Raw genomic sequence first — 144,179 nt, 5'->3', positions numbered from 1 at the left:
TCTTGCTTGTTACTCTGTATGTGTGTGCACACAGTCAATCACAAAGTAGTCATGCACAAAGGTGCAAAAAGTGGCATTGAGCAGTTTCCCACAGTTTGGAAACCATGTTACAATGATATGACTGCTATAATGATTCAGCCCCACACATTATTTCCACCCCTTCAGAATGGTTTTTTTTTAATGCTTTGCGCAGCCCTTTTCCAAAATTAAAATCTAACAAGCTGCCATGAAAAAAAAAAAACACAACATTTCGAATATTTCTTTGCGTAAGGCAAAGATAGCTGACCAGGTGGTGGGTTGCCCCCGATTCGCACCGGTTCTATAGAACTGGTAGTAAAACTGGCGGGAGGCTCTGCCCACCAACCCTGATGTCATCAGAATGCTTCTGCGCATGCACAGAAGCTTCTGCGCATGCGAGCAGCCCTGTTGTGAACCAGTAGTAAAGGTAAGTAGAACCCACTCCTGATCGAAACTATTCATAACATACATAATGCTATAAATGAAAAATAATAAACAGAATTTATAGCCCCAAAATACCAAAACTAAAAATGCCACTAAATTATTTGATTGATATTTTATTTAAAAAAAAAAATCTATTTTAAAAAGATTTTCTTTTAATGTAAACCCCACATTAAAAAAAAGTTATGCTATTAAATACAAACAGGGAGGCATCACTCCCGTTTTAATGTTTGCAATATGTTTGTAATAATGTTTGTAATATGACAACACAGTTTATTATTCAGTACCTATTAATAAATCATTGTTAAAATTGCAGGATTGCACTGAGAAGGGGGAAATGCTGACTGTCCTATATGGAAAACAAAGTTCATTTTAGATTATGAGCTGCTTTGATCATCTCTCCTCGGTGTTTTTTCAATCATTTAAAGGAATTATTAAGCAGCACTGAATGGACTGGATGTGACCCTGGTTTTCTAAAAAAAATAAATGATTCTAACTTTTTAGGAAAGCATTAGCTGCACTCCTTATCAAACAGGTCATTTACACCTCTCCCCATCAAAGCAAACTTTAGCAGCTTATGGTAAAACTATCTTCCTAAAAAATGATAAAAATGCCATTCCTGTGAAATTGGGAAAACAAGGTATAATTGTGCGGGGTAAAATAGAGACTAATGTAAAGGCTTCCAATGGTCAACCTTCTTTATTTCATTAAGATTGGATTTCTGAAAATGAAATGACTTGCTTGAAGCAAAGATTTAATAAATCCCCAACTAACTATAGATTGCATTAAATTTTCAGGAACTTTAATCTCCCAACTTTCTGTGCACATTGGTGCATATTCCCATTACAGAGATAAACTAATTTTTCTGTTAAAAAAATCAAATCACAAGGAAGAACTTATATAGTATGCTCTTATACAGCTCAATAGACACCTGCCAAAGGCTATTTCTTTAGCTCACATTTTGGGCAGTTTATTCTAAGTACAAACATTGAAAATAACTAATTCTAGCCCCATTTCTGAATATTTGAAGAAAGAGAAAGAATGCAAAGCATCTAACCCGATTTATTATTTTATAATTGGTGACAAAAAGATGAATTAATAATAAATAAATAATGCAGGTGACTCACTCATACACTAATACTCCCTTCAAACGTTTACCTTTTTGTATGATTTAATTAATTAAAAACACTAATAGCCCAGGAGAGTTTGTGACAAGGTACAATCCATAAAACAAGGGCAACAGAAAACAGTGAATGAAATGAACAATATAAAATTGATAAAGAGGAATCTAAGAGGTGGCGGGGGGGGCGGTCAGATTGCAGAAACCAAGTTTTGAATGAAAGTGAGAAAAAAGTCTTTACTTCGAATCAAAGAGCAGATGATGTCAATGCCAACCTGGATTTTAATGGAGGAACATTTTGTTTGAAGGGGCCAGAAGCTAGCAGGTTTCCTCCTTCATCACCTCCGAGCCATAGGAATCTTCAATGATAGCTTGATAGCTCGTCTCAGGAATTATTCCTTTTAAACTAAAACTTTAAGTTTCACATAGACTTCATCCACTAGCAGCATATTGTTAATATTAATAAAGTTTCTGGCTATAACAGAAAAAAGTGTAGATACATATAGGGGACATCATTCCACTTTTAATGTTGGTAATTTGACAACACAGTTTATCATTTAGTAGCTGTTAATGAGCCATTACAAACAATGCAGAATTGCAGTGAGAAAGGGGAGGTGCTGACTGGCCTACATGAAAAACAAAATCCATTTGTCCTTGCTCTTAACGTTTATGGTTTTAACAGTTTTAATACAGTTTTTGTGTTATTTTATTACTTACATTGTTTTATTTATTGATTGGGAGCTTCCCAAAGTTTGGTATAAGTTAGGCAGTTACATAAATGTTTTAAATAAATAAAAATAACAGGCTCTTTGCTTTTTAAAATAAATTTGTGCACGCAGCAGTGAAGGAATGAAGGTTGGCTTAAATGTTTTTTTTCTTAAATCTCTACTTTAATATCAGTTGAGGAAAAAGCTGCTTATAGCTGAAATATATAAAAATATTTATATCTGAAAGATATAAATGGAATGAAATATAAATAGAAACACTATTATTACTTTCTAGAAAGAGTTAACAAGACAAAATATGATGGATATTGTGAAATACTTTGCTGCTATTATTTTATAATTATTTTTTTGCTACAAGCTTAATTTGATTGCATATTTGTCAAATGATTTTCAATCAATTACAAAAGGTGGCTTTATTCAGAATAACTTCCATCCCACAACAATCTCTTTAACAGCAAAAAACATCTAGATCCGCCTACCCAGATTCTTAGAAAAAATTCAACAGGTAGACAAAAATGCCAAATTCAGTCTGAACATCTTGTTGACTGTGCTACAAACCATAATAATACTAATACAAATAATACTATTATTACTAATGATAATAGTAATAAGCCCAACCATTCTTTGTTTCGGTCTTTTCCTTAAGCTACACTTAATCAGGTATATTACTCTATAACCGAACCATTTTTGTCTTCACATTTCTTACATTATGGAATGTAATTCCAAATATGCCAGTCAAAGTCAAGTGTCTTTCCCCATCCAAAGTTATAAATCTCTGGGTCAAGAATGATTTCCAAATGGACAGTTCCTTGACATGTCTATGCTAAACTAGTTATGAGCTCTTTTCAACTAGCAAATGAGACAATACTGTTTAACAAATCAGTAGTGATATTTTGACCATTTCAGCTCACAGGTGCCAATTTAATTGTATGCAAATCAGTGAAGCAGCTGGACATGAAATAGGCCACTGAAGAAAAAATATCCAGGGAACTGGAATGGCTGATAATTTGAGCATGGTCATTTGACTTTGAGTGAGAACTCTGAATTAGTTTTTTTTCTGTGAGCTATTTGTTTTCTTATCTCTCCATGGAATACCATCAGAGGGTATTTTTAAAAAAAGTTAAATAAATGTGAGTATGTAATTTACTATTTGTAATCATATGAGTGTTGGTTATTTTATTCAAAAGAAAAAAACAATTTGAAGGTTATTAAATAAAATATATGTGAGATATTTCCTATACAAATGTGAAATTTCCTATAAAATCAAGGCTGCTTGCCTTGATGAATTATTTCACTTGTGGCTTAATAAAAACAACATGCATAGATAGACCCCATATTTCTGCCAAATAAGCAATTTGTCTTGTTGCAAATATACATATTCTTCTTCCTGGTGTGAAAAAGGATATTTTTCTTCTACATATCATCAGTCAGTTTGCTGTTTCTTTTCCTAATAAATCATTAAAATATCTCCAAATTTACATTGTCTTTGTTAACTGTCAAACAGAGGTTTTTAAATCAACCCACATGGAGGCTGACAAATGGATTGGTTAATATTTTAGGTGAAACTATGAGTCATATAATATGCACTTGCATAAAGTTCAACTAGGTAAGATGATACTTTTGGGATCTAAATGGATTCAAGTGGATTCAGTACAAGTATGACCAATTTTCTGATCCTTGCTTTACAAACATCTTTTGATTTCACTATTTATTTATTTAAGAAAATGTATATGACCACCCAATTTACAATGACTCCAGAAAGCTTCCAAGGCTAAAACCCCAATACAAAAAGCAATACACTGCACCCCTATGATGACAACAATCAGATCTGCCACTTGATGGATACCATTTCAATTTTGGGTCTCCAGGCTCATTGGCAGAATAGTGTCATCAGGACTTTGTGAAAGAATGTCAAAGTGAGGCCCAATCTTAACTCTCCAGAGATAATGTTCCACAGATATGAAGCCATCATGGAGAAGGGACTTCTTCTAGGTTTATTTTAGATTAGACAGAGAAAATCATGATGAATAGAAGTCATAATCACCATGATTAATCTGTGCATAATGATAAACTGAAAGTTGCATTCATTAAATGAAACCTGATGAATGAATGAATGAATAAATGAATGAATGAATAATGAATAAATGAAACATGAAATCCTAATCTAACAATCTAGCATTTATATTTTATGCAGACTCAGACTCTGCAATGGATTTTCTCTAATCACTCATGAATCAATAGCATGCAAGGAACATATCACATACAAACACACACACACACACACACACACACACACTATACAAAACAAGGCAAAATTCATTTCTGGTTCTGGTGAACTAGATACTTGTGAAGGATGGGGATGGCATTGTGGCCAGAGGGCAAATTGTGGTTAGCAATGTCTCTCTAGAAAAAAATAGAGAAATTCCTTTTTAATTGCTGGTCAACTATTAAGAAACTTTGGATTGATAAAAATCAATAGTACTGGATGAGTTTACTTCAATCCTTAACAAATAAGTTTTAAAGGTAAGTTTAAGATTTTTACTTTTTTAAATAAATAGCAAAAGGGCAATTTAAATGTCGATTTAGGAATGTTACACATGGAGTAAGGATCCAAATGGATTTGAAATGAGATTTTAATTAATTATTATTAATTATTAATTAATTAATTATAATTATCCTGCCTGGAAAAATGCTATTTTTTTGAATTAAAAAAAAATTAGGATGGAGCTAATGGGAATAAGAAGGAAGTAAATTAAGGAGAAAAGTACTTAAATGTAACTAATACCAAACGGAGCAAAATTATTTAACATTGAACATATTAAATGGTCTTTATGAACAATGGACCCAGAAGTTAATTTTAACAGGGTCCATTATTATTGATGGACCCTGTTTAACAGTTATGGAAAAGGAACAAGTTTTACTGGACAAGATAGACTGATATGAAAGTGGATCTAAAATTAATAGGCTGTAAGAATGATATGGAAAAAAATGCTATACAGATTTTGGATAAATGAGACTGACTCATATTTTAAAAGAATTATTCAAATGACATATCAAAATAATGACCTGGTAATTCTTCTACATTGGAATTACAAATGGCACCTACTAGATTTTTGAAGAGGTTTGTGAAAAGATATCAAGTTCTAGGACATTATTTCAAGGATCAATGTTGTTAAAAATAAAAGGAAGAAATATAAAGTTGGTTTATTTGATCAAGGCTGAAATAGATGTGTTATCTCTTTTATATACCATTGCTGATGATAAAGTTCTAAAGATTTATTTATAAATGGGAGATGAGATATGGGAAGAAGAGATTATTTTACATTTTAAGAAAATGTTCAGCAGTAATGATTTCGTTTGACTACTTTTCACAACTTGAATCTCTCCTCTGGTCTATGGGTCAAAAATGTGGTAAGTTATTAAAATTGATTATATGTATGATAAAGGAGGAGTTGTTTATATATTTATTTTATTTTTCTTTTTTTTAATTCTTTAATCTATAGTCTTATTTTTTCTTTTCTATTTGTATTTCTTTTCTGAAATTTCTATTTCTTATTTTTATTATTTATTTATTTTGATTTTTAATATTTTGTAATATTGATAAAATGATTACAAATTTAAAAAAATAAATTAGAACAAATATCATGTAATAAAAAGTTATTATTTGAGCTTGTTACCTATTGCTCAAAGTGTAGTGTATAGGGCTACTAAATTTCGGCAACAAAAATCTGATTGAGCTTAAGAAGGCAGAAAAGAGATATTTTGTTTTGCTATAGCTAGAGTAGGAAAGTGAAATTACTTGATGAGCAATGGCCTTCTAGAATCTCCATAACATTTTGTTGCAATTTTAGGAGAAGCAAATAATGTTCAGCAGTAATGATTTCATTTGACTGCTTTTCACAACTTGAATCTTACCTCTGGTCTATGGATCAAAAAGCCACAATCAGTTGGGAATATCCTAGTAATATCAATTAATTGGATACTAGTCAAGAATAACATTTCTTTTGAAAGGAAAAACCTTTTATTTTATTCAAAAGGATTTACTGCTTGTTAAAAATGAATCAAAGATACTGTATGTGGAATGACTTAAGGTCTTCTAGGAGACACAATCTTTAGTTATGATGGGAAAAAAGTAGTTAAATTCACAGGAATACATTCTCACAGTATGTTGGTACTATTCAGGCTATTCAGTCTATGAAAATCTATTTAATAAAAATACACCAAACAAGCAACCAATGAACACTATTCTTTACATAGTTCTGGTGTAATTTTACAGTTTACTTTTCCAAATTATTATAATTGTTAAGTTTCTTTCCTTCCTTCTCTTTTCCAATAAACTCAAGACTATATTGTCATTTATTGGAACTACCCAAAAGTTACCATATTTTGAGAATTTGAAATTGTCATGATTAAGATTAATGGGACCATTAATGTCTTTCCCAAATTTTTTTATCTTATTTTACATATACGTATCAATGCGTGAACAGTGTGCACCTGGATGTCATACTAATACAAATAAAACTAGTAAAATTAATCATAGTTAATTCAACCAATTTATATATTTCTAATAATAATACACAATTATATTAAGCTGTAGTCTATCATTATTTAATTATTCCATGTTTTAATATATTGCTCTAATACCACTCGCCATATTATTTGATCATACATAATAATACCACCATTCAATTTCTAAGCCTCCCTCTTGTTATTGCTTTTATTTTATTATGTAAAAATGTACACACTAATATTCTCCCTTTCTCTTATTTCTATCGCAATTCTAAACTTTTAATCATGTCACCCTTTTATTAAAAGACGTTTTCTTTCTATCCAACATCTCTCACCCACTTTGGTGCTTTGAATCCTGTTCATTTTTAACTTACCTCCCATACTTCACTCTTTACATCTATTTGCATTAAGAGACAATCATTCATTATTTCATGTTTCAATGTTTCAATACACAATTCTAATACCAATCCCAATATTATTTAGACATACAAAATTATTCTAATATTCTTTACAATCATCAAATCTATATAACTCTGATAGTAATACACATGTTTATATTAAAGTATGTTCTTTCATTATTTAATTGCTCAATGTTTCAATATAGTATTTCAATGCCAATCACAATATTATTAAAACTTACTTAATAATACCATCATTCAATCTCTAGTTTTCCCATTTTATTGTTACTTTTATTCCATTATATAAAGGTATGTATATACAAATGTTTGCCCCTTCTCCTATTTCTATCTAACGTCTAATCATGCCACCATTCTAAAACAGAAGGGGAAGAAAGAGAAAAAGAAAAGCAAATGAAAACATCAGGAAAAAAAAGAAAAACCCTTTCCTTTCTATCCATCATCTCTTGCCAGCTTCAGTACTTTAGTTGTTATGCTTTTTTTGATGTGTCTCCCATATTCTTCTCTTGGATCTTTATCTCTGTTTGCATCTACTTCTTGGCTATTCAGCCTAAGTATTTCTCCCATCTCTATCCTCTTCCACTGCCTAGTTTCCAAAGTATCTGCCCAAACCCCTATCTCCTGTTCAAAAGTATCTTCCTGTATCTCCAATTCTCTTTTCAACTCTCTTGAAATATTTCCCCCCTGGTTTAATTTATCAATCACTGTTATTTTTATTATTATTTCCTCCTTGTCTTCTTCTTTTGTTCACTGGTTCTTCTATTCTATCCATTCCTTCTGTTAGCTCCTCCCTTTTCTGAGTGTCTAGATCTTTACTCATCATCCCTCTTATAGTATTTTCCATTTTTTCAAAAATCTCCTTAAATCCTTACTTCATGATGTCTTTGTGCTTTGGAAAATCAACGCCATCTCCTTCAAAGTTTCTTCCTTTCTTCCTTATGAAGCATCTTATTTTGTTTTTTTTTTAAAATCCCACTTTTGTCCAATAGTCCAAGAACCATTTATTCAGACCTAAAATTGCCCTTCAAGAAGTACACTAATCACAGTTTTTTGTATGCCATAGGAATTAATCAGTTCCATTTAGATAGTCCCAGAAGTTATCAAAAACCTCTTTACGTTCCCTTTACAGGTTCAGTCTTCTAGGATAACATTCAGGGATCAGTTTAATTAAACAACTTCCTTGTTCTCATATTCGAGTCTCCAGTAGTCATGGGGTAGTTAGATATAACCCAGTAAATATTTTCACAATCCTTCATACAAGTATTCCCAGACTTGTATATTTTCCTTTTGTCAGCAGGTGGCGCTTTCAACTTAAATTTCAGTGTTGCCACTAGTCAATCTAATTTTAGTTATTTTGATTGTAGTTTTAATTGTAATTCAATTATAGAAGGAGGATAAGTTTTTAAAATAGATAATTCCAGAGTTTTAAAATGCCTTCCCATTACCACATCTTCCTAGTTTAAGAGTCCAATTTTATGTGTTTTTAGAAATTTATTGTTTCCCTCTCTTTAAATCTTTTCCTTCTGGTCTAATATTTTTCTCAGAATGCTTAATTGCCGCTTTAACAAATAATTCTGAGCAAGAAGTTCTAAATTATTCCTTGGGGTTAGGTTTTATGCGTAAAGAAATCCTCTCCCCCAGTTTTAGTCACTGTTCACCTACTTTGCTATAGCACTAGTCTTAGTTGTTCCTTGGTTGTCCCAGCTTAGTAGCAGCCATCTTTAGCCTCTAGCCTTTAACCTCTCAGCCTCTTCTTCTCATCATGGCTGAGAGGGAAAAAGAACCTGGGTCAGACATGAGAATTGCAACTTTCCATGACTTCACAGGGCAACCCTCTTTGCTTCCCCATCCCTACAGGGTGGCTTTGGCTCCTTTCGGAGCTCACCAATGGGGAAAACTTAGTACAGGAGCACAGAGACCCACTCCTCATGTCTGATCTCACCGCGACATCAACCAGAAGCCCCTCCTCTCAATTAATGGATCATTAATGTTATTGGACCTTTAAACATTTTATTTAACTTGTTAAGCATGAGTAGAAAAGACATGAGTAGAATATTTATCAGGCTAATAAATATTGTGGGCTTTAGTAGTAAGCCCAAATGCTCAAATAGCAATAGTAATAGTACTTATATACTACTTCATAGTGCTTTACAGCCCGCTCTAAGTTGTTTACAGAGTCAGCATATTGCCTCCAACAATCTGGGTCCCCACTTTGTTGACCTTGGAAAGATGGAAGGTTGAGTCAACCTTGAGCCAGTAAGAATCGAACAGCAGTCAGTCAGCAGAATTAGCGTAGAAAACTGCATTCTAACCATGGCCCCTATGCAACCCAAGTAATGGGTTGCTTATTGTTCTGAAATAACGGTGGTACATTTTTTTCAGCCTAATTATCTTCAGGAATTAAATTTCCTGATGTATTTTCTAGGCTGAATCTAGAAAAAAGAGGAAAAGCTAACACAAGATTTTACTACAAAGGGTTATCCTAGTTAAGTATAACAATTTTGAAATAGCAACCTTAGAGATAAATGAAAAGGATGAAAGTCAGAATTGTTCATACTGATTTAGGACTTTTAAAATTATTTAATTAATGTACTTATTTTCAAGATTTATAAGGCTATGCAACTCAAACAAATTCAAACTCTGCTGGCATATGAATAAAGACAAACAATAAATCAAAAAGGAAAGAAAGAAAATTCTCATCATATAATAAAACCCCATATAAATTCAAAAAATAAAATGGTGACCATCACATAACAGAATTATTTAACTCTCAATTCATCTCACTATATAAAAATGCTGACCAGATAGATTTTCTGCCACAAAGTACAATATTGAAAGGATTAGGTTTGATATGTTTTTCATTCTACCCTCATATCAAACTAGCCATTTCCTTGTTGGACTGTCAACCATTTGATCATTTTACCTGTCCTCGTTCCACATCTGCTAGCACTTAAGGCTTTTCTTTCCTTTTATGAAGAAGCTGATGATCTGGACTTGACTCGGTCACCTCAAATTCACAGGATTTTCAAGTGACAGTCTGTAAGTGATATAACAAACCAATCTGTTCTAAATGGAATGTTTCCCAACAGAGATAAAACCCTATCTTCTTTTTTTCTGTACAAGCTACACAGATAGAATTTGAAGCACACAGTTACAAAATAGCAAATAAAGAGGAAAACATATTATTTATAAATCATAAAATCAATTGCTACAATGTAACATATAATCATCTAAGAGAATGATAATTACATGAAAAACAGATGAGTGTTCTGATTAGATAAAAAAACCCACCTGGCAATTAACAAATACAACTGATATTAAATATGTGATTTGTGATTTTTTTCATTCTGATAGACCGAGAAATTGCAGAGTACCATGCATCACTTAAGGAAGACAACAAAACTAGCAAAATAAACAACCTATCTAATTCTAGTTCAGGTAAGAAAGAAATTAATTCTAGCATTTTCTGTCCATCCATATATCCATAACTGGAATGATATTTCAGTATTATATTTAAATACTATATGCATTTAATTTTTTAGGGAAAAAAATTTGAAATGGGTAACTGTAAAGTCTCCATCCCAGCCACAATTTCTCTGTTAAGTTGAAAATTTTATTGCTAGTTTCCCACTGAAAGGTTAGCATATCAACATTTTTGCAATGAGGTAGTTTTTCCTATAAGTTGTATGTATGGCTGCTATGTTACCTGTAATAGAGAGAAAGAGTAAATGCAATACAAACCATGCTTATACAAATGTAAAAAAATCAAGGTTGCCTGAGTTGCTTAGGTATGTAGAAGAAGTCATATGTGGGTCAGAAATGGCACATGATGGTCAGAAACAGTGCATGTCGGGAAGGGTCTGTGTTTGTGCATGTTGAGGAAGATGCATGGGGCGGGTGGGAAGGTGCATGGGAATTCATAAGAGGTACATGTTTGGGGAAAAGCACACGTAGGCATTGCTAGTCAAGGAAAAACATGGGAATGTGCAAGAGTCACCACATAGGTTGGGAAAGGTGCGGAGCCTTAAGATGCCAGTCTATACCATATTTCTCAAGTGATATTCCTTCTCTATTTATAGGATTTACAGGTTTTCTGTCTATAGAACATTCTCATATCCTGGTTGCCCAACACAGGTGCCTAATTGCTTTATCTGGGCAGCTAGAATGACCTTCACAACCTGGATCAACCTACTGGGATTACATGTTATATTCTTAGTATACATTCCTAGCATTCTGTGCTCGTCCTTCTGAGGCCCCTTCTTCTCCCACAATCAGAGAGAGAGAGACAGAGAGAAAGAGCACTATGATAAGACAACACAGCACAACACAGCACAGGAAAAGATCACATGATTTCCATTTGAAAAATGGAAAGGTTCCAAGTAAAGTAATTATTGATTTCAAAATCTCATGTTATTTTCTCATTATTAAGAATCATGGCCATGTAGTCCCTATGGGTTGGGTTAGGGGAGAGAGTTAGGTTAGGGGTTAGGGGAGAGAGGGTTAGGGAAGAGAGAGGTGAGGCAATAATTGTTTGCTGGGAAAGCTAGATACTGAAGACCTTAATAATTATGCACCTATTATTCTGCTTTAATGGTTAGAGTATAATTACATGAATTAATGCAAGGACATATGAAATCAATCTTTGTATCTCAGGTGTCTAATTTAGTTTAATATTTATTGTAAATCTTTATATTCAAGCTGTAGTCATATAGTATTTTGTCATGTTACTTGAATCTGGTCTGCAGAAAAGTAATATAACTGATTGCTGATACAGTGGATTGGATTGGTTAACAATTAAATTGCAAGCAAATCTCACATATTTTTCATTAGAGACAGATCAATTATTTACATTATTTATATGTACTAACTATATAGTTTAGTTTTATGCTTATTGTTGTATCAATTTACTGTGATTTAAGAACATCCTCAATTAAAATCTTTGCAAGTATTATTTATTATAAAGAAATCACATTGGCAGAGTTATTTTCAACTCTGTCAATGTAGGTGATCTGCTCCAACACATTTTGTACCAAGTGAAAATAGTTTGTTTTCATGATTATTTTGCACAGGAAATTGTGTGAAGGTGTTTTGATCAAATGCACATTTTTGATACGAAGTTCTCAAATCTAATGTTGCAAGGGAAAGGCTAAAGGCATTTACATTTAAATGCACTCCAGCTAGAATTAAATCCCAATTTAAGTCCTGCCAACAAAATTGAGTTTATATGTATAGAAAAAGTCAGGCTGATAGATTGACAATCATGTATGATGCATATGAATTTGATGCTGGTTAATTCTCTCCAAATAGGCAGATAATTATAAGTTACTTACCAAAGCCTTAAGCACTTGAATGCTGTTATTTATTTTAACATTTACTAAATTGAATTTCTCAGGTTTGGGATGAAAAAAGCAGCATTTGATTTTGTGCTCAAATAAGCTCATGAGATAAAAGAAATAACACCAGGACGTACATAACATCTACCAAAACATCAGAAGTGAGATGTGAGAAGAGTAGCAATTCTGAAAAGCAAACTCACAATTGAGAAAGTGTTCTAAACTGTTTTAAAAATAGATATGAGCATTTTAGATTCCATCTGAACAACCCATGAAACTTGAATATGGAGACGATTTAGTGGTCCATAATCAACTTTCAGATGGCATCTAAAATGTTAATATCTATTTTTATCCATTGCTATCCAAATTTGTCTTCTTCTCTTGAGGCATCCTTCCCATAGCATAATAGTACAGTACTCATTTTTGGATATGATCTTATTTTTAAGAAGATATAGATTTACTTCTGTAAAAAAAAAGTTATGTGTCTCTTAATCAATTTCATAGTTAAAATAAAATATAAAGTACCAAGCATTCTCTTATAATACTTGTCTATTTACATAATTTATATCATTACCAACATGCCAAAAGCAAAAACATCAGTAATTGGAACTGGAAGAAAAGTTATAATAATTGCTACTTGGACAGATTCAAGATGTCTTCTTACCAAAAATCTAAAAGTCATTTTTAGCAACTATTTTTTTTTAAAAAAAAAATCCATTGTGTCTAGATTACTATCTGGAATTTTTAGTGATTTTTCTCATGGTATTTAACTATTTTGGAATCAGCCAAGGTTGCTAGATGCTATCACCTGCTGTGATTGTTTTTATCCTACCCTTCAGGTAAAAAAGAATATTCTATATTTGATTAATACAAATTTAATGCCTTTATTTGCATATACACAATAGAAAAAAGATGGAGAGTGAAAATGAAAAAGTGGGTAGTTTATATTATTTAGAAACTTATAAGGATATCCAACTCTACAATGCCTTTGGGTGGTGTACACTAAAAGAAACATATATTGCAATGAAAAAAATCCCATGAAACTCCAGATGAAAAACAACCCTAAATATATAATCAAATATACACGATAGCTTTCCACTCTAACCCAAGACTTTCAGAGCCATTTTAAACACTACCAGTGTGGGGACCAGATCTGCCTTGGGATGGATATTTGGCATTTTACATGTAGGACATTAGGGCAATAACTAGAAAGGAACAGAATCAATCAAAATCTGTCCCTGTTCAAGTATGTCTGTTTTGTCAAATGCACACATTCCCTCTCTCTGTCTCTCCACATAGACACACACAGACACACAGACACAAACACACAAACACACACAATTGTCATATAACAAACTCCCCTAATATATTCATGCTTGTATTAGTTATGGGATATGTGCAGCCTTGGAGGGATGATAAAAGGTCTTTTCTTCACAAATGCCTATGTATGTCCCAAATTATTTTCTCTAGATTGAAATGGATGATCTAAGTAAATCAATTTTCTTCAGTGCTTCGATTTAAATAGAATTGCTTTGACAACCGGCACTGAATTTACATTCGAATTGCGTTGCAGTCAAGATACACCCTAATACATTTCTCTAATATATGCACATTGTATGCAAAATTCTCTAACATAATTACTGCATCACTTTCCCTAAAACATTTTGTTTCTTTATAACTTTCACAAATGAATTGTTGTTGTTGTTATTTATTAATAATAAATGAAAACAGACTTCTGGTGCATAGCATCCTCAAATATATGCACATTTTGGCAAAGCAACACTAGGTTCCCGATGGATATCATAAATTATGAACTGTTTTGTGCTGTGATGGGATTTGAGTATCATATTATTTGGTTAAAAACAAAACAAAACAAAAAGAAAACAACGTATTTTTAAAAGTTCCTAGCAGTAACTTTTTCTTAACTGCTCTTTGGACCTATTAGAATTTAGAGACATGCTAAATAATAGTTATTGATAGTTTCACTTCCCATGAGTATGTCTAATCTCTTATATATCTGATGTGAAGAGTGGATATATGCCTAAAGATTGGAAGAATGCCTACAAAGAGAAAGAAAATCAACGTGAATGCAAAAACAGTAAGGGAATTAGCTTGTTAAGTAAGTGTGTCTGGGAAACGGTTTAGAAAAAGCTACAAAAAGTAACAATGAATAAATTTTAGGAAACACTGTATGGTTTTACATTGGGTAGAGTGTTTTTGCTCCTCACCAAATCACTGACAACGACATTCATATGAGAAAATTTCCAGGGTGTTTATTAGTTTAGAGATAATGTATGATAAAGTGAGAATTTAATTATGGAATATTTTGTACAAACTTGCACATGTATTTAAAATGGTATATAATAGAAATTAAGCAAGCATGAAAATTAATGGAATATTAGCAAACAGTTCAACACTGACCAGGAAGTAAGGAAAAGGTGCACAATCCCCATTTGATTATTTAATAAATTTATGGATAATTCAGCATTGTAGCAATGCTAGTGCTTATTTATTAAAGGATGTAATATAAGATATACCACATATTTTTATGCAGATTGTGTATTGTTGTCTGAAAACCAGAATGATTTGTCATGAATGTTAGTAGATTGTATTTAAATTTAGATCTGAAATTAATGACTCCAGGACAAAATTAGAGGTGAAAAATACATGGAGACATTTTAAGACATGCAAATAGTAATACAAAGATCATGGGCAGTATGTAGAAATGAATATTTGTTGAAGGAAGTGACAATGGCTGTTCTTCTATAAAATCTTTGCTACAACAAAATGAGAATTGGGCACGTCAGGAAAAACATAAAAGCTGAATTCAAAGGAAAAGGTTTACTTGAGAAATATATGTAGCAAAAGAAGAAGAGAAAGGAAAAAATAAATAGGTGCAGAATGAAGTGAATTGAATATAAAAGTGAATGACTAGTATGAAAGAAGTCCATTGAGAAGGAAGGTCATAACGAGACAATGAATGGAACTGAATTAAGGACCTATATATGAAGAAATAATGAAAGGATCCAGAAGAAGAGGAAGGCTGAGAAATCATGATTGAATAGAAATGATGAGATCCTCAAAAAGAGAGAAATAAGTTTAAATAGCAAAAAAAAAAAACCATTTACAAAGAGATGGGTGGATATAATAGAAACAATGTTGGTGTGACAGAATAGAAAGATAGAAAGAATATTGTGAATAATGTTTGTGTAAACTATTTTAGCTCCCCCCTTTAACTCATGAGTTAAGATAAGTTGTTTAATTATTTTTGTTCATTTTCTGTGTTTTGATATTTATGCTGAAAAACAAAATTATGATGTGTGTACATAAGCACATAAATTTACAGAGATTATAAATACTATTCAAAATAGTACGCATATATGCATGCATAATAATAATTATTATTTTTCAAACAATTTTTTATTTTAAAACAAAAATAAAACATTAAAAACATAATCATTCCAAAAAATTACAGACAGTATATCGATCGCTTAACATCCTTTTGTGCTCAATCCCATCTTCAAAATATCAATATATGACCAAAGCTTATTTTCATAGAGAAATATTTCTGTTATTTTATCTCAATTTCCACTTCATATTTCATATTTATCTCCATGTTTTATTATCTATCCATTGGTAAAATAAATCCCATATCAAATATTGTTTATCTTCCTGTTCTCTTATTTCAAATGTCAATTTACTCATTTCAGCACAGTCCATCATTTTCTTAATAATTCCTTCATCAGTAGGTATCTTCTCTCCTTTCCAGTTTTTAAGCAAATACAATTCTAGCTGCTGTTAAAACATTCACAATTAAATATTACAATTCTTTATTATATGTCTCTAGTAAGATCCCTAATAAAATGTCTCTGGTTTAAAGTCAATATGACTCTTTATCATTTTTTCCAACCACGTGTGTATCTTAGTCCAATATCTCCTTGCTTCTACGCATGTCCACCACATATGGTAATATGATCCTGGAGTCTGATGAGACGTCCAACACTTCTCCGATTTTTTCTTGAACATTCTGGCTATCTTCGTCGGGGTATATGCCACCTGTAAAACATCTTATATAAATTCTCCTTATATGCTGTAGACATTGTCATTTTATAATTGTGCGGCCACAATTTTTGTCATTTCTCTAAATCAATACCATGACCAAAATTTTTCCCCATGCTATCATTGATTCTTTAACTTGTTCTTCTTCCAGTTTACCTCTAACAAATATCCATATAACTTTTTAATTACATGGTCATCAGAACCCATTAAAATCTTATCTAAATTAGTCAAAACATTATAAAAACCTTCTTGTTTGAGATCTTCTTGATATCTAGAAAATATTTGCATACTGTATATGAAAACCAGTCCATCTTACATCCCTGATCTTCTAGTTCCTGCTTTAATTTAAGTTCACTCTTTCATCCAATAATTCACTATATCTAATAATTTGTTCCCTTTTAAATATTACTAGACATGAAAAAGCTTCAATTGTAGATACCCAGACTGGAATCTTCAAATAATGATGTTTTTTAACCGTCTCCCAATTCAACAATAAAGCTTCACGTATCTGAAGTTTTCTAAAGTACCCCTGTATTTTTGTTGCATGCATAATTATTATTAAATAAGTAAGCAGTGCATTTTGTTATTGGCTTGTACGCATGCCTTTTCTTTTCAAAACTGTTTTAAAATATTGCATGTATCATTATTTTCATTTGTTGTACAAATCAGAATTTTCCTCTGAAAATCAAAACTTGGAAGCAACTTCTTTTTCAGAATTCAATTATTTATATATTCAAATTATATAATATTAGTATATGTCTACAGGACCAAAATGAATACATATTGCAAGTACACATAACTACCAAAATATATCTGCAGCCTTAACAAACATATATTTGGGTTAGGTCTGAAAATAATACTTAAGATTTCACATATATCAGTGGATGTTTGCAGAATTGTCCTCCTAAGAACTTATAGTCAAAAATTGTTTGTTCATACTAAAGTATAACAAATTCATTGTGCAATTTCATTGTGGTGAAAGTGACAGGGAGATGATCCAATAAAATTGCCTACAACAGATATTGTAAACAAAAGTAGATACAATTTTCGTGCCATTCCACTGATTGAATTGTACTGTCAAGAGATTGGAAAGCATTGTGAAAAATATTTGAAGCTCATTTTTTTACCATTGATAAATATTGTTGTTAAATTTGTTTTATGTCTTAAAAATTTCATGTGTACAAATCTATACCATAAATACACATTGCTTTGGGTACATACATTTTATACCTATATTCACATCCATGTATTTTGTAATTTATAAAATGAGTTTACTATTCAAATGTACTTGAGGCAGTCCTAATCTATTTAAGTATCCCTCACTGTTAAATTAACTAATACAATAAGTATCAAAAATAATGACTGCTATAGGAACAACTACATTTCCTAGGATAGTTGTCAAATTGTTAAACATTACTGATCAATATAATATAATATATTGGATACCTTTGCTAGATTTGACTAAAGATTAATCCAGTTTAGCATTCTGAATTGTATAGGAACTAAACAAATATTTATTGGAACACTCTTCACTTTACTATATCCAGTAACTAGTCATAATACTTGTAATATGATTCCATTTAAATTATTATGGTCATAGTTATATACATTTTGCATCAACTTGCATCAATTTGACTAATTTCCTCTAATTGAAATGAGACAGTACTTGAAACATCTGCATGGTGAAAGTTTCTCTTTCATTCCTCCCCTTAGTGTTGGCTTTCCAAATCGACCATTTCAACAGCTCCCATCAGGACCCCAAGTCAGTTGGCAGAGCCAGATTTTCAGGTCCTTTTGGAAGGCCAAGAGGGTGGGGATGGATCTTACTTCAAGAAGCATAAAATTGAAATACTTTTATTGAGATTGGCTGTAATAACACTATGTGCAACTCTGTCTGGGAAATATGTCCTTCCCTTTTTTATATTCTTGTGAATTAGGAAGATGACTCTGAGCCATTAGTATTATGTGTCTATTATGTGTCTGTTATGGAGTTCAGGACATGGTGGTTTAGTGGCTAAAATGCTGAGCTTGTCGATCGAAAGGTCGACAGTTCAGCAGTTCGAATCCCTAGTGCCACGTAATGGGGTGAGCTCCCATTACTTGTCCCAGCTTCTGCCAACCTAGCAGTTCGAAAGCACATAAAAAAATGCAAGTAGAAAAATAGGGACCACCTTTGATGGGAAGGTAACAGCATTCTGTGGTCTTTGGTGTTTAGTCATGCCGGCCACATGACCACGGAGACGTCTTCGGACAGTGCTGGCTCTTTGTCTTAGAAATGGAGATGAGCACCATCCCCTAGAGTTGGAAACAACTAGTACATATATGCGTGGGGAACCTTTACCTTTTATTATGGAGTTCAGATGTTTTTTCACTCATTGATTTTGTAAGGGAGCTGACATATCTCTGTCAAGGTCATCTTCCTTTCTTATATGCAAGTATAATGGAATAATGGAAATGATGTTCCATTGCAATGTTGAAAGACCAATATGGCAATTTTCTTTTCATATTTTACAGTAAAATGTTGTAGATAGATCAGGCCTGGCCTACACAAACTAACATTCTATTGAATACTTTTTCAGATGAAATAAATCCTTGCATTTCCTTTTTCTTTAGTATTTAAAAATGAATGGGCCTGAATACTTTCATATAAACTTCACACTCAAGTAATTTCCCCTTCTATTAATTACATCAATGCAAATGGTTCCTTGTTATTTAGACATTTCTGCTTCCCTAATTCCAAAAGGAGATGATCCATGAATGACAAATAGGAAGCCTTATGGATTTATGAGGTGGAGAGATGCATTATTCATTAAAGGAAAGATTTGGGGAGGAAAAAAGAATGAACATATGTAATTTACTGTGCAGGAAGTGGCAGCAACTGCAAACTGACAATTTATCCAAGTTTTCTATAGTTATTTACTATGCAGCTAACCCTGTTATCTAAAAATAATAATAATAAATAGGTTGTATTATAGTAACTGTCACATTACATGGATCTCATGACATATCTAACTATATGTGATAAGGTTACATAATATGAGCATTTATTTTTTGCCCAAATATAAAGTGCTGATAGCAGTCATACTTCTGAAAGGCTGCTAAACAGGGATGAAATCCAGCAGGTTCTGACAGGTTCTGGAGAACCGGTAGCAGAAATTTTGAGTAGTTCAGAGAACCGGCAAATACCACCTCTGGCTGGCCCCAGAGTGGGGTGGGAATGGAGATTTTGCACTATCGTTCCTCTGGCATGCCCACCAAGCCATGCCCAGCAAGCCACACCATGCCCACCAAGCCATACCACGCCCACCAAGCCACGCCCACAGAACCAGTAGTAAAAAAAATTGGATTTCACCACTGCTGCTAAACATATAAAACAACCTATTGATATAGTTTTTGAAAGTTGCACACAAATAAATTTGACCCATGTCAAATATTTATGCAATACCTTAGATAGCTAGGTTTAATTATTTGCATATCAACTAACAATTTAAATTTATTTTGCAATGTAAAATGTAGGTATATGTGGATATGTGGATGGATGGAAGGACAGATAGAGAGGTGATAGGTTCTATGTCAGTGCTTCTCCACTTCAAGAACTTTAAGATGTGCGGACTTCAACCCCCAGAGTTCATCAACCAGTCTTGCTGACTGGAGAATTCTGGGAGTTGAAGCCCACACATTTTAAAATTCTTGTGGCTGAGAAACATTTCTATTATTAAATGTACTATTGCAGCAAGCCAAGAGAAAAGAGATTTTTTTCTTTTAAAAATGTAAGGTTAGATATTAAAGTTATTCACTTGGATTGATCCAGTTAAAGCTTCTTTTGCATTTTGCACATGAAATTTACTTTATATACTATGCTGTATATTGTGACACCATACAACTTTTCAGAAATATACTGAAAGTGAAGGCTTTCTATTTCTCAAAGGTTGAATTAGAATGACATTCTCTCACTATTTTAATGCACCAAATCAGCCTCAAATCAAACTAAGCTGTGAGTGCCAAGGAAACACAATATCACGCATCACAGTTCAACACTTTAAATGTGATAAAGCTGTCACAGACTAGGAAACACCCTCCCACATGTATTCTGTGTGGATGATTATCAAACATATTTGCATATCTTTACCATAGTGAACATCTCAATTATTAATTAAGTATGCAAGCATGTTTTACACTGCTTTATGTAGAGTCATGGTGGGACAGTGGTTAGAATGCAGTATTGCAGGCTAACTCTAGCCACAGTCATTAATTGGATCCTGATCAGCTCAAGATTGACTCAGTCTTCCATCCTTCTGAGGTCAGTAAAATGAGAAGCCAGATTGTTGGGACAATATGCTGACTCATTAAACCACTTAGAAAAGGCTATAAGAACTACAAAGCAGTATATAAGTCTATGTGCTATTGCTATGAAGGAGTAAGTCGGGCAGCCAATGTGATCAAATCCTTGAAAAAGTAATGATAACATAATCAGTATTTCAGTTTATTTTTTTATTTCAGAATTGGCCAGAGCAAAAGAGTGGATATCCAATACCTTTCTGGGGTGACACACAAGCTTGAATACACTTAATATATATGGAAAGAGTCAATTTGCATGCATGATACCATCCTTTCCATTGTCTGAACTTTTCAAATAGCTTTTTTGGATCTGTCTTGGCTCTGTGCTATACATGTTGGCTAACATTATTGACATATTGTAAATGTAATCATAAGTTGTGTCACTAGTATGCTTCTTGAAAAGCAAACCTGAAGTCACTCCCATGAGATGATACTGGAGAATTATCTGTTCCCCTTGTCCATCCCTGGGCTTAGTCAATAATGCTGTATATACCACAGTTTTATGAATATAAAATTTTCATGTGAAAAAACTGAAATGGAAAAAATACTCCACTTTTTATATAGTATATTTTCTGACATCTTTAAATACTGAATTCTATTTTTCCACTCTCTGATGACCAACTATTTTGTTAAAGCAGCATAAACTTTAGTGGTCTCAAAATACTTCATGAAAAACAACACTAGATTTTTCTGAATCCAGTTATTTGATCTTCATTGTGTGCAGATTTCCACCTTTCAAAATAAAACTATACTTAAATTTCTTTGATAGCCTATATAACATCTGCTGTTAGAGACATAGTGGTGAATTGGTTTCTAAGATTAACCATGTTCTTACAGTGATTAATGAATGAAACATTTTTCCAAATCATAAAAATCTAGACTTATTTTGACTTATACTTAAATTATTAGCACAGTTTACACTGAACTTGAATAAGTTGATCTATCCCAAAAGAGTTCAGAAGCAGTTTTGAGTCAGGTAGTAATGAAATCAAATTGAAGAAATAAACAGTGTATGCACTGTAGATTCAGTGCATTTCTCTGAACTCGAGAGTATGTAGGACATTTGGAAATGAACCCTAATTTGGCTTTGCCATTCACAATCTGTTAAATGTTTTGCAGAAAATCTCATAGGAATTTGCTTTATCAGATTTTATCTCAATGTAATCTATTCTGTCACTTATGGGCTTGGCCATTGATAGCCTTAAAAAGAAAACTGAGAAAAAGTCTCAAATCATTCAACTGAAAGGTTTAAACTAATAGTGAAACAATCTTATATACTGACGCCATCAGTTTCTTGCTCCAACCTCCACACCTTCACCTGGAAATCTGGAGATGTGGGAACTATATACATGTTTGCATAAGCTTAAGTATATTCATCTACATCAACTGCTGCAGACCTTTAGTTTCCTAGTTTACAAACAAGCCTGTGGTTGGGTTCAAGAAAGCATAAGTACAAATCTCATTTAGATTTTTAGCTAATGCATAGAACTCTGAGAGAATAAAAGCAGGGCTTCATTATTTGTCTAATACTCCTCACATTCAGTTTATCATATGAAGAGAGCTGAAATATTCTGCATGCCATTATAGATAATTTCTCCAATCAGGACCACCGAATTTCCTTTCTTTTATAAGACCTTTAACTCAAATTCATAAATTGCACAACAAAAACTGAGGGGTCCAGAGCAGAGTGGTATATTCCTACCTCATCTTTTCTAGCATATGTAAGCCAGGCAACCAAAGCAAACTCAATGTTATATTTTGGGTAGAACTTTGATTTAAAATGCTCCACAATATCAACATTACTCAAGTGCATCCAGACCTAGGGACATCGTTTTCTCTGTATTTTGCCTAAGATTGAAACATTTGAGAGTGGTTGATAATAATAATAAGGGTATTCTGCATCAAAGATTTTTTTAATTAAAGTTATATAACTGCACCATTAGTGTAGGAAAAATGTCCCATGGTCAGCAAGGCATTGCCCATCCTCCTTAATTATGTGGCCAATTCCAACCTTGCAAGAGTAATTTAAACAAGCTGTGTTCTCATTTCTTGCATTGATGAAAGATGGCTATTAAGAATATCTCCCTATGATTTGAATCAATATTTGAACTTAAATCAAGGTGAATGAGGTAACTTTGCCTGCAAAGAATGATAAAATATTACTCAATATAAATTAATGTTATCTTTATTTGCTTTTCTCCTATGTTTGTACAACATTGTAATGTCTGCTTGTTCAGTTTAGGTGCAATGATGGCAGAAAAGACCAATAACATTATTTACCACAAAGCCAAATCACTGAAAAAAAGATATCTATATTCAGACTGTTACAACACAAGAGTTTTTCCATTTGTGCTCCTGCATATGGTATGCCCAGTGGTAACAGAATTAGCTTGATTGGCTATATTGGCCTAAGGTTAATTGTTAATTGTTCCAACAGAAATTTCTGTAATCTTTTAGCAGCATGTCCACCATCCTACAAAGCAGCAATAATTTTATCTAAAGGAAGAGTGTTATATAGTCTCTCAAACTAAAAAGAATCATCAGAATAAGGTTAGCTTATAAATAATTAAAGTTAGATGTTATTTTCATAGCTTAGCTTCCTCCAAAATCAGTGCAACAAATCAAACATATTAAAGATAGCAAGTTTAAAGAAGACTGTAGCAGCATTAAATGTTTAGAAATTTCCAGCTTGCCAGATCCTGTTATGATCTATATAATATCAAAGCAAGTTAAACAATGATTGCCACAATATTAATAGGATATTTAGCAAAATCAAAATGATTGTTGGAATGTAATATGGATGGTTGGCCAAATTAATTTTAGTAAATTTCCGTATAAATCAACCATGCATACTTTCTGGACTTACTTTGGAATCTAAACTATTCGGTCCATCAAATTTCACACTTCTTAAATATTTGTGCAATTTTTGACCATGGTAAAAATTAAATGCTTCATTTTCAATGCATATCTCTGGACTTAAAGTATACATACAGAGCCATTACTGAGATAATGCATTACTACAAAAGAATATACTGTATGGGACTTCCAGTCTGGCGTAGCAGTGCTACAGTTGGGGAAATAGCGGGCTCTAATGAGCCCTTGAAAACCTCGACTGACAAAAACCACTATCCGATCGGTCTTTGGACTGACCCCACCTCGCAGGGATGTGGGGAGAAGAGGAGCATGTCGGTGGGCCAAGAGAAACAGGCAAGTTATTCGGAGACCAGAGGGAATCCTCAAAGTCAGTGGTGGGGGCAGGCAGCCATGGCGGCTGCCACAAAGCTGCGGCGGACTGGGAAAAGAAGGAGGGAAGAAGAAAAAGTGAGTTTCTCAAAGCTGGGTGAGTGACACCAACCCAGGCAAAAAGCAACACAACTATATGGAGTTTAACAAATAAGACCCCAAACATTAAGTAAAGGCTATAGATTCTTGGGGCTGGAAGATTAAGGAAAAAAAAAACAATAATTGGAAATAAAGACCCATGTCAGACTTTGTCTTAGTAAATCTGACTTGGAAGAATTGGCTTTTAACAACTTAGAAAATTGTTTCTCTTTTAATTGGAATGGATTGGAGGAATGTCTCTTTGGGAATTTACATCTTTGAAAAGTTAGTGAAGCTAATGATGAAAGACAGACGGATGGTTACATAATTGCCATGGAGTCTGCGGTGACTAAGCAGAAAAGTGGATTGAAGACATTTCCCTTTTGTTTGGAAAAGAAACATTTTAAATGGCTTTTTATCTTGGATTACTTTGAAATTAACATTAGATCTATGGATTTTGGAGATTCCTATTCTGTCCTTGGGTGATTTCATGAAGAAAGAAGGAACAGTTTGGACTTTTGACAATGGAAACTAACAAGCCTAGCAAAAAAAAGGTGTGGCATAGGAACAAAAGAGATGAAGATGATGCATTATACATGGAACAGACATTATAAAAGCATTAAAGTGACATACAGAATTTTTAAATTTGAACAGATGGACTTCTAAGTGGAATATTTATAGACAGATAGGAAAAGGAAGAAAGAAAGCATATAAAATTAAATGTAATTAAATTAAAATGTAATGTAATGTTTAAAAGCCTAAAGGTATAAATGATTTTTGGATAAAAACAGGAGGGTTTTTGGAGTAATAAAGATAGAAAATAAGAGATGGTAATTAAAATAGAGGATTGATATATAGGTGGTTAAGTAAAATAAAGAAGAGTATATACTAAAGTGAGTCAACTTTAAGAAAATTTATTGCTTGATGTAATATGTCTTAATTTTAATTTGTAAACAAATGTTAGATTGGTGAATATGATTAACATTTTATTGAATGAAACCATAAGATACACACTTTAGCAACAAACTGTGATTTAATTTAATATATGCTGGAAATGATGATTATTATGAAATATATTGAGAATCAATTTGAAAGAGTATGTTGGGAAACTGACATGAAATAGATAATTATATTGCAAGAGAAAGTTAAAATAAGAGGTGATGGGCACCAACTAGATAAGAATTTGAGACTCTGAGGAAATATGTTGGAAACTAGTCAAAATGCTGGAAATCAGCCAAACAATTGCAGGAGAGTTGGAGGAGATTATGCTGGAAATCAGCTAAACAATGGTGGGAGTTTTGGAGGAGATTATGCTGGAAATCAGCCAAATATAATATGCTGGAAATCAGCCAATAAAATGCTGGAAATCAGCCAAGCAATAGGAGGAGAGTTGGACGAGATTATGCTGGAAATCAGCCAAACAATGGTGGGAGTTTTGGAGGAGATTATGCTGGAAATCAGTCAAATACAATATGATGGAAATCAGCCAATAATGGTGGGAGGTTCAGAGGAGATTATGCTGGAAATCAGCCAAAAATAGTGGGTGCTCTGGAGGAGATTATGCTGGGAATCAGCCAAACATAATATGCTGGAAAGCAGCCAAATAATAGAGGAAGGTATGGAGGAGATTATGCTGGAAATTAGCCGAAATAAAGCATGTTTTTACACATGATAAATCTGTGTAACATGAAATGTGTAATAGACGATAAGCAAAATTAAAGATAAATTGATAAAGTTTAAGATATTAAGATATTAAGATTTGAGGGAAAGGGTCAAGAGACTAAGAAATATAGATAGAATTTTGTTTTATAAAATGTAATAAAAATGGAGTTGTATTGAATTTGAAATTAAGATTTGTGGTGATAAAATTGTAAGGTTAGAATAGGAATAGGAGGTTAGAATATTGTTAAATATTGTTAAAAATCATTTTGACACTGATGGTAAAAGATATAATAAAGACAATGTGGAGAAGAACCAGATATAATCAGGATTGATATATAGATACAAAAATGAGCAAAATTTAATTTGAAACTAAAATTATATTGATATAATAGACTTGTTTAGATGAAGATTTTAGAATTTATGTTAAAATTTGTTCTTTTTATGTTTTGAATTTTTACTTTTAAAAGATGTAATGGGAAATTGTGAATGGAGCTTGTTAAAGGAATGTAAGCATGGTAACCATCTATGATCGGATCAAGACTCTGTTCTTGAAAGTTATATTTTATGTTTATGTTTGAAAAAAATAAAAAATATTTACAAAAAAAGTATATACTGTATGTAAGGCAATGAACATCATTAATATATTTTCAAATAGACATAAATGTCTAGGTCCGTGATGGTGAACCTATGGCACGCGTGCCACAGGTGGCACGTGGAGCCATATTAGTAGGCACGCCAGCTCAGCTCTGGGGTACATGCGCGCACCGGCCAGCTGATTTTCGGGCCTTCTGGGCCCACCAGAAGTAGGGAAACAGGCTGTTTCCTGCCTCTGGAGGGCCTAGGGGGGCGGGGAAGGCCCGTTTTTTTTTTCTTACCTGGCTCCAGATCCTCTCTGTGTATCTGGGAACAGCGAAAACAGCCTTTCCCACTTCCTTGGAGGCCCTACAGGCTCAAAGGGCCCATTTCCCCACTCCCGGTGGGACAGGAAGTGACGTTTTTTCCTGTCCCGAGCCTCCAGAGACTCCTAGAGAGGCTCCTAGAGACTCCTAGAGAAGCTCCTAGAGACTCCTAGAGAGGTTCTGGAGGCTGGGGACAGGAAAAAACATCACTTCCTGTCCCACCGGGAGTGGGGAAATGGGCCCTTTGAGCCTCCATAGGGCCTCCAAGGGAGTGGGAAAGGCTGTTTTCGCCGTTCCCAGATACACAGAGAGGATCTGGAACCAGGTAAGAAAGAAAAACCGGCCTACCAGGCCATCATGTGCCAGGAGCGGGGGGGAGGGGAAGGGGTTGCGCACACATGCGCATGAGCACGTGTGCGTGCGACCCTCCCCCGCCCCCCCTCTCCTGGCACGTGATGGCAAAAAGGTTAGCCATCACTGGTCTAGGTAATAGGGAATTTTTTTAAAAATCTAGACATACATGACATAATGACAACCTATGAGTTAGATTCTAATAGATTATAGTATTTCTTGATCAGCTTTAAATGTATATATATATATATATATATATATATATACCGTATTTTCCGGTGTATAAGACGACTGGGCGTATAAGACGACCCCCAACTTTTCCTGTTAAAATATAGGGTTTGGGCTATAGTCGCCATATAAGACTACCCCTCTTCCAATGCACACCAAATAAAAATTAAAAAACATCAACTGGCTCACCCACAATGTAAAAGCAGCTGTGCTAGACCCAAAATGGCCCCTGCAACAAGCAGGAACCTCACACAGCCACAAAAAGCCCCCCAAAAAAACTTTCACACTCTAAACACACACAACACAACACAACTGGCTCACCCACAATGTAAAAGCAGCTGTGCTAGACCCAAAATGGCCCCTGCAACAAGCAGGAACCTCACACAGCCACAAAAAGTCCAAAAACCCAACTTTCACACTTTACACACACAAAATTCCACATACAGCTTTGTGAGATTTTGTGTGTTTGTGTAGTTAGAGTGAAACACTACAGAAACACACTAAATCTCAGAAAGCTGCACAAATATTATTTTATTTTATTTTATTTTTATATGAAAGCTAAATTTAAAACTTCCTAAACTTTAAATGGCTAGGTCTAAAAAAGAACAAATAAAAAAACCCCAATTGACTATTTTTTTTAAAGCTCCCAGCTTTACTTTGCTGGCTGAGGAATTCTGGGAGTTGAAGTCCACAACTCCCTGCTTGCTTGATTGCAGGCAGGGAGTTGCTTCCTGATGGAATAGATTCAGGCAAGCGAAGCAAGGCAAGCGTTGTGACTAGCAGCTGGGGTAAGCAAGCTGGAGGGGGAAAACTTTTTTACATGGCTCTGGCCATCCCAGCTGAGTTGCAGGGAACTCAGCTGGGATCTTCAGAGCTTGGATCATCAGAGTAAAAGGGAAAAAACTTTTTTTCTTTTACATGGTTTCTGGCGATCCCAGCTGAGTTGCAGGGAACTCAGCTGGGATCGTCAGAGCTGGGATCGACCGTCAGAGCTGGGACCATCAGAGCCATGGTTCTGGCGATCCCAGCTGAGTTTCAGGGAACTCAGCTGGGATCTTCAGAGCTTGGATCGTCAGTAAAAGGGAAAAAACTTTTTTCCTTTTACATGGTTTCTGGCGATCCCAGCTGAGTTGCAGGGAACTCAGCTGGGATCGTCAGAGCTGGGATCGACCGTCAGAGCTGGGACCGTCAGAGCCATGGTTCTGGCGATCCCAGCTGAGTTGCAGGGAACTCAGCTGGGATCGTCAGAGCTGGGATCGTCAGAGCTGGGATCGTCAGAGCTGGGATCGCCAGAGCCATTTAAGGCTCGTTAGAGCCTTTCGGGCTGGTCTGCCTGGTTACAGGAGAACGACACCCGGCGTATAAGACGACCCCCGACTTTTGAGAAGATTTTCATGTGTTAAAAAGTCGTCTTATATGCCGGAAAATACGGTATATTCTATACTCTACTTGACTTTTTTTTTCTACAAAGGAATAATATTTTTCTTTGAGTGAAGGATTGCATTGATGCTTATGAAAATATTTAGAAGCCTTTTATATGAGTGCACCTAGAACCACTCATTTATCTAACCCATAGAGACAATCATTCTCCCTTTGATATATATAAACCCTTTTTCTTAATCTTCATTAATTTCCTGCTGATTTTGGAAGGGAAATGAAAACGACAATTATAAAAAATATTGCTATAAACATACTATATACAGTTATAGAAAGATCTAAAATATATTGCATCTTTTTCTGCAAAAGATGATTTTCAAATCAGATTGATTATGATATATTTATTAGTTTTAGTTTTTTTCCAAGGTATTATCTTATGCAAACCCTTGTCCTCTGGACAATTAAATAGGAAGCCAAGAATAAAAATAATTCATTCATTTGTTGCATTCACCTGTCTTAAATTGTATCCTCTGTTTTGAATCTGTCATACATTTTAGTATGTAAGTGTATAAACAGATACGCAATTTCTCTCCCTGCCCAAAAGAAACATCTTACATCTTTGAGTAAGTAATACATTGATGAGGCTTCTTTGTTTATATGAACAAGAAAGAACTATTGTTAGGAAGGATATGAAGAAAAATCAATTTCTACAACAGAAATCAAATTTGGCTTTCAAAAGATGCCCATCATGTATTTAAAAAATAAGACAGAATTTCTCTAAATGTCAAAAATATATGTACTTCTATTTATTTTTTTCTGTTTTATTCATGGGGAAAATGCAAAATACCCTAACTTCCTAAAACCTGTTCTTGAAATATTGAGAATATTTCAATAGTAAGAATGCTTCTTACTAATATTGAAACTGCAGCATTTAGCCTAACTTGACTATCATTGCAGCCAAATGTATATAGCTGTCATTTAATTATTATCATGCATACATCACTGGAGATACTGACAATCCCTCTTTTCTGCAAAGCTCATCTGAATAATGTGAATAAAAAGCAACTGGCATTTCAAAGGTGAACACTGAGGTATTTCATCTAGATTCTATCCTGGCCACTAGGTTCTGCTAGCTGAAAATTCAGATGTCACTTCTGACAGTGACAGAAACTGGCAGATTTCCTGACAGTTCAGATGATGGATAAAAAGAGAAGACACAAAATCTACAGGATTTAGCCTTAACTTGCTACTTAACAGAAAAGAATCAACAGACTGGAACAATCACCAGCTAAAATGTCAAAATGGCTAAAGCTTGCTCATAGGTGTTTTGAGCACTTAATCCCAAATCTGTATGTTACATTTTGGATTTCAGGGTATGTGTTTTTCTTTTGTTGTTTAAGACAGAAAAAAAATACCAACCACAATGTTCCCCTTAAAAGGACTTCTCCTGGTCCTTTCAGAATTTAAATCAAGGGAAATTGATCTCAAAATTTCCACATAAGATGCAGTAAGAAGATAGGCACTGAAATCTAGCTCTAGGTGACTGATTTTTTTTTTAATAATTGTGAGGAAAGAATCTTGGAAACTAATGAAATAAAGGTAAACTCAAAAAGAATAAAAGCTCATTTAAATTACTAACAAAGGCTTATAAAGTATTAATATTGTGTGCTAATTCCTACTGGCCTGCCATTCCTCAAATTTATCTTTGGACACAGATACAAAATGAAGTGTATCAAACATCAAAGTGTATTTTCATAATGGGGATGGGACTGGTTGCACCAATGTTCCCATTCTAGGAAGAAAATGGTATAATATGTTTGGATTTTGACAAAGTTTTCAGAATGTTAATTTATTTTTTCCCAACTTTAGACATTTGGATAATGTAGTGGATCCTGTACTGACCAGGAATTGGTTCACTAGTGCGCTATTGAATTCATATATGATTCTATGATTCTTTTAACAGCATTCAAAACAAAGGATATAACTCAAGACAGGTGAATGCAATATTTTTATTCTTGACTTCCAAAAGACCCAGTTCCTATTTAATCGTCCAGAGCACAGTTTGCATAAGCCACTTTGATGTGAGTTGGGCAGCTTTAAATATAAAATAAACCATCATTGAATTAATGATCTAAATAAAGCTTGCTATAGAGATTTCTTATAAAAATATTGATATCCTGGTTATTACTCATGTTGTGATCAACAGGTTTTATACCTCTGATTATCACTAATTTTTCTGATAATTTATTTAATATAGAAGAATATGCTCTCTTTTATTTTATTTTTGTCTCCTATATGTCCATTCAATTTGCTTTAATTTTAGTGTACTTTGCATAAATACTGGGTAAAGTGCAACAGCTGCAATGTTGCATGTTTTAAAGCAGCCATAGTGGTCTAAATCTGAAGGCCACTGGCTTATAAGGAAAAAAAACCTGAATGTCCCCTAGCATGCCCAAAAGTAATAATGGCTGACACATGCCATTGTAGAGTGATGCAATCTCTGAGCCTTGACAGAACTGTCCTAGCTAATCAGATAGCAATCTAGGCAGTTAGAGAATCACTGTGTGAATGGCTTTAATGAGAAAAAGGTTTAAATTAAAGAAGTGGAGCTATGAAGTATTAAATCCATTTCAATCACATTTTTCCTAACAGGAAAGGAGTGAAGGAGGAAGGAAGGAAGGGAGGGAGGAAGGGAGGAATTTATTTGTGCATCTGAACTGTGACAAATGGGCTGAAAAGGGGATTTTATGCAACAAGCAGGGTTTTTTTGAAATCCTTTTCTCCCCCCTGTAATCTCTCTTTTCAAATGCTTTTCTCTAGATCAAGCAGAAGCTATCTTACTTAGTACATAATTCCTTAAAAGACATCAGGCCCTTTTGCTTTTCAGAGAGAAAGAGTTCCAAAGTATAGAGGCAGCATTAGAGAAAGCTTGATCCCCTGTCACCAGCCGACAAGCTTGTGAGAATTGGAAGTGAACCTGGGAACTAAAAGACCAGACAGAAAAGATGGATTAAAATAGCTAAACCGGCTATAATCTTTTCTTATCTTAAAGAGGTTTTTTTTTTATAACTGGATTGACATATTAATAACTAAAATCTCAGCAAAGATACAGATTTTAATGGATAATTTTTTAGATTATATGAAAACACTTTTTTTAAAAAAGCTTTTAGCTGATATAGGCATTATACATTGGAAGGCAAGGAAGACAACAAAATTGAGATCACCAAAATGGGAATACAAAAGAAGAATGGAAAAACTGAGACTAGAAATTCTAGATAATGCCTCTATTATGGGATTTACAAAGTAGGCCAGTGAAAGCTTTCAACACTCCTCTTAAATGTCAAAGACTGACGAAGGATCAGAGTTTTCAATGCCATTTTAATGATTTTATGGAGTGATTTTATGTTGAGATTGTGGAAAGCAAAAAAGAAGAAAAATAAAGATCACAAAGTATCTATTTTGCTCTATTTTCTGAAGATTTTGCATTCAAATAACAGATTTATTGGCTTCAAATGGCGTGACCTATTTAGCAATAGCAATAGCACTTAGACTTATATACCACTTTACAGTGCTTTACAGCCCTATCCAAGCGGTTTTACAGAGTCAGAATATTACTCCCAAAATTTGGCTCCTCATTTTACCCAATTTGAAAGGATGGAAGACTGAGACAACCTTGAGTCTGGTGAGATTTGAACTGCCAAATTGCAGGCAGCCAGTAGTTAGGAGAAATAGCCTGCAGTACTGCATTCTAACCACTGCGTCACCGCAGCTCATTTAGTTAAACTTATGTGTTTATATGCAGGACTACAGTAATGCACACACATTAATTAATATGCCTAGTTTATAAAATAGAATAACGTGAATAACTATGTTATTACTCTAAACATAAATGGTATTTTTATGGAGAGATGATACAGCACTATCATCTTTCTTTACATTTAAAGAACATGTATGCTAACAAAAATCCCATGCCAACTAATAACAGAAAGGCTATAGACTAGAAGAAACAAGCATACATTGTAAAAACATGTAGAATATAGGTACACTGAGAAAGCTATATGAAGAGGAAGATAATACTAATGTGAAACATGTTTTTGTTTACAGGATCTTACTGTTGAATATTTTGCAGTTCACCTTTTATTCATTTAGCATACAATGCTGCTATGAACATTATAGTTATTATGATAGCAGCAATTCATATTGGCAATTGTAATTGTCACTGTTTAGAATTAAGCAAAAGTTAATTTCACAGCTTTTATAATTATAACAAAATTTAATTTGTGTTTTCATTCATCAAAATAGGTTTTATAACATTCAGCCGAGCTGCTTGGCAAAGTCATTTCTGAGTCAGGTTTCATTTTTATGTACTTAACTTTTACCATTCAAATATGATATTTTTTTTAACACCATAATTCCCAAACATCTTGAGGAAACCATTGGTTTACCCCATTTTATTGTATCCCAATATGAAGGTACTGAAATTCTCTGTTAATGTGAAAGCATGCCTTTTTTTCTTAAAACAACACCCCCCCAAAAAATACCCCAAACAAACACAGGTATATTATTTAATTTCAATTTAATTTCAAAGGACCGTGGCATAGTCCTTCAAAATTGTGTGGTAAAATAAAGCAGAAAACAAATTCTAAATATTGTTATTGGTTTTTTTCCCGCAGTATTATTTCTAAACTCAAATTGATATGGTCATCCCTTTATACAATACAATATTATTGTGTTCTCAAGATAAATTTGTGCCTGCTCAGTGACACTCTTTAACAGAGTCAAAGAGCATTCTTCTGTATAAGGGATAACTTCTACAGAAGGGATATTCATGGGATAACTACCTACCTAGTCTGTGCAAATTCTTTGAAATAAAAGGTTTGGAATTTGCAGAAGTACAGATAATGTACCATGTTTCAAATTGAAGCTGCTGTTAGAGACATCCAACAGTAGTTGCTGAAAAATCTGCATAAAAATGGGAAAATGTGTTGTATTTATTTATTTTCCAACTCATTTACATTTTTATCCTATCTATTCTATTGATACTAAACAAAGCAATTGACTTAAGAATTCAAAAAGAGGTTCCATATATTCTGAAGAATATATCTTGAACAATGTGCATAGTATTATAACTACAAAGCACAAGTTAAAATATACACATACATATATACTACCATCTATCAGATATCCTTTTTTAAAAAAGTTATTTTTAAAATAACTTTTTAAAATTAGAATCAATTATTTCTTTTTCAAACACCTGAGAGTTCAATTAAATACAGCAGACAATGTTCCTTATTTTAGATAACGTGGAATAATGAAAGTATGGAATTCTTTGTTGTTTTATAGAGTGCACTAAAGCAAACAGACACAAAATCTCTGCTTTGGCCCTTTAAAAAGGAATGATTTATTCTAGTTCTTGGTTTCCAGCCTCTTTGTTGGCTCTGTTATTCTTTTAACTGCTGGAAAAGAACAGCATTCAGAAGAACAAGGCATCCCTCATTAAATGCTAACAGAATTAATTGGTGGCAATGACTACATTAAAATCACAATGAATCATTAGTCAACCATTCATCCAGAAAATGCATAATAAAAATAATGAAATAAACACTTTCTTTCTCATTACAAAGGCAGGAGGTTATCACACCCTGCTGCTTTTATTAAGAGTGGTCTCTAAATTAGTCTTTTCATTTTTACTTTTCATTTTAACTTTTAAAAACTAAAAGTTCCTGTTATTTGAATACTACTTTACAAATTAGTTTTCAATGTTTAGGCCCAAGTCAGAAATAGGTCCTATACTTTCTTACATAACAGTGGACGAGTCTATGTAGGAAAGGACTACGTGCAAGAAAGCATATCTTGAAAATTGCCGATCTATGCTGGGATTGTCTGCCATTTATAGCAACTAATGCAAGAGTTCTTCAGTTGTGATGAGGCCTCCCAATTGCCAAATAGAATAAAATGATCCAGGACAGGATACATTGTTGTTTTCTCAGTTAGAGAAGATCTTATTTCAGTTTAACCCTGGAAAACACACTATATAACATGCTAGATTGAAAGAGAATGGATAGAATCAGATATCTTGACGGATTGCTGGATTTTGTATTAGATCCATTAGATCCAGCTTCTTTGCAATGCTTATTTATTTATTTTCATCAAGCATGTATTAGATAAAGTATAGACATAATTGTGAATACATTAGATGGATACAAATAAAAGGGAACATTGGGACAGGGACGGTAGGCATGCTGGTGCGCTTATGCATGCCTCTTAAAGACCTCTTATGAATGGGCTGAGGTTGACAGTAGACAGTCTAAGATTAAAGTTTTGGGGGTAGTGCATTCCAGGCATTGACTTTCTTTACTTTTTTGTCTTTTCTGAAGTTATGCAAAATAGGGAAGCTAGCGGTAAAAAGGAGATAAAATTCCAAATAATATCACGTGAATAAATAGTATTTTTTTTTAAAAAAATGATATGTTGAATTCAGTTTTTCACAAATATTTGCTTTGTAAAAAGAAGTTATTCAGTTGGATACTGCATGGTTACCGATTTTATAGGTTACATTGTCAGTTTTACATGAATTTCCTACATCTGGAACAAGCTAAAGATATATAGATGCCTAGAATTAGTCACAGAGTTCTTGCAAAATGAAAATAGTCTGAAACTATTTCTCCTGTATTTTCTCATGTCTTTATATTTTCTTTCACCAATATTGAATTACTTTGAAAATCAGATGGAAGACATGAAATATTTAATCTCAGGATACCATGTCTGGATATAAACCAATTGCATCTATTACTAAATATATTGTCAGATATTTATGACAATATGTTATTATTAGAAAAGTTATCACACCTAGGTAAAACCCAAGCAGATTGTGATATATATAAAAAATTGCTACTTGTCTAAGGGAATGCCGAGAAATGAAATATGACATTCAATATAATACCAGAAGCAAAAGTGATGCATGATAAAAATGATAACTAAACATAGTATCTTCTGCACCAAATAAGAAGTGTATCAGTTTGAAAAGTCACTGTTTAAATGTATATTCTTGAAATTAATTTTATAAGCACAAAGCTGACAATTGTAATGAATACAAATCTCTTGCTATCATTTGCCATTCAGAATTTAATTAGGTTGAGTGAAAAGTAGGTTAGTCAAAAAGTAGCATTTTGTCTGAAGAACCTTCTTCTAAATTTGGAGCATTTATTAAACAAAATCTGCAATATTGCATAAATTATACGTATGAAAGTAATCCCAAATAAGTCAATATTCAACTAACTGCTATATTAAAGTCTGGAATATTTCATATCTACATGATCTTCAATTAATTCTCTCTCCCCCTCCCAGGCAATGTTTTAAAGATTAATTGCAAATGGTGCTAAGAAAATTTATATATTCATTTATTTTGGATACATCGACTTCATATATACTTTCTCAATCTTTTTTACATATTAATTTACATTTATTTTTGTATAAAATGTTTAAGTACATTTTACTTTATATAACTTTGAAGATAATTTTACTTCTTTGAATATTTTTATATTCCCTAATATTTACATATAACTAACTGGTAAACAATTTTTATGATACAAATTATATCTCTTACACATCATTGTGTAAAGTATGAAATGATGTAGATTAAAATGGACTCACACATTTATTTCCTATTGCTAATAGGAATAGCAAGTGGAATATAACAATATTGTTACTCTATAACAGCATCATCAATAGTTACAAAGGCTCCTAATTTTCTCCATTGATAGTTAACAGCAGCTGAAAGTAGAAGAATATATAGTATTAAATGAGATCACAAAAATCAGAAGTAAAGAAAGATTTTTCTCATGTTTTTTGTTTGTGATTCTTCTAAGGAAAGAATATGATATTGAAAGCATTAATGACAAAACTCTCTAAACCTAATATTATCATAGCAGTTACATGTATTCTACACATATGGGACAGTTCTACCTTAATCAGAATTAGTACAGAATTGCCAATAAAATAAAATGTCTTGAGGAACAAAGCTATTTAAAAATAAATCCAAAGGTTCTATTTACCAATGCTTTAAAGTCAGAAAGGGCATTAGTAGCTTCTGAGCTGTGTACAACACCTCTCTTTATCTTTGAAGTATACACTTACTGAATTTTCTTTTTTCTTTTCCTGCTATTTTTATCTCTTACACATATACACACATACACAAAAGGACATAAATAAATGCAATGTCTGCAATAACTGAAGGATACTGCATCAATATACATGTTCATCCCGCTATAGAAAAAAAAGTCAAGTTAGCTCATGTCACAAAACAGTTTGTTTACATCTGTTTTAAACTGACTTTAGAAAGAATAGGAAGAATCTGGGACAGAGAAGGAAAAATTAGCTGTGTTTTTGCTTCTTTTGTTTGGAAGTCTACATCTATGCAACTTGGAATCTTCTGAAGCTAGAATCAGTAGAGGAAGATGGATGATATAGAAATGTGAAATATAAAGCAATAAAAATTAATTAATAAATTATAGGGATATCTTCCAGGATCATAATAAACAGAATGAATGTGAGTTTAAAACCATAGAATCTACCTTCTTAATAAAGAAGATTTACTATTCTATGCCAGTTTCCTTTCAGATCCAAATGCAAGCAGCTTTCATTTTTTGAGATAATTATTTTTGTATGTTTCACTTTTTAAGGGGACCCCCATTCCAATTTTAATTATGAATTCAAAATTTTGCAGAGCATCCTGATATTTTATGCAAATATCAGGATGTATCTACTGCTGGGGGGGTGGGAGGAGGAGGAAAAGGAGAGGGGAGATTTAAAAGCTCATTTGTAGAAAATTCACTTTTTCTTGAGGTTTTCAGTGAAATACTGCTTCATACTGGAATTAGATATTTTTAAATCTCTGAAATAATTATTGCTAATAATTTATTTCTTTTTAAAAATTAAAATCATTTGGATGTCTTAATAATAATAATGTTTTTTCCAGTTAACAGTTATTTTATACTGGACTTCTATTACATAGCTGCATATTTATAAGACATTGAAAAATGAAGCAGGTGTACAGAAAAACTATGAAAGCCCTGAAAATAAAATTGGTATATCTTTCCTTAGTTTTTAATATCTTTTGCTTGGTAAACAGGAACATGGTAAATTCTACCTAGTGACAGATCACCAGCTATCTAAACCATGCTTTGGCATAAACTGCACATAGAATAAAATTCCCCACCTGCTTCTGGATGCCATTTTCAATCTTTTGTTCAGTGATTTTCTGATGATTTCAGGCATACATTTTTTTCAAAAACTGATCAGGTTGACAATAGTTGGTTTATACTTGCACAGACAGACTTTGCATCATTTGGAAAATCCAGCAAGCAAACACCAACACCAACCATTTATTCAACTGTAATTGCAGTTGCATCTCTCTGAAAATGAGAAATGACGAATTGTGCACTGAATTTGGTATAATGCTTACAATTTCAACATATTGCCAATGTCCAGTAGTTTTAGAAAATCAATTAAATTTTAGAACTGAAAAGAAGCTTAGGAACTGAGTGTCAGCCCACGTCATTGGGGCTGTCATTCCGGTGGGAACGGAGGGAGACAGAGTGTGCAACCCACATTCCTGCCTGAATATCTTGCCTTGCCGTCTCTTGCCTCTTCCTGCATACAGACAATGGAATCCTCTTCCTTCAGCTGTTCAGAGGGCCTCCAGCTGAGGACAGATAGGACTGCACTTGCGTGAATGAGGTGCCGGCTGCGTTAGCCAGCATTAATGGAGGCTTACCAGACCTATCCCGAACAGAATGACCCCAACAAACTAGGACTAATTGCACTGAATTACTGGCCAGAGGAAGTCAGCTGGTGCCCTCCTATCAGCACAAGGATTTGGGGTGGAATCTGGGGAAGGAGTAACACTAGGTTTAAAATGGGAAGGGAAAGCACGATAAGGTTGAGCTGACAATATTTCACTGTAATTGCACTGGGTGATTGTCGGAGCGTGCTGAATTTAGGAAGATAAAACTTTAGAACAACATCCACCCTGTTGTCTGCGATTTATTTTCTTATCCTGATTTGGAACCTGACACTGAGTTTAAATGAAGTGTTTCAGTGAAATTAGATACTATTACAAAAAGCTACATGGAATTTTCAAATATATTCAGTGAAATATTCCTATAAAGATAGTGGTTTATCTCTCTTTTCTTCATGCTTTAATTGAACAAAAATATGTGGATGACAGAGATGTAGACTTTCCAACATAAAGCACCTGTTTTTTAAAACCAGATCAGTTGCTAGCAATTCTGGATGAAAGTGTAGTGCCAAAGCTAGTGTATTGATATAACTGGGTAGCGGTTATCCTTCAAATAATCTTCCTATGCCATGTAGGACTTCAAAAGTCCTAACCAACACTGTGAATTGGATTTGAAAGCAAATTGGCAATGAATGGAACACAAAACTGCCCATGCCACTCAGTGGTGGGTTGCTCCGGTTCACCCCGTTTCTATAGAACTGGTAGTAATACCAGCGGGAGGCTCCCCCCACCAACCCCGACATCATCAAAATGCTTCTGCGCATGCACAGAAGAGTGCGCGCATGAAGCGAGCACACGTGCATGGCCCCATTGCAAACTGGTAGTAAAGGTAAGTAGAGCCCATCCCTGATGCCACTGCATTTTGCCCAAGCTGAAGCTTCAAAATACTCTTCAAAAGCAATTCCAAGTGGAGTACATTCCACTAATCTTTTAGGAGTAATTAGGGCATGAATGATTAGGGCCTCTCCTTCCAATTATGAATCCAACTGGTACATAGCAGGAAACTTTGCAAAGGCCCATCTAGTCATGATCTCTTGTTCCCAATGAACATTGACCAGAACTGACCTCAGAAGAAGGAAATGAACCAGATCAATACAATGCCATCCATTTCCAACCCTGAAGTAGTCCAGAAGGAAATGATGGCCAATGGTATTAAAAGCTACTCAAAGGCACAAGGATGGAAGCCCTACTCCATACTACTCCTAACACAGGTTATCCAAAACCATAACCAATGCCATTACTATTTCATAATTACTCCTAAATCCTTACTGGAAATGGTTCAGATAATCCATTTCATGCAGAATTCTCTAAGCGGTTGTATAAGTACTTTCTATACAATATTTCTAAGAAAGGGAAGAATGGATAGCAGATGAAAATTGTCTAGTATGTGAGATTCAGTGATAGTTTATTGAGGAGAAAGTGAACCAATCCCTCGTTTCCCTCAAGAATGAATGTCAGAACCTACCCACACATCACCTCTTGCCAGTCTTGACGGTGACAAGGGGCATGGATCTAAAGAGCAGGTGGCTAGGTTTACGCTTATAAGAATTTTGTCCACTTCCTCAAGTCCAACAGGTTCAAAACATTCTCAGAAAACAGCACAAGAGATGACCACAGGATCTATATGAACACTAGTTTCAGCTGATATTTGTTGCATATATTTGTCCAAAAATGATTAAGGAAAGCAAAGAGAATATTGAAAATCCCTTTGGGATAGGAAATATTTTGGCAACCAATCTTTGAAAATGGTCACATTTTCTATGACATGTAGTTTCTGATTGGATAAATTCTGTTTGGCAGCTAGTTTATATCCACAATACTTTTCAAACCACCAGTGGGCTCTCCAAAATTTGAACTACTGGATCAATACATATTTGTATATTTAGGTTTGTATATTAAATCTGTAGCCTGAATGAATAGTTGATATAAGTGACTTACAGTTATTTGTTTGCACACAGCTTTCTGAAAATAGAATATTACAGGATGAAAATCAATGAGTTTTGGTCCTGGTACACTTTTCTGGCTTTTATCTTCTTCCTTCTTGTGTATATATATCGTAGAAAGGTGACACAGACTGATTCGTGATACGACCAGTGGCCACATTTTTTCTTTCTTCCTTAGATTATGTCTTTGATTTCCATATTCACACACTATACACACACCTTTTGAGAACAAAAAACTTGTCACAGTTTAAGAAATGCGAATTTATCATGCTCAAAATTCTAGAGTCTATAAGTTTGGGATGTTTGTATATTTATACAAAATGTCTGACTTGAAGAATTATTAAAGGATTCCTAAAGGTGACACCTTGGATATACATGGTGAATAATATGTTTTTTTTTCTTTTCAAGAAAGCAATAAAATGAGGAGTTATTATTCAAACCATTATCATGTTAGGGAAAACGCAGTTTATTCTAATAAAATACTTTGCTTCAAATATTCTGCCGGAGAATCATAAACATTGACAAGAATGCTTTATTTGTCTCAAGTGTCCAAACAAGCAATGAAGAAAATCTATTTGGCTAAACAAAGAACAGATGGTAAGTAATGGGAAAACATTAAACTGAGTACACTCAGAGTCACCAAATTAAAAAAAAGTGCCAGGTTGCATTTCCTTCAGTTTTGATAACGCTACCATGTTTAGAAAAGAAATGATCACTGGAGAATAAGACAAACTCCCAGACCATTTTTTTTAATTACCTGCATGGTCTTATTGTAAACAGAAGAGTAAAAGACAGTAAAGTTTAACATTTACAGGGGAGAAATATAATTTCTCAGGTTCTTCATTTATTCTTTTCCTAAAACCCTTGTGGGTTATTGAACTACAGATGGATTTATTCTGTACCTTAAATAGCAATATTATTGAACTATATTAACCCAGAAAAGTCTAGTGTTCAATACTGTAATGGACTATGTGTTGAGAAGAAACTAGAAACTACACTACACAAGAAAACAAGCCAGACAATAGATTGCTTGGGATTGTAACAGGCCAGCAATTATCTTTTTTCTTACTTCTCATATTTTTATTATTCAACAGAATGTTAGGAAAAACTTTGGGACTCTATCTGTCTGCCATCACCACAAAAATGTCTAAAAACTGGACACAGACCAATCAAATGTGATTCTGGAAGAGATGACAACCGAAAAAAGGATCAGGTTCAGGCCAAAGTTAAGGGAAAATCCATGTATTTTCCAAAAGCAATTTTGTAGGAAATGCAGTTGGGTATAAAATTGCAGGGTCACTAAGTCCATCATTCTAAGCAAATGCCCCCATCCTTACCTGTCATGTGACCCAAAATTTGTTAGGGAATTGGAAAGAATTCTGAAAATTCTGAAATTTTGCATGATAACCTTAACTGATTTATTGTGCAATACTCCAATGCCTTTTCAATATTTCCCACTGGTTTTTAAAACTATCCTGTTTGGATATAATTGAAACTGGTTTAAATAATCAAAAAGTAGATTATACTAGAAATCTATGTACCAGCTCAGAAATGACTATTATATTTAGTGAGGATTAAAACATGAACAAGTCTCTTTCAAGATGAGCTCATATAAGTGACTTCTATATCACTGAATTCAATATCTACTGAACTCAATAGCTTAATTCTTAGCAATAGCACTTAGACTTCTATACCACTTCACAGTGCTTTATAGCCTTCTCTAAGCGGTTTTACAGAGTCAGCATATTGTCCCCAACAATCTGGGTCCTCATTTTACTGACCTCGAAAGGATGGAAGGCTGAGTCAACCTTGACCCTGGTGAGATTTGAATTGCCAAATTGTAGGCAGCTGGCAGACAGCAGAAGTAGCCTGCAATACTTCTGAGCACCATGAGCTCATATTGCAAAACTACACATGAGCACCACCATGGCTCATATGTGTAGTTTTGCACTATAAAAGCATGTAAAAGAGATTTTTTTCTTTTTTTTATGGGAAGAATATTGGAAGGGCAAGTGGAAAAATTGCAGCAGTTAAAGCAACATTACATACTTTAAATGAAGAGATGAAAGGGACATGATGGCTCAGATAACAGATGAAAGAATAACAGACTTGGAAAGGGACTTTGGAAGTCTTCTAGTCCAACCCTTTGCTCAGGCAGGAAATCCTATACCATTTCAGACAAATGGTTGTCCAAACTAGATGCTGGGCTTGCTGGCTGGAACATTGACAGCCCAAGTTTGAAACCTGAGTGACACATGATAGTGTGAGCTTCCATTTTTTCCCCAGCTCCTGCCCACATAGCAGTTTGAAAGTATGCAAATGCAGGTAGATTAATGGGTATCACTTCAGGGGGGAGGTAACAGCATTCCATGCACCTATATGTGTAGTCCTGCTGGATGCATGATCACGGAAAGGGTTTTCATAAAACACTGGCTTCCTTGGATAAAAGATGGAGATGAGCACCACTTCCTAGAGTTAGACACAACTGGACAGAGGAAACGTTACCTTTAGAGGAAGAGATGGAATAAACCAACAAAGAGAATAAATAAGAATAGGAGATGAAATCATTGTCAGTTCAACGTTAAACTCATGACTTGTTGGTTTTTCCTTCCATCTCCTATAAGGATTAGAGATAGCAATAGTAATTATCACTAAGAAAAACCTTCAGAAATTGTTTTTAAAATCTGTCTTTATTAATCTTAATCTGAATTCTTATGGTTTTTTTTCTAATAATGCTAAGCCTTTAAACATAACATGGGCTTTCATTGAGATTATCCTAAATGTTGAAATTATTTCAACATTTTCTTTTTCTCTATTCATCTATAAACACACTTATATACTTTGTCAGAATGAATCTTTTAATTGTTATCTTAGCTGAAATCTATTTAAATGCTGTTTATGGGAGGCAGTGTTCTGTGAAAACAGGTTATATCGGTCATTTTACATTAGGTTTGCTTCATTACATATATCTACTCTCTTTTTACCTTCCCTGAGTAAAAAACAGTGCTCTAAATTTGCAAATGGGAAACTTAATCACTACATATAAAATTATAGTTATCTATAAATAAATCTGTAGTATCACCATCTGATAAAATAACATGTATAAAAAAAGACATTAGTCCTACTTAATTTTTATCCTTAATGAAACAAAAATTGGAAAAGAAGGGATTGCCTATAGCCCGAAAACTATGGCTTGCTTTTCTTATGTTTGAGGATGTACAGTGGCTCAGTGGCTTAATGGTGCTGATGATAATCTCAGCTCCGAAGTTTGAGCCAAGCACTGCGTGGGAGGGTGAGCTTTTGTGACTCACTTCAGCTTCTGTCTCTCCAACAGTTTGAAAGCATAGTCTATGCAAATAGATAGATATGTACCACTTCAGTGAAGACACAAGCTTCACTGTGCTCTGTTCAGGCAGTCAGATTCCTGGCTGCCTGAACATCCATTTGCAAGGCAGCTTCAGGAAGGGAGCCGCCCTTGAGTGATGCTGCAAGAAGAGCTGTTCATCTTTCTTTTTGGTGTGAAGCCAGCTCACCTTCCTGTGGCACACATTCCTATAGCACACCTTGGCAAGCACACAAGCATGTCCTATAACAAGGCTGGTACCTTGAAAAGCCAAATTACTACTGAAATATAATTGTGGTCTCCTGACTACTGTAACAACAGTAAATAATAATAATAATAATAATAATAATAATAATAATAATAATAATAATAACAACAACAACAACAACAACAACAACAAAAATGCCCAAAGGGCTACCCCACTATTTAGAAATTCTAAATTTACCGGACTTGAACATTTTGACTCTACAAAAAACCACCTTACTCGGAACAGCTTACTTCCTCTGATGATACCTTAACAGTTCCTAGGTCCTTAGTTAGGGACTTGAGCTGCTGAGCTATTAACCAGCCTCAAAGGTTGTGAATCTCACTAAAGATTAAATAATAATAATAATAATAATAATAATAATAATAATAATAATAATAATAATAATAATAATAATATATTACTAATAATAATAATACCTATAATGCCATGACCATGTTGCTAAGATCATTCACTGGAAATTGTGCCAGAAGTTTGGATTTGAGTACAGCAAAAACCATTGGGAACATCAGGTTGAGAAAGTTTTAGAGAATGAGAAACTCAAGATCTTGTGGGACTTTAGGATTCAGACTGACAGCTACTTGGTCCACAACACACCTGACATAACAATAATTGAAAAGAAAAAAATATGGTTCACTGACATTGCAATACCTGGTGATGCACGGATTGAAGATAAGCAGCAAGAAAAAATCACAAAGTACCGGGACTTGCAAATTGAAGTTGAGCGACTATAGAAAAAGAAATCGTGTGTTGTCCCGATTGTAATTGGAGCCCTTGGAGCAATACCCAAAGGGCTACCCCGCTATTTAGAAATTCTAAATTTGCCGGACTTGAACATTTTGACTCTACAAAAAACCACCTTACTCGGAACAGCTTACATCCTCTGACGATACCTTAACAGTTCCTAGGTCCTTGGTTAGGACTGGAGCTGCTGAGCTATTAACCAGCTTCAAAGGCTGTGAATCTCACTAAAGATTAACCAATAATAATAATAATATAACATGGATGACTTAAAAATGTATGCAAAAAGCCCCACTGAACTTAAATCAATCTCAACACAGTTCAACTGTTCAGCAGCGACATCACAATGAACTTTGGACTTGAAAAATGTGCTATTTCATCCATGCAGCAAGGAAAAATGGAAAAAATAAAAGGAATAGAACTGGAAATGGAAACATAGTAAAAGGATGATAGTTACAAATACCTATGCATATTGGAAGCAGATAACATCTTGAATGGAAAAGTCAAAGAGTCAGCAGAAAATGAATACATCAGAAGGCTCCACAAAATATTAAAATCAAAGCTGAATGCTGGAAACATAATTAAAGCCATTAATACATGAGCAATACATACATACACTACCCAACTGGAATCATCAACTGGACTGTGGCTGAACTGGAAAACATGGACTAGAAAACACGCAAACTTTTGAATATGTACCACGCTTTAAATCCACAAAATGATATTGACAGGTTGTACCTGCCAAGAAAAATAGGGGGCAGAGGACTATGGTAAATCCATCAAACTGTAGACGAAGAAAAATGAAGTTTGAATGATTATGTGAACCAAAGTACAGAAAAATTGCTGTAGGCTGTGAAAACAGAGAACATTACAAAAACAACAGAAACAAAGGCAGAATATAAGGAAAAACAGCTGGATGACAGATTAAATAGATGGAAAACCAAAGCTTTGCATGGACAGCACTTGAAAAACATTGAAGGAAAATGTGATGACAACTTTATATGGGCTTAAGATGGGAACCATCAAGAAAGAAACAGAAAGTTTAATACTCGCTGCTCAAGAACAAGCACTACAAACTAATGCCATGAAAGCAAAATCCACCGACAATCCAAACTGCTGACTTTGCAATAACAAAGTCGAAACTGTTTCACATTTAATATGTGAATGCAGCAAAATCACACAAACTGAATACAAAGCTAGACATGGCCGAGTTGCTAAATTAATCCACTGGTCATTATGTAAAAAATATGACTTACCTGTATCCAAAAAATCATGGGAACATAAAGTGGAAAAAGTTATAGAAAATGAGAAGGTGAAGATCTTGTGGGACTTTCGAATACAGATGGACATCACTTGGAACCCAAGACGCCAGATATCACAGTTGTAAACTGAAACATACAATTTATTGACATCGCGGTACCAGGAGATGCCAGAGTTGAAGAAAAAGAACTGGAAAAAATCATGAAATATCGTTATCTGGCCATCGAAACTACCCAGCTATGGATGAAACATGTAACAGTGATACCCATTGTCATCGGGGCACTTGGTACCATGTCCAAGAATTTTATAACATACATCAACAAATTGCAGCTTCCTGCAATAACACCAGCGGAACTGCAAAAAACTGCGCTACTTGGAACATTGTACATCCTAAGAAGGTACTTGGTTGATACCAAGGATGCAGGCAGCAACCCATATCTACCATTAGCACCAGTCAATGGTATTTGTGATGCATTTTTGAATGTTCAGTTGACTGAGTTTCATGTTTAATGAATAAAATAAATAAATAAATAAATAAATAAATATAATAATAATAATAATAATAATAATAATAATAATAATAATAATAATAATAATAATAATAATAATAATAATAATAATAATAATAGCTTCCTGCAATAACACCAGCAGAACTGCAAAAAACATCATATATTTTAAGAAGATACTTAGTTGATACCTAGGACGCTGGCAGCAGTCCGTATGAACCGTTAGCACCAGTCAATCATATTTGTGACACATTTTTAAACGTTCAGTTGACTGAGTTTCATGTTTAATGAATAAACGAGATAACAACAACAACAACAACAACAACAACAACAACACAAACAACTTACTCGGAACTGCCTACTACCATGTTTCCCTGAAAATAAGATCCTGTCTTATATTTTTTTGAACCCTGAAATAAGTGCTTGGCCTTATTGCCATGCGCTCAAAAGCCCGAATGGGCTTTTAAGACATCAGGGGATGTCTTATTTTGGGGAAAACAGGGTACTTAGATGCTATCTTAACAGGTCTGAGGTCCTTGGTTAGAACTTGAACTGTTAAATTTTTACCAGTCCCAGACTGTGAATCAAATTGAAGATTAACAATAATACCTTATGGCTTGTGCAAGCCTTTGGATATATTCTTTTTACGTATGAACGGTGCCATTTTGTTTACAGAATACTTAGAACATGGTATATTCTCTGCTGAAAAATAGGTTACTAGGTTATTGAAAACCATATTTTAAACTAAACCATTTAGCTATTTTGTAACCACAACCTGTCATATTAAGTAGTTAAAGGCTTTTGGAAAAAACAATTATTTATTTCTGAGGTGCTTTAGGAAATGGAAATAAAAAGCTTCAATTACTTCTGCAAATATGTTCATCCTCTCAGAAATTATATTAAGAGTTTGTAAGTTAAGGTTATAAATTGGAATGCTTATTAACCGAAGTGAATAAAGTCGATGAACAGGGGACTATTTTGTAAGTATTTATTTATTTATTAAAGAAATGTAAAATGAGATAATGGCTAAAGTGATGCTAAAACAGAATGTCTCGCTCTCTTTGTGTAAGAGAGAGAGGGAGTGAGGGGGGAGGAGAGAGAGAGGGAGTGGGAGACGGAGAGAAATAGAGAGTAAGAGTGAGAGTGAGAGTGAGAGCGAGAGCGAGAGCGAGAGCGAGAGCGAGAGCGAGAGAGAGAGAGAGAAGATCTGCATAACATGAGATAGTAGCCCTCTGGCCCAGCCACGATTAGTTTCTGAAAAATAGACACAATTTTCAATCCGTTAATAAAGAGGTATTTTTAAAGGAATGAGAAGTGATCAAATTAACTATATTTAATTAATTAAATCATAATTAAATATTTTAATATTTTAAATATAATATTGGGCTCTCTATATAAGAGTAAATATTATTTTAAGCTCAACTCAATCTACTTCAAGAAGAAATTTTCTTTACTGAAGGTTATATAGCCGTGATGGTGAACCTATGGCATGTGTGTCAGAGGTGGCAGGCAGCGCCCTCTCTATGGGCACACGAGCCGTCACCCCAGCTCAGCTCCACTGCACTTGCGCATGAACCTCCTGCCAGCCAGATGGTCTTCAGGTCTCTGCCACGCATGCATGGGGTGCATGCATGGGCCATGTGCACATGCACGGGCACATACGGGGGTGTGCATGCATGCGCAGAGGCCACACGCGCATTGCATTTTGGGGTTTCATGTGCACGTACTTTGGGCACTCAGTCCAGAAAAAGTTAGCCATCACTGTTATAGAATGTAATCTATCATACTGATCTAGTATAAGCTGGTAGCTAGATATTTTTCAATTCCCTAGTTTAGGCCTGAGAAGGACTGAATTATATATATTTACAATGCTATTTTTCCTAAATCGATTTTAAACATAATTTTACATTAATCAAAATCAAGGAAAATAGAACAAATGTAACTTGATCTCCATTACCTGAAATTAGAAAAATTAGATCGACTTCACATGTATTTAGAATAGCCTCAAATGCTCACAGATTTAAATGTTGCATATCAATTAACTTTTCTGTTTTCCCACTTTTATCTAATATCCATAGGTATCCTTCACTATTTCCAAAGGATAGACTGATTAATTTTGTTCATAGAATTATTATTAAATTATTAGCCATGAAACCTGTCATAATTCATTTAAATATGTTTTATTTTAACCCTATGTTTGATCCTAGCTTCAGAAACTAGTAAAGAGTTTTTTGGACAGAAGCTTAAAAGCCTCTGTTCCTATACATAGGCAAAGGAAAAATCAATCAAAATTATGATGTTAAAGTTTGCTTTTGATTTACTTAGAGGTTGAGATGAATATTTCCCTCCAAGATGTGATTTAATGAATGCTATCGATTTCTCCTTTTATAAAGTGGAATATGAGCCTTGCTGACTGACATGAAATTTGACCTTCACGTTCTTACAAGGATTGCAAAGAAAATCAAGCAGGAGTAGTACAGGAAAGTTGCAAGGGCAACAGCCTAGAGAGATATCCTGAAAAATATTGCAGAGAAATAAATCATTGGATTAAAAAAGAAGAAGAGAAGCACATTATTCTTAAAATACAGTAATAAAAACAGTATTCTTAAAAACAATAGTAAAAAAAAAATCAACCAATTGAAATAGGAAGTAAAATATACGGAGGTCTGCATTAATTAGAAAACAGAAAATAAGAACAAATACAAATTATTCTTTTGCAGATAGTTTTACCGAAATGCTGTTAACATACACAGAATAATATATTATATACTTTTAAGCTTTTAAGACTGTTTTTTAAACAATCAGTAAGTTTGGGTGGGTGGGATTTTTGTTTTTTGTTTTTTTTGCTATGTGTACTATTATATATCTGTCAGTTACGACCCTGAATATAAGTAAATAATATTTTCTCTATTGCACAAAGAACCTTTTTAGAAAATATAAATGACTTGGTTAATTTATCTAAAGAAGTAATTACAGTGCAGTTTCTTTTATCTCCAAAATATTTTTAATGGTCCCTGATCAGTAATATTATTAAAAAAATGTTCAACAAGTTAATATATTTTATACTATATTTTGAATTTAAGTTAACAATTGTACCCTCTCCAGTCAATGCATCTTCCACAACACTGGATCAGAGAAGAAAGGTAAATTTTAAGAAATGAAAAATCAGTTAATTAACTCAGTAATTCCACTTAATATAACTGCCTTAATATAGCTGCAAAGTCAGCCTTGTCATACAGAATTTACTGCCAAGGCCTTGCAGTACAGAATACACAAAGAATGACTCTAACAGCTGAACCATGCAAATTGCTACATCATGTAGGGAGAGGGAGAAGAAAGACTGGGAAAAGTAATATAGTCTTACCATTATATTTTTAATTCAGTGTGATTGTGAGCTGTCACAATTTACTGGAGAAAGGGCATATTTTAGTTTGTGGCTGAATACGGATGTACCGAAAATAGATAAATATGACTATGCCATTTCAACAATCTTGAATTATAATGAAGATAGGAAAGGATCATTGTCTTTAGACAGATAGGAAGATAGACCTTTAGGTAGGAGACAAGATAAGTAGATTAAGTTTTCTGAACCGTTATCTCAGGTTTCAAAACAAGAATACTAAAGGTATTTCCCAGTTTTGAATGACATTTTCCATGGAGAACCAGTTTCTAATTTCATTTTTTACTTAGCTGATTTACATCTCTTGTCACTATTGCATAGGAACCTGGTACTCTAGAGCAATTGCCTGGTCTGTCTCACCCAAGTTTGCCATCTGGGTCTGTGAGTAACTATGCCATACGATCTCTAATATATCAAATATTCTGTGGCAGGACTGAAAAATTGAATGTTAGTAGTTATTCTATAGTGTGGCTGCTGCCTTCTACCATAAATTCTAAAATAATAAGGAATATATCAGAAAGAATGTTCTGATAGATTCAAATCTATCAGAACATTCTGATAGCAATCTATTTGTTTTTCTTTTCAGTTTAAAGCCGGGGTGTCAAATTCATGTTGTCATGGCAGCATCACATGACATAGTGGGACTTTTCCCCCCTTCGCTAAACTGGATGTGGGTGTGGCCAGCACATGACGCATCTGACCCATGGGCCGGGAGTTAGTTTGACAGCCCTGGTTTAAAGTATTGGATATGACTTTTTCATTTTAGTTATATTGATCTGAGGATGCTACTATATATAATTAATTATTCTTATGACCTTTGTTTAATATTCATTTGAATAAGATAATGAAAATAAAAAAATACAATAAGACAAAATTTAGCTTGTACAAATTTTTAAACATGTCTTGTATCCAGTGATAATATTCTACAATACAAATCATCTCCTTCCAACAATACATGTTCACCTTTGCATAAATGTCAAATCCATTGGTCAAGTGCTGTAGAAATCCTTCAGAAAACAAAAAACACTTTATTATTTTTATCATTTGGAGAATAACCACTTCTAACAGGTTATTTTTTCCCCCTGTTTAAATATTGCTCACAAAACTTTTAGGCCAAGTGCTATAAATTCTCCCACTTAGGAGTTTGAGTTTTATGGCCTATGATACCTATTCTTTGGCTATGCAGGGTATATAATTCTGCAATAAAAACCATATCTTTAAACTTTGCTGCTAGCAGAATAGATAGATGATCCACAATTTTATAAATCTATTTTTTAAAGCTAACTATTAGAATACCTGGTTTCCTCCTGGATTACAATTTCCATAATCCCTAATAATTGACAGTTCCAAAGATGGTTTATGGAGTTATGATCTGTCTGTTTATCTCAATACTATAAAACAACCTGGAGATTTATGCTAGAATATTATGTTTCTGGTTAATGGATCAGCAGGCTTTTGTTTCCTACAGTATTGATATGCATCTCACTGTAGGATACTCAGAATGACACGACTATATCCAGATCAGTATCTAACATTTCTTGTTGAGCCCAGTTATGATGAATTATTCCATTTTATCTCAATAAGGAAAATTATTTTTGAAGGAAAATAAGTTCTTTTTTGTAGTACATCATACAAAATGATAAAAATATTCAACATATTGAGGAAAAGAAACACAACTTGCTTATCTTATCCAGATAATTATCAGAATTTCTTACTGGCAAAAGTCTTGTTCTCGTTCCATGTATTCATTTTCATGAACTCCATTATTCTTTTCTCAAAATGACAAATTAAACCATAACTAAAATAAAAGCAATTTTATATCAGAGATCTGAGGCACATCTGAACAACCTGTTTACCCACTGCAGTACAGGTCACTCCCTTCTTATGGAGGCAGAAACAGGTAACATAATGTTTCTCCCAATCCTAACCCATTGTAAAAGCAGTCTGATTTGAAACTAGTGCTTGATCTATACTAAATCTCTCTCTCTCTCTCTCTCTCTCTCTCTCTCTCTCTCTCTCTCTCTCTCTCTCTCTCTCTCTCTCTCTCTCTCAAGTATTTTTAAAAACCTAGCAGTTGATCCAAGGATGACTTTATAGTTGGCTAGTAATTTCCCAGCCAAAGCAGTAAAAACTGCCACTGTGCTCAATCCTCATTATTTCCAGTAAGCACACTTCCATTTCTCAACATATTTTTAAAAAACTTGCTTTCCTTCTTCTGTCTTCTTTGGACAGTATGTTCCCTTGTTTTGTGCTTTATAAAGAAAAACCAAGACAAGAACAAAACCTCAAATTAATAAACAAAGAGCTGCTAGTAGTGAAAGGATAGAAAAATGAGAAGACTCCAGCAAATGTATTTATTAAAGCAACATTGGATCAGTCCACAGCCTCACTGCATTACTGCAGTGTTCGTAGGAAGTTTAAAAGAAAACTACAACAAATAAAAAAAAGTGAATCAAAGGCTTGTATAGCAGAGAAATGCAGGTAAGCAAACAGAAAGCAAACAGAAAGGACTAGTGAGGCAGGACCAATTTCTGAAAGAAAAGGAAAAGCAGATGAACAGCATGGCCATCCAGTAATGCAGAGGTGGGGAGACAAGTAGCAGGGAATGACCAATCAGATCCTACATTTGTCCTATTTTGGACTGACTGCCAGCCCAATATTGCTGTCAATGGATAAAAATCCTGACTAGAATTTCTGACATTCGCTTAAAAATAAGCCAGGAACAGCATAGGAGAATTAGCTTGTCATGAGAAAATGTCCCAGATGAACAGCAGTTTTTGCAGGTAATACTTCTCAAGCCTCAAGGCATTCTCTGATCCAATATAAAAAGCTGAAGTAATCAAAATAACATTGTTCCAAAATAGTATTTTATTTTGTAGTTTTTAATTACAATACTGCTATTATTCTATTTCCCATAATAAAGAGGCAACTATTAGTTATAAATGATGCAGCAAATCTTCATCATGCTATTTTCATCTGTTTTGTCATGATAATTTTGTATATATGTATTGTGTATGTGTGTGTTTGTGTGTGTGCATAAGTGAGATGCTAGGATGGTGATGAAAACAGGATATGTGACTTTTCAGGACTATTTTAGATTTTATTTATTTAATGTGGAAAAGTATAACAGAACAAACTAGCAATTTCTGAACTGATTTCAGCAATCAATCTTGAGGACTCTAAGAACTGAAAAACATGTCAAGGAGTTTCCCTGTAGCTAATGTGCCACCAATTGTTCACTCTTAGTTTAAAAGATGAACTGAAAACAGTCCCATCCATTTACTAATTGTGTCTTTCAGTTTAAACTGTTCACCATTATTCCATGCACAAGAGTCATACAGTATAAAACTTGATTTTTTTAATTGAAAGTTTTTAAATATTGCCTTTCAAAAAAATGAAAGCATAACATTAGCATCAATAAAAGGTTTCCAAGGCAGCATTATGACTCTTAACGAATTAGAAGTCTAGTTTCAAAAGATTTTGATTCTCTTCCTGGAGGAAGACAAAACTGGATCTAATTAAATTTTCATAGTAATTGCATTTCCAGTTTAAGACCAATTCAGGACAAAGATGTTTTCTGTGTAATTAACTCCCACAGACTCCCACAATCCTTTTTAGCTGGTCCTAAAAAATTCACTCCTGATAACCCCATATTGCACCAGTTTAGGTTTACAAAGAAAAAACTTCATAGAATGGCAGTACTGGGGAAGGCATGGGGTTACTTCACAGCACAAATTACGAGATAATTCTTATTTCACTCCTGCCCCAACTTTTAAATATAACCTTTTGCTAAGATTTAATGTCAGTACTGCCTATAGGGATAAAACTTCCTTTGTGCAGCAATAGAGCTAGCACATAGGCATCATGTTAATTGGATTACAAATCTCATTAGTCCTGATCCCCTTGAATATAAGAGCAAGGAGATATTTTAAAGACAAATTTAAGTCAACCAAGGAAGCCTGTTATAAGTTTGACACTGACTGTTCGGACTAGACCGCATAGTCTGAATCCTCTGTTCATAGCTTAAGCCCTCAAGGATGAACTACATAGTTAGGGACCAATTCCCCCTACCTTGCATTGTGCATCTCAATAAGAAATGCTTTAATATAGTTGAAGCCAACCCATCCACTACAGCAAGGCCAATATCACCATGAAGTGGGAAGAGACCTATCTCGATTTGTTGTTACAGCCCAAATAATGCTAGACATTGTAAGACCTAGCTGCTCCATGATATGGCTTCCTTAGATGTCAGAAGCACAGCTTTCTTGTGTCAAATTTCACTATCTGAAAGAGCCAGTTTGTTTTTCCTTGTCAGTGAATCCAGATAAAGAAGCAGTACATCAATACTCATTATCTGACTTCGTCTGAACCTCATTTCCAGGAGAATATGGTTTATGGCACGGGTATCAAACTCACCGTGTCACATGACATTTTGCAACATTTTTCCCATTTGCAGAGTTGGGTTGGGCATGGCCTGTGTGTGACTCATCTGGCCCATGGGCCTCCAGTTTGATACCCCTCATTTAGGGGATCAAAGGAATGTACTGAACTGACTCAGTCCAAAAGCATTGGTGAGCTAGTGATTGGAACTTTCTATTTTCCTTCCCCTTGTTGCATGAACCTCGGGAGCTCTATCTACTGCCAGTAATCAATAACTAGGACCATGCGATGAGAAGTACATCAGTCTTTCTTATGTATAGACTGGCTTTTATTCTCTTTTTCTTTCATTTCATTGAACTTCTGATCCCTACAGCTAAGGTGTATATGCTAATAGTATGTATCTAGAGCTTACTTTGTCTAAGGCAAAGAAAAGGCTTGTATAGAGTATATGCTGGATTGCTAAAAACTACACTATGTATACTATCCCAATGCTAGCTTTCAGAAGTTCTTCACTGTTGCCTTCCTCTTGCAGATTAAATGGAATTTCACCACTGAATTCTTGAATTATTCAGTAATAGTTTCTTTCCCTTCATTGCCATTTTCCATTGACTGAATGCTTTGTATTCGTGTTTTCACTGCTATTTCTTTAACTCAAATAATTATTTTAAATGCCAATTCTATTTGGTTTCTATTCTTCAGTGAGTGTTACTTTCTCCTCAGAAATTATAACTCAGTGGTTAGAATGCAGTAGTACAGGCTACTTCTGCTGACTGCTGGCTGCCTGAAGTTTGGCAGTTCGATTCTCACTGGCTCAAAGTTGACACAGCCTTCCCTCCTTCTGAGATAGGTAAAATGAGGAAAATGCTGACTCTGTAAACTGTTTAGAGAGGGCTCTAAAGCATTGTGAAGTGGTATATAAGTCTAAGTGCTATTGCTATTGCTATCACCATGCCCACCAATATTTTTCACTCTGTTGTTTCTCAGTAAAATCCAACCTCTTTCTGAATAGCTTTTAAATAATCTTTAATTAAAAGACCTCACTTACATATTGTGAGATGATTCCTGCCAAACAGAGGGTTCAATTTAAAATGAAATTTTCTTCCCACATGTTTTAATAAGACAAACAATGTTTTAGCTGGCCAAGTCCTACATTTTAACAATTAAATTAATTTTCATTGAATTGTGCTTCATTCCTAGCACTATGTTTTTGACATCTCAACCTGTCCCAGATATAACCTATAATTCTTCCAAGACTTTCCAATAATCTGCTTGCTACTGTCCATTTATTTTATATGTTGGCTTCTATTACTACTTCTTCACTCTTGTCAATAATAATTATTTTATGATCTATTAACTGCTTGCATTAAATGTCCAAATATGCAAATCCTCCTTATTATCTCATTCAATAGTTTTCCTTGTCTTTCATAGTCATGCTTCCAAATCCATAATTCTAACAATTTATCTATTTTCATCTTTTCTTATTGCCAATTTTCACAACCTTATAGCACCATTGGAAAGGCCATTGCTTCAGCTATTCTGCACTTGTTGTCATTAAAAAGCCCTTATTCTTCATATGTGTATCTAAATTTGTCACTGCCTTGTCCTTATGATTAATCTGCTGATTATTTCTTTAACACACTGTCCATCTTTATCTATTCTTGAACCCAAGAAAAGAAAATCATCTGTCACCTTCATTTATTTGCTAACAACTATCAGTCAATGAAGCATGCTGTTACCTTTGTATTCTTAATATTTAACTTTAACACAGATTTTTCCCTTTGCAGTTTTAGTTCCATAAAGAGCTTTACTAAATCTTCTTTATATTGGAGTAATGAAGTGGTATCATCTGCTTAAGTTAAAATGTTGTTTTGGTATCCAATTTTGATTCTACTTGCCATCATTTCTTGCCATACATTTTTCAAATGTATTTGTTGTATATTAAACAGATATAAGAATACAGACATCCTTGCTTCATACTTTTAATGGTTTCTACATGCTGACATGAGATAAACAATCAAACGCTTTGGATAGTCAATAATCAATAATACAAAGGCAATCTTCCTTTAAGTCTTGTACTCAATCAATTACTATTATTCTTAGTTTTATTATTTTATAATTAGTTTTAGATTTAGATACCACCTCACTACTTTATTTTCAGAAGGTTTTCTGAAACCTTCCTGATCATTTAGCATGCCCTGAGGAAATCCATTCCTAATCTGCTTGGTAAGGTCACATAGTAAGGATACACACACACACACATATAGATGTATATACATACATACAAATATATGTTTATGTGTGTCTGAGTGTGTGTGTGATTTGTTGAACCAGTTATATACAGTAAGCAGTGGTGGGTTGCTACTGGTTTATCCCAGATTGGGCAAACCAGTAGTGGTGGTGGTGGGAAGCTCCGCCCACCTGCCTGGACATCTCTGTGCATGCGCAGAAGTTTCTGCGCATGTGCAGTATTGTCATGCGTGAGCGCACACACATCTACAAGAAAACCGCTAGTGATGGGATTTGAAACCCACTACTGACGGTAAGCTATATGTAACTTATATAATATATACAGTTATATTGGACCACAGTTAAGCACATACCTATAATTGCATGGCTACTTCCAGCAGACTTAGTAATGAGGCACATAAGAACTTTTGAAAAGCAACATCTATTAGCCATTATGAAAATATTCTTTTTGTATATAATTTATATTAAAAATTTTAAACAAGTGGATAGAAACAAAAACAAACTAATATACAATGAGGTAAAAGAAAAAAAAGAAAGAGAGAAAAGAAAAAGCAAGAAAATACAAGAAAATAAAACAAGTTGAAAAAGAATATATAAAGAAGTGGCTTCTGATATTCTGCATAGCATTTTCAAATATATATATTTAACATCTCTCTCTAAAGTTATATTACTCGTCCTTGTATAAGCTATGTAATCATCAAAACCACAAATCACAAGTTCATTTTTTTTCAGTTTTACACAAAAAGCCCATAAGAGACTTTCAGCTACCCATTAATGAACATTATGTCTTTTTTTCTAATCAAAGAAGTCAATTTATCCATTTCAGCAAAACCTATCAACTTGACCAGCAATTACTCCACAGTGAAATAATATCAAATCTTTTCATCTCTGTGCATATAGTAATCTTTCCACAGTGGTCATATATTGAAATAATTCCTACATAGTTCTTTTTTTCCCTACTAATTTATCCATTAGTTTTTAAAAGAAAAGTTACGGTTTCAATTGAATATTGATCTTTAAAACCCTCTGTATCAAAGTATATATTTGAATCCATTTCTTTTTACCTTTTTTACATGTCCACCAAGAATGATAAAATGTCACTTTTATGTTGTGCTTATTTACAGTATATATTTGAAGTTCATTTATACATGCTAGATAATTTTTCAGGTGTTAAGTATCAACAATACATTATTTTATAAAAATTCTGAGATCATAATACATTAGTAAATTTCAATCCTTTTAACCACATATATCTCCATTGATTGACCTGTATATTATAACCAAAACTCTTACCCACTTTATCATGCGTTCTTCAGCCTAATCTTCCTCTGTTCAAATGTCAACAAAATTTTGTACATTTTAGCAATTAGACATTCTTCAATAACAGTACATAACTGTATTTCCTTCTAATTATAATCATATTCATAATTAATATATTGTTATTATATTAATATATCTGGTGTATTGTATATTAATGGGAGTTCCAACTGCAGTGAAATCAGGCTTCAAAATTGTTATGACTCTTTCTCCTGTCTGAGCTATGTAAAGCATTAGAAGCATTTCTTTTTGTGAGCACAAGAAAGTTAATATCTATAGTATTCCTTGTTTTGGTAACTGCCATGTCTACTACTAACTGCTCACCTCTGACCATATGAGACCATCTTACTATCACAAAATTTCCTTTTTGAATATCATTGCCATTCCTATGTACCCATAATCTGAATAGGATGGCATGTAATCATGTGCCTTAAACTAGCTTATTTCAGCCCATCAAAGTTCACCTATTAAGATATTCAATTTGATACACGTCATTTCTCCTTTTATAATTTCAATTTTTTCCTAGAAATGTGCTTCTAAAATTAAGGTATAATTGAATATAAGCTCTTCTTTCAATTTTGACATCATGATGAAAATTCCTTGTGACTTTGATCTGAACTCGTCATTATTGCAGATATACTTGTATTATGTTTTACATTAATTTCCAGTAACAGAAGAGGTCATATTATGGTCACATACATCCCCAAGTCTTGCTAAATATTATAGTCCTTTTGATGCCGTTTTATTGCTTAACAATACAAAAAGGGTTTGTTATTGCAATCCGCTTGAACTTCCAGAATATCCTAACATCAGACATTGAAGTGATATGACACTACTGAAATGTGATACTAAAGTTAATTTATTTTATACTTTGGATATTTATAAAATTGTATATATTGAGTTATTTCTTAGTTCAGAGATAAAAGGAAGATAGTATTAAAGAGCAATGGCTACTACTAATAAGAAAATATTATGTTCAATAAGTTACTAATACAGTAACATATCTGATTTTAAAATACATACAGAAAACCAGTGATTCATAAGTATTTTTTAGAAAGCTATTTTTTTAAAGAAAAATCTTTTTAGAAAAATACAAATTTAAAGAAAAAAGAAACTAATATATAAATATATATATTTAAAATATGTAGTATAGTTTGAAATTCAAAAGTTACTCATTTATCTATAACTGAGTAAAAATAAAGCAAAACTAATATTTTAAATTTTTTTTTATAAGGCTGTAAATGCTTGGGAAAGAGAACTCTCAATCATTTATATTGTAGATAGTTCTTCTATAGTGATTATATAGCTTGTTCTAGTCAAAGGAAAAAGTCAAGTTTTCCATGCTGTCTTGACAGCACAATTGTCTGTCCAGACCAGGGCTGGTATTCACTTACCTTTGCTACCGGTTCGCAAATGTGAGCATGCACACCTCCGCCACACATGCACAGAGCCTTCTGCACATGCGCAAAGGGTCAAAAATGGGACATGATGATGTCCAGGTGGGTGGGCGGTGTTGTGACCGAGACCCAAGTAGTGATTACCAAACATAATTCAGTCCTGAACAAACTTATTTTATTAAAATAGCTGAAAATTAATTCATTCTCAGCTTAGTCCAAAACAAATTCTTCATAACTAGTCCTATGGCCTTATCCTCAATCTTTGATGTCTTTGGCAACCTTCCAAAGGTTTTTCTTGGCAAAAACCCCACAAAGTTCAAGAGACGCTGACAAGAAGCCCTGGAATCAATGTTGCTTTTCTACAAAGAACCCAACAACTCGTTGCTGCTCTTTTAAGCCTTATGGGAGTGGCCAATCATCTTCTGGCCTTACTCCCAAGTCATCCTTTTTGCTTCAGCTGCTCTTGCCTTCTGGCAGCTCTTTGCATGCGTGCACTAGGAACAGGCTCCTCCTGTTCCTCTGCCTCTCTGCTGTCTGCCTCTGGAGGCTCCAGAGTCTGTGCATCACTTCCAGATGGCCCTGGCCCCATCTCTGCCTCCGACGCAGAGCCCTAGTCTGGGCCTTCCCCTGACTCCAGGACTGGCCCATTGTCCTCTCCCGCCTCCTCACTGTCTGAGTCCGCTGCCAGGACCACAGGCTGCTGGCGAACCACAAGAGGTGGAACCTCCCGCCACCGGCACTACTGGATTGCATGATCCGGATAGAGCCGGCTGAATTTCACCACTGATCCAGGCCTCAAGAGTATAGTGTCCTGGGTACTGTGACGGAGAAGGAATGCCTCCTAGATCCCCATTGATGGATATAAATATAGATTAAAATCTATAGCATATATAGCTTAAAAGATAAAATCTAAAGTTATGCCATCCCTGTCAGCTACTACAGGATGTAGAAAAGCATTTCAAGAGAGATGATTTCTCAACATTAATGGGCAGAAAAATGAGTGCAACACAGTACATTGATTCCACAACTAAAATAATTCATAGGGGAAAGTGGGTGTCTAACAATCTAAGTAAACATATTCAAGTAAGATTTAAGATGATAAATCGGTTTAAAAGGGATGCTTGCCATGTTACTTAGTGTGCTGCTGTGATATAAAAATTATTCTGTGTGACATGCTGGAATATGATAACTTGCCATGGACAACTCACTTTGGCCAATTTGCCATGGGCAAAGCAACAAATCAATTTAATTATTTAAAATAATTTTAAAAATATTTTATTTTTTGTCAGTACATTTCATGTTTGTCCTTCCTTTTGCATCCTTTCTTTAATTATTGTATAATATTAATATACCTCTTGTCCTGCAGTGAGTTGTTCCATGGAGAGTTGGCAATGGCAAGTTGGTCACAGCAAGTTGGCTGAGGTAAGGTGTCCTAGACCCATCTCAATGTTCTTGCTGCTTTCTTGTTTTTCTACAAGGAAGCTGTGGAGTGCCTCACTGCATTGTGAAGTTCTGATAGAGTTAACAGGTTCCCCTTGCCACTTGCTTACAATGTAACTGCTCAATTCTAACAAAGTAATTGGTATCTTCTCCCTTGAGGGTGGAGACAGCAGCCAGACGTGGGTTGTGCTCATTGGTCAGAGGATGGACTGAGCCTGGAATTCTTTTAAATCCGCCCCCTGTTGCTAGGGCTCCCAGCTTTTTGCTCAGTCATCAGACTGGACAGTTGTGTGGATTGGAGCTCTAGTAGTCTTGTATATTAGAGCTAAATTCTTTCTGCTGGATTATTTGGTTGACATTGGACTGTTTGACAATTCTATTCTAATCTGATTTGGAACCTTCCCTAGCAGGGGATTCCTTGAATCCCTGCAGTTTATTTCGCCTGGCCTCCATTCCTCCCCTTTGTCATCTTCATTAGAAGGTCAGTGTTTTAACCTGGTCAGTGGAGTTTTAGCGCTCCCCTGGGGAGGGTGGTCCCACTGGCTATCACCTTCTGGTGTAGCCGTTCGCCTCAGGCCGTTCAGTGGAGTCTACGCTCCCTTTTTTCGGGCTGGCAGCCATTTTGTCCCTCGTGGCCTCGCTGTTGTTGCTGCCTTTAGTTTGGGGCCTTGCGCTCTCTGAGCTTAGCCGCTTGTCGGTCTCCACTCAACGAGAAGGGGCGTATCAGGTAGGACCAACGTCCCTTTTTCTTGCTAGACACATAATCAGATTCTGATCAATTTCCCACACTTGGTGGGAAAGCAGGATTTGCCCTCTGTTGCCATACATATATTCTTCTAGTATTAATAACCAAATATCAACTTGTGACTGATTGCTGCACTACTGTTTTCTGGTACCAGATGGCGATGGCTTACTATTGTAAATGTATATTCTAAAGACTCTTAAGAATAAGTAACAATCAGTCGCCTCTGCTTCCCCTGGCCATCTTAGCTAAATGGGACAAAAGCTCAACTGATATTGCTCATATTGCTTGTGTTAATATTATTGTTATTAATAAAAGTAAACGATATTTCTGATTATTTATTATTTCATAAGGACGTGAGAGTTTATTATTTGGCATTTGTCATTCATTCTTTTTCATGATCATAAAAAAGGTGGTTATTGTCAGCAGCATGCTTTTTGGTAGATCAAGCCACTTCTCTGGAAATGCAATTCAGGTGAATTTCTTTGGCATTCCCATATTACACTTCTGTCTTCCTCTAAAAGGCATATGATAATACCCATGACTCTTCTGTCTCATTTTATCCTCATGACAACTTTATTAGATTTCTTTGCCTGAGAGAAAATGTCATTAAGTGTATTTCATGGTCAAATGTGACCTGAATGTTGGTCTTCCTTGCTCTTATTTGAGACTCTAACCACTGTACTACATAGATACATTTATTGATACTGCACAGTATAGATCAAATCATAAGCAACGCTAAAGTCAGAAACTTGCATTAGTATCTTTAAATCATTTATTAATAAAATAATATATTTTGCCCTTATCTTCTTTCATATACTTTGGGATATAAGTATAATAACTAGAAAATATCTGGATAAAAATAAATGGTAAAAAGTGTATTATTTCCATTTTTTGTCATCTTTTGAAAACTGAAATAAATAGCATTAAAAAAAGCAATCATATGGAATCCTTAGCTGAAGTATTACCATATGTTTATAATATTTAAGTCCATAATACCAAAAAAGTAATTACCTGGACAGTTTGCTAGAGGCAATGATTTGGTGATTGCTGAAAAACCCACATTATCCAAATGAACCCAAATAGTAAACAATTCAGTGTAATAATACTGAACAATACAGTAACAAAATACTGTACACACCTAAACGAAATTATACTATACTAAGATATACTACACAGACCAAGAGGAGCCAACTCAATTTATTGTTTAGAAGCAGGGTTAAGGACATTTCTCTTTTTCCGAATGCTTTGATAGAGCACTCAGCTTGAAATGTTGTTAAGCTTGTCTGAAATCTTCCACAGCCTTAATGTAGATCAACTTAAACTCATTGTAAGAAAAACTAGACATAAATCCAGGAAATGTCCTCAGATTGTAGTCATTCTAGCAGTTTTTGGTATGATACGTTACAATTCTAGACCAAATGCAATTTTATCTATTTCTTTATGAAATCATCTTAATGGCATACAACACTAAATTTAAAAAAAAATCCATAAATATCTAAAAACAATCACAATTAAAAATATAAAAGGCAGAAAGCACAGAAGAGAATGAATGTTAACCACAGTAAAGGAGTCCTTCAAATGTACATTCCTTACAATTGCAATCTTGCTGAAGCTTCAGTTTTATGGGGACAAAGAAATTAGGATAATGTAAAAATTGATATACTTTCCCCTTCCTAAAGGAATAAATGTCATGCATGTATATAACCCTAAGAAAATTATAGTACCATGGTAATCTTGGCATTGTTTTGCAGTAACTCGCTAAACTGCATAGACAGATTTGTATTTAACTATTATGTAATTTTGCCAACGTATATAAATATGCTATATATGATGACTAGGATATGTATACACACACACGCACAACTTTTTACTTAATTTTTTTAGAGTAATTGCCATATAGTACCTGTTGTTATTAACCTTATACAGGTTACAAAGGACATCATATAGCTATATTCCTGCTGTGTATTGCAAAATGTTGAACAATCATGATTGATGCTGCAATTATAAAGTTAATGGTTCTGTAAGTCATTGCAAAGTCATCTTTCAGTTAAACATTAAGATTAAGGTTTTAAAAGTGAAGAAAGCTATTTTGACCTTTAACTTATCATGTAGTTTTTATGTGAAATATAAACTAGTATTAATAAGGATGAAGAAAAGCAGGATCACACTGTATTTTGAATACAAATTCATTATATTACTAAATTGAACATCTACCTATACTATAGCAGATCACTTAATCTTTTCTGAAACATTTGAGAAGCCACTAATTGCTTTTCAAACTTAAATCAAAATGAAGTGTGTGATTCTAATGTTTGCAAATGGCACATAGGATACTATCCCAACCCCATTTCCAATGAAACGGAATGCAAGAAGATTTTCTTCAACTCAACCATATATTTTATTGTGTATAATATACAGATAATTTCTGATATTTAGAACATACCAATGGTGTTCTGTTTTATTTTCTAGTAGATAACATTAGGTAAGGTTAATTTTTTAATGAAGATTTCCTACAATGATTTAGAAATTTCTGATTTGTATTTAATGAACACCACTTCAAAATCTGGGTGAGCCTGAAGCCCCAAGGAACACACATCATCTCAGGACCTATGTAGGTACAAGGTGCATTTTTATAAGTCTTCATTGTGGCAATAATAAAATGCTTAAGATTTTAAAGATATTTCTGAACTTATTATATACTAAAGACATCAAGCCCAAATTTCTATTTAGTATAAAAATGTCCTACACTGTAGGAAGAAGAAAGGAGAGATCTTAATCTTATGTGACACTACTTATATAAAAGATAAATTTACTAAAAAGTGTTATCATTTCCATATTCAACACAGACTAAATGCTGATGCTAAATAACCCAATTTCCCTTAGTCTTTCTTTATTAATTTTAGTTTCTATTGTCTTGATCGAAGCCCCATTATGTCAACTCCTGAAACTGGCAGCTATAACTTCACATTTTACATTTACACACCTCCTGTTTCTCAATGACTCTTAGTAGTTTACAATTGTTTAAAATAATCTTGAAAAACAGAGAATGAGACAAAAAAACACAAAAACAGCACAACAAAGTAATAACAATGGCAAAGAAAACAAATCCAGAGGAAAAACAGAAAGGAAGAAAGGGGCAACTTCAGTCAACTTCTCTAAAGACTGGAGTGAAGGTCGGTAAGAGCATTCAAAATACTAGGGGGGAGGGTAAAAAACTTAAATAATTTTATTTCCTTTCCTTCTTATATCAAAGAAAGTTAAATTCAGCTCATTATAACATTTTTTTTTCAATGCACTCTTCCTCTCCTAAATTTAATTCATGTTTTGCTAACTCCTGTTACATATTTTTTCACCAAGGTCATCTTGGTGGTCCTCTCCAGGAAGCAAGATTCAGATAGTCCCATTAATTAGATTTAATGTCACAAAGAAGGGGGTTCAATTACAGTATATTGTAAACTAAGTAATAAAACAGCAGTCCTCATTTATTAATGAGCACATTAAAGCAAGCCTCAATCAGCTGTTTGAGTCTCTTCCACATGGATTCTATAGCTGATAGACTGAAGTCTCACTTAAAAGATAAGACGCTTAATGTGCATCTGTTCCTCATTTGTCATGTTTTGAATAATTCCCTTTTCTTGCCCAGATTATATCCCTACATCAACTTTGTTTGTATTTCTTTCTTTAATATTTCTTAATGTGTGAAACCTGGAATTGAACACACTGTTGAGAACAGGACACTATTATTTTGCACCAGGCTGATGGGTGGAAGTTTTATCAGGGCCCCAAGATTATTGTTGTTGATAGAGGAAAGGTGGCGGACTTTTTTGTTTGTTTCAAATTGTTTTTATACTAATTCTAATTTTTTTAGAGCACATTTCACAAAATATTCGTCCCACAAAATCTATTTCACCAACATTGCTTCAAGCAAGAAATTCTGGCAGCAAACTTGCTTTCATAGAACCTCAACTTTTGCTTGAATGGATGATCAGAGTGTATGCCAAAAGTGCTTTTTCTATTCCTGTTTTCGTTTATTTGCCTGCAAATGTTCTCAAGATGCTGCTGATGCTGATGCTGCTGATGCTGATGACAGTAGAACTGCAATTACTACCAACAACGACCATGACAAGTTCAGAATAACAGAATAACAGAGTCGGAAGGGACCTGGGAGGTCTTCTACTCCAACTCTTTGCTCAAGCAGGAAATCCTATACCATTTCAGACAAATGGTTGTCCAATCTTTTCTTTAAAACCTGTAAAGTTGGAGCATCCACAACTTTTGGAGGCAAGTCATTCCACTGATTAATTTTTTTGTTAGGAAATTTCTCCTTAATTATCCTTTGAGATTCAGTGGACCTTTTCAATGAGGACCTAAAAGCAATTGCTGATTTTGCCAACCAGGTCAGGAAACAGGATTATTGGAATTCTTCTTTCTTATTATGAGGTGTAAAAACATAATCTTGAGTATATGCCAAAGTTTCCCTCTTTGCTGTTACATCATGTAGAATCAAAGCAGGGCTCTTTTGAGTCTTTTCCTTGTGCTTTACTTTTTTCAGGGCTGAGATGTTGTTTTATTTCTTGTACTTGCTAACACTTCTGGCATTCCTTCACCAGCCTTTTCTCTATCCTTCTCTATAAATTGATAGCAATGCAAAAGGACTTAAAATAATTAAATACTTAATTTCTCTCTTTCTCTTAAGAAAGGAGGCAAGATTTTTCTCTTTATCCAGAGTTTGTATGTTCATTAATAATGATTTTAAGGTTAGGTTTCATTAAAAATCAATACTTACTGATGGACCTCAAGCTAACTGAATAGACCTCATACATCTTACTCAGTGCATGATAGGCACTGATCTGTTGCGAATTCATCTTTCTCTAAATTACCAGCCTTTAATTCCTCTCCTGCCTGTTTATTTATTGGTCTCCAGAGGTGAAAATCTCACCACCCATATTGATGTAGTATCTAAATGGTTGAAGCAATACATATATTAGGAAAAGAGCTGGGTTAAGTAGTTCTTGCTCATCAATAGCCTATTCTCATTATGACTAAAGGTGCTATATTGACTATATAAAAGGAATGGGATCAGGAGTGGAAACTAGTCACCAGAGTTCTGCCTCATAAAACAATTGGATTCATGAGTTGTAAAAGTAAAGTTTCCTTCATGTGGTTGCTTGTGATGTATGCATGGACACCAGATGATTTCCTAAGCAGCAAACGTGATATTGAGGATGGCACTACTTACTGCAACCCCCCACATCCTCCTCACATTGGAAATTGCATTAACTACTTTGTATGATGCACTTAAATTAATCTGCACTCAAACAGTATTACTGGGTAATTCAAGGATATGCATAATTACTATGATGTTGCTAAGGTCCATTAATAAGGATTCATCAAGAAGGACTTCAGAACTGTTGCCATTAAAATTTCAGTTACAGTACAGCTCTACAGCTAGAAAGACCAGCTTTTTAAATACGCTTTTCTAAATCTGAAGAAAATTCCCTGGCCATGCAAAATAACAACAGGTATAATAATAAATGCTTATTGATCTGCCACATACAGCAGCTTAATCAATGTTGTTTGCTAATCTATGTGAAAATTTTGTCCAGCAAAATTTTAAGCAATTACATAACTAAATAATTATAACTTCTGAGATACATCAGGTATTTTAGAACATATAATAAAAAAGAAATAAACCTTGCATACGATCACTTTTCTGGATGCATAGAAGAATGCATAAGTTTTGTTATATAGATATAAAGCTAAAAGTTCAGGAACAACATTTTCTTATTTTATTTTTATATATAAATACTTATTCTGATTTCATATTTACATATTGCTATTGAGTACTTTATGAAGGTGACATGGGAATCTGGTAAATTAGGTCAAAATTGATACCAAATTATTAAAACTGTTTTGGATTGTGTGTTTGCTTGATGAATTATAAATTATGAATATGTGAAATTCTAATTACCCACAAAAATAACATCATGTATAATGTATGCAAGCATGTTTCCACATAGAAACATAGTTAATATTTGCAACCAAATCCACACTCTGATTATGCATATCAGCACTGTGGGAGATGATTTCTTGTCAGCTTCAAATTTGAGTCAGATGAAGCAATCCTAAAATTTGACGGCCTAAAACCAGAAATGAAACATAATGGTATTACTTTGTGAATAAATATCATATATTACAGTATTGTAACATATAAAAAAAATAATCTGACAGACTGGATTTGCATCCCAAGCATTTGCTGAATTTTAACAGAGGATTATGGATAAATCAGTATACATATAGATATTGACACTATTGTGAATTCAGGAGATGCAAAATGTACTACATTGCATTATTAGAGCTGCTGCTGTTATTATTCTATTGTTATTATTATTTTTATTGTTATGCTTGAATTTGAGCTTTGAAAATGGCAAGATCTGATTGTGATAAAAATTTAAAAAGAATCAGATATTTAAACTGATTTGATATGCAATTCTGTAAATGGTGTAATGATAAAACCTGCAGCTGCTTCCCTTTTTGGCAGAATAAGATAAAAATAACAAGGATATAGACTTGCATAGAACGTTAACCCTGAAAGATTTCAGCTGCATAATTTCAAAGATTTTACAGCAGTACAATTTTGAAATATTCCACCTGCATCTCTCTTACGGCAGAGGCAGCAGAAATGACTAAAAAAGCACTAATTGTCCACAGCAAATTCTAGCAAAATTGTGCTTAAAGAAGAAGTGTCCTTTAAAATGAACATTTTGTAAAATTATTTAAAAATTAAATAATGAGAGATCAAGTAGTATAAATAACATCTGATCACTTTGGTTTTTTGGATGGGCATTAACATAGCAATGTAAGATTCTCCATAATTTGTTAATAATCTGTTATCTCCTGCTGTTTAAACAGAAACAAAACTGTTTTTTGATTATTTGTCATCAAGTTAGTGTTGAGTCTCAGTGAACCCATAGATAATCTTTCTCATGATGATCTGTCCTTAATCTGAACCTTCAGATCTTCCAATGGTGCATCCATTGTAATTACAGTAAATCCATCCATTTTCATAATATCTCTACTTCTTTTTTGAGCATTCTGTAGAGACTTAGATAATTGCATAATAGGTCTGAAATAGAATAATTTATGCCTGGTCATTTGTTTTGGTTTAATTAATGTGTTAATTCACATTAACACTAATCTCCAAATATTAAGCATTGTGACAAAGCATTAACCTTATGACAAAACTATGAAAAAACAAGTTGTACAAATGAATTTAAATGATGATGAGGTGCCATTTTGTCTCTAGAGTTAGGGTTTTTTTAATTGAATGACAGCAATAAAAAAGAAGATGGTATATAGGGAAATGGACTACTATATCCAGTATAGTCCATTCTACCTCCCAAAAGTGTCAGATAAGTCATCTGGTTTTAAACTGCTAGAATAAAGATTGTATCATTCAAGTAGAAGTCTCATGGAATATATGTCTTTTTGTGTTTATTAGATAAGTAATGATTCATTCAGACATCTTTTTTTCCACATATAAAATAGGCTGGCACTTTTTCTCCTCTCCTCACAACTCTTAGAAGGAACTCCTCTTCCTTGGCTGACCCATGGAACTGTTTCCCACTTCGCAGAGGAGAGGGAAAAAAAGGATTCTTCAGACTGCAAAGAAAACAGCACCCTTACTCCCCATTCCAAGTTGTCCCCAAGGGTATAAGAATACTTACTTAGTGTTTCTCAGCCCTGTTGCACCAGTAGCATTCAAGTTGTTACCTCTTCCTATTTTTGCTGTCCAATTACCGTTAACAGATTTTAAATTTTAGCTTCATTTCCAAAGTAACCATCGTAGTCTTGTCCCTGTACCACTTGGGTACAGGGACAAGAGGGCATGGATATTCCCCTCTTTTCTGGAGCCACAGAACCTGCTAGTTTTTTCAAACACATTCTTTAAATTAAACCATTTGAGGTGTTTTGGTTCAGAAATTATTGCCTTTTGATGCCCAGTTGAAGACATGAGAGTGGTAGCATATGGATTCCCTTTGTAAGTGTTGCAGCCATTTTGCATTTCTAATTTGACATTACCTGAGCATGATATGCTTCCGTGCTTAATTTTTTCCATCTGTCTGCCTCTTTTTTTCTTTTTACAAACATTTTTTCCCTTAAGGATGTTGCCAATAAGTATTTCACAGAATATCAAGAAAACAGACTGCTAATTAATATTAAGTTAGCAGAGACTAAATCTCTAACGGATATTTTATTAATGGATTCTAAAAAGAAAATATGAACATGTCTGTAGCTGAATTAAAATAAAATCAAAGACAACATGCAAAACTGCTCCAGTTTTTTTTCCAATACATATACATAAAAATAATAAAAGTTCATACGTACAGTATCTCAGAAGACATATTTTATATTTATGCCAAAATTTACACTAGATATGGATAACAAAACGAGATATGACTTTCCAGGTTTTAAATTAAATGATTGTTACATTTCAAATTATAAGACATGGTATCCAAGAGTCTGCTATTCTTGGTCTGAAACTGCTTGCTTACTTCAGTCAGGAGATCAGGCTGGGGCAAAGATACCCCAAATGTCAGAACATATCCAGTATGTCTAACCCATGAACTATAGATGGCAATTTCCAAGGAAGTGTGCTTGACTCCCAGTCTTCCAGTATTTAAGAAAATAAGAGAAGCCCATCTCTTTCCAAAGCATTTAACTGTTAAACTGATTTTAATAATATTAATTTTGATTTTAATTGTGTTAATGTTATTATATGACTAATGATTGATATATGGAATGTAAATAAAAGGATGGAGTATGAGAACACAACAACAATATGCTAGTGGCATTTAAAATTCCAGAAACATGTTGTTTTCAGAGAGACTTGTTAGCACTGTCTGTAATATGCTGCTGATCAAATACTTTTCCTGTTTACTACTATAATTTTTTTAGCTACTTGAAAAAACTTCCCTGTTGAAATTTCTATGCCATCTTTCACCAGTCTGAACATCTGCAAACTTCTGCCCTAATACTGGATTGCTATAGTGCAATTTGCAATCAGAAGTTCTTTCAGGTTTTTAAAAATCTCATATAACTATCCATTTGTAAACCTATAAAACCATCTGTAGCCTGCTGTGAACAGCTTGAAAAGCACTGTCAACTAACAACTTTTATAATTGGTCTAGGAGAGTATTACTGTTGTTTTAAGAACTGTCCCAGAAATCTCTTTAACCCCTACTTCCTAAAGTTGTTTTGATAACCCTCATTTGATTTCATTGGAATATGCTACGGTAACACCAGCCCCCCCCCCCAAGTAAACAGAAGACATAATTAGATGTACTAGTATTACTATCGTAAGTTCATATTAACAGAATCTTGTAAGTCTAAAAGTACAAATCAACCTGGAGATCAATGGGATGACAGATGTCGCACCTCACATCTTTAAGTCTAAAAGTACAAATTTCCTTTGCCACTAGTTCCTTCCTAGTTTTTTCTGTAACCATTAGACCACTAGGATAGCCCCCCCTCTTTTATCTGATGTTTCCTAGGCAATATCTCTTCCCTCATTCTCCAATGTCATTTACACATTTCATTACACTTACTTAATATCACAAAATATTAAGATCCAAAAATTTAAATTGAAAGATTATAGCATAAACCATAATGTGGTTGTGGTGCTCCCACTGACTATCAGCACACTGGGTGCCATACCAAAAAAGCTCGGACAGGACTTAGAAAATCTATGCATTGACAAATTTTCTAACTGTCAATTGCAAAATGAGACCTTGCTTTGATCTACACGTATGCTTTGCTGATGCATTATGACATTTTAGGTTCTATGAAGAATTGTAGATGAAAGGTAACTCCAAATAAAGAACTGGAAGCACACTGTTGTGAAGACATAATAGATAATCTAATGATCAAGAAGGAGGAGGAGGGTGGGGAGGAAGAAGGCGGAGAAGAAGAAGGAGGAAGAAGAGGAAGAAGAAGAGGAAGGAGGAAAAGAGGAAGAAGTAGAGGTAGGAGGAAGAAGAAGAGGAGGAAGGAGGAAGAAGAAGAACTTTTATAAATAACTGGGAATCAAAGTGGTAACATAATTTTTTTAAAAAAATAAATGTTAAAAAACCTGTGGTTTAATTGATCTTTCTATAGTGTTTAAGCACAAAATGACAGAAATTCATCATTGATTTTGGTTTTCAAATGTGTGACCACTGGGTTTAACATTGAAAAATTTACAGTATTGCACATATGGTTTAAGTATTTCTCATAATGATATAAAATGATATTATTATGCTGCAATTAGAATATCTGTTTTCTGATATATCCGGATAATGTTGGTGGTTCATTATATTTCCTATTCTTCCAGCATAAAATAACATGAACCAAAGGAATATACATTGATTCATTTCTTATGCTTTCTTATGCTTGGTTAGATGCAGAATCCTTTTTTCATCACTCTATTGTTTATCTAATGTTCAAATATTGCATTATCCATGGACATATTATTAATATGAATAAATGAGAGATAAATTAGATTTTGAAATACATTGCACAAAGTGACAGGTACTCTTCACATACAAATTCCATTGAATATATCCTGGCCATGCAGAGGCATCACCAGCTGAAATATTATGCCACATTTGTTAGAGGATAAAGCAGTAATGAACTGTAATTCATATTCCTAGTAAGTGGGCAGTCAAAGGATATTCTCCAGGGAATGATCCAAGTTCAAAATGTGAATTAATAAGAATTCTATTAAGAACCTTCAATTCTCAACTGCCTTAATGATGGAAAGGGTGGGATTCAGCCAGTTCAGATCAGTTCAGGCGAGCGGTTGTTAAGATTCTGTACAGTTCAGCGAACTGGCAAATCCCACCACTGTCTGGCCCTGCCCACCCCAATCTCCCTGCCCTATCTCACCTTGCTTGCCTTGGCCGGTGGCTAGAGTCATGCCTGAACCCAGCTACTGTCTGGCTCTTCGCTTGCTCGCCCAAACCACATGGCCTAGCTGATTTCCATGCCTTCCCTGCTCTGTTCACTCTGGCTGCCCATGAAGGTAAGGCGCTTGGCGGAGGGGCTGCCTCAGGGTGGACATGGTGAGACTTGGCTGCCTTTCAGGCCTAGCTCTCACCATCCTTCTGCCCGCTCACCTTCGGGGGATGCGCCAGCCCCTGGCTCTGGCCTTCCCCGGGACCTCCACCCGCATGCTGCCCACTTGCCTTTTGCCTCGTCTCAGGCCACCTTTGTGAGAGTGGTGCAAGCCCCATGGGATGGAAAGTAAGGCTGATGGTGGGGAAGGAAGATCCGGTCCAGGCTTGCTGCTCTCAGCCAAAGGACTGCCTCAGTGGGTAGGGGACATGGTGAGGCTTGGCTGCGTTTTGGGCCCATCTTTGGCTTCCACAGGGCCTTCTGGGTGGGAGATCTGAGGAAAAAATGCCTTCCCTGAGGGTCGCCCACTTGCCCATCTGCCGGCTGGGCTGGCCTGGAAGCGGCATGTCCCCTTGTTGAATGCGGGACCCAAGGCAAAGCGGAGGTTGAGCAGGCAGCAGCCCAGAGCAGGGCCCAAAAGGCAGCTGAGCCTTGCCATGTTCTCCCCTACTGAGAAGCCTGCAGCCACTGCCTCTTTGCCAGTGTAAGAAGCCTTCAGCCACGGGTCTTTGGCCAGCATGAGAATCCTCCAGGCGTCACTCTTTGCCGATGTGAGAATCCTCTGCCAGCTTGGTTCCAGCCAGCAAAAAGGCAGCAGCTGGAGGCTTCTCATGTCGAAAAAAACTGGCAGCTGGAGGTTTCTCGCCAAAAAAGAGCAGAATCTGGCAGCTTCTTGTGCCAGCAAAGAGACAGCAGGTGGAAGCTTCTTATGCTGAAAAAGAACAGCAGCTGGAGCCTTCTCGATGAAAAAGAGTGGCAGCTGGAAACTTCTCGACGAAAAAGAGCAGCAGCTGGAGACAGCGGTAGCTGGCTTCTCGTGCCTGCAGAGTGGCGGCTGCAGGCTTCTTGCTCCAAAAAAGACCAGCGGGTTGAGGCTTCTCACACCAGCATAGGGCAGTGGCTGCAGGCTTCTTGCACTGGCAAAGAGTGGTGGCTGTAGGCTTCTTGCACCGAAAAAGAGCCATGGCTGCAGGCTTCTTATGCTGGTAAAGAGGCAGCGGCTGCAGGCCAGTGTCTCAGGGCAGTGTTGTGTGCCCAGCTGCACCAACAAAGTCCCAGAAGTAGCCACCCATCATTTATTTATTTATTTATTTATTTATTTATTTATTTATTTATTTATTTATTTATTTATTTATTTATTTATTTTTCATATTTGTATACCGCCCTACTCCCGAGGGACTCAGGGCGGTGAACAGCCATAAATAAATACAAAGACATACAAAAGTTAAAAACTATTAAAAATATTAAATAATTTAGGGTTAGGTTCAAAGATTAAAACATCCAATTTAACTAAAAGAGATTTAAAACCCAATTTAAAGCCAATTTAAAGGCCAATTTAAAAGGGAGAGTTAGGCCAGACCAGCCTGTTGGAATAAAAATGTTTTTAGGGTGCAGCGGAAGATGTGTAGGTCTTGGATCCTCCGTATCTCCAGGGGGAGCTCATTCCAGATGGCAGGTGCCCCCACAGAGAAGGCAATTTCCTGCTGCAAAAACCTTTTTAAAAACCCTGACTGTTGGAAAGCGAGACCCAGCAAGGGATGAGGTGTTGGAGAATCACTGTTGCTGTTGCTGCACAAAGTTAAGTCTAAGGCTCCGGCCATCACCACTGCTGCTTCATCTGTCCTGTGCTGTCCCACCTTGCTATGAGTAACATTAAGTAAGTTGGACATGCCCACTTAATCACATAACCCCCCTGCCACACCCACCCAGTCATTAGGACGAACCAGTTGTTAAATTAGTTGGATCCCACCACTGTCAAGGACCCCATAGTCATCATAGTGCTCCTCTTCTTCTTCCTCCTCCTTCTCCTCCTCCTTCTAGTACTGATGAGGTTACCTAGTCAGGTCATGAAACATCTTCAGAGAGCACGAAGGACTCACAGTTCAATTCTGAACTAAAAATAGTCTCTTCTATCAGCACTTCTCTGAGTTTATATTGCGACTTCCCAAAATTTCATGCAGAAGGTTTTCCAGCCTTTCCTGAAAATTCCAAAAATGTATATGGGGATTTCTTCAAGCTAGAATGTTTCCTTTAAACCACACTTCTTCTTTGGGTTGTTTTTTCTTAAAAGTGCAGATGGACATCTGGATTAGGAATAGAATGGACAGAAAGAGATGATTTCCCCTTTCTACAAACTACATCTAAACACACAACTAAATATGGAGACGTGAGTCTGTATTACCACCATGCCCTAAGACTCTTGTGATTCTCATAAATAAATAAATAAATAAATACATACATACATACATACATACATACATACATACATACATACATACATAAAATAGTTTGCTTCAATGAAGCATTTCACATCACTGTCGCTACCTTGACTAGCACTCTGGAGTCAAATTGAATCACTCCTTTGTCAATCACTTCCTCAAAGATTGCCACAGCTTTACAAAAAATAGTGAATACCAATTGCTTGAAAGTAGGCTGTATATCGATTTAAAACTCAACAGGATTCACAAGATTATAAAGCTAGCAATTTGAGAGAAGAGCAAGTGGGTTACTACTACATAGTTATTAGCATGTATTCATTTTATATAAAAAGAATTTATCTGCATTTAAGAGTGAAAAAGTTATACTAATGAATCTTTCTCCTGTATCCTGTTTACTTTCACTAAGAATGAACAAACCTGCCAAGTTCAATTTCATTCACTTTTAAAAAAAATTTAAAGCTTAAAATCAAGATCCCCATCTGTAAGTTTGTAATTTTTAAAAAATGCATGAAATTTCAGGCACCTCTTATTCTCATTTCTCTGCATTTATCCAGTATATACATATGTGTATTTACTTTTTCTGAATAGATGCATTTAATATGCTTTTAATATGTTCTGTATTGCATTTGACAAAATATTGATTTTCTATTCTTTTATATAGGAATTTGTAGGTATTAAATCTTGGATATTAAACTTTTATTACCTGCAATAATTTTCTTAGATATTCTTTCATTGCAGATCTCAGTTCACCCTTGGCATTTTCTAACAAACTCTTAATTCCTTTCATTATATTTCCTTCATTTACTAAGCAACGTTCTGACTCATTTCCTTCTTTTGAGGCATTAAGACTGTGTTACAGTTCTCAGTACTTCATATGTCTTATTCAAGCAAGTTCACAATGAATACATACTTGGAATTAATTTAATTCTGTTCAGTTCATCTGATCATATCACTATTAAAAGCATTTCATAAAAGAAGCTTTCTGTGAGTCAGACAAATTATGTTTTCCAACACTATAGCAAGGGAAAGTCTATTATATAGGACTGCCTTCCTAAAGAATAAAAGCTACATGCAATTTTTAGGTACAGTTCTGATTTATATGGCATTTCATTGACATAAAGAAGATAATCTACCAGTATTGAGATGCCATGTGCTACACTAGGATGCTTATTGCATGATAATAATGAGAATATCAAGAAATTTGTCCTGGCTCAAATTTACACCTTTTTTTGTCATTCCATAGAAAATACAAAAGCTGACATGTTTTCCTTCCCTATCCCAACTAAACCATTTCACATTTACTTTATTTATTTAGTTATAAAATTTATTGGTTGCCAATCTTACCATAGGGTAGCTCTGGGTTACAGTTTTATTTATTTATTTAGCCCTATGTAGAACCTATTATAGTAGTCTACCTGTGAGTTGAATAGGGACTGAATGATTGAATGCAGGGAATCCTGGCTGCGATTGCCACCTGTTCCTCACACAGCAGTCACAAGTCCAGGAGAACCCCCAATATATTTAACAGTTATATATATATATAACAGGAGCAAATCCCACATGTACTGCACTGTACTGCACAGTGCAACTTGCACTGATGAAGTTACATAGTTGGGCTATGAAAGATCTGCAAGCAAACAACTAAACTCAGAGAGCACCAAGGTCTTCACAATTCATCCCTAAGCTACATATATTGTCTTCTATTTGCATCCACACATTTTTTTTTTCCTGGTATGTAATCAACATTTCCTTTTGAAAGTTCTTTGAGAACTTTCTATAACACAAGGCCTCATTTTTTCAGTGGGAAAACACTACTAATAGAAAGGCCTTGAATTTAAAGAAGCCTGTGCTCAATTTTCCAAACAATTTGCTTTTAAAAAAAATCCAAGGCACCCTGTAATTTGTTCCGCATAAATAGTATTTTAGCCAAAGCTTTTCAATCAGAAAAGTTTCAAATATGATGTCCACACTGATTCATGTGTATTTGTGCTACTGCTACTTTTCCTTTAATCAGAATTTATGAAGAAACACAATGCAAAGGCACTTGTGGTAAGAACTCTAGAAATTTCTGTTTTTCTAAGAATCTCTGAACATTACTATCCTTTTAGGGTTAGGGTTAGGGTTTTCTATGGATTCAAACATTCTGGATTTTTTTTAAAATGTGAAACATCATATCTCAAATATTTCTGAAACTGATTTGTTAACACTGAAACATTGTAGTGGATATGGACAATAGATAACAGTTAACAAAGTTGGAAGGGACTTTATAGGTCATCTAATCCAACTCCCCGCCTTAGCAGGAGTCCCTACACCATTTCTGAGAAATGGGAATCCAATCTTTTCTTGAAAGTCTCAAGTGATGAAGCTCCCACAACTTCCGAAGGCAACTTCTGTTCCATTGATTGATTGTTATCACTGTCAGAAAGTTCCTCCTTATTTCCTTGAATCTCTCCTTGATCAGTTTCAATTCATTATTCCTTGTCTGGCCGTCAGGTGCTTTGGAAAATAGCTTGACCCCCTCCTCTCTGTGGCAGCCCCTCAAATGCTGGAACATTGCTATCATATCTCCCCTGGTCTTTCTGTTCACTAGATTATCCATTCCCAGTTCCTGTAACCATTCTTCATATGTTTTAGTCTCCAGTCCCCTAATCGTCGTGGTTGCTCTCCTCTGCACTTTTTCTAAAGTGGCAACATCTTTTTTATAGTGTGGGACCAAAACTGGATGCAGTACTCTAGGTGGGGTCCTACTAAGGCTTTATAGAGTGACATTAGTACCTCACTTGATCTTGATTGTATCCCTCTGTTAATGCAGTTTAGGATTGTATTGGCTTTTTTGGCTGCCACTGCACGTTGCTGACTCATATTTAGTTAGTGGTCCACTAAGACTCCTAGATCCCTCTCACAGTCACTGCTATTAAGCCTGGTTTCACACAGTTTATATGTGTACTTTTGATTTTTCTTACCTAAATGTAGGACTTTACTTTTCTTTACATTGGATTTCATTTTGTTAGATAGGGCCCAATGTTCAAGTCTCTCAAGATCCATCTGGATCTTGAGCCTATCTTCTAGGGTGTTAGCTATTCCTGCCAGCTTAGTATCATCTGCAAATTTGGTAAATTCTCCTTCTATTCCCACATCTAAGATTATTGATTTTTGATAGATATTTATCAATATCTTTTCACTTTCACTACCCTGCCATAGCTTCTAGATAATTCTGAAGTTAGGGAAGAGATTATAGAATTTCTTTTCTAATTTCAATTGTCCAATTTTCAATAATGTCAGAAATTCAAAATGCAGAAATAAATTTGAAAACAAAGCAACCTCAGAAACCAATTTTATACTTTCTTTTTGCCTTATGCAAATCAATAATTCTAACAACAGAAGGAAAAGTACAAAAAGAGGTATAGTATAATCAAAAATATAAGTAATCATCACACTGGGGACTGAAACACATATTATAAACTCAACAGTGTCCACATACCTATTCTTTTTTCATATCTGTAATATCTGAATAGGCTTACAACCCATCCAATCCTGTGGTCCTACCTAAGGAAAAGTATCACAGAAAAAGCAGATGTAATTCAATTATTAAATAAAAATAAAATAAAGTATCTTAATTATAAGTTCTGTTAATATAGGTCCAATACGGAGAAGGTGTACCATTTTACCATTATCAAATGTCAATTGACAATCCAAACAAAGGCAACAAACCACTCAAGGCAGAAGATAACTGTAATGTGTTATAATAAAGAATATTTCCAACTTCAATTACAAGTAAACAGGATTGTACACAATTTACATTTATCTTTAAAATATGCTACTATTACTTAACAATATCTTTGAATATTTTGTTAAGGAATATTTGCAAGGTTCAGATCCGCTGCATGACATTGCAAAACAGAATTGTTGGAACACTCAAATAATAAAACTATTTTTTAAAAAAAGAAAGAAAAAGATAGGTTATGTTTGCTGAAATGGATCATGTATGAAATTGGAACTAATGTGATTGCTTAGGTCTAACGCTATTAATGAACACAAGTGTAACAATTCAATACCTCCTGATTTTTTAAAAACTGTTATACTGGTATGATATAATGCAGAATGTCATTTTTCACTTCTATACTAATGTCAAGATGCCAAGATGTCTCTGATTCTATCATGACACAGATATTAAGGTACAAAGCACAGATCTTCAAAAGCAGAATTCAGTCTCAACTTCTGTTTGAGACATGCTCATTGGCCCATGAAGATTGGGTATCATAAGCCCTATGTCATCTTATATCCTTACTAACTTTAGAGGTGAACCTTCCAGTCATTTATTCCATTTCTTGCTTCATTGAAACTCTGATAATAGAAAATATAGATATAGTCTCAAGTTCTGACCCCAAATTATCATCAAACAATTAGGAAGCTAACTACCTAATGTTTCTTTTACAAGAGGGGGAAATAAATGACCTTCACTATGGCTAACACATTTTCACGATTATTATTTTAACCATAATACTTTTTTTAAAAAAAATGTTGCCTATATTTCTACTTTAAGATTAACAAACAAGCTGAAACTCCACTTAGAATAAAGTTAAACATACTGTATATTTCATCAAGTAGTATTTTTCTAAGCACATTGACGTCAAAGAGGCTACCATGAATTTAAATTTATGCTATCCATCAGAGATCAGTGTAAAATCAAATCAAATCAAGTATTTATTACAGTCATAGACCAGCATAAGAAGAGATCAATGCCATTTTTGGCAGAACACCATTTTCAATCATCAGACCAAGTCTTGGTGAAATATTTATAGCTGGTGTCTCCCATCATGCATTTCATGCACATGCTTACTTTCTTCTACAACTAAATATTGCTTAATACTGTCTATTTATAACTTTGCTTTTGAATTGCCAACACATGATTTAAGGACATCTGATATTCTGCTACCATGCTACAGTATGCCTTTTTATATAACATATGACACTATTCTTCATAAAATCATAAATCTGCAATCAGACTGCAATCAAATCTGTAATCTATGTTTATCTTAGTTGCTAGCTATTACTTCCTTTCTTCCCCTAGCTAGAATTCCTCAAGATTTTTCATTTAATGCCAGCTTATCATCTGTGAGTCTTACCCTTCTCCTTCTTATGGAAACACTTCTTACAAAAACCAAACTATGTTCTACTTTCAGCTTCCCTTAGTTACCTAGCATAAAGTAGGTTTAGGTTTCTTTGTGGATACATATATATCCACCAGGAAAACATGGTGGATACTGTCATGTAACACCATATAATTTGGTGGCAACAGAAGAAGATAGGTTGTACAATTAAATAGATTTTACAATTTTTCATATCATTTTGCTTCCCCGACCACCAAGTTGTGGAAACCAGTTCACTCAGTCAATTAAAGTTCATATGCTTTGAATGAAATCTTGATTTTACAGCTGGATAAAATTTATTCTGGTGAGCTACAGATTTAATCAAGGTCAAATTCAAATGCTGTATTGAATTTAGCCTTAACAATCCTTTAAGCACAAACCACAATAGACATTTCTTCCCACACATGCAATATTTGATTTCTACTTTCTATCTTCTACTACCACTATTCTGAACATTAGTCAAATATTCTGCCCTTGTGCCAGACCAATCAAGAAGGATCTTTATATCCATCATGTGTGCTGATTGCAGATTCCCCTGGCTAGCTTGTGCCTCAGATAAAATGAACAGGATTTATGTAAACTGGGAATGAGTCCACTGTCAATGTCAGAGCTCACAGTCATCCTAATTTTACTGTTTGTATATATGGATGTTTCTCTGTGTGTACACATTAAATCACATTAAATGAAATCCCAAATCATTTTCTTAAAATTATATGAAACAGTTTCTAGGTATCTTGTGATGTTCTATGAAATTTTAAGTATAATATATTCATGTAGATAATATGAAAAACATTAGAATATTATCATGAAAGTTTTATTTCTACACTTATAAATGATTAATATGAAACATTTTAATACTATGTTTTAATACTTAAAGGTTTTTATTTAAAACTGTAGATAGGTAAACAGATAATTTTAATATGTATTTTTTAATATGTAAAATAAATGAGAATAATCTGTGTTTGTATACACCCACCCCAAATCCCTCCTGTCCTTTAAATCCTGTTAAAGGGAATACCAAATGATGGCTTGTAGAATATGTTTCTTTTATGACAAAAGTTTATTTTTATTTTACTTTTTTCAGTTTGCTAGCCACTCTCTCTCACCAGTTGGATGATACTTAATCAAGACTAATAGGTCTACAGATTTTCTTTTCTTCTAACATGTTTGGGTATATGTGCCTTCAACTCAGTGTTGATTTCTGACAACTTCCTGGACAACTGCCTGAAGTTTTCTGTGCAAGATTTCAGAAGTGGTTTGCTATTGCCTGCTTCCCAGGTCTGAGAAAGAGTGATTGGCCCAAAATCACCCTGGTTGTTTTTTGCCTAAGGTGAGTAACATGTCTCCCAGTTTCTAGTCTGGTGCCATAACCAGACATTAAAATGGGTCTAGTCTTTTAACAAAGCTTTCTTAAACTAGAAGGCGTGGCTGGAGTGGGCATGCCAGCTAGATGTCACTCATGTCGGGGGCACCTGTGATGGCCCAAGCGCTCTGCCAGCAAAAATGAGCTCCCAAGCTCTGTTTTTGGCTGCAACTGTCTCCTACAACTCTTTGGCAGCAAAAAGGAGCTTGGAACGGCCTCACACAGCTCTCCTGAGCTTCATTTTCACTGCAGAGTCACCGTGGGTGCTGTTTCCAGAGTGGCTCCATGGGCCAGATCTAAGCACCTCATGGGCCGGATCTGGGCCCCGGGCCTTGAATTTGATACCCTGGTCTAAAGGAATGGCGGCTATAGTAAATAATATATAGTAAATAAAGTAGATCCTTTAGGGTTTAATGCTTATTTGTTTTCCCCTTTCCAAGTATAACCATAGAAAGTAGTATAATATCAACTTTTTTACTGTAAATATTCTACCCTGAGCTGGTACTTTCTCTCTTGTTTTATTTATTTGCTGGATAAGAGGAATAGTTGCTTCAGAGCAACTGTGGATCAACTGTGGAGCCTTGGTAGTACAGTGGTCTAAAGCACCCTATTATTATTATTTTTTTGCCTGTAATTGCTGCCTGCAATTACTGCAGGTTCGAATCTCACCAGACTCAAGGTTGACTCAGCCTTCCAACCTTTCTAAGGTAGGTAAACTGAGGACCCAGTTGAGGGGCAATAAGCTGACTTTGTATAAAATATACAAAAGTATGAAGGCTATTGCTTAGCACATTGTAAGTCGCCCTGAGTCTCCGGAGAAAGGCGGCATATAAATCAAATTAAAAAAAAAACAACCTGTGTTTGGAGCCAACAGTTAATAATAAAATAATGACAACATACGCTGTATGTTATTACAAATAACTAACCTGTCTTGAAAGTGTGAAAATTGCTTCCATGCATTTTGGCAGCTCAAATATGTTTTATTACATCTTTTAAGAAGCGTGTGTATCTGATCTTTGTGATGCCTTCTTAGATCAATATTGATCTTGATTGTTCATTCATATTTTTCATTGGGCTCAAGTATAATAATTGAGATAGAATAATCAGTCTTTTTACAGAAATATTGTTTTTTTTTATTAAAAAAATTCAGTATGCTTTTCCAACAGATGTTCCCATCAGTGACACTCTCATACAAATTGTTATCCTCTATTTTAATATTTTAACCCTAACCCCCTAAATTTTGATGCATACATTTCCTTAATATAAGCATCTGCATAGACAAAATATTAATATAGAAATGCAGGTGTACGTCTTTATAGTTATTCTTATGAATGTTTACTCTAACATACAGAAGTGTGCACAAACAGGAATATTTTCCTTCCTTCCTTCCTTCCTTCCTTCCTTCCTTCCTTCCTTCCTTCCTTCCTTCCTTCCTTCCTTCCTTCCTCCCCCCCCTTGCTTTCAACTAAAAGTATAGGATTATTTTGGATATTAAGAATTAAGTTGATTTGCTTAAAAAGGCATTTCCTCTCTTTCTCTCTAATTTCAGCTACTGGAGGCAATAGTGCCTTTTCTTCCCTTTACTCATGTGAAATAAGACAGATGATAATCACTAATTATTTTAGGGTGTTTTTTTTAAACTAAAAACTTTGCAAGGCATCTACAGTAACATCCTTTGGTTGGAATTCCCAATATTTTGTTACTTTCCTATTTTTTATTTCAGGTGTCTTGAAACAATGGGAGAAAATCTGTGGGATATGTTGTAGAAGCCCTTATAACTTTGTCATCTACTACTTATTATTTGGGTAATTTTAGACTCCTAAACTGAAAGATACATGATGCAGCTTTCTGTCACTGATAAATATGTTAAACTCTGCCTAGCCAAGCAATTTGCCATGAGATCTAAACATTTCAATATTCATGTTGATGGATAAATATATCCTTTTCTTTCTATGGAAGCAATTTAATACAACATTAAGTTTCCTATAATGTTTGCAATGGTTACAATTTGAAGATGTGAATGCTACATCTCTTGTGTCAAAACTATAATGTATAAAAAAGTTCTAAAGTTAATGAACACTTGCCTAGACAATGCTAGCTATACAAAATCATCTTAGCACCAAATGTAGTGTAGGTATTTCTTTGAAGAGAAATTCAACTGTAAAAAGTAAATATAGCATATCAACATTAAAGCCTTCAGGCATTTGTGGATTCAGTTTTATATATTATACAACAAATAATTCCCTGTTGCATTAAATCTTTAATACAGTAGTTGTTATAGAATTATATGTATTATGCATATATTCCTTCAGTTTCAATTTTCTGCGGAAAACATTTGAGTATAAAATCAGCTATTTTATACCATTTATCATCTCCATTTTATGAAAGCTACAGCTTTTGTCTCATTAGTGGCAATTAGATTAGATTAGAATTGAATGGAATTGGATTCCTGATAAATCACACCAAAGTTCATTTTAATCCAGCCCTCAGCCCTGGCAATAGCAGTTTATGACTTGATCAGCAGCTGTGCCAGCTGGATCTCTAGCATGGGTTTCCCCTTTGATGCTTGCTTGCTATCGGCTGCCATAGTAACAGGACGGGTGGGCATGGCATTGGGGTTTGGAAAGAAAGCTGGTGTGAAGATGACCCATGTGAATAAAAAGGGAAGTTTGCTCTCACAAATTACTGTGCTGCTGAATGGAGTTGTTTACCTTCAGTCAAGGCCAACCGTCCTGGAGCGCCAGATGGATGAAAACACCTGAAGATGTGCCCCACATGACATTATGTGGGACAGGGCTTAGACATTCAGCATGGATCCCTGTGGGGAGGGATTTGGGGAAATTTTTACTATGTAACTTTCACGCCTTTTGGCTCAGATCTTGCTTTTCTTTTGCTGCTATCATTTCAAACTCAGTAAAAGTACCTCTTCTCTAATTCAAAGGAGTCAGGGATTTACTTTTTTAGGTTTTGAACAGAGGCAGGCCCAATAAGATGTTTAGGCTATTATACAATATTTTATGATGTTCCCTTTGGAATATTCAGAAAACATAGCTACCATAAAATACACTGGCAAGATTGCTGATGGGACAATTCCATCAGTGTAGAATGATCTTTAGACCTTTAGTAGTTTTTGATAGGCTTCTGGATGTAATTCAGTGGACTTAACATTGATATAAGTCCTTGTATAGGGTGTATCAAATTTTTCAACTTTTAATTTGCAAACATTAGGGGTGCTAAAAAGTTGTGACATGCCTTGGACATTGTAAATATATTTTGGTTACTTTAATATAATTTAGATGTGCTTGGTAAGTAACTACATATTTTTCATATTTTGTTTGTTTCAAACACAGTTCAAGAATAGAATCAGTTTTACCAGTATGGGCACCTATTTATATTTGTGGAGAGGTTATCTTCCATGTAAAGTACATGGATCAGATGATATGCTTTCTCTGTGTTTACTCCCATGTTGTAAAACACTGCTATCCAAGAAATACATAAAGTTCTCAGAATGCACACTAACAGAAGATAGAAGCAAACTTTTTTTCTCCTTGCAAATGATATTTAGAAAAATGCTCCCTGAATAGTTAGCTAATGTTTTCAACACCAGCAACAGACCTATGTTTCATGAATTAATCCACAACACTTTTAAAGTTGGTGACCATCACCCTCCTAAATTAATGAATTACATCCCCCTCTTTTGAGTTTTCTTATATAAAATGCAGTTGAGTCAGCATGTAGAAAATATCAGCTAATGAATTCAGGATCAAATAAGGAGACTCTCTTACATTTAAAAACTGCAAATAAAAACCTACCATAATTGACTTGGATAACACAAAGAACATACAGTATAGTGACATGTCCTGTTTCCTTCAGTGAACAGTTGGGTAGGCAAAACTTACACAATTGCCTTTTAATACATAAATCTACATATAAATTTGAATAATATAACTTTTCATATTCATATCTTACCATATACTTATAATAACCTATCTAACAAATGAGATATGAATACAAAAACAAGTTTATTACAATAATTTAGAAAATGCTTATAAAAAGGTATGTATAGTGATAATACAATAATACAAGAGCTGTGGTGGCACAGTGGTTAGAATGCAGTACTGCAGGCTACTTCTGCTGACTGCTGGCTGCCTGCAATTTGGCAGATTGAATCTCACCAGGCTCAAGTTGACTCAGCCCTCCATCCTTCTGAGATCAGTAAAATGAGGACCAGGGGTGGGTTTCAACTGGTGTAGCAACCGGTTCACTTTGCATTTCAGAACGCACTTCAGAACAGCCAGGTGCGGCAATCTGCTCTGCCGTGCTTATCAGCTGGGCTAAAAATGAATGAATATAGGTAGGTATAGCGTAGGGGTGGGCAAGAGGGACCAGATGACGGTCAGGGCAAACCAGTTTGCTCTCAGCGCACCATCAGAGCTACTGGCTTGCCCGAACCGGGGCGAACCGGTAGAAACCCACCACTGATGAGAACCCAGATTGTTGGAGGCAATATTCTGATTCTGTAAACTGCTTAGAGAAGGCTGTAAAGCACTGTGAAGCGGTATATAAGTCTACGTGCTATTGCTATATTACTATTGCTATAAGTGTGCACACAATTATATATAATATAAGAAATGTGCACAGAGCTTTGTGCAGACTTTAAAAAATTGAAAGCAAACCAATGTAGAGACTGAACAGGCAAAAAATGAAAAATTAAACAAAATCAGTCCTGAATGATTCATTTATTGCTTCTTAAAAAGGCCATAAGGAAACTGATTTTATTGTCCTTCAGAGCAACTATGACTGCTCATCAAAAGTTTCTTTCAGAACCAGGGTGCCTCTGGTTCTGGTGGTGTTTTATAGTTATAAAGCTTTTAAAGTTATTAAAGTTATTAAGACAAAAATATTGGCAATATGCTATGTTAATGAAAAGTAATCTATGCAATAGTAAACTACAGTATATTTGGAATTTATATTGGTTTTTTTAGCTTGTCCCTATTTCTTTTATCTTTCTGATATAAACAGATTAAAATCAATATTGGATTCATAGTGTGCTGCTAGCATAATCACAAATAATGTGAATTTATTGTAAAAATCTAGATAAAAGTTTACATAATAGTTACTTAATAGATATTTTATCTTTTTAGCTGCTATATTTGAAACTGTTCTTTTCTAGAATATTTTCATGTAATATTTAATATCATTTGCCTGACCTGAAGATCCTGACATAATTGAATTGCAGTATAATAAAAATAATTATAATTAACAATTGTGCTTGATCAAGCATCAATGTACTCTGAATAAAGAAAACTATTGTTAGAGAGCCATATAAACATTTCCAGTTATGTAGTATACAGAAAATTATTTCAATCTCTGAGTTATGTCTATACTATCACTAATATTAGATGTTCCACAATACCCATAAAACAGATACTCACCTTAGAGTCAACATTTGAAGGAATGGGTATACTACATTAAGTGTTACAAAATTCTGACTCGTCTGTTTTTTTTTTTTTTAAGATGGTATTTTTCTTCTAATTTTTATTTCGTATCTTATAATAGAACATTTATCTTTAGGAAATGTTTGTTGGTTTTGTATAACTATAAGTCAGAAAATAATTACCAACAATATCTTCCTGGCATCTCTCTGACTAAAGTAACAAGCTGTACATCTAGGACTTTGTTAATAACCTGATAAATCTCCACATTAGCTGTTAAAGACAGCTAGAATAGAATTCCAATATACTGTATTTCTGACATACTCCCATTAATAGCACTAAAGTTACACCAAAATGTCTTCAGAACTGGATTGTTGGCAATAAAAAAGCCCCTAAACACAAAAACCTGAAAAATCCTTAAGGTTCCTAGTTCCCTTACCTAGTTCCCTTACCCACAAATCCTGTCTGCCTGCCTGTCCATCCATACCAGTACTACCAAAATGATTAGTATATATAAAACTAACTGTAAGATTTTTTTAATTTTAAAAAATCCTATGGTTAAATTAAAATCAATCTGAATCATAATAATTCTAATAATGAACACATCAACTTCCACATAAAATATAAAAAGGCAAAAAGAAAAATAAGAAGACAAGAAGACAATTGCATAGATTAGACAATGAAACCAGTGTATACTCATAAATATGGATAAAGCAAATTACAAAGCAGTATTAAGGAAAATGTTTGTTAAATTTATTTGATTGCAAAATTACAAAGCTACTGAATTATAAAGATTTAAGTCACTTTTACTCTGTGATAGTTTTCAAGCTCTACTGCTATCTGTCAAGAACCAGTTTATTCAATGAATGACCAGAATTTTTTTTCATGTTTATACAGAAACTTATCAAACTATCTTCTTATATTGTAGTAAAGATTCATCAGTGGTTGGATGAAGTATTGAAAATAACATTATATCCTGCTCTGTTTCTTGTAAGATAGCTAGCTAGCTAGCTAGATAGATAGATGGATAGATGGATAGATGGATGGATTGGATGGATGTTGTTTAATAACATCTTATGTATTGTTTTAGGAAGTAAGCTGTTCCATGTAAATCTGACTTTTACAATTGACTAATGGTGTTTTGATCGATGCCAGTGGTGTTCAAGTGATATTCCAGATGTTTTGGAATTGCACACAAGGCATCAATTACTACTGATCCTATCTTTGCTTTCTTTTTGTCATTCTATTTCTATTTACAGATCTTTATATTTTGTAATTTTGTCCAGTTGCTTTTCTTCTATTCTGTTGTTTCAACATGCACTATTTTTGTATTTCTTATGAATTGTTAAATTTAGGGTGTTGTGTTGCAGATGCTTGTTTATGGAGTCCTTGGTACTCTCTGAACGCATTTGTATTCTTGCAGATATTTCATGAAATGAAAGCACCAAAGATTCCACAGTTCAAACGTGAGCTACAAATATTTTCATCTATTGGTACATGCTTTGAATTTTAAAATCCCAGAGTCTTTTAGCTTCTTTATTTTCTATTACTTTGTCTATTTTATGGTCTTGCCAGTTCTTGCTTGCAGGCAAATGGTATTTCTTGCAGATTTTCCAATGCACTATTGTTGCTACTTTGTCATGTCGATTTTTGTATACTCAGTCTATGCAATCTTACAGCAGCTAACTACATGGTCCACTGTTTCTTTGGGTTTTTGCAGAGGCAGCATTTGCTGTCTGTTGTTGTCTTCTCAATTCTGCCTTGTATGCATTTGTTCTTAAGGCTTGTGCAGCCAGAATTTAGCCCCTCTGTTTTTTTGCTTCAGTTTTACATCTCTTAGACATTGCTAGGTCTTGTTACCTTCTTTATGTACTATTTTTGTTTTTTTAATGTCCTGGCCATGTAAAACTTTGCTGTGCTGTGTCTCTTTTGTATTCTTTATTTGGTAATTCCTATAAACCAGTTTGATTTTTCCTGTATTCAGCAAGTCTTTGTGATATACAAGCTTTAGTGTATCTTTTCCACAATGCCTGTTTTTTTTTTTTTTCCTTCTGCTGTCTGGTGCCCTTGCAACATTCCATATTCACTTGATAATAGAAAATAGTTAGTTTTTAGTCTTTTTCTATGAATACTTATAATACCACAACAAACCATCTTCAAATTCCAGGTTCCTATGATATGGTGATACCTGGAATTGGACTTTAATTAATCTGTAATTAAATCAGTCAATTAATCAATTATTTATCCAGAGGCAGTTACCAAGGAACGGTGACATTTTTACCTGCACGCAGTCTGTACATTTTTACCTGCACGTGGCTGTACATAAAACAATTTGTTGCATATATACAATTACAATTTTATATGCAATTTTAATTGTACATGTAATTAAAAATAATATTAAGGGATGTGCTTATCAAAATCTAAGGACTCTCAAAGTCATCCAGTACAAATGTGTAAGAGCTTTGAAATAAGGTCTTTTGTAAGGAATGCAGCTAGTATTAAAATTGTTAATTGCTTGGGGAAGGTTGGAGGTAGTTTGGAACTAAAATAACACCCTGAATTTTTATGTCCGAAAGGTACTTTTTCAAGCTTAAAGTCCAGTTGCCTCTTGAAAAAGCACCTTTCGACAAGTATGACCTGTAATGGTCATAGTGAAAATCTCCATATGCGAATCTCCATAGACATCTGAATTCTGATCTTCAAAAAGATGGGAGATTGATTCCCAACTCCTTTATGACTGGGATGCAGGCCCAAAGACTCTTCATTCTATCCAGCTATCTATCTACAAACTTGGACTTATCATTCTAGAGAGCATTCTTTCTGGTAAATGTCTATGGAGATTCTCAGTCATCTAGGTCATGGTTGTCCCTAAGGTGCTTTTTCAAGAGGCAATTGGACTTTCTAGTTTTTCTTTGAAGACATTTCGCTTCTCATCCAAGAAGCTTCTTCAGCTCTGATTCTTTCTTTCTGGTAGCTTGCCTTCCACATTATTGGAAGGAAGGTATAATAACATAAGGAATAAATATGCCTTGCCAGCTGGCTGACACTGAGACAGTCACAGACATGTTACTGTGTTCCTTTTTCTACTTCAGGAGACATTCACACCTATTAGCTTCCATGCTGTTAAATATTTCTAGCAAGTCATTTGAGAAGACAGTGTCATTTCTTTTGGTTAACAAGCCTCTAGAAAAGTTGTTAAAATTCTTGGCTATTACCATGGCTGTTTGGAGATTAGCGGCTTAAATTCTCCAACTCTCCAATTAAATGTGCAATTATTTTGCACATCGAATCATATTGGATTGTTTTAGCATTTATTTGTGTAACTTTATACCTGTTAGTTTTTATTTGTGTATATCTTCACTGCAGGGACAAATGGTGCAGATTTATTGGAGATGCACTTTGTCTTCTTTAACTGTATAATGCAAATCATTTCTACTACTGCAGCAATTTGAACAGAAAGAAACACTACAGAGACCAGACAATGTAACAGTTTAGTTTGTTCTATTGTATTATACTTCTTCTTCTAAACACTACCTAAACTCCAATAATTAATTTAACCATTTTATTCTGCAACTGAATCATATTAATAAGCTGTTCCTTTAGTCGCCTTCTCTTCCAAATGCTCCCATGTTTTTAGCTGAACTTAGTCTGCATGGTAGTTTGCTGACATCTAAGAACATCAGGCAGGATCTGGAGTGTGTGATACAACAGCAATCTCAGATATTCTTAACAGTATGTTGGTCATGCAGCATAATATTCATCTTCTCACAAATCCTATTTTATGAATTTTGTAATATGTATAACTGTGTACCGAGCACAAGACTGACAAACTGGATATATTTAAATTTCATGGAGGCAGCTCACCCCCAAAATAACCAAGTGGTATCACTACAGCTTTCCACTATCACTTCTTAATGAATAGAACATCACTGTTTGTATATGTGATGCTTTAATGTTACCTATTGAATGTATTAGAGAGCATTATCTTCGGACATTTCATTAATTGGAAAACTGAAGCTGTTTTGACTATGTATTTGAAGCCAAGTTTTGCTCTAAGATTCTAATTCTTCTAGTTTGACAAGGCATTTGCAGACAAATGACTTGTCAGGGATCATTTAAGTTTTGAAACATTTAGCAAAGACTGACAGCTGCACAAAGCTTATAATTTGACAATGCTTTATCTCAGTGAAATGAAGCAGCTACGTGAGGAGGGGGGATATGCCAAATTAAACCTTTAGGAGTCAGATAAGTATTTTTTCCATTAAAAAAAAAACTGATTTAAAACATGATTGTGCATCAAATAAGAGGATTAGTTCCAGAAGTCCAATAATGCCAGAGGAAAGGCGATAGTAAAACCTACCTTTTCAGAGCTAAAAAAGAATATGAGATAACTGTCCAGATTGTGCTATTTGGAATTGAAAGAAAAATCAGAGAACTAATTTGATAATATGTTCATTTATATAATATATTTATGCCTTGTATAACAAAATTATTTTGGAAGCTATTTTCATCTGTTTTCATTTTCAGCCTACTATCTATGAGTAGAATGAAAACAGATGAAAAAAATCCTGTCATGGTAAGGGTAAACTCAATTTTGCCTAATTTTTCCAACTTGATATTTATTTCATCTTGATTTTTAGTTGAGAAATTATACAGTTGTTACTTATTGAGAAAAGAATAATCAAATAACATATAACATATTTTTAATCTGGTTCTTTTTTTTTACTATCTAATTGGTTAAGGCAAGAGCCAATGACTCCATTTAACCTTATCTAAGTCTATTATAACAGAAAAGCTTCACGCACACATGCCCAGGGACTCTGTGTGATGGGATGTACGTATCAAATGAAGAGTTCCTGATCACATATATGGAGAAAGAAGTGCACATAATGCACATATAGTAGCTTATATGAAACCGGATCATTTAACAATATAATAAATGTGTTTAGATCAAGGCTGCCATCACTTCCTTTACCATATTTCAATGGATTATAATATCTGAAAAAGACTAATTATATTTTAATAGATACTGTGATATATCAGGCTATTTAATATGAATATTATACTAATGTATTTATCATTAGATAGCTGTGACAAGATAGAAAACCATTACAGAGGGTGGTGAGCACAGCACAAAACATCATGGGTTGTCCCCTGATACCACTAGACGACATCGCTAGGGCTCGCTACCTTAGAAGAATGAGGAAACAGGGACGACTCACACCCTGTTTATTTTCCTTCCATCAGGAAGGAGATATAGAAGCATAGTCAGTCACACAAACAGGCTGAAGAACAGTTTTTATCTGTGGGCTGTCAGGCTCCTGACTGAAAAATAACTACAACAACATAGTACGATTGACTTGCAGGGCCAGTGCAACGTGCAATAAGTTCACATGGTGCAATAGGATTGGGTGATTGTTAGCAGGATTCACTGGGATAGGAATTTTTTTATTTGTCTTTCACTGTAAGTTGTATTGTGTTGGAGGGGTGCACAAAGGGAGACTCAGCCAATCACATAGTACACATGTTGTACTCTGACAATAAAGGTTTGAATTTGGATTTGAATTTGAATTTGATTTGTATTTTGCAAAGATCACTCTGTTGGGGAAATCACATAAGAAGACATATAAGTTACTATGCCGAAATCTGATTATGTTTATGATTATCAAATTTTCCTGTCTTGTATTATTAATTTACAAAAATAATTTTGTATTTATGTATATTCAATAACTTAATTAATAAAGGACAGAATCTGACATATACAAGATTAGATATCTCTTTCAAGTTAATGTGTTTAAGAGCCGTGATGGCGCAGTGGTTAGAATTTAGTATTGCAGGCTATTTCTGCTGACTGTGGCTGCCAGCAGTTTGGAAGTTCGAATCCCACTGGCTCAAGGTTGACTCAGGCTTCCATCCTCCCAAGGTCGGCAAAATGAGGACCCAGATTGTTGGGGGAAATATGCTGACATTGTAAACTGCTTAGAGAGGGCTGTGAAGCACTCTGAAGTGGTATATAAGTCTAAATACTATTGTTATTGCTATTATTCATTAAATATCATAGTTTTCAGTTAGTTATTAAATTCAGTGTCAGGGTTAGATACAGATCCTTTTCTAGTATCACTAAACATATATGGTGGCATGTTAGTACTAAACTAACAGTTCATAATCAAATGAACTGACATAGAATTGAAGCTGAAGAAATGTATTATTGTACTCTGGACAAAAGTTTGATACATTACCTACATTAGTACATATGATTTTTCTTTTCAGTTTTAGAATTTCAAACTCAAGCATGCATTCAAATATTTTTTAGAGGACTACAACGAAGTTTTCCCCTGATTTTAGTTAGTCAAACTATTATGTTCATAATGAAATAATAACTCCCCGTGAGCAGATTTGGTTTTCACGAGTTCAGATTAATGAGCATGGTTCATTTAGCAAGAAAAGAGTTTTCAGATGGTCTTTCTTTGAGGGGGAAAATATCCTGAAAAGTATCAACACACACCCCCTAAAAACCAAGATTATCTGTGGAAAGGTCTATGCAATTGTATAATGAAAATCAACCAGTTCATTAAAAAAGAAATAACCACAGAGACTATTTATGGTTAATCATGCATGCTGCATTAGTTCATTGTCCTACCGTGTAACCTGAGCAGGCAGATAATATAACTTGTGGGGATCCTTTGTTCAAAGTTTTAAGTAAAACTGAGCCTTATGAATATCAAATTTGTAATGCAGATTTGTTTATCAAAGTTAGAAGAATTTTCTTAAAATGAGGCTTTAAAATGTCAGTCTTATCACTTACTTTGCCTTTGCTTTACATATTTAAGAGTATTGATATAAATTTATTTAGCCAAGAAATCTGCAAAGGTACAATATGTGAGCTGGATATAAATATAAACAGAAAAATGGATGAATTTCAGATGATTTCAGAGAGAAAAATTGATTTTATCGTTTGAACATCATTGGACACCGCACTATCCCAAATGCTTCTGCTGTTCTCCTTGTATTAAATTTTCACCTCTATCAGGAGTAGTTTTTTATACTATGAAATTTATGTAATCATTAGATTTGGTTTTTGATTCTTCATATTGAAACAAATGGTTCTTCCTTTCTTCCCAATGATTTATTCTTGCAACTTTTCATTTTAGTATATACATATTTCTTTCTTCTAAAAGCTGATTCATGTTTTTTTTTTTCCTTTATCGGTACATTTTATGTCGTCATTGCAGTTTCAAGAGAAATATCTGCAGGAAAGTGTACCTGCTGTATTTTAGTACTTTAATAACAGCAACTGTGTTTTTTTTTTTACATTCCTTCAGTTGCTACTGGTAATAAAATGAAATATTAATTTTTTGTCAGTGTTCAGTTAATTGCTATTCTAAGGTAACAGGTTTTTTTTCAAATACATGATCTATAACTTCATTGTTATCAAGGCTTGTAGCTTGATTACTTCAATGCTTTTTCTACATGGGACTTGAAGATCACTTGGACGCTTCAACTGGCACCCTATGTGGTGGTAGTGATAAACTCTTGGCTCATAACACACTAGCTTTAATTGTGGTTGAAAAGAAGAAAGTATGGATAATAAATGTTGCAATACCAGGCAATGGTAGAAAACAAAGGAAATCACAAAGTGTCACGATTGAATATCAAAATTGAAAGATATGGAATAAACATGAAGTTGTCCCAATGGTTATCAGCTGGTGATCTGATTATCCCCCCAAATCTTGGATGTTAAAATTTTCATCTTCCAATTACAAAAGTCACACTGATTGGATCCACAGGTATACTATAATATATTATGGCATCCTAGGCTCTTGAGAAGAACTCAGTGTCCAGGAAGGCATTTTTGTTTAAATAATAATAATAATAATAATAATAATAATAATAATAATAATAATAATAATAATAATAATAATAATAATAATAATAATAATTTAAAATCCCCAGTGCCAGTTATGGGCATCATTCTGAACTCCCTAGTAAAAAAAACATGCTAGAACAGCAAATCACAGTATAGTACGAAACTTTGGCACTTTCACATACACAATATGTTCATGAAGGCTCTGCATCACAGGATACAGATTGTTTTGGCAGAACAGTCATTCTTCCTAATCAGGCAAATTAAAATTTGAAGAGGGATAAACAGTTAAGGAAAAATCTATAGCCATTCTAAGTATCATACATTTACACACACACACACACACACACAAAATGGATACTATCCAAGGGAGTGAAAATAGTCTCCTAATAAAGAGTAACAAAATCTTTTTAGTACTGTAGATGAAAAAGTAGCAAAAGCTATACGAGACATTTTAAAATTTATTCATGATTTGGAGAATTGTATGATTTTGTATATAAACCTTTCAAATAAACAGTCATAAGTTTAGGAGAACTTATTCAAGTGGGTCATTTGGAAGGGTAGAAATACTATATTTCTACCAGCTGCATTATTTTCAGTGAAAACATATTAATGTTGTTATCTATGCAAAAAGACAGATATCTTATATTCATACTGTAGATTGTGGACATCACAAACTAGTAACAAAAAACTGCAGTCTTTGATTCTTGGAAAAAAGGAAGGCTGAGCATTTGAGAAATTATGAAAAAATAAAAGCTTTCATAAAAGTATACAGAATATATGATTTATAATGTTCTTTCAGCTTCCAAGATATTACTATAATTAACTAATTAAGTATAATGACCTCTAAATCTGATTATTAGCTATAAAATAAAACAGCTGTGTGACTGCTAGACACAGTTGGTTATTATAAGAGTTCAGCTCATGTTTCACTTCTCTGAACATGGCATATGTCATTTGCTGAATTGCTCATACTGACTCATGTTTGCTTGACAGAAAAGAATAATGCGTTTGATTTTTAAGATAGCAAATTGGCTGAATAATACCACATAGTAATTGCTCAAAAGTAAGCTGAGTTGCAAATTATTAAGAAAAGCTTAAGCAAAAGTGGCACCATCTGTTCCTATAGGCTTCCATGACTTGTCATCCATCAAGCAATCACAGCCCATTAGAGACACATTGCTCCTCCTTTTCCTTTTTCGAGATGCAGACTGGCAGGAAAAGTAATATATTCAGTGAAAATACTTGGCTAGTGGACAATATATATATAACATTAATCTGGGATCACATTATATATACATGACTGAAACCAATTTCTAATATATATATATTCAATATAGTATTTGAGTTTGTCTAGATAATCCTAAATTATAAGATCTACATTAAGATTGATAGAAAGAACATGGTAAGTATCTTTGTAACTTTCATGAAAGTTCATAAATCAAATTCATAATAATTCAACCTTGAAATTCACTCCCATGAAAAGACCCCACCTGACTTCGGAAAAAGAAAAAGGTTAGATCAATTTATGGAAGACATGAGAATAAATGACTGATAGATCTGAATAATAGTTATCTATGAAGGCTATCTTCTAGGAGATAGCTAGTAGGCTTCCTTGTGCAGTTAATTTGTAATAACAGACTGCTGGAGTAGAGGGACACTGCTTATGTTCTAAATTGTTGTCAGGTACCTACTGTGGTTGACCAATGGTAGGTATGAAAGCCTACAAGCAGTGTTGAAGTTCCAGTTGTAAAGGTCTAACTCATTAGTACCACCTTCTTAATTATGCTATTCCTATCTCTGATTTGCATACTTCAGTAATGGGACTGGCAACATAAAATGATGTTGGCTTCTGGTTATCTAAATTCCAAGTTGTGTTGTCCAGCACTTAGGTATAACAGAAATGAGTGGGAGTACATAAATGCTGGTACTTCATATCATGGTTGTTGCTCTGGGGATGAGGAGGAAATCTGAATGACATTTATGCTGACATTATGCCACCTATAAGCCAGAATGTATTATTTTCATTATATAAAAAGGAAAGCAAGGGAAATGTGGGGAACTTCCGGTAGCAGCTTCTATCCCTAGTGTTTTTCTTATTTATCCATGTGGCTTTTTGGTTCCCAATGGAACTCAAATGAAGCAGAAGGTTTCGTGCCTAGAACTGATATCTGAAAATAAATTTGGCATGTGCTTGTGCATAAGATTTCTGCCACTGTTCTACTCCATCTCTTTTTTTTTAGTATACTGAAAATAATAATTTAAAAAATCAATGTGCTATGCAGACTTGAATTTATGTATATATCTGTAGTTTTCTCAATTGCTATCCTTTCAAGAGTAAAAATATTCCATCATGAAATACTACCATTGATATATTTTTAATTAAGAAATCTGTTCAATTATTTATAAGAAATGTAGAATGGAAATGTAAATCACTCTTTAGCTTTCTTTTAGCTGAAAATGAATCATTCATCATAACTTATTTACAAATGTAAGCAAAACTTTATATACACTAGAATCAGGAATGTAAAAATAATTTATTAAAAAGCCGTAATCTAAAAGCAGATGGTTTCTCATATAAAAACCTTCATGCTACTTTAAATAGAGTAAAATATTTGTAGTTCATGAAATTTGCAGTTAAATTTTAAAAAGAAACGAAAGAAACAGAATCCTTTTGATACAAGATGGGTGGCAAATAAATTTAATAAACAAATCATTTAAAAGAAAGACCAAAGATTTGTTAATTTATTCAAAATAGTCCTGAATATCCTTGATAACATGCTAATTTTTTCCCATCTTTGCCCTTTAAAAGAATTTTTAGAGTTTTCTCAAATTGGTTGAAATTCAACAGAATATTGTGTAATAAATCATGGAATAATGTATTTAATAAATATAAGTTTCATGGGCATTTAATTTAAAGCTAATTGACATTTTAAATATTTTCTGCTATTGAGTCGTATATGGAGTCAAGTAGCTGCTGAGATACGAGTTTCATATCCATTAGCTTTCTTTCGCTTAAATAGAAGAAATAGCTGTGTGTGCAAAACGGATGGGAATAAGGAATATTTTCATACGTCATAATTCAGTGAGAATAATGATATAGGTTTTTGCCACAACTTTCATGCTTATCAGACAGTGCATTATTGATCAGCAGAAATGAAATTCATCTGCAGATGAAATTTAAAAAAGTTATGATAGTACGCATATAAAAAAGAGGATGGGGCTATGTACATGAAAATGTGGCTGATTATTTTTCACCCATCCCTGCTGTGAATTCCCCTGCTGATATCTGTAGATTCAATTTATAGATGCCACCAACATTCATTGCAATGCAATCCTTGAAACATCCAGCAGCACAGTAAAGTAACCTTAACAATTGTATTGAAAATTAGAAGCATATTATTTTAAAAAGTAGGCTAGCCACCTGTTTTTCCCCAGCAACTTACACAAATTGTAAATGTTGCAAATAGCTTTCATTTAACTAAATCGGTTTTATGTTGACAAAATACAAGGTGACAGAACCTCATTTCCATTGTGACAAGTTTTACTGTGATATTTATTACAATTATTACATGTTGATAAATATCTGTCATATAAATGCAAGTTTACCAAACATTAATTTTCCTTAATTACCAATGGGAAATCATATATAAAATAAAATGTAATATGCAACAATGTTAACACCTTAGTTATATCTCCCCTAGGCAAAAATCTACATTGCCATTTCAATTTAATCCATATAATTCAGTGTCAGCTAAAATAGTAAACAATATAAAAAATCCTGCTTATTAAAGATTTATGAACTAAGACAGCAAACAGCCCTAATGGGAGGTAATTTTTAAAGAGGGAAATGCATGGTTTGAGGAATGAATGTGCAGTATGAAATGCTGATGTTTTCATAACTTGTTGAAGGTGATTATAGAAAGTATAATTTGACAACAATTCATGTCTGTTAATAATTTAATTAATGGTTAGTTCAACAATGAAAGTCTTTTTGTTCTAGCTGACAACCTTTATGGGCATTTTGTCAAATGATCAAAATAATTACCAAAAACAGCATTCAAAATATGTAAATATCTAAATTGACATAAATATCTATATTTACAAAATTGTGCATTCATTATTTAATTATAAGCATTTGTAGCCCTTCTATTGCACAGGTGTCAAACTCAAGGCCTGTGGGCTGGATCCGGCCCACAGGGTCCTTAAATTTGGCCCATGGGGCTGGCCTGGAAATAGGTAAGGACTGGCCCTTGGTGCCTCTGCAAAATGAGCCATTTTTTGCCAGCATAGTGCTGCTTGAAGCAAGGGAGGCCAAAAACGGGCCTCGCAGGTGCCTTGTGGGGCCTCTGTGTGGCTCATTTTTTGCCATCAGAGTGCTTCAGAAGGCCATGCAAGCCAAAAATGAGGCAGGGTGTGTGTGTGTGGCCCCCAGTGCCCCATTTGGCCGGAAAAGTGCTGCAGGAGGAGTCTATCCCACTCCCCCGCTCCCAACTTCCTCTGCTGGCCCATGGAGGAGAACTACAATGCTGATCAGGCCCTTGAAGAAATCCGGTTTGACATCCCTGTTCTATTGTCTCAAATTCATTTCTATCCAAAAGATACACTGAAAACACAAATTAAAGATAAAGTATTCAAAAAATATTTCTATGTCATCTTATGAGAAACAGAACTTCCTTGACTATAGTTTGTTTCATGATTGCAGAATGCCTAAACATAGTCAAATTAAAACCTCTTTAAACTATAGTTTTGTTGGTAGTCTGATACAGTTGATACAGTCAGATATTGTTGACAATTAAGAAAAACAAGCTATGGTCATATTCCAAAGATCCTGCCATTGCCCAATCAGCTATATCATGAATTATTGTTGGGTGAGTTACATTCTGTGCAAACCCTCAGTAAAAAAAAGTGTTCCATTTGAAATTGTGGAAAGATCAAATTATTATTATATATACAACAATATGAAATAACATTTGCCAGTACTTTAGCTCATTTTGGCCTTCATGTGCATTGAATTCTTTCCAAGAATATAGGATGTCATAATGTATTGGCATAATATATATGCAAATCCAAGCAGCGTGGCCTTTTGTAAGTGATATGGAAATTTTGACAATATGCATATTTTCTAAATTTGAATTAAAAACCTATTCTGTTTATTACCTTATTTATGTGTCTATATTATTTATTTTTTTGAATTATTATCTGATTTCAATATTCATGTTTTGTTTCTTGTATATTTAGTAAGCTCCGATTTTTAACTTACATCAATGATTGTTCTTGGCTACCTTTTATAATCAGCCAATACATGCTTTGCTGCTTCAGCTGTTTGACTTGAACTAAAGACTTGATCTTTGCATTTCTGCAGAACAACTATAATCCATTAATATCACTGGGGGCAGAGGTGGACTTTAGCCGGTTCGGACCGGTTCGGGCAAACCAGTTGATAAAATTCTGCCCAGTTTGGCCAACTGGCTAATCCCACCACTGGCTGGCCCTGCCCTTCCCATTTTTTGGCCCGTTTTTCGGGCCATTTTTCAGGCTGTTTTGGCCAGTTTTGGAGCTGTTTTCGGCCATTTTCAGGCTGTTTTTGGGGCCATTTTGGAATTCAAAATGACCTGAAAATGCCCAAAAACTGGGCAAGAAACTGGGCAAAAATGGCCCCAAAAACAGCCTGAAAAATGGCCAAAACGGGCCAAAACCAGCCTGAAAATGGCTGAAAAACAGGCTGAAAAATGAAGATTTCAAATCTTCAATTACCTCTCTTGAAGCTGTACAACAATCTGGATTTGAAAGGAGAAGAAGAATTTGTAGCTTGTGTGGGCATACACTTCAGACCTCTCACTACCTCATATCCATTGTGGTTTTTCCTGCCCCGCTGCACAAATCTTTTAAATATTTGCTGGCAAACACAAAGTGAGTCTTCATCCCAAAGCATATTACCCCTTCTGAATTTGGATTATTACACACCCATATGAAATACTATAAAATCGCACTACAAAGCACAATAACACCTGGACTATAGCAAAACTTTGTGAAAAAAATTGATATAAGTTCTCATACCCCATATATAGATTATGTTGAACAAATATAATGTCTTTGGGTTGATTTAAAGCCAAGATATGAAAATAAGGAAAACAAGAAAACTTCCTCAAAAAACTTGAATTGCCATAATGTTGTCTCCCTAAAGCCGATTGCTTCCTTCTTTGTTCCTATTACAATTTCTGTACCAATAAACTTTACGTCCAGTTTTAGAACCAATTCTGAGAAAATAAGCTTGAAAGAGAGTCAAATATCCTTCCACTCACTTGGACCTTTTCCTCATATCAGTACATCTCTTTGCAAAACAGGTTGTGCTTTAAAACACACATTTGTCTCTAGCACATTTAGTTGGACAGCAAGCAGACTCTTTGCAAAGAAATCAAGGAAAGGAGGGATGAAAACCAAGAGCCCCCCTCAAAAAGTAATGGGGTAGGGAAGGAATTTTAAGTATCAGTGTAGAAGTCCCTTTTTTCCAGTGATAACAATTCTAGGATAAATCAGATCAATAATAATGTCTGTCCATGTATCTCTCCTGCTCAGCTTTTCCTCATTATCTGACTATTCCAGAATATAAATAAAGACAGTTGAGGACAGTTTTATGATTGGAAGAACTTTGTGTCCATTTTAAGGGTCCCATACTATAAATAAAGAGAACGGAGGACAATTCTTGTGATTGAGAGAACTTTCTGTCTATTTTTAGGGCCAGAATGATCACAGCTCAATGACAGAGCATAGATAGTGCATATTCAGGCAAAGCAGAGCTGAAGAAAACTTCTATTGAGATCATTGCAAACCTCTTCTCAAAAATTATGGTCCATGAAGGTGGGGAGATTAATTATCCTTAGATGCCTTTCTATATTTTTATGCATAAAGCATGTTTCTATTAGAGTCTTACTTCATAGATAGGCAGGAAGCAATGTTTGTTGTTTCATCAGTTAGGAGCGAGCAGCTTGACGGCAGGAGAGGGAGAAAGGCTGTAAGGAGCTCTCCCAAAAGCAAATTAGGTTTTTCTTTTTTTAATGTTTTAAAGTATTTTTATATTTTTAACTCATTTTAAATCTATTTTTAATCTATACAGGACTCTTACAAAGCACATATAGTGTGGCTACTGTTTGTTTTAGACATATTTTAACAACACTACAGCCTGCATTTCCTGGCCTAGGCTACTCCCGTGACTCTTCCTCGCAAGGCCTGAAATTCGGATTATCGGACTTGTTGACAAACCTCACTGGAGGCCCTAACTTTGGAGGGGATTTTGAGCTGTTTGTTTTTGGAACGAGTACAGTAAGGAAGTGGCTGCAGACGCTCCCGGTAGGACTGCCTTTAATGAAACCCTATCAGCTTTTTAGTCTCCTTCCCCCACATATTTCCCTGTGAAATAATTTAAACAATTTAAACAATTATGAAAATAGATGATAGCAAAGAAGTAGGAGTAAAAGACAAGCCGTTGTTTGGAAAGGAGATTGGTTTTTATCTCTGTGGTGCCTTGGCTGAGACCATCATTAAGGCCTATCTTAACTACGATGGCTGAGGGAGGATAAATTATTGCGATATTTAATTCCGCTGGGAGAAGCTGGATCAACTGCCTACCAGAATGGGAAAGAAAAGTAAGAGGCAGAGAGCTTGTTCTCTCTCCCCAGAATCTATGACAGAACTTAATTACTCTAAGCCTCTTAACAGCTTAAATTGGATGACTTTATGGAGAGGTGTAATCCAGAACCCCAATCTGAACTTCAAACTTTGTCTCTGTCGACTGTATCACTGGGAGAGGGAGATACAGAAGGGGAGTTTTCTTCCCGGATTTCAGATTCAAACTTGCCTGCTAGAATGGGTGATTTTTCAAGCTCTATCCCCTCACCTACTTCTAGCTGCTTAAAAGAAGTTCCGACAGATTCAGACCTCAGAGAGATGCTCTGTACTCAGAGTATGTTAACTGCGCACACAGTAGATTTAATATATGACTTACTGACATTGAACAAAAGAGACATCGAGAGGATCTTCCAATTCTTAAATGGCCCTCACTCTGCAGCTAAGGAGGGTGAGATTGCACACCGTCCTGACGCGCGGAGAGAATGGGAGGGTGTAAGACCTCAACCCAAACAACAAAGCAATGCAAGTACTGATGCTAACCCTCATCAAGGAAGAAGGTTGTTAAAGAAATAAATCGCTTTAAGGATAAGGAAAATCCCATGCAATAGAGGACGATGGACTTCAAAGAAAGGATAATCCTCTCACTTGCACAGCTATTGAAATCTGATCCTTTATTAATAGATCTACTCAGATATGAAAAACTTCCCCAGCATAGCAATTGTGTCCGACTAATACTGCATTTTGACAGCAATACTATACCAAATGTTGTAATGAAAAGAAAAGGATCCCTGCTCAGATTTGAACTCATTCCTACAAGAGTCTTCTTGAGTGAGCCTATTAAACCACTTTTACAAGGATTTAACCAAACATCAAAAATGGTACCTAAGAACCACTCTGCTACCTCCAGGGTCTTTCCTCCAGAATCCGGAGAAACTATGGAGGCAGGCCAGATCAGGAAGGTCCCATATATGAAGGCAAGCACCGACAAGCCAGAGGATGTTATAATCAGTGAATTTGTCACCTTGTCTCCAAAGGAGCAAAGGTCAATGTTAATTGAATTTGACTTATTAAGATCTTCGCTAGCAGAAGCCTGCAGTTCAACGAGAAGGCTATCCAAATCGGAAGAACGGGGAAAGCATGTGCAGACAAGGCCTAAAGTCGTAAAGTCCGTCCAGCGGGATAGAAGGGAAGGCAAAAGTCTTTTCAAAGAAACAAAGACTATGAACGTAGCGGCAGAAGTTCACCCTCCCCCAACAGTGCACTTCCGCAACAAACAGAGGCCACTTTTGACTCCTTTGGCACTCCAGAGAAGGCGGTGGTAGTAATTCCGGACCCCTCCACCAGAAGGGTGGAGGAAGAGATACAAGGAGTAGTGCCTCGGGGTGATTGACTAGACAACAAATGGCCAACAACTAGGGTACCTTATATCCCCAGCCTTTCCCTCCTGTCCTGGAATATAGTGGGCTGGAAAGGCATTGCAAACCGGATGGATTTTATAAAATTGATTTCAACACATCATCTCATCCTCCTTCAAGAAACCTGGCTGACTACTAATGATCCACAGATCAGCTTACCGGGTTTTGCCTCATGGCATAAACCAGCAGGCAAAGTCAATTTAAGAGGGAGGGCAATTGGGGGCTTAACCACGTTGGTCAAAAGGGATACGGGATGGAAGGGTGAAGAAATTTATTTAGATCCTCAATTCCAATATATTCTGCCTATTAGATGTACATACAGGGGGATGGACTTAATCTTAATCAATGTATATATCGCTCCTTTTTCATTCCACCTTCTAGGAACGGATTTGTGGGATGAATTAGACTCAGTATTAGCTACCTTAAAGGGACGCTTTCCCCAAGCAAAAATTATATTAGCTGGAGATACTAATGCAAGACTAGGTCCCTCAATGAAGAGCTATGCTAACCGAGGCCTGGTACCAACTGGATACTTTTATAATGAGTTCACTTGGTCCTCAATGGACAAGAGGACCAATAAATATGCCCAGAGGTTAATTTCCCTCCTGTTTATGAATGATATGCAAGTACTAAGCGGCTCGAGTGATAGGTATATATATCCCTATACTTTCTCATCCAACAAAACCTCAACCTCTATCGATTATATCTGCACTTCCTCTAGTTTAGTACACCATTTTTCAGAAGTAAGAGCTATATTTAGAGAGGAAAGTGACCACTTTCCCATCACGGCTCTGGTTTCACTCTCTTCAGAAGTTAGGCCTCATTCAAGAGAGGAAATTGACACCTTAGCAAACGCCCGGGTTTATAACTATAAAAGGTTATATTGGCACAGACTTGATGTCAAATCTGTTACCACTTATTTGGGCTCAGACGAAGCCAGACACCTAGCAAGGGAAATCTCCCAATCTAAGCCCGGAGACAACACCCCAATGCCAGTTTATACAGAGCTAACTTCTACTCTTAGGAACTTAATGATCCAGAATGATAGAAAAGTAGATGGGATCTCTAGAAAGTGGTTTGATGATGATTGTCATAACTTGAGGTCAAATCTAAGAGCCGCAGTTAAGAAAGTTAACCGATCCAGACAGGATGGTGATTATTCGAATATGGTTCAACTCAGGAGAGCATACAAATCCCTCCTGAAAAACAAGAAAAGTATCTATAACATCAGGATGTGGAAAGAGGTAGAAATGGCAGCAAAATCCCAATTCCCTACGATCTTTTGGCATAAGATAGCTGGTATATTAAAACAACGTTCCCCATTTATGGACACTGATATATCAGCAGTAAAATGGGAGAAGCACTATCTTGCTTTATTTGATGGTAACAATACAACAAATGTCTTGCAATTGGATATCCTCCAGCAAGAATTAAGGAAATGTCCGGAATGGACACCAGTTACCCCTACCAAAATTAAGCATATAATTCAATCCTTAAAGGCCGGGAAGGCCCCTGGAGAGGACTTGTTGCCTCCTGAACTCTTTAGGTCCAACATTGACTTTTGGGTACCGGTGCTGGTAGCACTGTTTACTTATATCAATAAAGTAGGGATAATTCCTGAAGGGTGGAGGTTAGCTATAGTTTTTCCAATTTTTAAGAAAGGTGACAGAGCCGCCCCATCCAACTACCGACCCATCAGTCTTCTTAATATAATTTCAAAAATGTATACAAAACATCTCCTAAATAAAATAGAGGACTGGTGCTTGGATAAGGAAATTCTGGCAAATGAGCAGGCAGGTTTTAGATCAGGTAGGTCTAGCATAGACAATTGTTTTGTCCTTTCCCACTTAATCAATAAATACAAGACCCAGGGGAAAAAGCTGTATACCGCCTTTATTGATCTTACTGCTGCTTTTGATTCTATAGATAGGAACCATTTGTGGAAGAAACTACAAGTTATGGGGATGGACCCCAGATTTATTTTGTTGATCAGGACTCTCTATACTAATACGGCAATTAGAGTCAGATATGCAGCAAATGGGGCCTCAACAAAGAGCATACCGACAACTAGAGGAGTGAGGCAGGGCTGCTTGCTGGGCCCTACTCTTTTTAACCTTTATATAAATGATATCCCAGCGCAGCTGGATGATCTTCTGATGCACAGCCCCCAAATAGGCTCTAGATTTATTAACGTATTAATGTATGCCGATGACTTAGTGTTGTTTTCTAGAACCCAAATAGGAATGAGGAGACTTCTTGACAAGCTCACACGTTACTGTACTGTAAACCACTTGACTATAAATGTAGCTAAATCAAAAGTTTTAGTCTTTGGCAACAAGAATAAAAAGCACAATTGGCAGATTAACGACACAAAAATTGAACAAGTTACCCAATATACTTATCTTGGAATTGTTTTTTCCAGTACAGGAGGTTGGACTCCGCACCATCAATACCTTTCTCAAAAGGTTAGAGCAGGAGCAAGCCTTGTATCTAAATTAAGTAAACGAATCCAACCAACCTCCATTTTACCTCTTCGTAAAGTCTTTCAGGCTAAACTTGTTCCGATCATGCTCTATGGTGCTGAAATTTGGGGTCTTACAGAGGCCCCCCATATTAGAGAGAACTCAAAATAATTTGTTAAGGAGGATGCTTGGGGTAAACAATTCCACTTCAGCTGCAGCCGTCAGAGCTGAATTGGGACATTTCTCACTGTACACCTATACAATCACTAGGGCGGTAGCCTACTGGCTAAAAATGACCCAGATGGATGCCAGCAGACTCCCTAAAATATGTCTAGAGGAACAGCAGATTTCAAATCCTCAAAGGTATTCCTGGCTAACCCGGCTGTCAGAAATTTTGAACCGATATGGCGTAGGGTTCCCATTGTGTGACACACTGAACCAAGTTAAACAACGGATTAAAGATATACATGGGCAAATGGATATGGCAACCCTTTCAATTAATCATTCCCTTAAACTGCTGACAGCAGTTAAAACAACTTTCACCCTGGAAAAGTATTTATATTTAGAAATGCCATCAGTGGAGAGACAGTTATTTGTTAAGTTTAGATTCGAACTTCTAGATACCAACGTTAGATTCGGCTGTTATCGGAAAATACCGTATGACAAAAGAATATGCATATGTGGGGTAAACGTCGTGGAGGACACGGCGCATATAATATTCGAATGTAGTCTCTATCAGGAAGTTAGAAATCAATATCTGTCCCCAATTATAAATAAATTTCCCCACTGGAATATAAGCCAAAAATTAGCATTTCTGTTGAGGGCTGACTCTCCTCCCCTGGTAAGAGCGATCACTCGATACCTTAAAAGGTTGACGGCAATACGAGCCAGTTATATCAAGGAAAATTTTATTGATTGTAAGAAAGATGAGCTCAGTTAGAGAGGAGCTATCCTATTTGGGTTATCTAGTCTTGGCAACTTAGCTATTGAAATTTGATATGGTAAAATTTTAATGTCATCTATCATATATTTTTAGATTGCTATTTTTGTAACTGTTTTATCTTTTTCCCTTTTTCTTTTCTGTTTTGTTTGAAAAGGCCTTCGGGCTATTCAATAAACTATACTCTACTTCATAGATATGCTGTTTAGGATAATCTATACGTTGTTGTTGTTGTTGTTGTTGTTGTTGTTGTTTTTAAAAAGGAGACCAAAGCATAGATCCCTAAAAATGATCTTAATTTGCCTATTTTTGACAGGGTTTTTCAAACTTGCAATCCTAAAGTGTATGGACTTCCAGAATTGCCAGACAGCATTCTGGAAGTTGAAGTCTACACATCTTAAAAGTTGCCAAATTTGAAAAACACTGATCTTAAAGAACATCTAGCTAAGGGGTATCCAACCTTGGCAACTTTAAGACTTGTGGACTTCAAAACAGGCTGAAAAATGTGCAGGGGTGGGGCCAGTCAGTGGTGGGGTTAGCCCTAACAGGTCCAAACTGGCTGAATCCCACCTCTGCCTCTGAGGAAAGGGCCAGGAGGCAGGGCTGGGTATGATAAGTGATGTCGAGTTGGCCATGCCCACCCAGTCACATGACCACCCGGCCATGCCTACACAGCCAGTCATTAGGGCAGAGAATCAGTTGTTAAACTATTTGAATCACACCACTGACTATGGGGATATAACACGTACACCATTAACCTTATTTTTTAGTTCAAACTATTCAGTTCAACTTTTGCCCAATTAATAATTCTATCAATGCATTGTGTCACAGGTATGAGCCAGCTATTGATGGCTTTCATGATGTTTCCACCTATCATTTTTTGTCTTTATCAGTTTGCTCACTCCTTGGGTGCATTCTTTACTATTCACATTTTTATTTGACATGTTTTATGTTATCCAGCTATAAACTACCCAAATACTTGTAGGCTTTATCTTGATGGCTCCTGATGGTTTCAGCACTTATCATTTACCATTCCATTACTATTATTATTGCATTTACATGTTTCTGTTTGAAACCCAAGTTTTGTTTTTTTTAAAAAATCACTGAAAGAGGGATCACAATGATAAACAATAAGGGTGATAATGTGTCAACCTGGAAGATGCATCTCCTAATGTTGACAAGGCCATTTTTTTTTGTTTGACATCACCAATTCTGTCTTCTACTACTTCATTAATTTTTCTATAAACATTGTCGTGTTTTTACTAACCTCATTTGCTTCAAAACTTTTGATGATGATCCAAGTAGTTGGTAATGAATCAAATATCTTTTTACATAGAGCATATGTAAATTGTTTTTTTGGCTTTGCCAATTGTCCAAAACTATTTTATCATTTGGAAGTTTTGTACTCCTGTTTTAGATTTAGATATTTTTAATCTAATCATAACTATTTTGAAAAATAATTTGAAATGCTGATCATACTAACTACTCCCTCCCCTCCTGTTTTATATGTTATATTGTTTTAAACAGTCTTGAATGTTGTCTGCTATTATACTCATGAATAATTTAAATATTGTAGGCAAGCATGTTATCAAACTTTAGTTTCTTGGTATTGCTAATTTCACTTGGTGATTTTGAATTAGATAAGTTTTTCTAGTTATTAAACAGTTGCTGAGGTATCCTTTATACAATATTTCATTAAGCTGTTTGGCTATAATTAGATGTAATCTAATCAGATATTTGAGCAAAAAGCCATGCAATTGATCATTTCCAGGAGATGTTCAATTTTTATTCCTTTAACTCAATTTTTAACCATTTCTACTTTTACTGTTAGTTCTTCCATCTGCTTTTTACTAAATTCATCTTGAAATTCTTTATTCATCCAGTATTTTTATTATAGTCTATTTGAATATCCAATAGATATTTCCAAAATATTGAAAAAGAAAAGTTGGAACTTTGACATATTGTTATATTTAAAAATTAAAATTTGAGAAAAATAGTCTAAATACATACAGTATATCTTTCATTTAGTCAAAACAAACTGAAAACTGAAACATAAAGGTCCACAAACAGCATATGCAAATAGATAGATGATAGATAAGTGGACAGACAGACAGAGAGACAATATTTTCATGTTTTCATCCCTGATTTTGACCATATCATCCTTTTTATCCATACAGTCAGGTCCAGAAATATTGGGACAGCGACACAATTCTAACATCTCTGGATCTATACACCACCACAATGGAGTTGGAATGAAACAAACACAATGTGCGTTAACTGCAGACTGTCAGCTTTAATTTGAGGGTATGTACATCCAACTCAGGTGAACGGTGTAGGACTTACAGCAGTTTGCATATGTGCCTCCCACTTGTTAAGGGACCAAAAGTAATGGGACAATTGGCTTCTCAGCTGTTCCATGGCCAGGTGTGTGATATTCCCTCATTACCCCAATTACAATATGCAGATAAAAGGCCCAGAGTTCATTTCAAGTGTGCTATTCGTATTTGGAATCTATTGCTGTCAACTCTCAAGATGAGATCCAAAGAGCTGTCACTATCCGTGAAGCAAGCCATCATTAGGCTGAAGAAACAAAACAAACCCATCAGAGAGATAGCAAGAACATTAGGGGTGGCCAAAACAACTGTTTGAAACATTCTCAAAAAGAAGGAATGCACCGGTGAGCTCAGCAACACCAAAAGACCTGGGAGACGACGGAAAACAAGTGTGGTGGATGACCGAAGAATTCTTTCCCTGGTGAAGAAAACACCCTTCACAACAGTTGGCCAGATCAAGAACACTTTCCAGGAGGTAGGTGTATGTGTGTTGAAGTCAACAATCAAGGGAAGACTTCACCAGAGTGAATACAGAGGGTTCACCACAAGATGTAAACCATTAGTGAGCCTCAAAAACAGGAAGGCCAGATTAGAGTTTGCAAAACAACATCTAACAAAGCCTTCACAGTTCTGGAACAAGATCCTATGGACAGTTGAGACCAAGACCAAGTGATGGGAAGAGAAGAGTATGGAGAAGGAAAGGAATTGCTCATGATCCTAAGCATACCACCTCATCAGTGAAGCATGGTGGTGGTAGTGTCATGGAGTGGGCATGTATGGCTGCCAATGGAACTGGTTCTCTTGTATTTATTGATGATGTGACTGCTGACAAAAGCAGCAGGATGAATTCTGAAGTGTTTCGGGCAATATTATCTGCTTACATTCAGCCAAATGCTGCAGAACTCATTGAACGGCGCTTCACAGTGCAGATGGACAATGACCCAAAGCATACTGCAAAAGCAACCAAAGAGGTTTTGAAGGGACAGAAGTGGAATGTTATGCAATGGCCAAGTCAATCACCTGACCTGAATCCCATTGAGCATGCATTTCACTTGCTGAAGACAAAACTGAAGGGAAAATGCCCCAAGAACAAGCAGGAACTGAAGACAGTTGCAGTAGAGGCCTGGCAGAGCATCACCAGGGGTGAAACCCAGCGTCTGGTGATGTCTATGTGTTCCAGACTTCAGGCTGTGATTGACTGCAAAGGATTTGCAACCAAGTATTAAGAAGGGAAAGTTTGATTTATGATTATTATTCTGTCCCATTACTTTTGGTCCCTTAACAAGTGGGAGGCACATATGCAAACTGCTGTAAGTCCTACACCGTTCACCTGAGTTGGATGTACATACCCTCAAATTAAAGCTGACAGTTTGCAGTTAACGCACATTGTGTTTGTTTCATTCCAACTCCATTGTGGTGGTGTATAGAGCCAAAGATGTTAGAATTGTGTCGATGTCCCAATATTTCTGGACCTGACTGTATTTTCCACTTCCAAGCTGTATAAACTTAAATGCTTAATAAATATAAGCAGATCAGGTGATATGTATTTGTATAATGAGGGAGGGTTAGGGTTAAAATACCCTAACCCTAACCTAATACCAATACTGCAGGCTACTTCTGATGACTACTGGATGCTTTCAATTTGGCAGTTTGAATCTCACCGTCTCAAGATTGACTCAGCCTTTCATCCTTCCAAGGCCAGTAAAATGAGGATCCAGATTGTTGGGGGCAATATGCTGACTCTGTTAACCGCTTAGAAAGGGCTTATATACCGCCGTGAAGCAGTATATAAATCTAAGGGCTATTGCTATTGCTATCAAGGTGTGCATAATTATTAGGTAGCTTCTTTTCCTCAGGCAAAATGAGCTTAAAAAGGATTTAACTGACTCTGAAAAGTCAAAAATTGTAAAAAGTATTTCAGAGGGATGCAACACTCTTGGAATTGCTAAGATATGGGGTGTGATCACAGAACATCAAACATTTTGTTGCAAATAGTCAACAGGGTCACGAGAAACATGTTGAGAAAAAAAGATGCACCTTAACTGCCAAAGATTTGAGAAGAATCAAACATGAAGCTATCAGGAACCCATTATTCTCCAGTGCTGTCATATTTCAGAACTGCAGCCTACCTGGCTTGCCCAGAAGTACAAGGTATTCAGTGCTCAGAGACATGGCCAAGGTAAGGAAGGCTGAAATCTGACCACTATTGAAGAAGCTACATAAATTGAAATGGCAAGGCTGGGCCAAGAAATATCTGAAGACAGATTTTTCAAAGGTTTTATGGACTGATGAGATGAGAGTGACTCTTGACTGACCAGATAGAACACTTAGCTTTCTGGGAAAGGTTCTAATGCTGGTAATGGAAGGTGAGGAAAAAAACAGCAAAGAGGACAACCAGAAAAAGATTTCAGTGGTGATAAGTCCACAGTTGAAAGTTCTGAAAGACCAAATTATGTATAGATCATCATAGAAAAAATATGGTCACCAGGAGTTGAAAATGATTTGATGGCACATCAATCAATGAATAATATGCATATATCTTTTAATACATATTTTAAATTATAATTATAGCTTATAATTTGCATCCAACAGTGTTTGTCTGCTGCAGCAAGCACTTATTTGTCTTTTTCAATGGAACACCTAACATGAAAAATATATAACTTTGGTACAGCAAATTTGAAGTGATCATCTATAAAAGAAAAAAACAAAGTATGTCAAACTGTAAAGGCAGAACTCTCATATTTATTTGCTTTGATGTCTAAAATAATCCTATATATTCAAAGCTAAATATTATATAATGTTCATAGAATTTATAAACTTAAATTCTTTAGGGAAGATGCTAAAGTACCTAAAGATGAACAAAGCCAAGATTTAAGGTGTGCTTAAATTTCTAAGCATAGAACAATGGTAGTTCTACAGTTCTGGTTTAATTTTATATTTCTTTCATAGACCAGAACATATAACATTGATATATAGACCAATGGGATGATATTTATGCTAACAAGTTCAAAATATGTCATTTAACTGTTGATCATTCAAACATAGGATATATGTATATTGAAATGTCTTATTGGGTATGCATATACAATATGCTATAAAGCCTACTTCTTCAAATAGTACCTCAAGATTTTTCAAATATTGTACATTAGTAGTGTAATAATTTAGGCTCCTGAAAACTGTTCATAATTCACAACTGCTTCACTAACTTTAAAGGATGCAAATTAAGGAATTATTTGGAGGGAGGGTGGCAGTTTTGCTGAAAAGCATGACAGCGGAATAAATCATGCAATTTGGTCACAGCTACATGTTGCCTTGAACACAATATTAAAGCCAACGTTTTCTACAAGAAAAGCTGTGACTGATATTTTATTTCCCATGTGTGTCATATCAAAGCATATAGGATGTCGTACTAGACACCTGTCATTTGTATAGAGTCCTTGAAGATTTTAGGTGCCAACATGTAGCTGAGAGTGATTAATGAACTGTTCAGGGTCCCAGAATAATGGCCTGCTATAGGATTGCCAGATATCTTGACCCTAATAAAACTGCTCATGTCATATACTCAAGATTCTAAAGATTTATACTCCAGATACTTTGTGATTATTTGAGCCTCATCCACACTTCTGCATGCAGTCACAGGGGGTACAATATCTGTTACAGTAAGAAAAGGTATTAGAAAATTCCATATATAACAGTCTTTTTTTCCTTTCTTTTTTTCAGCTCTGTTCATCGCTCAAAGTGGATGAATACTATGAATATGAATATCAGGCACAGCCCATAGGCTTGAAAGGATGCATTTAGCCACATAAGGTAATAGTCCACAGATCTAAAATAATGACTTTACTCTGTCTGCCATATCATAATTTCCAAACACAGCCATGTTTTAACAATGACATCTACTCCTTTTTTCAAACAGCAAAAATTTTATAGAAATTGTCCATAGTAGCCCATCACTATGGACAAATCTATTTTTTAATGATTGATTGAAAAATTGGAAATTCACCAAGTAAGTCATACTTAAGCTTCTTTTTTCTCAAAAGAAAAGAAGAAAAGGAAGAGGAAGAGGAAAGAAAAGAAAAGAAAAAAGAAAAGAAAGATACTTTTTATACTCATACTTTTAACTGATTTCAATTTCTTCCCGGTTCTTTGTTCTTATGCTGTAACTTTCATACATGGAGATTTCCCATGTACTTCAAAGAGTAAAATAAAGAGAATTAAATTCTAAACCAATAGAATGAGCTACATACATCATTTCAAAATATAGATGAAGGATTGAAGGGATTCATTATTAAAAGGTATTGATATAAAAGGTTCATTAACCCCCTTTTCATTTTGCCACTTTTCCTCTTCAATGTTGTTATGATGCAAGGTGATTTTAAAAATATAGCATTTCCTTGCAACTGTAATTTGGAATAGTGCAATCATATTGTACCATACTTCAAACTGTTCTAGTTCATTTCATTTCATTCTGCCTCTTTAGTATGTTTTTAACAGCATTGAAAAACCTCACATTTGCCCATCCTGAGTGTTTTAATAAATAATTCTATATTAAGTGATATGGACTAGGGATATTGCAAAATTTTATTTGGTCCACATTTTTAGAAGGACTGACATAATGCAATTTATAGAATTCAACTATTCTTTGGAATCCACATTTCCGCAAATTGTCTGGGGAATATCTCAATTCAAATCAAGCATTTTAATAAAAAAATGTTATGAACAGTTGTGTATAAAATCAATACAAATTTTCCTAAGGCATTTTAAAATTTTACTGAACTGCTCCTACCTATGTATTGCAGACTTAGCCAATATCCAAAGCAGAAATTGTCTGGATTTGAACTGTTATATGTAGACCCATGTTTTGTATTCTAAATATAATTAATTTTAACTGTCATGGATTGATGAATTTTAAAAATAGGGTGGCTTTTGTTATATGAGAATTAGAACTATGTCAGAGAGTTTTAAAGATTTTGGGTGGGAGAGTCACATTCCAAAAACATAGAAAGAGGCAGAAACCAGTACAATGACAAAAAAGCAAATGCTAATATATATAATTTCATTTTCTTGAATTTTGTTTTTCTTTTTTTACATACTAGTTGTATTGGAACAATTTATCAATTTATAGTAATGTTTTCAGTATGAATATGAGTACATTTTAATGTGTTTCTTAAATAATCTAAATGTTTTTTTAACAGTTTCATTTGTACAGTATTGAAATCAATCTCAGATAACATGTAAATATTTTGACTGCTAATTTATCATTTTTATTTTTGGTATATATCCAAGATTTTAAAACCTTTAAAAAAAAAAGTTTTATGTATTTAGACTTTGGTTTATTTTCTTCATTTTGCTTTTGGCTCTTAATTTCAACTGTTTTGTTTGTAAAAACTTCTGGATTTGATCCTAGATAGAATAGGAATGGTTGTGTATTGATTCTTTCTTGCTGCTTTAGCATAATTTGAGCACAGACTTTAAGCTTCCTGCCCAATAAGTAATGTCAATTATCCTTGGTTTAAAATGAGCTCTATTCTTCAATAAAATAAATACAAAAAACATGTAGCCAATATGTATTCATAAGTAATGAAAAAATTGATATGTAGCACACAATAATAGAGAAGATGACTAGATACTTTAGGCACAGCTACTAAACTATGTTATCTGATGATAACCCATTGTTAACTGAGCACATTTAACCTATTATAAAATGAAATAATTTTAGTATTCCTAAAGTACTTTTTTTTAAAAAAAGGTAATTAAAAATATGTTTTCCTTCTGAGTTTTACAGCAAGCAACAAATATATAATATATATATAATCCCATTGTATTAGAAAGGATATTTTGTTTATTTGTTGTTGGATTGTTTATTTATTAATGCAATTCTACGGCCAATGACCAATGCAAGAAACTCTGGACAGCAAAAAAAACAAAGGAACAAAACAAAACAAAGCAAAACAACTAAAATTGTACTCAATAAAAACACGAAGTCATTAATTACATATACCCATGCATCAGTGGTGGGTTGCTCCTGGTTCGCATCGGTTCGCAAGAACCGGTAGTAAAAATTTGTAGTAGTTCAGAGAACCGGTAATAACATTGGCTGGCCACATCCCTGAACCAGTCCCTAGCCCGGTCGCCACTCACTTACCCTGCCCACATCATCAGGGGCTTTTTTTTTTTTTTTTTTTACTTTTAAAAGCATTTTTTCTACAAATTCTTCGGCCAAACAAAATGCTTTTAAAAGTAAAAAAAAGCCCCTGATGATCACGCGGTTCAGCTGGGATCGTCAGAGGTGTCTGAAAGCATTTTTTCTACAACCTCTTTGGCCTCTTTGGCCGAAGAGGTTGTAGGGGAAAAAATGCCTTTAAAAGCCTCTGGCGATCCCAGCTGAGTTTCCTGATCGTCAGAGGCTTCTAAAAGCATTTTTTCCAACCTCTTAAGGTTGTAGAAAAAATGCTTTTAAAAGTAAAAAAAAAAGTTGGCCATGCCCACCCAGTCACATTACCCCCCACCAAGCCTGGCCCACAAAATAAGCCATGCCCACAGAACTGGTAGTTAAAAAAATTTAGAACCCACCCCTGCCATGCATGTTCTCTTAAACATCTCAATCCCAATACCTGGGAGAATCCTTCCATAATATAAAGTACTAGACAAGGGTACCATGGGCAGATCAAGCTAGTTTGTAAAGCCCAGATAAATTTATTAGCTTGAAAGTTTCAGTTTCTTTTTTTAACTGAATATTGCATACTACAAATTCTATGTAGCTTCTTAAAATGTTTTTCCACAGAACCATGATCACATATCCCCTTTTGTGGAAAATGCCTACACTTGCTCCTATAATGCATTATTTTACAAGCAGAATGATATAATGCATTCTTATACATTACTTTCTACTGTTAAGTTTTTGCATGTAAAATTCTTCAGTCTTGGTATCAGAGAGCAACTGCATTTCAGTTCACTTATTGATTCAAAAACTGTGCAACTATCCATATTCAAAGCAAATGAAATTGTCTCCCACATACAGAATGTATGTTGTAATTTTCCATGGCAAGTTTATATAACTGCAGTACTTCTGACATGCTCATTTTACTTCTGTAGCCAAGTAAAATTGGAAGAAAGCACAGTTTGTAATGTATGCAAAACACATTTCTCTCTAATTAAATAATGGCTAATAAAGTGTCAAGCATAATGTATGGTGCTTTTTAAAACATTACACTTATGGTATTACTTGACTCACAGATGCATTATGGTGCTGTTGTGAATATTTCTGCAAGCAATAACATTAGCTTTACCAATAGTCCATATGCTTCATGCATACTTTGTGACTTCTCAATTTTGGAAGAAGGAGTATTATGAGTAGTCATGTTCACATACAGAAATTTTCAGGCTTTCTTTATAGGTGACTTCCTTCGATGAAGCCTTTGATGGTATTGAGTAGGCTCAGTCTTAGCAGATGATGGCAATGGACAGCTTGCTTCTCCTAGGGACAGGACATGGGGACTTGAAGAGTTTTTAATTCCAGCTCAGTTTGGTGATCAAGATGTTGGCAGCTTGTGAAGAAATTTGACAACAGCTTAGGAAACCTAGAGCCTTTTAATGTAGGAATATTATTAGAATTTTCTAAGATTTATTTCCTTAATTTACTTCTAGAGAGGTAGTTAACAATCTAAACTAAGATAGATTTAAAATAAGTAAAATTTGCTAAAATTATAATTATTGAGCTTATTGAAGAGGAGGATAACAGAATAATAGAATTGGAAGGTCCTATTCACATGAGAATGTCATCTGAGAGAAGAAGACAGTCTTTTCTGCTGCAGTACTTGACTTTTGGAACAACATCCCCCCCACCCACCATGGTTAAACTGGCCCTCTCCTTGTTGACTTTCTGGAAAGCCCAAACATACGGCTTTGCCACCTTACCTGGGGATCCACATTAGTGGAGAGCCTGCTTATTATGAGTATCTTAATACTTTTAAGAATATTAATGGGGTTCTCCTGCATATTGTTGTTGTTTTTATGATAATTGCTTTCAGAAGTTGTAGGTGCTCCATCACTGGAGGCTTTTAAGAAGAGATTGGACAGCCACTTGTCTGGAATGGAATAGGGTCTCCTACTTAAGCAGGGAGTTGGATTGGAAAACCTCCAAGATCTCTTCCAACTCTGTTATTCTGTTATAATATGTGTGTGTGTGTTTAATGCATTTTTTTTGGATGTTTAACTTTTTTTTAAAAAAAAGAAAAGAAAAGTCATGCCTACATTTTCAGAACATTATAGTGCCTTGTTGGGCCCTGGAATATGGGAAAATGTTGTTTTGCATTATTTCTTTTTCATTTTTCATGTTGCCTCTCTTTTCCCACCTTTGTAATGTTTTGGGCAAATGTTAGATGCTGCTTGAAATGAGTGTGGCAAAATCATTACATAATTGTTTTCCAATATATTGGGTATAATTCTCTCCACTTAAAAAGTTAGAAAAGGGTTCATAAAACAAACCATAGGAATGATCTCCATTTATATTTGCTCTCCACTTATATTCCTTTTCTCAATTGTCCAATCATTTTTCCTTACCCCTGCATCAATGATTCTTTCTTCTGAAAATTATTGGCACTATTTCATCACAGCAATATACATAAACTTGCTTATATGTAATACTGATTTTTATATGTTTCATGTGAAGAGAAGATAAAGTTACTCTTTATTTCTTTGTTTTCTTATTTTCCTACTCCTCTGATAGGGTGAATTATATTGTGGCCCTAGGATCATATTCCTCCAAGTTTCTCTATTTTTCATTTAGCATCTTGATTATTATACATTCCAATATTATAGGAGAATTAGAATATTATTATTCTATGTATAAGTTGGAAAGAAAGAGTAAGCTTAGTATTGAATTTTTATTCAAGCATAGTTAATTTCTAATATTTTCAAAATCACATCTTTATGAATGTAGTGGTGTTCTTTAGTAAAGGCTCATACAGATATATTCATGACATGTACTGTACCAGGATACATTTATATGAAAACTTATACAAATATTACCAGAACCTTTCTAAAATTAAAATAGGTTTTAGATCAAACTCAATTTAAGATTGGAAAAAATAGAGAAAGCAAATTTAGAAGATTTAATCAATTCTTATTTTGTTGAATGGTAAAGTAATCACATTTATTCCTGAAAGAGTATAAACAAGCTACAAATTACAATAAGGAACATTGTTGGTAATACCGTTTCATTAATGGTGGCCTTATTTCATTCATTTATTTCCACTGCAATCAAAAGACTCTACGTGCATTACAATGTAAACATTAAAATGCCCACAATATAAATAATTCTAATTGAGGCATGAATAAAAATCAGAAAACAACCAATCAAAAAGCAATAAAAATAAGTGATATCTATAATATAAAGACCCTCTTTAACAGTTTGGTTCGTAATTATTTTCTGAAGCTGAATAAGCATTAGAATTTATGCAGTCTACAGCAAGAGTTCCACTAACGGTATATTTTTTTCATATATAAAAGATTGCACAAGAAACAATAATTGTTTTAGATTAATGCATGGGTTTTCATGCAAGACTTTAATGCAGAAGATAAAATGGCTTTTTTTATGTGCATCTCCCTAGGTACCTCCAATTCCCATCTGATATTGCTTTCACAAATACTATAGTGTCAAGGATATGTTTTATTTAAACTCAGAGACCCACAGATACACTGCAGGAGCCCCTGCCCTAGGAAACACTCCTTTCCCTTTGGATCTGTAGGCTCACAACCTTTTAGTCTTCTAGAGAGCAGTAAAGTGTTGGCTTTCCCCTTAGGCACTGTGAAATGGTGAGGTTAGAGCCCGAGGATTTTATGGTTTGACAGATTGGAAATTATGGGTCAGGTGTTTTATTCTTATTGTCAGCCATCCAGAGTTCCGTCTTACAAGATGGATAGCTATGTATGTATTTAATATCAGGTTGCTTACATTATAACCAGCCCCTTCTGGAAAATTCTAGCTTTTAATCATTTGCTTATTTTTTTCCCCTCAGCTTCCGGCTCTACAACATCCATATTTTCACATTTTTCACAACTACCCAGTATATATCCCAAATCTCCAAATTTTACAACTTTAGAAGTTGCAGACTTACATAACTTTCTTCAATATAAAAATGAAGTCCAGTAAAATAATAGTAGTTTAATTACTGTCACACGAATAGAATGAAAATCACTAAATAAATTTATGAATTAATATTGAATGAGTTGAAGAGAGAAAGAAAACTGACAATCTGGTTATATGGAGCTGATGAAGTTATTAAGACAAATTTAAAAAACAATGTACATAATAGTATGTAGCTATGATAGAAACAAAAATGGTTTGCAAGCATGTAAAAATATGGCTCAATAGTATTGTTGTAAACCAGGTATAGCTATATTTCTTTTTCTTTCTTTCTTTTTTTCCCTTTAATTTCTTTTTCTCATTACATATTACACAAGTTGTGGAGGAGATTCCTCGGTCAAAAAAGTAAGCTGAATTGTGATATATAATTAATCCGATATTGTTGAGGAACAGGGAGAATGTTTGATAAATATTATAATTTATTTATTAGACAGAATATTTTTAATTAAGAATAAAGCTCTTTTCTCACTGTTTTGTTTCAAGAAACTGCAAAACATTGATTAGTGTTAGAAGTATGCCATGGGAGCAGATTTGTTAAAATTCTGAGAAAAGGTCAGAGGAAACAGAGTAGAACAAAAATACAAAAGGGTAATTGCAGAATGCTTAAAGCTATACATTTTTAATATACTTACGTTCACAGAACAGTGTGTTGTGTGTGTGTGTGTGTGTGTGTGTGTGTGTGTGTGTGTAAGCTAGAGCTCAAAGTATTACTGCTAGATTTTAAATATACCATAAATGAGAGTACTGAAATCACATTGATGGAATCATAATGCTATTATAAATTGGACTTTGCCAAAAGTGTTTTATGGCTGTGTTCATGCAGGTTCATTCTACAGATCTGTTCATCACTTTAAAACCAAGGGTATTGTTATGATGCTAACTCAGGTAATAAATATTTCAAAAGATAGTTGTCTTCCTTTAAATCAAAAATAGCAAGCTTTCAGGATGTTGTATTTCATTGTAGAATGGACTTTATATATTAGCTTAAGGCACTATATTTCAGATAGTTATTTTCTGCTACAGTGAAAGGAAATCTGTATTTAAAATAGCCTAAAAGAGCATGTAAGTTTTTGTAGCAAAAAGCCAGAATATTTAATGAGCTATAACCAGCATTTATAGAAATGTATTCAGCATTTGTATATGTAATAATTTTAAAAGCACAACATATACTGTTACAGTTTATGGCAGATCAAGAAAAACAGTGTCAAATGCAAACCACCAGATCTACATGTGAAGAGTTTAATTAGATATTTTAATCCTCAAGCAATAAATCTCAGACTAATGGTTTGCATCTAGGTAAGACTAGATAAAGTATTCAAGGGAATGAAACTTTGCTCCCTTGTACTACATAGGGATTCCAGATTAATTCCCTCTTTGACTCCTCCAGATGACTCACCAAGTCTCTCTCCAACAAGCCGAACTGTAGTGGTATTGCATTTTATTGAACATTATAGTCATGGAGAACACTCTGTACAACCCTTTTTTATTTCCTATTTGAATATATGACTTGAGGACCATGAATTCAGTTTGGGTCTTCTATATTATCTAGCCATGTTGTCTTCTCTCAACTTGTTTTTATCTTTTCCATTGTCTTTGCCTTTTCATTTACTATTTTAGCTTTAGTTTCATTATTAGTACTTCTAGTTCAGTGGGTTTCCTTTCTTCCAGGAAAGTCATCCTTTCTTCTCCCTTCTCCACCAGAAACTGACAATTGTTCTCTCTTCAATTTTTCTTTCCAGAAACTTGATTCACTCTGTACAAACTTTTATCTCCTTCATTCTTTGTGTCTCCAATTTTTAGTCAGACCAGCATTATGTCCTTCAGCAACTGTGTCTCTACTACCAAATCTCTATATAGCAGGATGGGCCAATGGGCCAGGTGGCTGCCAAGTTGCTTGTTTTAATGTCAAAAATTACAAATGTTCTTCCATTTGTTTTGAAAAAGGAGAAAAAGCACAATAACCTTTTCTACTAGGGGATATAGTAAATGGCAGCCAGCATTCCAAAAAACAACCTTGCCTGACAATTAAATTATTCATATGGTCACAATGTTTGGAATCTATCATCTTTCTTCAAAGTTTGAACTATATCTTAGAAAAGAGTCAAGATTTATATTAGATTTTCAAATATCACTCATAAACCTGAAGAGAGTAGCCACAAATTACTCATGAATTATTCACTTACCATTTTATTAAAATATTTTATTAAATGATTTATCCTTTGCTTTATTCAATTTTATTATGAATGCTAATGAACAGATGAAGATGAATACGAAAAAGATTCACAAGAGAATTAATTGACCTATTTCTCTATTACTCTCCAAAAACATTTAAGTAACAATATTTATTGAATAATTTGACATTTGCTTTTCAGAATATGACTAGCTCTAGAGTCCCAGTGACAAATTATATATGCTGTTTTGTTCTCTGTGTTAATGCCTTATGCCATGCTGTTCTCTATATACATTTCCAGTGGGATATTCATCACATTCATAATTTGGCTAATGATATTACCTATATAGATACAAATCTTTTCTCATCCCCAAGTGTGAAAGGTATTTAAAAGCCTGCTGACAATGCTTAAATTATCTGGTGCAGATCCCTGTCATAATCTACATATTCAGTGCACCAAACTGTATTCCATAGAGTCAGAAACACAACTACCCATAATATAGTGTTTCTAAATCAGAGAATAGAAATGAAAAAAATTCACAAGGAAACAACTATAATGAAATAAAGTTTAGCATACAAGAGAATTTGAGAGGAAAAGGCACTAGCTGAGTGTAACCCTTTGATAGCTTGAGGTTTGTTAAAGATTTCCTATAATTTCACAAGGCATGGCTAGAACTGACTCTTTATTCTAATAGCTGAATAGGGCCTCTTTTGCAGCCATTGGTACACTCAACATTAAAGCTGATTCTCTATTTTACAGGCTTTTAGATCTAAATTTGGTATTGTCTCATGTTTTCCATAGTAAACCCAATGTACACACATTATGCCTAGTCAGTTCTACGTGACAGTTGTATGTTTATATTTTGCATTCCAGTCCTGGAAAATGCTAACTGCTAGCTTAATTATTTGCTAGATATTACATATCTGAGTTTTTTTTTTTCTAAACTAGAGATTCAAAATGTCACAATTTAGTTGGCGTTTGTACCATATTCTAAGGAAGAGTAGTTTAATCCAGTTAAACTGGAATAAATTAGGCAATCATGATCTGATATTTTAAAATTAAGGCTGTAATAGTGAAAAAATAAAATGATACTTGATTTATTTTACTTTATCATTGTTATAGACCACTACTGTGGATAACATATATATAATGGCTGATGTTCTTGTCTTGTCAGGAACAACATTAATGTATAACATTTCATTAACATGTAAAAAACAAAAATTAAAATTTATGGTTATTTTTTTTTAGAGATCTCCTTCTAAGGAGAGATTGGATTAAAGCTTCATTATTATTTTATATTGTCCATTCTTTTTACTTACCATAAGTGACTCTGTGCTATTAGTTTCTGCTATTAAACCATATTGAATTGATAAGGAATTTTCTAATGATTTTGAGGGATTTATGGGGTTTATTTTCAAATTAATACAGAATATTCAATATAGTGATTTCCACAACAAACTGCTTATGAAAAAGAATGGAGAATTTGAGGCTGTATTATTATCCCTAGATATGTTTGCATATTATTACAATTAAATTAATATTTCTTCTTATTATCCTATTGTTATCACATTCACATTTCCTTTTCTAAAAAGTCTACCTTATTATCTACCTTTGGTATTATTATTATACCAAAAACAGACTTGGTATTTTAAAATATTTTATTAAATCAACACTATTTTCAATGACATTTTACTTATAATACTACAATAAACCATCAAACAAATAAAAAATCTTAACCTCTCCAATGCCACTTTTCAAAAATATATTCTTAAAAATATCTGACTACATTTGTTTTTGCAAAGAAATGCTTCCAGATGGATAGCTACATGATAAACTGTATCTTCTATTAACTCTGATTTCAGTTTGAGATTTGAATGAGTGTTGACAAACTCAGGAAGCTCAAACAATTTCCACAAGCATTCATAAATCTTTCAGACCAGAACTTACATGAGATTGTATTTTTATTTATTTGTTATTAGATTTCCCCTCCAAAAGGCATCCATTCCAAGCAAAGTACAAAAGGGCTTCAGATGATCAGATATTGATTTCTGCTACCTGGCAAGAGAGCATAAATAATGAGGATAATAGTCTGCATCACTGATGGAGAAGCAACGTCTGGCTCCAAGCTGAATGGGCGGCAGACAGGATGTGTCACATACTCAAACTTATTCAATGGATACACTATTGTTTTAAAACAAATGGTTGCCTTGCTTTCTCTAATGAAAGCGTTTGGAAATCCCCAAAAGAAAACCAAGTAAATATACTTCTGAAAAATACAAAAGTAGATGCTGATCTTTTTCTTCATTATTTTATATAATGTTATATATACATTTTCACAATTAAATTCATCGAAGACAGATTTTTGCTGGTACATTTGTTTACAACCCTCAGTTTATATTTATTATTATTTTGGATGTATTTGTTCTGAAAACTTTCAAGGATTTTGTTGTTTTTGTCGTTCTGTCAGGTGCCCATTAACAGCCCTATCAAAAGTGTGTTTAGCTTTCTATACTGCTTTAAAATATAAGATGATGTGCTTGTTTTGGGCTTATTTATTTTTTTATCAGAAATAAATCCAAAATGGAGTAAAATAATAGAAAACCAACAAATACAGAATTTTGAATGTTAACAATCTTACATCATTGTAACAATCATAGGAGTAACATTAAACAACGCAATGAAAGGATTGCTATGACTTAGTGTTGTGTGGAAATCTCTCTCTCTCTCTCTGTCCCTTCTCCCTGTCTCTTTTTCTCTGTCTTCCCAATACTTAATCAGATAAAATAGAATTTCATCTTCATTTTTTTTTAAAAGATAATTTTTTGAGGTCTTCCATTTCTTATATTTGTTTATGTGTTAATTTCCTATATTTTTACAGTTATCTGTCCTTAAAACTTTCTGTTTTCCAGCACTTCCATTAATTTGACACCCCCCCCCCAAAAAAAATGCCATGATATCTTAGAAAGGGTGTCAGAGGAAAATAGATTAACTGAATCCTTCCAGTCAGGTTTCAAGTCCTGGAACAGTGGTCAAATAGAACTGATTGTGCTTGTTGATAATGCAGAATAGAAATAGCACATCCAGCATTGCTATTCTTGTTCTCACAGTGGCTTTTAATGCTATTGCTCATGAGTTCCTTCTGGAGTAGACTAGAAGTTGGGGGAACAATATTGTGCTGGTTGTCTTCTTTCTTTTCCGTTGTGGTAGAGTAGGCATGAGAGTACTCCTGTTTCATATCTACACAATCCAGTAAATCCAGGTCAGTCAATGATAGAGGATTAAGAATTTTCATAAGGATCCAGTGATCCTTACCCTTGGGAATAGGATGGTACAACAAAATTAGATACAGTATACAATTCAGAGCAGTGGTGGCTTGCTACAGGTTCATCCTGGATTGGGCGAACCAGTGGTGGTGGCGGCAGGAGGCTCCAGCCAGCTACCCTGAATGAACCGGTAGCAACGGGTTTTGAAACCCACCCCTGATTCAGAGGTGTTTCTATACTTCACCTCATGCTAAAAGTGACCAAGATGGACAGAGACTAAGAAGGCATTTGTACAACTTTAGATTGTGCTGCAATTTTGCCCCTTCCTAGATCAGAAGCATATGCTTTGGTTGCCTCTTATTTGTGTAACTATAATAGCAATAGCACTTAGACTTATGCACCACTTTACAGTGCTTTACAGCCCTCTCCAAGCAGTTTACAGACTCAGCATATTGCCCCGACAATGCACTGTATATGGGACTACTCTTGAAAAAATCCAGAATATGCAGTTGATCCAGAATATTGCAATGCAAATAGTTATGCAAGTTTCTAAATATTAAACCTTTGCTTTAATAGTTACATTGACTTTAAACAGGCTTTTGCTTGCAACTCAAACACACACACATCCCCCAAGGGGGTTAGGTGAACCTGTGATATAATGCCAATTATTACTGATGGCTATAGTTGACTAACATTTTTTGTTTTATTCTTATTACATATCCTTGCTGTTTTTATATTATAATAGTATTTTATCTGTGCACACCAATTAGAGTTGTTTATGTAATAATTGCCTTGTTTGTTTGTTTACTATTTGTTTGTTGTTTGTTTCACTTAAGGAGACTACAGATGATAGAAATCTGTATAACAGCAATACCTTAGGAAACAATAAAGTAATTTGTTAATACATTCTCAAACATTTTGAGAATAATGTATAAAAACAGAGAAAGAACTTCTAAAAAATTGCAAGTTAGATTTTGGCAAAGAAAACTTTTCTTGGCAGGTTGTAGCTGCCACCACAGCAGTAATTTTTATCTTCTTTTTTTTCAGCATTTTTATCTTTTCTATTGTTACTATATCTTGCGAGGGATTAAATGGTAGATAGATTTCTAGCTATAACTGAGGTATAAATATAGTCATTTTCAGATAATGATACCCTTGGATGGTGGACTAAAGGTTTTAAAGCTTACTCAAAAGTATGTCTCATTGCAAAACAGTAGGGTTTACTTCCAACTAAATATAGAGAGACTCAGACCGTAAGACTGAACTGCCTGTTCATTTTGGCAGTCCCAAGTTGAATATGGCATATAACTTTTTATATAGCATGTAATATATAAAGAGACAGACACTTAGAAGGTTGCAGCTGGTGATTCTTATTCAGCTGATTTAATTTCAGCTCATTGATCTGAGTTTCCCAATTAGCTAGAGGAAAATGTGAACTAACCATGAGAAGAGGTTGAGTTCAGCAGAACAAATTATATTCTGTCACACTGGATACAGAAGCAAATGGAAAATTTCTTATGGTTGCTTCAGTTTAAATTCTGATTTAATGAGTTTTAAAAGATTCTCATAACTCTTCTCTCTCATCTTCTCAACTAAATCAAGTATCAAAAATCCATTTAGAAATTCTTAAGGTCCTTTGGCCCTGGAGTTGAGCTTTCTTCCTATGAGGTGTATATAATTGTTATTTTTTTAATCCACCCCCCCATCCCGCTCCCACACACCTGATTTCACAGAATGAATATTTATTCCCAAAGAGAAGAATGCAAAATGTTTATTCAAAAGGACTGCTGGGAAAGTACTGGGCTAAAATGCATATGAAATGATCTGCGGTAGAGACCATTCTTTTATTTATTTATTTTATTAGATTTTTATACCGCCCTTCTCCTACTGGACTCAGGGCGGTGAACAGCCAAGACTAAAAACATCACATACAAAATTTAAGATTAATTTTAAAAGAATTAAACAAGTTTTGGCCCAATATAAAATTTAAAACACCCATCTAAAATCAATTAACAATTAAAAATGTCTGGGGGGGGGTCAAGCCAGCCCAGCTTGATGAAATAAAAAAGTTTTAAGGCCATGGCGAAAAGAATGGAGATCCTACGTATCTCCGGGGGCAGGTTGTTCCAAAGGACAGGTGCTGCCACAGAGAAGGCCCTCCCTCTGGGGGCCAACATTGCCTGGCCGACGGCACCCTGAGGAGTCCCTCTCTGTGGGAGTGTACTGGCCGGTGGGACGCTATCAGTGGCAGAAGACGGTCCCATAAGTATCCAGGCCCTAAGCCATGGAGCGCTTTAAAGATGGTAACCAACACCTTGAAGTGCACCCGGAAGACCACCGGGAGCCAATGCAGCTCGTGCAGGAGAGGTGTCACATGGGAGCACCCCATCACTCCCATAATCCCTCATGTGGTCGCATTCTGCACCAGTTGGAGCTTCCGGATGCTCCTCAAGGGGAGCCCCATGTAGAGAGCATTACAGTAGTCAAGGCGAGAAGTAACGAGTGCCTGAGTGACCATGCTGTAAGGAGTCCCGATCCAGAAAGGGATGCAACTGGCAAATCAGGCAAACCAGATAAAAAGCCCCCCTGGCCATGGCCATCATATGCTCTTCTAAAGACAGCCGTGCATCCAGGAGGACACCCAAGTTGCGAGCCCTCTCTGTGGGGGCCAGTACCTCTCCCCCAATAGCCGGCGATGGCACCAGCTGGCTATATCAGCACGCCGGCAGCTACAGCCACTTGGTCTTGGAAGGGTTGAGTCGGAGCCTATTTCTCCCCATCTACACGGGCTCCAGGCACCAGGACATCACTTCAAGGGCATCATTGGGATGGCCTGGGGTGGAGATGTACAGCTGAGTATTGTCAGCGTACTGATGGAACTCCACCCCAAAACCATGGATGATCTCACTCAGCGGCTTCACATAAATGTTGAACAGGAGGGGTGAGAGGACCGATCCCTGCGGCACCCCACAGACAAGGCACCTCGGGGTCAACCTCTGCCCTCCTGCCAACACCGACTGCGACTGGTCCAAGAGATAGGAGGAGAACCACTGTAAAATGGTGCCCCCCATCCCCAACCCCTCCAACCGGTGCAGCATGATACCATGGTCGATGGTATCAAAAGCTGCTGAGAGATCTAACAGGACTAGGATAGAGGAACAACTCATATCCTGAGCCCTCCAGAGATAATCCACCAATGCGACCAATGCCATTTCCGTGCTGTGCCCAGGCCTGAAGCCGGATTGGAGTGGATCTAGATAGACAGCTTCATCCAGGTACCACAGAAGCTGTTGCGCCACCACAGTCTGAACAACCTTCATTACTATTGATCTTCAATAGTAATGAAATTTCTACACATATACTTATTTTTACTCCATTTTGTTTTCTATATCTCCTATTCTTGTTCCCTAATTGCTTGATTTTTCCAATTTGTTACAAATCCATAAAATCAGATTTCAAGCCTTTTCATATGTTTGATTTTGTATGTGTGTGTGTGAGAGAGAGAGAAAGAGAAAGAGAGAGAGAGAAAAAGAGAGAGAGAGAGAAAGAAAGAAAGAAAGAAAGAAAGAAAGAAAGAAAGAAAGAAAGAAAGAAAGAAAGAAAAAGAAAGAAAGAGGGGGTATTATGGAAGCTGTAATCTACATTTATGTATTTGAATGCTAAAAGAGAACAAAATAATATGATCATGATTTTGCATAAAGGAATGTTAAAATATATACAGCAATAATATCTTTTTAGATAATGGCATGCATGGAATGCATTTTACTGCTATTCAGCACAGGAGCACTATTTTCACTTGGTTTTGTAAAGTCTGAAGCTAGAAATGAAAGAGCTTCATATGTAAAAGAGATGAACAAGGAACAGATGACATAACTGATTCTGATAACCAAAAAATATCTCGGTAACTAAAAAGTGGTCCAGGCTTTGAATTCTGATTGATGGAGAGACAGATTTCCTGTATGCTGCTAAATAACAAACTTTTTAAATATACATGACTAATTTTATGCCATAGCTTCTTCTCAAGGTTTCTTATGTCTGCTCAGAATACGATCGGACAGGAGGAAAGGATTAGAGTGTATTGTCCCTCCTATGAAGTTTTGTAATCTACATTGCCATGTAGAGTATACTGTGAGAAGAATATAGCTATCACTTAACTCAAAATAAGGTATAGATTCCAACTATTCCTTAACACTCACTCACAAATCTAAGTCTCTTAGTTTAGCCTTAGTCCTACTTGCCTGCATATTTATTTGACTGTTAGTGAAACAGTCTTGGCTAAACAGGCTAGATATGAATTTGGTTATGCAGTCAAAGTCCAAACCATACTAAGAAAGAAGGTTCCTACTGAAAATGCTGCATGGTGAAATTGTGGTTACAAAAGTTATGTGTTCATTTACTGGTGAATGGCAGAGGTTGACTTCTTGGAATAAATTCTCCCTCAAGTAATTCCAGGAAGAAATCAGGTAGATGGGTAAGTTATTTAAAGCAAGATAGAAGAAGTCATGAAAATAAGAGATGTCCTTCATAATTTTTATGCTTTATCATTTTTATGCTAGAAGATCATCTGCTTCTTGTGTGATGGGAAATAGCTGAATTTTAAATACTACTGTTGTCAGCTGTTGTCAGCTGTTGTCATATAGTTTTGTTTACTGGATATTCTATATTTTTACAGCATGAATTTTGTCAAACCAATACAGATTGTTTAAAGCAAAGATTGAAGGCCTAAATATTTAGTAAACTTTTGTTTGTGGACGACCATTATGATTCAGATCACTAGATTCAAGAATAAATTGTTCATAGGCTTCCTTTTTAATACAATTAATTTGAATTTGAATAGGAGGCACGCAACTTCCTGGAAGCAGAATATTGCAACATTTTCCTCTTTTCTATTCCATGCCATGCCATGCCTGCTTAACTTATCCTTATCTGTCTCATCTGTGGTGCTTTACCTTGTCTTTGCCTTTGATTTATGAGACAGCTGACCCCAGCCTAACCCTGTCAGCTTTAGTTCAGAGGACTTTCACAAAAGATAGGTCTCTGATCTGACAAATTGATTGGCTGCAAGAAATAGTTTAACTGGAAAAGGATCTCCCTAACAAGTGATAAAGTGTTTTTTTCTTCAGAACTTACAGCAATGGTTATGTGGCAGGAATTAATATTCTTCTCCTAAAGGTAAAGATCTGAATATTGCCGGGGAAAAAAAATCAAGTCTAACAACAGATAATAAAAGCTTGCTGTCTCCGGCATAATGATAGGCTTGAGAATTGGGACAAGTATATTTTATTTTAAAGCTGTTAAATGAGGTTAATTACAAATGATTATCCTAATTAGGTAACAAATATTGAGGCTTTGAAACAGATTCTCTTGAACTGAAATGATTTGGCACTAGAATTACCAATTAAAATACATTAATTAGGAAACACCTTAGCTTTTTAAAATGCAACTTAATGGGGTTTGGGACTTTGGCGGGGGTATATACCTTCAGTTCTCTAAGACTATTCATTTCCCTTTCCATTGCTTGTTCCCAATTATTTCTTTCCTTCTGGGCCAGTTTTGTTACTTCTTCATATGAGTTGTGGGTTAGATTATCGGTTTGGATGGATAAAACATAATCTTCTAATCTTTGGGGTTTTTGGTTTCTATTGGTTCTAATTGGTCTGTCGTGTAATATTTCTGAGTCGTGTAAATATTTGGCTTCTTTTTGTGTTAGAATGTCTAATTTTATATCTAGGTGACCTTCCTTCCATTCTTTGATGTGAATATTTTGGAGTTTGTGTTTCTCTTAGTTTATTATTTTAGGGTAAGGTTTGTTCTCTCATATCTTGTTCATTATTATGTTGGTTTTGACAGTTATGTATTTCATTTAAGTGTATTTTCGACCAATTTGACTGTTCATGAAAAACTGCATTCCTGGACACAATGAACCTATTATGATTATACACAAATCTAAATCCTTTTGTTCCTGTTTCATAACCCATAAATCTTAATCTCCTTGACACCTTTTCCCCTTTATGTCTTAATTGTTTTGGTATGAGCACCTCTGCTGTTACTCCAAAAATGTGTAAGTGAGCTATTTGAGGTTTTTTATTATACATTACCTCGTAAGGTGTTTTATCCAATATGCTAGACCAAGATCTACTAAGTGTATAATTTGAGTATACAACTGCTTCAGCCCAAAATGTTTGTCCTAGTCCTGAGTCTTCCAAAACACATCTCATCATTGTCTATAGGGTGTAATTTTTATGTTTAACCACTCCATTTTGAAAAGGTGAAAATGGTGAAGAAGTAAAATATTCCGGGTTCCTTTAGCCGGATTGAAAAATTTTTGGATAGGAATTCTGACCTGTGGTCAGTCATAATTTGTTTGATTTTAATGTTATTCTATACTTCTATTCTTTTATAAAATTCTTTAAATTTTTGAAATGCCTCACTTTTGTGATTAAGAGTATACACAAAACCATAGCGACTGAAGTCATCTACGATAGTTAAGAAAAATCTTTTTTTATATTTTATGGAAGGTTTTAGGGGACCTACTAGGTCCATGTGTATTAATTGGAAAGTGGAACTGGTTGTGCGTGTTGCTTTTCTTGGTCTGGGTTTGGTTTTGATTTTAGATGACTTACACACAGAACACTCTAGGTAATTTTTGCAATTTTTTACTTTTAGTCCTTCGGAACAATCAGTCATCTTTTGAATAACAGGAAAACTAAGGTGTCCCAGCTTTCTGTGTAGTAAATGTGCGCATTCATCGTGCAAAAGTTTCCCTATTAGAATTTTATCCTTTTTTGGTGTATTATAATTGTGAGAATCTTCTTGGGTTTCATTTGAGCCTAAATTGGCATTAATGCTAGATTGATTGTAGCTTTCTGTGTCAAGATATGATAGATTTCCGCTAATTGTAATTCCCTTTATGTCTACTTTATCTTTTGTCATGTATACCTTCCCTTCTTTAATGGTGATTTCTATGCTTAAATCCCTGCTCAGATTCAATGCTGCAAGTATGTTATGGGGTATTTTGGGGACAAGAAGTACCCCCTCTATTTCAGCTATCCCATGTATATGTATGTTCCCTTTCCCAGTTACCAAAACATTATCTTGATTGGCTACTTTAATCATAAAGTTTTCTTTTGTAAAAGATGTGAGTAATCTCCTGTCATAAGTAGTGTGATTAGTGTGATTAGTGGCTCCAATGATTCTCCTTTTTTATTGGATTGATGTAGAATTTCTGATTCCCTAGTCCATAAAGAGTTCCTGATTGATTTTCTTTGGAATTATCTCTGTATTTTCTCATATCCCTTGGGATGGGAGAATCATTATGTCTGTATCTGTAATTTGAGTGTCTTTCATGGGGTCTATGTCTATTTTCTTGTCTGTCTCTACTTTGGTAATGATCTCTTCCTCTAATGTTTTTTGGACAATCACTTTTGTAATGACTCTTGGAGCCACATATGTAGCATTCAGGCATGTCCCTATCTCTACTATGGAATTATACCCTTTTAATAATTCTACTATCTCTGTTGTGTAGTGATCTATCTTTTCTTAAATTATCTTCAGCAATTAATTTGTTCGTTAGTGTCTCTATTGATAGATGCCCCATTGTAATACTGTCTAGTTGACTTATGAAATTATCCCAACTAGGGTCTAGTGAATTTATAATATTGCTCTTCATGCTTTCTTCTGTTATAATTTCCCCTCTCTGTAATAATTCTGCCCTGGTAGCCTTTAAATTCAATATGTGTTCGCTCATTTAAGTTCCTGCTCTAAGTCTAGCAGAATGGAAATTTCTAGAGATTCAAGTTGTTGTTGCCACACTTTTGCTGTAGAATAGGTCAAACATACATTGTATTAGTTCTGGTACAGTTAAATAATGGTTAATACTAGGGTAAATACTGGGGGAATACTAGCTATTAGTAGGTAAAATGCTTTGTGATGTAGGCAGTCCAATTCAAGTGTCCAAGGTTTTTTTGGAGGGTCAGTAATCATGAAAAGTAAGTTTTCTCTCAGAAAAGTGACTTGGAGTTCTTGATTCCATTCTTGTAAATTGGTTCCATCTAATTTTAAAATAGGGAAGTTGATGGGTAAAGTCCCTGAGTTGTGTGAGGTGTTACTTACTGAGAGTGGCTGTCCATGGTTCTGAATCATAGGAAAGCAGCAATATGGTAATGGAATACTTGCAGGCAATTTAAAAAGACAGGCTTGAACTTTTTTGTCTTCTCTTTCCTTTAGGTCGTTCTGCGCATGTGCGAAGTTTATTTTTATTCTGAAGTCATCAAGAGAGGTTCCTGTCACCACTGCTCCTGGGCGTGGGCCTACCTCGACTGGATGAGGCCCATGTTCAGTCTTGGGGTGCTGGTCGTGGTCAGCTGGGAATCGAATCGTCCTCTGGATCATTGATGGATCGTCTGGGTAGATGTCCTGGTCAATCGGGCGATGTCGTTGTGATGGTAAGTATTTTTCGCGGTCCTTTGGTATTGGGGATTGCGTTAGCGGTGGAAGGCTGTAGTTAGTGTCCAGATTTAATAGTGTCAGCGGTTTTTCTGTGGTGATGTCTGCGCCCTTTGTATAGTGTTTGTTTATTTTTTCTTCAATGTCTGTAATTTCTCCGGACATTTTTAGTGCGTTAGGGTAATGTAGTGGTAATTTTAGTTCCAATCCAAAAGCTGTGGTGAGAGTTTTAATAGTGTTATCTATTCGGCTTCGGTGGGTTGATTTTGTGAGTGAGGTATTGTTTTTATTTCTTTTATTTTTAAATAGGTTGAGTCTGTGTCGGCCATTTTGGATTCGGGTCATTCCTTAGTATACGGCCGGCCATCTTTGTTGTTTGTTCGACTAAAGATGGCTGCCGTTCGAAAATGGGTGCCAAAATTTTCCCGCCAGTTTCATACTGGCGGTTGTTATTTGGTTCGTCTCTCACTGGGCTGGTTTCTGTGGCCTTCATGTTCAATTTTTGAGCTACATCTGTGGCTTCGTGTAGTTTAATTAGTTGTCCAAGGTTTTCAATGAGTTCTTTGTTGTCGATAGGTGAGTTTAGTATTTTTAATATGTTTTTTCTCAGTTCGTTTGAATCTGCTGTGGCATCTGTCTCTTCTTCGATTGTCCTGTCATTGTTTTCTGGCGTAGTTTTGGAATTTAGTGCTGGTTTTCTTTTGTTTGTTGTTCCCTCTGAGATTGCTTCGGGTGGTGACAGTTGCACTGCCATTAATTTTGAATATTCTCTGGTAGTCATTCTCTTTTTGCTTTCAGTCATGTTTCAGCGTTATGGGCATAAAACTGACCTCTGCTACCAATTTGTTACGTAGATTCAAGGAACAAACCCAATAATTCATAGAAGTCATCCCTTTTCTAATAAATATATTTATTGTTTCTATTAAACGTCTTAACAGGTATCATGACAGGAGAGAGCACAAGATGAAGGAGCGGGATGGGGCTTATATACTAAGGAGGCGGAGTCAAGGTAAGAAGGAGTTATGAGGGAGTGGTTATTGGAAAAGGGAATTAATTTTACATCCTTTTGATATATATACATCAATCAATCACAGGGTTAGTCATTTACATGTGACACTTAACAAAGAAATTTGATCAAACAATGTAGAGAATTTATCAGGTCATAGTATTATGATTTAAATGAGTCATGCTACATAGAAATTTTTTGCTTTTTTAATCTTTCAGAAAAAATTAACAAGATGAAAATATGCTAAGGGTTTGGAACAGCCATAAAATGAAGCTGGGGAGCAATTTGGTTATTCAGAGAAAACACTGCTTGATCTCTGAGTGAAGAAAAGCTTGAATCATTAAAAAAAAATAGAAACCCAAAGTACCTATTGATTAAAATATAAAGTAACAAAATCTCCTATATTGGGGGGGGGGTTAAAATCCAGGATTAAATGAAGGAACATCTCTCTTTGATTTTTCCAAAGGAAAACCAATTATTTTTTCTTTCAGATGTTGCCATTTTTGTATGAAATAAGGAATGGTCCTCACTGCCAGAAAAATAAAATATGTTCCATGCTCCTAATGCAATAAAATTCTAGATAGTGCAGTAGGATAGGATTCTTGCTTTATAATTTCCAAGAAAAGAGGAAAGAGAACATATTTTACATTTCAGGTACATATTTGCTAGCAACAATAAAAAGTATAAGAATAGAAAATGAAGCTGGGGATTTGAATAAAAGAATATTTGTTCTTGGGGTTCTTAATATATTTCTTTGCTATACTTTACCAGAAATATAAGGGGAAGGTAGATAGCTAAAATACAGTAGATCCTGTGGTTTCACATAATCTAAATCTCAGACTTCCACTGTCCCAGAGAACCTTGGTACTGATTGATATAGTGTTCATTTTAAGAAATGTAATCTCCCCTTTTTTATTTTGCATTTTACAGCTTTGGCATTATTTGACATATTAGATAATATTTATCTCATTAAATGGTGGATTATTGATTAGAAAGAATGCTTTTATCTGTTTTAGGCCGTTATGCATGAGCTATTGTTCCAATTTTACCTTGTAAATTCTGCCTCCTGGGACCAAATACTTCTAGTTTCTACATGTTGTTCATCAGGTATATGCATATCTCTAAAAAGCACTAATGAAATTTACAGGCATGAAAGAAATGGGAAATTGATTCCTAAGCATCTCAAATCAGGGTATTAATTCATCCAAAATACCTACTTTTTTTGAGAATTATCTCCTACAAGTTCTAACATATATTGTGCATTGATTCATTTTGAACATACTCTTTCCAGCATGACTTCAAAATACTTCGACAGCAGTCCTATTTGCATATATGAATATAATATAAATATTGTTCATTTTATATAAAACATTGTGAGCGAATACATTAACAATTTGGTAGAAGTTTTTTTTCCTGTTATAATGGATGTGCAGGAAAAAAGAAAGAGAATTTGGAAGCTACATATAGCTTCAAAATTTATTTATTTTCCAAATAAATAAAACTGTGTTTTATTTGTATTAATCAGGGCATCGTACAATTTAAAAAAGGAGAATTAAAAAGCATTAAAACACAAATAAAACTATAATTATTGGAGATTGGCTTGTTCAAAATAAAAATAGGACCTTACTGCTCAACTTACTGATCAAAGCTGCTATGTTGCACTTTTAGGAATGTGTCTGTAATGTTTTCCCCATATTGAAGGATATCCTTTGCTTGTGGTTATCTTGTTTTCCTATCAGTTATAAAGCAATTATTGTCCACTAGTGTTTGTGCAATCACTGCCTTCGATCATCCTACTGTGTAAGATCAATGTAACCTTGTGGCTTTCGTCCTTTCTGGGTACAAGACACCAGTGCCTCACTTTATCTTGCTACTTTGCACTAATAAAATTAGTGTTTAGATCTTCTCCAGATTGTTGGTTTTCTTGTCAAGTGATTTTTTTTACAATGATAGCTGGCTTTCTGCACTTCAGTTAAATCCTAAAGGAAGACATCATAAAGGGATTTTATTCAATGCTCTTTTTCAGTAGCCCTTCTGTTGACAGTGCTAAGGAGAGTTTTTCTCTTTAGAAACTGTAAATACATTTGAAGAAATCTTACAACTAACTTCTTTGCCAGCAAGTTTGGTCAAGAATTTTGAAGGGCCCATCATGTCTCATTCTGTCTATGTACATACAATTTGGCTTTTTAAAATAAATAAATAAATAAATAAATAAATAAATAATACAGGATAGCATCATAATATTTAGGGATGTACAAGGGTAACCACACAGTTTCATGGTATTAATGCTTTTTGTCTGCCATTAACTTCACAGAAGCAGTGCTTTAAACTAGATTCATTGTAGGGGAAGGTGATAGCTTTCCCCTTCCAGATTCTCTTGCTGATGGCAGTAATAAGTGTGTGCGAACATGTGAAAGTGAATAAGTAGGTAATAGTTTTATGTGTAGAGACTTCCAATTTATCAGGAGACGTGGCCTTCAATGTTGAACATGCTAAAGAGTGACTTTTGGGTGACGAATTGCAAAATAAGTTTAAATTGAGAAAAAAAAAATATTTCTCTCCTATTCATCACAGGCCCACGCTATGCTGATAATCACCACTGTGATTTCTGAAATAAATACTAAAATGACCTTATGGATGTTAGAAGGAGAAAGGTAAATGCTTAATCTCATTAGAAGATATCAAAAGATTTGGAAAGTACTGAGCCTTAATCAGCTCTTGTGATTGGTATTAGCTTTTGAATTATCACAGATATCCTTGGTAGAATAGGGAAGAGGATACATGTTTTTGTTTGCAACAATGTTAACTATATTTAGAAAATAATAATGTGTCAGAAACAAGAGAATTTCTTTAAGTTAAACAATCCCTAGAACTAGAATAATTTTGTTATGGCTATGTTTTGCATTAATGTTTGCATTAAACATGCTTGTAAAAGAGCTAGATTTAAAACAAAACAAAAAATCTAGCCTTCTAGCTTTTCTTAGTAATTGTTTGATGAAGCTAAATTATGTGTTTTATAAATAGATGTTTCCAAGAAATGAAGCCTTACAGATCACTGCTAATAAAATTAATGCTTGAATCTCTGTCTGTCTGTCTGTCTGTCTGTCTGTCTGTCTGTCTGTCTGTCTGTCTGTCTGTCTGTCTGTCTGTCTATCTATCTATCTATCTATCTATCTATCTATCTATCTATCTATCTATCTATCTATCTATCAGGGTTGCCAGGTCTGCTTCCAAAAAATAGTGGACAAGCGGGGGGTGGGGTGGTTTAAGTAGTAAAAAAAAATTACAATTAAATTATATATTTTCTTACAAACATTTTAACATGTATTAAAATAATCACTTCAAAACTTTACTTAAAATTCAAAACATCAAATATATTATAATAATATGTAAAATATTAAATTACATTTTACTTTGCTGTCGTGTGTATTTTTTATTTGACTGTGCAGCTTTGATCAATTCTTTATGTTTAAGGAATAATTCTTTAATTTCAGTACGTTGAGAAATATTAAAAAATATACAAAGTTCACTTCAAACTGATGGTACAAGCAGTCAGTTACGTTTGTCAGTCCACAAATTTCCCATGACACTGAAAATTCTTTCAACGTTTGCATTTGATACCGGAATTGATGCACAATACTGGAACAGTTTCAGTAAACTCAGAGCTGGCTCTTTCTTGAAAAAGTATGTCCACTTATCAAGGGATGAATCGCCCTGCAGATGAACATAAACTTCTTCTAAGGCAGAAATTTCATCGAAGAGAGTGTTGGGTGGAAGTTTTTCTCGCCATGGTGATAATAACCAGATGTTTGTCATTTCTTCTAAAGTTGGAGGATTATTGCGATCAATTAGATTGAAACAACTTAGCGTCTCATATACTGAATCGGTGAAATTATACCACTTTTCTAGGTACGCAATGGCTCTTTGATACACGTTGATGGCTTCTTTCTTGAACTTTTGCACGGCATTCTCAGGCAAATGTTTTTTACGTAAGGCAAATAAAACTTTCATTCCAAAAAACTGCTCATCGTATTTTTTTTGCAAAGAATCACACAGCTTACACATGATAATGTGAAGATCACATGCAAGAATTTTCTTGATTTCCAGCTTCATTATTGACATGAAGAAGTGCGTGAAATATAAATACAATTCTGAAATTGTTGGTTCATCGTCCTTTGCGAGTTCATTTTCCTGATCTGAAATAAGGTTCCAGATAACCTTATGGCACTCATCAGATCCAAGAGAAATAAAATACAATTTTAGAGGTATCCAGTTTAAAAGAAGTCTTTCGACCACTTTAAACAAACTTAACCAACGTGTTGGAATATGGCACAAAACTTCATGGAATTCTGACTCGCAAAATTCAAAAAATGATTTCAATTCTTCTCGTTTCTTCGCAGAATTCGAAAATTCGGCAAAAACCTTCAGCACTACATTTTCAATATCAAAAGATAACTGCTTTAATGCATTTTTTTGCGCTGTTGTGTAAAATGTGATTATTGCAATGAGCAGCTACAATATTGTAATTTTTCAGCAATAATTTTTGGTAAACAGATTTGTTCACTCCATAATTGACCGATCCATTATCTGCTGAGTAATCCTCATAAAAGTCTAAAATTTTCACACACAGTCCTTCTTCACAAGTAAAATATTGTGCAACAACAGGATACATTTTGCGATTTCCCTTGTTTGATGCGTCAGTGGAGAGAGAAAATGGAATTCCAGTTTTAAGATCATTGAGAACCAACTCAATAGAAAAAGGATGCAAAACCTCATTGACAATAGCTGATGATTTGGTTCTTCCACAAGACATCTTTTTTACAATTTCTGAATCATCAAAAATTTGCTTCATTAACTTAATACCGCAATCTTGAGCCAGGAAAGAAATATGGTGTTTGATCCCATAAGTTTCAGCCATTTCAGCTACAGTCACTTTCTCACTGAAAGAGGAGTCTTTAACAATGAAAAACGAATTGATTCGTTTGTTGCTGGAAGCTATTTTTTCCTTATCTAAATGATTTTTTGTGCTTGCATGCTGTGTGACAGCTTTTATATGATTATATTCAATTGTGAACGATTTCTGACACAATTTACAGTAGGCCGTCGTATTTGTTCTGTCGGTTTTGTTGTTGGTAATGCATGCAAAAGTAGCTTCCCAGTCTTTAGTGTATTTGCACACTCCTCTCTTTCGTTTTAAAGAATTCAAAATCTCGCTGCTGTCACTCTCATCACTCGACGCCATTTTAGGTCAGTCGACACAAGCTACAATACATTTTAAAAATGTGAACTGTACATAATTTTATAATATGTTTTTATTTTAACCTCATCATTAATTTTTTAGGAGAATCGAGTTCAATGGATATTTGATCTTTGTCTCATTCTAACTTATGAAAAAAAAAGACAAAACGCGATTCTCCTATCCTTATTCTCTTAGACTGTACAGCTTTTAGATTATGTATCATTTCATCATAAAGCTTTTGAATAAAAAAAATGTCCACTATTTTGTGAAAAAAAATAGTGAACATAATGTGAAAAAAGTGAACTGTCTGCTCAAATAGTGGACACCTGACAACCCTACTATCTATCTATCTATCTATCTATCTATCTATCTATCTATCTATCTATCTATCTATCTATCTATCTATCAATACCACTCATGTATCATCACAAAATCTCCAGAACTGTAAAGCCTACAAACTTGAAATTTGCCATATATGTTCTTCTTGACTTCTAGATGCTCACTAAAAAAAGGATTTTTCGAAATGACCATCAGAGCATTAGTATTTCCTATATTATGATTAACACATTCTGATGCTAAGGAGTTCTACTTCCACTCTCCACCTGAAAAGAAATCTGTTCCAAATGCAAAACACAAGAAGAGGAGAGGAGTTTCAGTTTCAGTTTTACTTTCACAGCAGCAAGCAGCTTTACTACAGAACAGTTGAGCTAAGCATGGCCAGGCTCCTTCCTGTGTCCTTCTTGCTCACATAGCAGATACTGATTCACTTTCCAAACAACCCTCTGATGCTAAGGAGTTCTATTCCCCTGCCCATCTGAAAAGAAATCTGCTCCAAATGCAAAACACAAGCAGAGGAGAGGAATTTCACTTTCACAGCAGCAAACAGGAGATAGGATAGGGGAGCCTTCTATGGGGCAAGGCTGAGGGAGAGAAGATGATAGGATAGGGGAGGTTTCTGTGGGGCAATGCTGAGGGAGAGAAGAGGGATAGGATGATAGGATAGGGGAGACTTCTGTGGGGCAAGGCTGAGGGAGAGAAGCGGAGAGGAGAGGACGATCATAACTACTCATTAATTTTCAAGCTGTAAGTGTCGATTTATGAAGCCCGATCACATAGTTTTGTAGCAGAGCACAGTTATTCAGCTAGTTAACTATAAAATACATTTTCTTTTAATCTTCTTTAATACTTTTCACATATGTTGAACTATAGTTCCCATATTTCACAGTTAACATATATATTGGATTTATGTAATTGTAGTTCAAGCTATACAGATATCATCAGACAGATGATAGGAAGGCTGATTTAGTATTATTGGACTTTTACTTGTATAGTTGCAGGCATGGTGCTTTTTCAGAAGACCATTATCAAACACATACTGTACATAGCAGAGGACTTTCTCCTGGGTTGTTTCCAGGCTGTGAATTACCCTACAACTACCAAGAGTTCTCACTTATTGGTCTTTGCTTTTATGAACCTGTAAAAGTTCTCACAGGCAGAATTTTAATAATTCTTATTTTAATTGCCTTTTATAGGATTGGGACAGAAATGTGTATGTTGTTTTAAGCTGCAAGTTCTGTTGTCTGTTCATTTTGAAATATGGTCTACTTGCAACAATTTATTTGCATAATTGTCATTTTATGGTGTGACTTGTCTGTTTCTTTAGATTCCTTTTTTTATTGGAATTACAAGCAATTTTATTAAAATTTAACAAATGCATTTCAAAATAAATGAGATAGATAATATACATGTTTCAGGATTCTTTTCAATATGTCACAGGAACATTTGTATGGAATGGGTTTCAGCTATAGCTTTATAAAATGTTTATTTTTTCATATTGAGAAACTAGGCCATGGGACAATTTGTTTAAAGACAGTATGCCACAAATCGAACTACAAACAAGAAAGATATAAATATACTTTGCTCTTCTTTTTTGTATTTTTTTTTTGAGGGGAGGGTTATACTTTTGTTGACACTTTCCTTCACCTTATAGTTGAGTATCCATTTCATCCACCATTGACTTGATTCCCGCCTTCCCTCAATGGTGCAATGGCCACTATTAAAGATTTTTTTAAAAAAACGCATTTGTCTCATGACCAATGGAATTTAGTAGAATTTAACTTTATTTCTTAATGAGTGTTAATTAATTTTAAAATCGATTATTTTGAATCATTGAGATGCTATTTCTTCTCAGAATGGCTATCTATGCTTATTCCAACTCTTATTTACTTGGGATAAACAGAAAACCAATGTAAAGTTAGTGGAATTTGGAAATAATATAATTAAGTAAAGAGCTATGTGATAGCGGAATAGTTATATTGGAGAGAATAAGGGCTAGGGAGGAAGAAAGCAAGTCAATGAATGATCAAGATAGTACAGAAATTACTTACCAGAAAGGACATGTCCCATGTCTATATTCTTGACACAGGAAGAATTCCAAGACTGCAGTCTGAGGATTTGGGAGTGCAGTTTCTAATCTTAATTAATCCTTAGTGTATTAGAGAAAAGGATGTCAAGAGGTACAACTTGAGCAACTTGTCAAGAGGCATAACTTGAGTGGAGGCATTCAAATAATTTGACATCCAGTTAATAGCAAGCACAAGAAGTTAACTGTCCTATGTCATAGTACTTTTAGATGATCTGTGAACTGTTACAACTAGTTGAATGTTATACCTGGTTGAAGTATAATGTCTATAATATCTAAGATATTGTGAAATTAAAACCAGAAGTAGATCAACATGGAATTAAAAGTAAAAAAAATATTCTGAAACATTAACTATATCAACAGGCTTATAAATAGGAAATATATTTGTGAACACACATTAGAATTAATCCAATAGTCATACAAGTGAAACACAAAAGATATTCAGATTACTGAAAAGGTAAGGTATTTAGGAATATAACTAACAGCAAGGTGTGTAATGATTAAAGAAAATAATTACTATAAATTGAAAGGACAAATCAAGACGGATTTGGAAAGATGGAAAAATTTGCAATTATCATTAATGGAAAGAATAGCGGTAATTAAGATGAATACATTAGCTAGATTGTTGTTTTTATTTCAAACAATACCAATAAAACTGGAAAAAAATATTTTGAAGCCCTGAATAGAATGATAATGAAATATATATGGCAGGGGGAAAAAGCGAGAATCAATATGAAAATGTTACATGATGCAAGACGAAGGAGAGGATTTGGACTACCAAACTTGGAATTATATTATCAAGCAGCAGCACTATCATGGATGAAGGAATGGATTCAGGGGTGGGTTCTACTTACCTTTATTACCAGTTCACAACAGGATCACGTGCGTGCCGGGCTTCTGCGCATATGCAGATCGCCTATGATGACATCTGGAGCAGTGGGCGGAGCCTCCTGCTGGTTTTACTACCAGTTCTTGTGAACCTGTCTGAACCAGGGGCAAACCACCACTGAATGGATTGTATTAAGAAATACAAGGTTATTGACTTTGGAGGGGCATGATTTACAATTAGGTTGGCATTTTATGGTACGGAAAAAATAAGATGAATAGCTATTTTCAAAGACATTATGTAAGGAATGCTTTATTATTAGTATGGGAGAAGGTTAGAGAAAAAACATTATTTGAAAATACCAACATGGCTTTCAACAGTGGAAGCATTAGTACATCCAAATATTATTAATATGGAGAATATTATCAGATATAAAGATATTTTATCAGAAAAGTGGGAATTGAAAACGAAACAAGAATTATTAGAACAAGGGATTGTTATGGATTGGTATACACAACTGCAAATACAATCGAGATATGAAAAAGATACAAAGTTATATGGTTTTTATTTGGAGATGACAATTGGATGAGATACTCACAGGAACAGATGAGAAAATGATTTTAAAAATTCTATAGTTATTTACTTGGAGTTAAATTAGAAGAAGAACAAGTAAAAGAAACAATGATAGCATGGGCAAAATTTTTTGGATATACAATAGAATTAGATAAATGGCAGCAACTATGGGAACGAAATTACAAATTAACAATGGCTACAGCATATAAAGAGAATTTGTATAAAATGTTTTATAGATGGCACATGTCACCGGAAAGATTGGAAAAAATGTTCAAAGATAAATCAACTAAATGTTGGAAATACCACCAGATATCAGGATCGTATTATCACATGTGATGGACATGTTCAGAAGCGAGAAATTATTTGGCAAAAATTCAAATATGGCTAGAGAAAATGACACAGCAACATATTGAACTTAAACTGGAACTGTTCCTTTTGGGTATCTTACTGGAGAAATTTAGTAAAGAAAATATATATTTGATTATACATGTAATAACGGCAGGAAGAATGGTATTTGCATTCTAAGAGCCTTGGTAGTACAGT

The 144,179-nt window shown here is 34.7% G+C and overlaps 1 long non-coding RNA gene across 1 annotated transcript; it reads left to right on the top strand.

Annotated features, from left to right (window-relative positions):
• Positions 1-72,563: 72,563 nt before the first annotated feature.
• LOC117664436 (uncharacterized) lies at positions 72,564-123,929 on the top strand. Its single transcript, XR_004591054.1, has 3 exons — positions 72,564-72,642; positions 113,265-113,354; positions 123,842-123,929. It is a non-coding gene; the product is annotated as an uncharacterized LOC117664436 (long non-coding RNA).
• The last annotated feature ends 20,250 nt before the right edge of the window (positions 123,930-144,179 follow it).

The sequence above is a fragment of the Pantherophis guttatus genome, chromosome 5 (genome assembly GCF_059756535.1).
Source record: "Pantherophis guttatus breed Tessera chromosome 5, ASM5975653v1, whole genome shotgun sequence".
Taxonomy (NCBI): domain Eukaryota; kingdom Metazoa; phylum Chordata; class Lepidosauria; order Squamata; family Colubridae; genus Pantherophis; species Pantherophis guttatus.
The sequence above is the reverse complement of the archived record's forward strand: the minus strand, read 5'-3'. Positions and strand labels throughout refer to the sequence as shown.